A 144,179-nucleotide genomic window follows, 5' to 3' on the forward strand; every position below is an offset into this window, starting at 1 on the left:
AAGCCGCTGTCAGATGTGACAACCTGAGGGGGGTTGGTGGCGGAGTGGTAGGGGGGAACTGAAGTGAATGAAGACAAGCGGAGGAAGGTAGGAGAAGAGAGCGCACGGCAATGTGGCAGACAGACTGCAGATGATTGCAGATGGAGTGAAGAGGGAGATTGTGGAAAAGATCACTGTTCAATCTGTGGCATTGACAATACGATGTCAGCCCCCTCGCTGGGGGAGACCTGACAGGCTGGCAGGTGGGCTGCCGCTGTCAGTGTCACTGGCTGGGAGATCAGGGATGACACACAGAGATTCCTGCCACCCTGACTCCTTTGCCTTCTGAAGCCGACGATGGGAGCCGATGCCTTGGCCGACACGTGAAGGTGCGGTGACATGCGCCGACGTGCGCACGTTGTTGGTCACGTACAAGAAGTGTTCTTAACCCCTTAAACTTTTGCCTATTTCACCTGTTTGCAACCACAAACCTCAATGGATTTATTTGGGGGGGGTTCATGTAATAGGCTTAAACAAAGTAGGAGATGATTAGAAAGGGAAAGGCAAACTGTGTGGTTTTCAAAATTACTTGATAAACATTCAGTTTATTCAGTCCTCTTTAAACTGATAGATTGGCCTAAATAAAATCCAGAAACCACAAATTAATATTAATATATTATTCGTAAAAACAAAATTGTCGACCTGTCCATATTTTAATGATGGGTAATAATACAGCAGCAAATAATGATTATTTTAGTTGTCGATTAATTCTGACGATTAATCAAATTTGTAAAAAGTTGGCACATTTTTAATAATTCAGTGATTCTTGAGAAGTGGGACTAAATGGGTTTAAATTTTCCCAAAAATGTTTTTAATTATTCCTCAAGCTTATGTATACAAATATGACAAACAATGTTTTGGAAATGTAAAGATGATAAGGTGCAGGCTCCCAGTTGCAACATTTTTTTGAAAATTACATTTTTAATGGACCTGACCCAGAACTTTGTCGTCATCTGACAAAAATAAATATAAAATAATTTTTTAATGACCCTATTAGTGATGGTTTTACAGACAAATGCTCCTCAAGAAACAAAATAAACATTTAAAACAAAAAACAACATAGAGTCCGTCTGACAGAGTTGACAGTGCATGACAGAGTAGACACAGAGAAACTAGTGAGTAAAAAGGAAGATTTGACACATGTGAAGTAATGCCATTTATGTAAAATACATTAAAATTAATTAACTGCACATTTAAGTGAGATTTGTCAACACTATCACTGAAAGTCACACCGTCAGCTAAAAACTGACAAAGTTGACAAAATGCCAAACTACCTCAATTTACATGTTGTTATTCTGAAGGAGGCCATATTGTAGCTCATCAAGTCCATGAAATCTTTACATTAAACCAAAATTAAGCAATTATTTCACAAAACTTCATCAAAGGTTTGTAAATTGTCTGTTATGGTGTTGACACATCATAGTTGTGACAAACAACTTAGGAATAAAACAGAAAAAAAACCTAAAGAATAACATAAGCTAACTAGCTCTGCCTAGCCCTCTTAGCAAAGGAAGAGAAAGGAAGAGGTCATGGGGTCCTCAGAAGTTCTTATGCCCCCCAATAATGCCTGATTTTTTTTTTTTTTACATACGGTGTTGACAAAATCTTGGGACAAATTTCAATGGAGTTGGAAAATACATAAAAATGATTTTTTAATTAAATTTATTGATACTTTTATAATTATTTATTTGAATACTTATACTTAATTGTCATGATATATTATCTTAGTATTCCTTTAATTGTTGTAAACTATTATAATGTATTGAGTTTTGCTCCAGCACAAGGGATTTTAAAGACACCATCCACCTACTGCAAAGTTTAAAATAAAAAATATTCAGCAAACACCAGGAAAACATAGATTGTTGCGCTCACATGGCCCAGGTTGGCTTAGTCAGATGTTTGAAAAAATTATATTTTGTGTATATTCAAATTTTGTGCTTTATCTATAGGACCTGTTTTGTCCCTCTTCTCAAGAATCACTGAATTGCGTTGCAAAAAAATGCTTTATGAGTTGTTTTTTTTTTCTTGAATTTGAACTGGTTGAAGCATCTGAGGAGTTCTGGGTAGAACAGATTTACAGTCAAAGGTGTTTGTTTTTTATTTTAAGTAAAAAAAAATTACACTTTTTGGTACAGTTTTGGCTTAATTAGTGGTCAGAATGTGTTGTTCTTTCAACAAATGGCCATTTTTTGTACTCTGTATACTCCAGTAAAGAATTGATCCATCACTAAATTAGTTGACAATTATTTCAATAATTGATCACGATTAATTGTAGATGACAGAAATTGACCTGTGAAGAGCTCAAAGGTTTGTTAGAAAACATTAGTGAACAAACAGCTTTTTAAGGAACACTGGAGGCAGGTTAGAAATAAAGCTGTGAAGATGTTTAAGGCCAGTTTAAGCTATGAAATGGTTTGAAAATCTGTCAGGAGACTGTTAAATTCATCATCCTGAAACAGAAAAGCATAAGGCAAGGACAAGTGCCAAAAAGAAAGGCATAAGAAGACCCGCTTGCTGACTAAATAGTGAACACTATCAATACCAGGCCAACAGTAAAACATGGTGGTGGAAGCATCATGCTGTGAACAGGTTAGCTGGCCAGAGTTGATAAAATGATGGGTGGAGCTATAAAAAAAATCTAGGCTGCAAAATACTTGAGACTGAATTGAAGATTCAAATTCCAGCAGGAGAACAATCGTCTGCATGGAACGGTTTACATCAAACGTCATTCATGTGTTACAATGGGCCAGTCAAAGATTCAGATCTTTATTCAAGCCAAGTTTGTTTGTGTTGCACGTTTGAGCTGCCTCGCTGAACTGCAACAAGGCAATTCAAAGTGCTCTGCAGCACAAAAACACCACAAATTATAACGTCATAAAAACATCCAGTCGCCAATTGAGAAACCGGTGACAAATGTTTTTTTCAAGTGCCAGCATAAAAATCAGCAATACACATTCATGTCCCAATGGGCAATTAATTTTACAGCATAAGAAGAAAAAAACAAAACAATAGTTAACTAGCAAGTGTGGCACTTTACTCCACTGCCTCTACCAGAAGTCATAGAAACACAAAATTTGTCAATCATGTGCTAATAAAGTCCAGAAAAGACTTTAAAAAATTATGTTCAGAGACACTCAATCTGTCTGAACTTTAGTTGCAAAAATATTAGTTTCTACATGATTATACCTTTAGAGACATACACAAACATTTCAGATCATATTCCTATGAACGCACTTTGCCAAGATGAAGAAGAAACAGTACACTTTTTCCTTTCTGTTTCAATTATGCCCACTTTGCCTCGACCCATCGTCCGATATCCATTGATGTTTGTGGTCCTTGCTTAAGAAAATTTGAAAAAATAAAAGCGTTAAGTGGGTGTAAATAGTTTTGTAAGACTGGGCGGGCGCACAGTTACACCGGTCTTTGCTAATTACCGCCAAAGTGCGTTCTTAGCCGGGCCTCCAAATTACACGGCTCCACCACAACAAGGGCGCCGTGCCCAGCAGTCATTTGTCAGACTAATTATTTGTCTTGGGCTCGTAATTGCTGTGAGAACAGGTAGTCAGGTAATTGTGTGGTAAGCTGCAAAGTTAAGTGATGCTTTCTCTCCATTTCCAGACGAGATGAAAGGAGTAGGGACTGCTGAGGTGAAATGCGACGCACCCCCCTCTCTCCCTCCATCTCCACCCACCAAGTCAGATACAGTCTAAAAATATATGCCATCCATGATTCTCAGCTCAGCCAGAGGAAGAGAACGGCGTCTTGACGTTAAGATCATGTGCGTGGCACTTTCCATTAGGCTGGCTACTTCCTGGATTTATGTAAATAATTGTGTCCCCTGGTGAATGCTTGAATAATAAGCCCATTAATCACAATCCAGAGTGAGTGAAGGCATGATGCTATGGATCTCCAAAGCACAGCAGTTCAAATCCGCCTCGTATCTCTGAGCCGTATCGCTGCTGAGGTAATTCAAAGGAGCGCGTCCCCACTTTCCCGCCGCCGTTTTGCCTGTGCGCGGCAAATGCACACACACACACACCCACACACACACTGGACCGCTGTCATCAGCAATGATGTGTGGCTCAGTAACACTGTCGCCTATCATCACGATTACCGCAGAGCCCCGTGCCGCTCGTGGTTTTTAAATGCGCATCCCATGATTCCTCGCAGAGGTTACGCGGGGCCAGCCGGACCCGATGTCAGGTTGAATATTATAATGAGCAAATAAATAAATAAAACAAATAACTCAACGAGAAGCATAAACAGTAGAGTTTTTTGGTATTTGCCCCGAATCCAAACCGCGGCCCTCCCCGCCGTCGGTGAGACTTGTCTGATCTGGACCACGGTCACTGGATTTCCGCGGAGCCGCTTTCCTGACGAGCAAATCAGTCTCGCCACGCGGGCCCGTCTTGTAGTCCGCAGCATCGCCCAGGGGCCTCCCCGTTCTTTTGTGTCAGGGGAACACACGGGCTCTTGAAAGGGGATCCATAACGATCAGCGACAGGCGGGGCCGAGCGCGGCCAGGGCCTCATGCGGAAAAGGCCACTTCTACATGAAAGGGTAGAGGCACAACAGAGCCCTCCGTGTCCTCTTACCTTTCCTCTAATGTGCTCCTCAGCACGGTCATGTTTTCTTTGTGCACGTTGGGGCAAATAATGTCAGCTCCCTCATTAAAGGGATGGTCTGGATGTTTTTGAAATGGGGCTTTGTGACGTTATTATCAGTAGTAGTTCTTTTGAGTCCGTGGAAAAGTGGAGAAATCCTCGGAGTGGTGTCTGCCTAATTAATGGGTGGCAAGACGCAGGCCTCAGTTTTAACTGATTTTGCCCATTTGAAACATTAACTGAATGTATATAGTGGGATACAAACTTTCTGTTCAAAAGTCAAAGTTTCGAGATGGAGTCAAAAGTTTGGAGGGATGAACAAATTCTTAAATTAGTTTTGAAAATACAAGGAAAACAAAAGGCTCTAAATTATGAAAATGGTTTTTTTGGGGGGCCCTTAACCATTCTAATTTATGACTACAAAGCATAATTAGCACTGTTACAGTTAGCAGAAATTCAATTTAATTAACTTCATTACTTTTAATGCCTTAACAAACAAGGCCAGATACACTACACCAGATATCAGGATAAGAATATTTTTTCCTTTTTTTTTGAAAAAACATCTAAGCTGTGCATTGAATTCAGTTAAAAACAACAAACAAAATGCCACCATATGCCGAGCCAGCAGGGCTCGATTTCATTTACATGAACTACAACAAATCTCAAAATAAGCAGATTGTGAGTACAGTGGACCACTGGTGTTCAGAGACCATAGGAAAATCCACAAATACTTGAGACCCTTTCTAAAGACGCTCATGACTTCCTATTTTAGTTGTTCAGACACCAAATATATACCTTAGTATGCATTAATATGTATTATAGAAGCTGTCTTAGCACTGACACAGAAGCTAATATCTACAGTCTAACTTAACTCTACTGTTTGGGGACAAAGGAGATAAATGGCATTCTTGGATCGGCTGCTTTGCTTTTGGCTAGTGCTATTAGCATGTCAGGTAGGACGTACCTAGGTATTTTAGCTTCCCAAGCTACAGTTTCTTTTGAAGATTTTTGATATGCTATATGAAAAATCCACAAATAATTTGGTGTTGCGTTACTGTGAATAGTCATGGGTCCACTCTGTAGCTAATATACTTCTGTTCATGCAGCATGTTTACATAAAAACCTAAATTAAATGGAGCTATGTTCTAAAGTTTTCCTATAGGCTATTTCCCAAAGTAGAAATTACAATAAATAAATAAATGCTATCTTAATCAGCAAAAATATGACTGTAATTATCAATTTGCCAAAATATTTTAGAGGCAGTAGGAATAAGTGTTGCTTTGCTGTTTTAAATGAAACGGAAAACTATAGAAGATAACAGTGTGACATCAGGAACCAATGGGTTGTCATACGAGGACACTTGTATCGGTCTATATCGACTCACAGAGACACAATCTCTGTCTTCCACAGGTAAGGGAACCATAACTCATAACTTCACCAAACCTCACTTGAAAAGATCTAAGCCGTCCATTTAAATATCAACAGGCATGCTGTCAAATAAACAAAATGTTCTCCTCTCCCATGAACAGAATGTGTTTGGGTGTCCGTCAGCATTCAGACGCCACCTCTAGCTTCCACTCCGGGATTAAGTGTTTTGCAGCTCAACACAGTCACCGTCTGTGTAATGTGTGTGATCAGTGTGTCTGCGGAGGATAAGAATAAGCAGTAGGCGTGTGTTTTTTTTCCCCCCTCTCTCTCTCCATCTTTATTTCTCCATTTCTCTCTCTCTCCTTCTCTTTTTCTTTCTCTCCTCACGGTGGAGACACCACGGTGCCATCTGCTTTGCATTTGTTTAACAAAGATTTATTGTGAAGCAAGACACTAATCCAAAACACACACGCTCACACACATATCTCGCCTTCTTCTCGTCACAGGCCGCGAAGAGAGGAGAAGAAAAAAAAAACGAGGAGAAGAAGAAGAAGTGAGGGATGTGGGATTGGAAACGCTTGGCGCTCTCTTTGTCAACTCTCACTCTGACGGGGAGGAGAGAGAACCGGCTGGCACGCAGAGGTAGGAATGCCAATTACGGCCTCCTCTGCCTCCATGTGGCACACTCCAACACGCCGATTCGGAGCCGCAATTATAAACTTGTCATACATGTGTTTATGGTGAGGTGGAATCAAAAAAGTGCAAGACTTTGAGCAGACGAGCGCACACACACACACGCCAACACTGAGAAAGATTAAATCAAAGCAAAGAGAAATTGCTCATCTGTAGCTCCACAATGACGGGATTCACTTGTAATGTGATGCAGAAGGTGTTGCACACTTCAGCATTGAACAAACGTGTTGCAGCAGGCAGAGATTATCGTCTCTTTGTGAGGCAAAAAAAAAAAAAGAAAAGAAAAACAGGTCAAAGTGGCTCCCGGAGAACAGCTCTCACCATTGTCAGCTCGGGAATGTAGCGATGTAGATTTGGCGTGTTACCTCGCTCCGTCCTGTCCAGGCGCAGCTCACGCATCCGCTGACTCCTCCTGCCCTCTTCGTCACCCTCGTGCCAGGTGGAGAGGCAGGGTCCTCTAGGGGCGAGACCGCGAGACCCTTACGACTAGAAAAGGCCATTTCGGAGGCTCGTAAGGGCCCCTCACAGACGTCAGCGGGGTTAAGGGGTCCGCTTAGAGGCGGAGGCACTGAGCCTGTCGAGCCTCCTCCCAAACACTCGTCAGCTTGTTAGTCCCGCTCGAAGAAAGGGCCGGTGGGTACCCATCTGCCAAATGGTACTACCAAGGCGTTCATCATTTCGAGGGCTATACACACGAACAAAAGGAACATATGAGCATGTGTTCTTATGTATATGCGCTTGTACGATCAAGTAAACACACTCTGGTCGTAGACATTAGAAGCCCCGTCCAGTGCCAGTGTTCATTGCCAACCCGTCCAACCCCAAGGTGAAGCCCCTGCCAGTTCACCTGCCAGGGATGGACAAGCGGAGCACTTAGCGCCTTCATCCCCTGCCCCCCTCCGCACCCCGCACACGCTCGGTCACACCCACTGCGTTACTCGGGGGTCAAGGAGGCTTCACCCGCTCTGCTCGTCGCCTCTCTGCCGAGCGACGCAGCAGCGTCACCCTCTCCGAGCCGCTCGCGGTGTCAGTGCTCCGTTAGCAAGAGGTCGCTGTCAGCAGCCTCTCGACTCATTTACAGTGACACACTAAAGGGTACTTCCTTCACATTAAATTGGTACGTTATTCTGCAAACGCTCAAGTTAGGGGATGGTGGGGGGGGGGGGGAGAAAAAAATTGTCATCAGCACAACGTTGAAACCTTTATTACTCCCTTAGAGAAAGTGTCACTCATCTTTAAATAAATTTGCACATGCTGATGCTAATTTCCTTCACTCTTCAGGGGATTGAGACAAGTGCGCCAACACGTTAATTGTCGGAAACTTTATGTTTTGACTGAAGCGATGAGAATGCGTGTATTTTAGAGCACAAAAGGAGATTACAGTAGTCAAATGACTCCATGTGTTAGTCTTTCTTTGCCACAATTCATTATTCCAAGTGCTGCATTTACTGCCCTGAGAAAGAGCGCTCCCAATTCTCCTTTGTGCAAAGAAAAAAAACAAACATTTTTTTTAGGTTGTTGCAATCTCCCACTTGTTGTGCAACACTGTAATGCTGAGAATAACGCCCGTGACCCCGAAAGAAGGAGACATGACGAGGGAAGACGTCTGACATGAAAAGAAAGATATCCATCCTGGGAAAGCAGGCGAACAAGAGGATGTGGCTAGTTTTTCTCATGACCCTTTTGTTTGGGAAAAAAAAAGTGAAGAACGGCATTCTGTTTTTCCGTTTCGTCTCGGCCGCAGCCAGAGTTTTGTAGACTCTTTAAACTTTTTTTTATATGTCCAGTCCTTGTACCTGATGAGGACTATGTGTGGTACACTGTGTTTGCAATGAAAGGCGCTTAATGGCGAAGCGGAAGAAATGAAAAGACCCAGAAAACATACTGAAAAGCATGGAATACATTTATGTATATAACTGAAAGAACAAATTCATCAAATATCTGACACATACCCGAAGAGAAGCAAATTCCTTAAAGTGATCATCTACTGTAATGCCAACTTTTCAACAAACAGGCAAACAGGAGACGCGCTTGGTTAGTGTTAAAATACTATGTAAAGTCTTCACTTCTGTCTTAACTTTAGCATTTTTCAAAGATTCATATAACTGAATAAGGATAAAACTGGTTTTTTGCTAAGTTGTGTTTTATGCGTCGACTCCACACCAAATCATACCTTCATCTTTGGAGGGTCTTAATACCTGATGGATTCACAGGTCAAAGTGACTTAGAGATGTTTTGAAAATAGTGTTTTAAAGGGGCAGCATTGTGTAAAATCAACTTTTTTGAGCTCCACATCATGTTATAATGTCATTCGCTCATCAAAAACATTCCTTAAATCTTTCATGCATGTTTGAGAAATCCTTTAAACTCACCTGGCAGCCATCCAGCTGTGCAAAATGCCTGAATGGACCTGGTGCCGCCTTCGAGGACGAAGCTCCTCCTGCAGTTTCCAAGCTTCCGAACTCCCACCTTCTCCCGCCAGTGCTACTCTGAAACCAGCCAGCTAATTGCTGCAAACACCTAGTGGTGCTACGCATCTGCTGAGCTCGTCATATGAGCTACTCCTCAATGCATCGCTTGTTAGAGGGTTAATAGGAGCCATGTTTTGGTGACTTGCTGAAGGTGGAGTTTCAGAAAGAGCAAGTTTTTCTTAGAGACAGAGGCCCAATTTCAAGGCGCTAAAATTACAAAATTTCCTTTAAGTCATATCTGATATATACAGAATTTCTATAAAGACTGACGGTAACAGCTATAAATTGATACAGTGTGGCAGGGAAACATAGGCTTCCTATGTAATACTGCCCCTTTAAGAATGGAAAAATTATAATTGGTACCTCTGTCTCGGCAAAGCTGCTTAGTTCAGTGACAGACATTCTTTGTTAACTTGGAGGCAGGTAGTGTTTTGTTTTTCCTTTAGCTAAGCTAACATATACAGTATGGTGCTGTGCCTCCTCCTTTACAGGAGAATAACGGCGCTAAAGCAACTCCCTGAAATGTTTCAAGGCAAGTGTGTAGCAGGGCCGCTGTTGCCTGAAAAAGATGATAAAGTGCATATGAAATAAAGCTTGACTTACTCGTGTGAGTCAGCCGGGTCATTCAGTATACGCGAGTGTACTCATGGGAGTAAGTGTGACAGGGCTGTGTGTGTGGGGGGGTCCGCAGGCTGAGCAGGGCAGGCCGAGGATGGCGATTGACGTCGAGGGGACGGCGGCATCGTGGCAGGTGGGAGCCGCGCTGACGAACCGGAACTGTCTTCCAGCAGGTGAGATGTCAGATAGATGCTTGTCTGGCCGGAGAGGAACGGCAGCCATCTTTTTTTGTTTTCCTTTTTTTCCCCCTCTCTCTCTCTTTCTCTTTTGCTTTGATCTCCTCACAGGTCTCGGATGGAGACCGGGGCAGCTATTTAAATCACATCCTGCACAGCTGAGAAAAAGCAGAGACAGTGCAGTTGATGCAGTTAGAGCGCGCTCGGCTGTGACATGTTGACGTTTTGGCCAAAGTAGACGTGGGACGTACATCCTGTGTTTGGCCTCGTTAATTACATCGAAGATGTTTGCATCCGGTTTAATGGAGTTGCAGATGGTGGTCCCCCAGGAACCTCGAATGACTTCACTGTGCTTTGCAGTGTCAGCCGAGTGTGTGGGTTCCTGTGGATGTCAATCTTCACCTCCTCCATCTGGACGGCATTAAGTCGGAAGTCGCTCATTGCACGACTAGACGGCGCTCGAGCGCTCCCACCCCTTTTGTCCGCTGGAACCGTCTATTATAGGGTATCGGTCTGGTTTTGGCAGCTTGTCTCAGTCGAAATAAAAGGCAGAATTATGACAAGCAGCTAAGAACTTCTGGAGATCATTTAAAGCCGTAAACGATATGCGTCATCCATCTTTTGTCTGCAACGGCAAAATCCATTCGTGTTTTGTCATGAATTGAGTGGAGCACGTTAAAGATACTAACCGGCGGTGTGTTTTTTATTTCACTTAACGAAAGTGATATAAAATAATGAATCACCGACTGAAAACACAGATGTGTTATAAAATATGGATTTCACTAAAAGATATTCAGAAAAGTGCATTGAGGAAGAAAAGGAAAACCTTTCTGATTTGTGTGTATTAGGTCATGAGAAGCTCACGATTGTAGCTGATTTCCTGGCTTTGGCAAACAGTTTGGCGAATTCTGACCTAAATCATGAACCGTGTTGAGCGCCAAGGATTCTCGGCCTTTCATTTTTTTAAGCCAACGTTTATCTCCAGTGACCCCTGAACCGCGATTCTGTCGCGGAGAGCGAAACTGAAGTAAACTGTGATAATGGGAATATTTGTCCTCAGAACTTTACTTCCTGCAAATCCCTTTTTATTGCTCTTTACTGGACTTAGTCCATCTCATTGGTGACCGTGCGTACTCGCTACTCAATCTTAATGGACTACATTGACCAGAAAGAGTTGATAACAAAATGATCTAAAGGAACACAAAACGATTGCTGATGAAGCCTGAAGTCTGACCGTTCCAGTCTGCCCGGCCACACTATAGTTAGCCGCTTTCTTTCTTTCTTCTTCAGTTTTCTTTTTTTTTTACAGAAAGCCATGAAGTGCTAACACTCTCATAAATTTCTACATTAGTTGCTTCCAAAAAGCCTTTATGTCGATTCAAGAAACTCAGCACCGCATTTGCCACAAATTGAATTCATGGATTTACAAGGGTTAGCATTTTGCCAAATGTTATTCAGCATCTCTGTACATTAGTTGATGAAACAATAAACCTGCCAAAACATGCTATTTTTGCCCATTTTGTATTTTTATTATCTCAAAAGTTGCTTTGCCGTTTTTTTTTGTTCTGTCTTCAGTGGATGGCTGTAAATGCTTGTTTGTTAAAGTAAAAGAATACAATACAGCTCCTGCCATTTTTCCCCGTGTAGTACTGTTAGGAAATGTGGATCTGTATAACATGCGACTTTATGAAACACCAGTTAAGAAGGGATTCACTCTGACAAATGCAAACGGAAGTGGATATTGTCTCTGCTCTACAGTCAAACCAAGTGTCTCTAAACTGCTTTGACTTTGTCTGCAAAAATGCTTCGATGTTCTTTACATTTTCTCCAAGCCTCAGGGGAAACATCAAGGTTATTAACCATACAGGCACTTCTGAAGTATAAAAGCTAGGAGAAATTCTTTCAGAAATCCCTTTTCTGCAACAAAGTGTTAGGAAAGCATCAACTTCCCTTCAACCTGTCCAAATGTTTCCATTTTAAAATGACAGTCGCATCTTCTGTGATAAAATGTGAATGTGGCAGAAAAATATTTCTCGTTAAATCTGTGATCAATACTTCGGCATCATGTTCTTTCCTTGTGATTTCATTCATTTTCTGAAGTGCACCCGTTCCTCCCGCAGCAAATCACATCCCACAGCATGGTGCTGCCACCGCCACGCTTCAGTTGGCTGGCTGATTTCTTTTGACTTCCTGTTGTGTCCGACAAGAAAGTAACAGGTGTGGCCTTAAAACACGTCCACAGGTGTACCTCTAATTAACTCAAATGTGTCCGTTAACCTATCAGAAGTTACCAAAGACTCATTTTGAAGACATTCATAAATAAATTTCATTATTTTGGCAGAGAAATGTGGAATGATTTAACTTCAGACAGTGAGAGGAAAGAAATATATATTAACCTTGATCTTCAAGTTCAGCTTTTTTAATTTTTACTTTTTACCAATAAACATTTGGAGTTTTTGGCCTGCGATGTAGTCCATGTTTAGGGTTTTGGGCCTTTCTGTAATTTGAGTTGATTCTCCGGCTTCAGACAGACTAAATCCAATTGAGAATCTGATTTTCAGCCATTTTACAAGGAAAACGGGGCAAGATTTCAGCGTTTAGAATCTGCTAGAAACATACACCAAAAGGCATCAGTAAAAGTTTTTTCTACTGAGCGTTGACTCAGGATGCATTCATACCAACCCTGCTTCGTTTGCTTTAAGTTAAATCTAGATTTTTTATTTTTTTTTTGTCTAGAAAGTTCAATTTGTTTGGGGAGATGTGACCAAAAAGGAGAACTGTGGTCTGCCGAAAATCCTAGGTCCAGGTTTGATTAATTTGAACTCTGGTGCAGTTTGAATGCATATGTGGATGCCAAGCAGACCAGAGACCGCTCCAAAAGCAGGAAGCAAACTATAGCAATGGGCATTCTGGGTAAATACAACCAAAACAAACACGATAGAGTCTAACACTTACGGGAGAAATCCTACAACTGCTCAAATCTGACACTACTCCTTTTTTTTTGGTTTACATTTTTTGAAGAAGGAAGTCGTGCTTATGTCTTCTTCTGAGGTTTTCATGTCATTTCCTTCAGTGGTTCTTGGTACAGCGCCACCTCAGGCAAGGAGATGAACAGGTTTTTGGCTGATTGGAAACAATTCAGTGTGAAATGAGGCACACCAGCTGAAAATGTAAAAAAAAAATAAAATAAAATTACAATTTTGGTCCCACATCTAACTGAGGTCTAAAATACATATGCATGCCACACTTTAAAAATTTTTATGAACAAAAATCTAGAAAGAATGTATTCTCTTCTTTCTTCCCTTTGCACAATTCGTCTCTACTTTCCGTTGGCTTGACACGTAAAAGCATAGCAAAATACTTTGAAGTCGGCACCTCCATCCTTTCTAAACTCGCGCAGGACGAAGGAGCAGAGAGCGGAGCTGAAACGGGTCGCCCCCGGACGGCCCCTGCTTTAGGGCCCGGCTGAGCGCCGACCGGAGCTCATTACCTCTCGGCCCTCATTCATCTCTGCTTACAGAAACCTGACAGAAACGCACACGTGGTCATATACAACACATAGACGCACGCCGGCCCTTCACACACACAAGCGCCTAATTAAAACAACAGCAATATAATACAGGTCCAAAGGGAGACGGCCTGCGCAGCATCCAGTTTTATGCATGTTGTTGTCTATAATATTCACATCCACTGCTCCCCCAGTGCTCCTTCCTCTTGTTGTCTTCCTCCCCCCGCCCCACCCGTCTTATTTTCCAACCTCCGGTATGAGATTTACTTTCCTCTCACCGCCGCCTCTCCCTTCCACTAATTTACCCTCCGACCTGCTGCTTTTGCCGTGTACAATTACAAAGGGGAGTGCTAAGTAATGCGCTCTAATAATGCTCAAGCTGAGAAGGTTTGTCAGAAATAATTACTTCCCGCGGAATGAGTTATAGTCGTCACAAGACTTGTATAAATACCCACTGTTGTTCTGTCTAGATTTTCAATTCCAGAAGCAATGCGATTCCCACCTGCTGCTTACTAAATCACTATTTTTTTTATTTTTTTGGTTAAATTTATCACTGGTAAAAAATAAATAAATAAACGGGGAAAACACTAATGTCGGCACACGTGTGAGTTACTAAAGTGCAAAATCAATTCTTATGTGTAAGAGATTTAAAAAAAAAACCCAGAACAATATGTGTTTCTTTCAGTATTGACATGTAAATCTAGAGGAACGCAGGGATGTTCAGGTAAAAGCGAACAGGCGCAAAAGAACTTAAAAAGCTAAGACGAGAGGTTTTGGGGGGGGGGGGGTGTGTGTGTGTGTGACGACACGACGCTTCAAAGTGGATCAAATTCCAATCTTAGATTGCCTCCTTGGATAATGTGGAAATATTAGAGAAGCCTTGATCTAAAATGGAGCATGGAAATGAAGTGGCAGAGGAAGCCCTGAGGACAGGCAGCAGATCCAGCGCCGGGCCAGCCGTACATACCTCTGGGAGGCTGCGAGCGCAGCCTGCCTCTCCTATGTAAATGTCCCATTCCACACATTAGTCATACTGCCTTCACCATGCACTAAAGTGCGTCTCGCCCATCAAACTGAGCCTGCCTCCATGAAGATCCCTCGAATGTTCCACAGATAAACCCCAGAGGCCTTTTCTTTTTTCTTTTTTTTTTTTTTTTACCCCCCTCCACCACAGACCACAGAGCTGCTGATTGGTTAGACACTTCAGGTAAATGGAAGAAATTCTAATGGGGGTAACACGGATGCTGATGTCAGGGAATTTGGGGTCCGGAGTGCTGATAACATCAGCGGAAATACCTCTAGATTAAGATTAATGTGTTTTCAATTCCATCTAATTTCCGCTAATGGGATTTTCATCACAAATACTGTGACAAGTGTTTGTAAGGAACAATGCCATCGAAGTTAATATCTCTATGAAAAGCTGAATCGAAATCTTTGTTTTTTGTGGGATGATTATAATTCAAGCTGCCGTCAAACTGCTTTCTATCTTCATGACTGCAGAGGAGAACACTCTCCACAACAGACTTACAGAAGATATGCAGCATCTTCCTGCGAACACTGGAAAATCTAGGATTCCTTAAGAAGTAAGGGCGTTTATGGCTTCACTGTTACATCTCAAGTCCAGTCTGTTGTTCAGGTGCACACCAAGATATTTATCCTCCACTACATCCACTTCTTCTCCCATTGTTTGACCTAACCCTGTTTCTCTTGAAATGTACACCCATCTCCTTTGTCTTGTTCGCTTTCAAGGTACGATTGTCGCCTCAACACGCTACAAAGCGGTTCACCAGTTCTCTGTGCTCAGCCCCTTGACCACAGAGTCATCTTTGTATTTCTGGAGATGACTGCAGACTGACTTGTGCTGGAAGTCTGAGATGTACAGAGTGAAAAGAAATGGTGAGAGCACAGTTCCCTGTGGTGCTCCTGTGCTGCTGACCATTTGGTTACATACACAACCCTTCAGTCTTACAAGCTGTAGTCTGGTTGTCAGGTAGTTATTGATCCAGGCAATGCAGTAGGAGAATATGACAGACATAATGTTATGTCTATTAGAATAGCATAGAATAGAATAGAAGTACTTTATTCATCCCAGCAGGGAAATTACTTCGCAGTTACAGCAAAGAGACAAGACACAATAACAACCACCACTGAGTAGTAGTAGATAAAATAAAAAATAAAATATAAAATGCTGTTAATATAAGAAACAACTTAAGAGCAGTCCTTGCAAGGATTCAAAAAATGCAGATATGTATATGTAAATATATGTACAGCAAGTTTGCCACAGTGCAGTTGTGCAAAATCGGGCTGATTAGTGCAGAACAATGATTCAGCTTTTATTGTACAGTGAGATGGCATGTGGCAGGAAGGATTTCCTGTATCTGTCCCTACGACAGCGGAGCTGGAGCAGCCTATGTGAGAAGGTGCTCCGCTGTCTGTCCACTATGTGGTGGAGAGGGTGCTGTTTATTGTCCATAATAGACAGAACCTTCTTCAGTGTCCTCCTCTCCACCACAGTTTGCAGGGACTCCAGCCTTAGTCCCAGTACAGAGCCAGCTTTCCTGATGATTTTGTCCAGTCTATTAGAGTCGCTGGCTCTGATGCTGCTTCCCCAACACACAGCAGCAAAGATAGACGTGTTCAAGAGCATTTTGATGAAATCGAGTTTTAGTCGGGATTAAGCTGAAAATATATTTGTCCAAGCTGTATGCAAAACGATTAAGGGTCATTCTATGGGCTTTAATTTCAATTCAGTCCAAATTAAAAATTACTTTATTTAAATTGAAAATTAAATGTTGTAATTCATATTAATTCAAAATTCTTAAGCGTTATTCCCTTGAATCTAATTTAGCTACGAAAAAATCCCTGTTAACTCCTCTTGAAAGTTTCTACCTTTGAAATTTCCCAGAATTCTGCTTTCCTCATATTGACCAAGACATCACAAGCTACTACCACCGGCTTTCTAACAGCCATTTCTAATGCTAATGCTACACCCAAAATGCAGTCTTTGTAATAAGTGCCTGTTTAATCATTTCCAACAGGCAAAAATAAATATGCAAAATATATAATAGAACACAAAAGATTTACCGTACATTTCTGCTTTTCTAGCGTCCTGTTCCGAGCTAGCTGTGTTGCAGTGCTAATACTGGTGTGTTCAAAAAGTGCCTAGTTAAACTTACTATGAGGATAAACTGTATGATCTAGCGTGGTGGGGGTTTTTTTTAAGCATTATTTATCTGGTTTTGAACCGCTCTCAGAACAATTAAGGCTAATTCCTTTTCAAAACTGTTCCTGTCTTTTATGGTCAACCGGTGTTGCTAACCTATACATGTTGGCCTTTAGGTTAGTGGTTGTATAAGGCTCATACCAGGGTGGGATGTCAGCATGACGTGCTAGAACAACATGACAGCCAAAGTGATGCAATCATGTCTTATGGGTCCTTTCGGATGCAGCGTGACAACGGCGCCTGCCACTTTAAAACCCACCGTATGACAGGTTGTCAATGTGCTGGAGAAAGTGCAGCTGATATCATTGAATGCTTTGACTCTCTAAATTACACGACTTGTTTCCATTTCTCCTTTTGGGAGAGGTTTACCTAGAGATAAGCATGTCAAGAACGATTCAACAATCAGTGTTTTTTTGGTAAGATGTTTCCTTTACTTTGTTCTTCATGATGTAATTTGATAAAACTTTAAACATCCACACTGTTATTCATTTATATTGCAGGACGTATAAAGTAAATGTGAAAGTCCGGAGTTTATTTTCCAATAGTCCTCATGTTTTCAATCAGAGCCCAAATTTACTGCTATGTTAGTCAAATTAAGGTAAAAAAAACCCTCTTGTTTTCACTTGCTTAACTCTCATATCCAAACCTTCTAATCATGTTACAATATACAACGTTGAGTTTTTTGGGTTTTTTACCGCTGAGACTTCTGAGGTATTTGTACCAGAATTTCAACTTTCGGTCAATACTGTGTAGATCTATCTTTCACTTCAGTTATTTCTTCGAGTCTTTTAGGATATCTCCATCCGCTTTGCACTTCTACAGACCGAAATCTTTGCTCATTTTTCTGAGTTCAAGTTCGGTCTATGTTCATGTCCGATCCTAAACTGTGTTGGGTGGTTTAGATTTCGGTTGCTGATTTCTTGCTGTTGGTTTAGTGTCATCTTACTGGAAGGTGAACCTAATTCGTGGTTGCAGGTCTTTTGAAAGGGGTGTCGTACTCAATCACAGAAGGACCCAAAACATGAAAATCAGAACAGAAGCATTTCGGTCTGAACTTCAATGTTTGATCTAAACCATTCCGATGAATTTCCGGCTGTAGATTTACACCGGAAGGGGAACCTGGACCACAGCCTCAAACCTTTTGCTGCCTCCAACAGGTTGTCTTTCAGAAATGGTTTGAATTTAGCTCAAGTCATCTTCCCATTGACTGTGACCAGCTTCTGTTGTTGTTGGAAAAAGTATCTCCACCAAATGTTTCTGCTGCTATCAAGTTTCCGTGTTAGAACAGTTTGCTTACGGGGAAGTTTAGTGTTCATTTGCATGTAAGCTAAGAAGTTATATTTTGGTCTTCTTCCACACCTTTGCTGTGTCCTCCACATGGTTTGTGGCAAACTTTTTCAACAACGGCATTCTTTTTTTCCAGATTTGTTGAGTAAATAACTTTGTTGTCCTGTCAGAAAACCTGCGTACGTGAGCTACAAATCTTGGCAGCTCCCTCAGAGTTACCAATTGTCTCTTGACTGCTTCCGTTTAATTAGTTTAGGTTAACTGGCATGGCTTTGTAATTTTGTAGCTGTGTTCTAAAACATTACATTATATGCACGATGACTTTTCCTAGGTAAAGTTCTCAGAGAATCTCAGAGAAAAACATCAACAGGTTCCTAAAGAGTACACACCAGACAGGCTATAAATAGCCAGGCACCTCACACACACACAAATTGCAATGTACATTATTGTAATTGTATGTGGTATAGCAATACAATCCAGTGCATAATTGAAGAGCGAACCTTTTAGAGACTTAGTTTCAGCACTAAGAGCTACAATAAAATAAATTGGATCAAAGCATAATTATGTGTTAGAATGATCCATTTTCTAACATGCTTATCTCTAGTACGGTGGTAAAAGGGGCTGGTGCATTTCTCCAGCGGTCAACGGGCGAGAGGTGGGATTACCCTGGACAGGTCGCCAGTCCATCGCAGACTTTTCAGATTTTAATTTGCAAAAGATATTGAAAACCAAATATTTCCTCTCCGTGTCCCAGTTATACCGCACTTTTTGTTGGCCTGTCTCATAAAATCTCAGCAAAACACATTGAAATTTGTGCTTGTAATGTGACAAAGTGTGCCAATGCAATTCTCTATCGGAGCACTGCAGGAGTGGAGTTTCTAAACAGTTGAAATATTGTTTTCTTGGCGATACTGGTTCTCTTTAAAGGGAACGGCAGCCCATATAGATGGCCTTCTCTGCAATCTTTGCCTGTGTTTCAGAACTGGAAGTGGATCATAACATTGTTATTAATATTTACACCGTATTTGTGTAAAAGCTATCTTCCTCCAACCCACATGCCCTTCTTTACGCACTCTTGCTCCCTGGTGCTAAAATGTCAATAAAAATCTATCGTAGGTTAATCTCCCACCAATGGAAACATGGAAACACTTTATCCTAAGCTGCATATGTTCCACACTCGCGGTCGATTTACTGTATGTCAGGGGCGGTATTAGCATTCATATTAGCCGCCTCTCCCATGTATGATATCCGTCATTGCCAGGGCCTGTAGCGCACCGGCACAGTTCAGGGATCCTTATCTCATGAGCCATAAATTAGGGGACGAATTCCCTCCGAAACATCGCAGGCGAAAGATGGAGGATGGAGTCATTGTGCTTGCTTGGTGTTTTGACACTGTAATGACACATGTTTTACAATCACCTCCCCTTCCCCTCTCTCTCTCTCTGTTTTTTTTTTTATTCAGAAGGAGTGGACCTGTCCACTCCTAGCCAGAGAGAAATGGGCCTCTCGGACATTACCACCTCTTCCCAGGGGAGACATAAATGAGATGGAAGCGATAGGGGGAGACTGCAAGAAGAAGAAAGCGGGCCAGGACAGTCTAAACACAGAGGGAGGGAGGAAAGGAGCCATTGAGTGGACCGTTGGGTAGTGGCAGTTTTTGATTTGGGCTATATTGGCTCAACGCCCAGGGCAACACATTTGAAGAGGAATGGATGCCCCCATGGTTCTGCAACTGTAGGTTCTGTAAAAATATGGCAGACCTCCTCGGGTGCCTTTTGGCTCTGAAGCTTAAAGGTTTGGGTTTTTTTGTTTTTTTTTACAACTTTTTAGACAATATCTGATCATCTCCAATTCAAAATTGAAATGATTTTAACATCTTAAAGCTGAACTGTTATGTAAATTGACATGAGATTACTTAAAGGGACAGTATTATGTAAAATGTAATTTTTTTGAGCTGTACATCATGTTATAATGGTATTTCCTCATAGAAAACATACTTGGAGTGTTGCCTTGATTCTTTCAAGCGTCTTTGAGAAATCCTTTCAGTGGCAACTACTGAGCTATGCAAAATGTCTGGATGAAAGTAGCTCCACCTTCAAGACGAAGCTCCTACTTGAAGCTGCAGTTTCCAAGCCTCACAGAGCAGCTCTCACCCACTCAGCTCCTTCAAACTAGCCAGCAGCAATTAGCAAAAACTTGGTGGAACTCTGCGTCATTATGAGCTACTTCTCAGTGCAACACTGGTAAAAGCATTGTTAAAGGGTTAGTAGAGGATTTGTGTTGTGATGACTTGCTGAAGGCAGACTTTGAGAAAGAGCAGGAGATTTTAAAGACACAGAGGACCAATTTCAAGTCATTAAATTACTAGGTTATATTTGGTATATACAGTATTTTTACAGCTGAAGGAGAGTCACTTGGTTATGCTATGAAATGGCACTATGTGCCCAAAAAATACATTATACTGAGCCTTCAAAGTACAGTTTGAAAAGTATGAATTTAAAATCAGAATCAGTTTTACTGGCCAGGTTTTTATTCACCAAGGATTTTGCCATTGGTTTCACACACTGTACAGACAAAATGTGACTACTGGTATGTTCACAAGAAAAAAAAAGCTCTACTTGTTTTTTAAAACAGCAGGTTTTAATAGTGCAGTATTACTATTACTCTGGCTGTAAGGTGTTCATTATATTCATCAGAGACAGCCTGGGGGAAGAAACCATCTCTGTGGTGAATGTTTTTTTTTTTTTTTTTTTTTTTTTGCAAATGCAGCTCTGATGGTAGAAGTCTGAACAGCTTGTGTCCAGGATGTGTGGGCTCTGCAGATGTGCTAGCTGCCGACGCCAGGCCTGTAAAAGTTCTGGATGGATCCTCTGTGCAGACCTAGTTGCGTTCTGTTCCTGTCCCGTTTGGTGGTTGAGTCAAACCACATAGTGTTGGACGAACACCAGACAGACTCTTCTGGTAGTGCCTCTTGAGTTTCTGCTGGGCATTCTTCTTCCAATTAGTGTCTATGTGTGAGGAACATCTCCGGTCCTGAGGTGGTTTTTTTAAGAACTGGAAATGACTCGTAGTCTGTGAGTCAACCACTCTGGGTGTGTTCTCCAGATGTTCACAGTCATCTCCATGGTTTTTAGAGCTCCAGGTTGTTTTTCCTTAAATTGGCCCTAGAAGATAGAAGCCATTGTCCCCTTGAACTTAATAACTGGTTGCTACCCCCATGGTTGCAGTAACTGCCTTCAAGAGTTTACAATAACTGGCAATGAGTCTTTTACATCGGAGGGGAGGAATTTTGACCCAGCCTTCTTTGCAGAACTGTGTTAGTTTCGATGTTTTCGGGCTTCTGCCTCTTGTTTTATGTCACGTCTGAGCATCTGAAATGCCTCCAAGCTTGGACTTTGACTAGACCATTACAAAACCTTGAGATCACAAACCGATGGTCAGACTTTCTCCCACAGGACTTTCAGCTAGGAAGCTAAATTCATGATTACTTAAATTACTTAACGTTTTCCAAGAACTAAAGAAGCAAATCCGCCTCAGACCATCACATTTACCACCACCATGATTTTTATTCTGAAATGCTGTGTTAGTTTTACACCAAATGCAACAGAAAACACACTTTCCAAAAGTGTCATTTTTTTGCTTTGGCACTTTACAGAGTATTCTCCTAAAAGCATATTCCAAAGTTTTCTTGATTTGTGATTAATGGCTCTCATTGTGGTTGTTCTAAGGCCTTTGAGATATCTAAACATTTTTCAGACTGATAGGTGTTACTAGCTACGTTTCCACTGACCATATATTTGCGCAATTTGACATTTGGTAAATAAATTTGTTCAATGGAAACACAGCAATTTCGAAAAAAAAATATATATATATATACACAGTGAACCCTCGTTTATCACGGGGGTTGCGTTCTGAAAAGAACCCGTGATAGGCGAAATCCGTGAAGTAGTTACCTTTATTTATTTACAATTATTATACAGCATAATTAAATACTCTACATTGAAACCAAAGAACAAAAACTGTTTTCAGGCCTATGCATTTTTTTTAACAAATATAACACTTTCTTACAAATAACTACAGTAAAATAATCATTTTAGTCATCAATACGAAGTACAGTAGGACAAATTGTGACTCGCGTATTTCACTGTTCCTCTGACTGTGACGCTGCGGCCTGACTTCGCTTTCTAGTGGCATTTTCTAATGAAGCCTGTTGGGCAGATGTGTTTTTTCAAAAGAACTTAGTTATTAACCATTGTTGCTCTTTTTTTCTTCTGGGCAAAAACATTTACCAAAATTTGCTGTATTACGTATATTTAAATTACCGTAACGTTATTGGCACACAGGTAGAGAAGAAGCGCGGAGACTGTTTAGCCAATCAGGACGCAGAACACAATGCACTGTGGAAAAAAACTGCACAAAAAAAATCCACGAAGCAGCGAGGCCGTGAAAGGTGAACCGTGTTATAGCGAGGGTTCACTGTACATATATATTTTTAATAAAAAGTTTCGCCGCTAAGATGAGGCCTTTTTTTTAAATTTTTTTACCTTTTCAGAATTTAGTTATTTCTCAAAAACTGCAATGGAAACACTTTTTCCGCGTCACACGATGAACAACCAGACATTGCATTGCCATCGATGCAAACCACGAAGAAGACAATGACAGGAAGTGGAAGGAGGATGGTGGAGCGGTATGCTTCTTTAATGACTTTACGCGTAAACAAACATATTCACATATGATTTATTTGTCTTATTTAACTGAAACACCACGATTTGTGGAATTGTGTTTTTCCCCAGACATTAGTGGAAAATTGACAGTTTTGTCACTCTTTTTTAGTGGAAACATACTGTAGCTACAAACTTTGTTTCATATCAGCTCTTCAATTTTCTTCATCTGTGCACATAATGTTGCTTTTAAAGGTTTTTCCGTCGACCCCGAAAGATCGTCAGAAGTAGAAAAGCAGTAGTAAAACTCCTTTGGAGTCGTTAGCGAATAAATTCAGCTTCTCAAAAAATGTGGTCGAAGTTGATTCCCAAATTAACAAAGTTATTTTTTCCTTTGTCTCATATATTAACTTTTTTTCTGATGAACCACAAGAACAGTATTGAACGGACTCTGGTTTTATTTATTTTTTTAGTAAGTTTCTGTTGTTGTTTTACGGGAATGGACTTTGTTGGGCGAACTGAAGGAAGTGTTTCCCCGGTTTACCATTGATGCCAGGACCGCCACTGCTGATTGGCTGACGATACAACGGGAAACGGAAGAGAAAGGGGTGTTTGTTTTTAATTGCGCCCAGGGATGCTGCACAAGCACAAAGGTGCATCATTACTTACCTGACAGAGCTCCACAATCACAGGCCCTTCCTAATAAATACTCGTTGCTTAAGACTGGAATATAAATAAAATGAAGGTCACATCTGAGAGAGAGAGGCGGGATCTAGGCTTTTTAACCATCAACCCAACCTACCTCTCTCTTTTTAGTTCTTTGGTTCTCTTTCTCTCTCACGCTCATTATAAGGGAAGCCATGCAGGGCTGGTTAGGAGAACGTGTGATGAGTCTTGGGAGATATATCCACTGGGAGGGAGTGAGGTAGGGATAGACTGAAGGGGAATAGATAAAAAAAAATGCTGACTTGTCTTCAAAGGAGGCAAAAAATAATTGAAATGGGCTCCGCGCGCGTATGTGTGCGTCGACACGCGCGGGCGCGAGCGAGCGGAGAGAGGGTGGGAGAGATTGAGAGGCTCCATGTTCGAGTTGGTCATTAATTGAGGAGGAACGCGAAACACTGTGTGGTCCTCCGCCGACACCGTCGCTGACACGCGAGGCGGAGATTGATAGAGGAAACGGTGTGATAAAGATATGAAAGGAGGGGGGGTAACAGAAGCGAACGACGAAAAACATAATAAAGTGTAGAGAGATGGGGGGGCTTTGTCAGAGTTGGCTGAAAACGAGGAGGAGGCAGAGGAAGACGGAGAGAGATAGAGTTCAAAGTGTGCCCAGACTGAGTCCTGTCCTCGCCGTGTCCTTCCTCGAGCCCCGAGTCACGCATCGCTCATCTTGTCACATTGAACTCCAGATGCTCCTACCCCGGAGAGCGCTCCGGCCGCGGCCATTTTTCTTCATTCTCGCTAACAATTTGGTAATGAAATATTGATTTTTAGTTAGATTCATATTGATGCCATTAGCTTTGCATTGATAAATCACGTTTGGCCGCTTGTCTGGCGTGGCAGAGCGAGAGAGCCAGGGCCCAGAGATTACAATCAAAGCCACTGATGTGTTAATTTGATGGATATTTGCCCTCCACCCCCCCACCCCCACAAACAGCCCTGCCACCCCCACTACATACCCCTGCCTCTTCCCCTCTTTATGTTTCACTGCATTTCATAACATTGTGTTTCCTTTTCCTTTTTTATTACAAAGCGCCCCGCGAGGATATTTATGTCCATGTCCATTTCTCCTGAAATAGCCTTTCAGCCGACCTGCCTGTGGCAACGCTGCGCAGTCTTAAAGTCATTTCATTTCTTATAGACAAGACAGGGATATGAGGGACTGTTTCACACCCGTTGAGTCAAATGAGCAAAACAGGAGAGGGCACGGCTATTTCTATACTTTGACACCCAACAAAGAAGCAGCAGTAGCAGAGGCTCGCAATTTCACGAGAGGCCCTCTTTTGCATGAAATCCCCATAATCTACCAGCGAAGGAGTAAAGGATATGAATTTTATCCAGTCTCCCCCACCCCCCCAGTATTTATTGTCAGAAAAATTGGCAATATATGTGAAAACAGAAAAAAGCAGCACTCAGGGTGCATCTTTTATTTATTTATTTATTTTCAAAAGGAGCGATCCGCTTAAACGCCTGGAAATCGTACAGCCCTCTTAAAGCGTCTCGCGCGCCAAAAAGGTTGGGGAGGATATAACATTTGAGAAACATTAGGATCATTTTCCAGATTAGGGCGGTTTTTAAATGAGTCTCCTGCCGCAGCTTCGCCTTTCCAACTGCAATATGTGTCTGCACACAGTCATCTTAATGAAAGGAAATGATGGCGTTCACTTTAATGACGCGGAGTTCAAGGACTGCTTATTGTTCCAGAGAAAAGCCATCGTTTTTCACGGTAATATGAGTATTTCTTTTTCTTTTTTCCCTTCACGGTGCAATTTCATTTGAGAAACAGACACTGAAGGTTAAACGAGCTATATAGGTTGTCAAAATAAGACCAAGAAAAAAGAAGAAAAAAAAAAAGAGTAAAAATCCAGGTTTTGAAGCAGATATATTGATAACGTCCTCCTGTGGCGTTATCACTGTTTTGGTAATGCTTCATCTGAATTCCTTTTTAATCTTTCTAGGCGATTATGCAAAGCAGAATACGGCCCTAATTATGGCAGACAAAAGAGCCACTCTGTTTCACTCTAGTTAGAAAGCAATTTTACAGCGAGCCGACTTCTGCCTTCGACATCCAGCAGACGTTTCTCTGCTGCTTTTTAAAGAAATGTACCGATGGCAATCTCCTTTACGGTATGTTTACGGTGCGTGTCATAAAGCGGCTCCCCCGTTTACATTTGTTCCCTAATTTAGTGCTCGGCATGGCGGGAATCCAAATATTTTGGTGCAGATGTGATTTTGTTTGATAGAATGACAATAACCCCGTATTAAACGGAGGGCAGATGATCCCCAGACGTCTGGGTGGGTCAAGGGGGTGCTTTGGCATTTACTCGAAACACAATTAAACACCAGAGTTATGGCTTCTTTAGGGTTTCATGCCTTGCCTTTGATCCCATACTGCCTCCATCTCCTGTCATGGATTATGGAGCCAAACGGTTGTTTGGGAAAAGGCCAGCCAGGTCCGAACAACGGTGGGCGGTGGCTTCAGTGTGACTACAACAAAGCTGAGCAGCTGAACTGACTGAACCTCCAGTTTGGCTCCAACGTGGCTCCTGCTCATCAAATCGTTCTTTGAGTCAACTTTGATGACTTATTCATTAGTCAAACAATGGTTTAAACCCAGTCAAACTCATGCTACATACAGCAGCGGAGTTTTGCTGGACAAACAGTGAAAAATTGGAAGTCATTAAGTTAATTGTAAGTAAGATCTGCCATTTTCACACTGCCAACATACCAACCAGTCACATTTACTTTTAGGGACTTCTTTAGAGTTGAATAAAAGTCTGATCAAGGACAGAGGCATAAACGAGGCTGATATTGTACATTCTTAATTATTTTTTGTTTGATTATAAATGACCATCAAAGCAGCACAGTTGTCTTACTTCTGATTGTCCCCTAAGCCATAAATGGAAATACTGCGTTGGTTTACTGATCATTTAAAACAAACTCCTTCAACTGTACATCTTACCAGGATCTCAAAAACAACTTTATCTTTTGTCCCAACTGGGTAGAACGGTTGCCCGGCAGACAGATTTACGATGGGTCCAGTCAAACCAGTAAAAGTTGCATTCCTCAAAAAAGAGGGGGGAAATGCTCCAAGTTGGAGTCTTTGAAAAGTCGTTCACCATGCGCAGTGTTTATCAAAGCCAGTCATCTTGAATCTTGCTTCTGTGTGTTTACCCCGGTTGTTTATTACTCTTTTATTGTCTACTCTCTATTGTCACTCAAGATCCCGTAGCATCAGTGACCTTGATTTTCAATATGCAGTAATAAAACCTTTTTTTTTCTATGCACTTTTTAAAAGCTCAAAGTATTGCAGATTTTTTTTAATCAGCTTTTTTCATTTAAAACTTTTTCTTTCTTTTTTTTGCATTTCTATAACTTCTTTTGGAATAAAGATAAACTTTCGAGGGCATTTTTTCTACCTCCATCATTTCCACCGCTGGATCGGAGGTCAATTGAGATTATAATCTTAGATGGTTATGGTAAAGTTGGTAGTGTGTTTTTGCCTTTATCCTAAACCAAGAGAAGCTCTTTGACAGGAGAATGCTAAACATTTCTTAACTAACTATATTTTCTGGTAACAATAAAATAACCAACACAAGTAACTGATATTTAAATTTGCAAACATTGACTTTGAGTTGTTTTGATTTTGGACGATAGTTCGCCTCTCCTTTTTATGATGGCCGCTGTAACTCATCTCACAATGGATTCCCATCAGTCCAAACTTTCATAAAGTCCAAGATGCTCGGCGTGGTTTTCATTGATTAGACTCAAGAGTCCCCACATCTCAGGAGAAATACCTCCAGCTCAGGAGGATTTACTATTGATCCCCACCTTCCTATGTGGTAATATACCTCTATCCCCCCCCTCACACACACATACACAGCCTGTCTCCATTTTACCGACAAGGTGTGCCGCGCAGATATACTCAAAACATTACGACAGAACTGATAGACTCGGGAGGGAGAAGTTTTTCCAGGGGAGACGGCGCTCCGGGAGAGATGACCTCTCGTTCAACTAAGAGTGAGACGCCTCTATTTGAATTCTGTGTATGCTCTGATTGATGAGGCTTTACGTTGCCCTGCCCTTTACTGTATTGTACTAGCAAGCCCTTTATTACTTTAATGCCTTTCCAGTGATGTCATCCTGAGGTCATGCTCAAGCAGGGGCCATCAGTGGGGCTTTGATTGGCAGAGGCACTGCCGAGGCTCGGCCAATGGCTGCGCGGCGAGGCAGGTGGTTGTCATGAGATGGGGCAGGCAGGGGAGGGGCTTCGTTAGCGGCCCCAGTCATGCAGCGTGAATCGATGTCTAACCCCCTCCAAACTCCTCCAAAGCATCGCAGCGTTCCCCCGGCCATCCGGCGGAGAAGGGCCCGTGCTTCTCGCGCTCTCTCTAAAGCTCCGATCCTGCAACTCGCAGCGGCTAAATGGGCAGGAAGACGGGGGAGGTGGAGTGAAGACAGCAGTGGAGCGGGTTTCTGAAGAGAGAAGACAGAGCAGTCAAACATTTCAGGGCCTGCCATTCCAGAGTAATGAAGCATAGCAAGAGAATATACCTCTGCAACATTTGATAAAGATGGGCTGACACGCCAGTCCAAATAGGTTCCTCTGTACGCCGGCACGTGTCTATCCATCACTGCTAGGCATTACAGACAGGAAGAGGAGAGCGGGAGAGGGAGGAAGGGGGTGCAAATAGGAAGAAAAGTGTAAAAATTGAGTGACAGTGAGGGAACAGGTGGGGAGGTAAGGGTAGATAGAGAGAGAGAGGAAAGATAAAAGGGGGGAGTGAGTGAATCCTTGGCAGCTGGTGGATCCTATCAAGGCCGATTGGTTGGTGAATGAGGCTCGGGAGGCCCGTGTCCTTGTACCCACCGGTTTGTTTTCCGCTCGCTCCGGTACTCCGGCTCCTGCAGCGGAAGACAATAAAGAAGCGAATGAGTAAACGTTGCACATTTTACGTCCTCATCATCCCCGCACTCTGTCTCTCCATCTGTTACCGCCTCACCCGCACCGTAAAAAGAAAAAAAAAAAGAAGAAGAAGAAGGAGGTGAGGAGCGCAGCAAAGAAAGACAAACAAGGAAACAGTTGTATCTCCTGTGTATGGACTCAGACGTTTTGGTCAGGTTAAAGTACATGGTTTTCATTTGAAAACCATGCCGTGAAGCCATCACTTTCCTCTTAAGTTATGCACTGCCTTATGTCGGCCTTCTTTCCATATAGCATCCCTGCAAATTCATTTAAAGTTTATGGTTGTAATGTGATCAAATGTGGCAAACATCAAAGGGTACCACTAGATTTGCCAGGCAATGTAAAAGTTTTCCTTTTGAGACACCATGGCAAAGCACAACTCTATGTTTTATCTCAAGTTTCCAAAAAGTAAACTTTTACGCTGACGACTATGTTGTTTTAAACTATAATCGCTGTTCGCTAATCTTTGAACCCATGCAAAACTTTCATGCGTAATTGTGTTCCATCTAATCTCACTGGCTTTGCAGCAGTGCTGCTGTATGTGCTGCGCAGTTGTGTCTGCAGGCATTGGGGGCGCCACAGATTTCCACACCTGGCCGAATAATCGTCGAGTCAGTTGATATTGATCAACAACTTTACCATAAAAGGCGGCTGCTGACATGTCGTAGTTATTTTTCGCTCTCGGACAGTAATGGCTTAACTTTTTGCTTCTTTCAGCAAATCCGTCCTTTTGGGAGGAACAAGCGCTGCTTGGAACCGCGCAAACACCAAGACAGGAAGAGAGAGGAGAAACCAATACAACAAATAAGCCCTGCCACAACACAACGCAACATGGCTGCTCGTCGTCCCCAGGAGGTAGCATGGGGGGGAGGGCCCCTCAGCCTGCCAGCACGGCCAGGTACACAGCTTTGCTCTCAAGTCTTGCGGTGATTAATGAAATCTTAACGGCAGGCGAGACACAAATATTCATCACCTGGTTGCCCCTATTGTAATGCATGTGGAGAAGCAGGAGTGTGACAGAGGAGAGTGGAGACAAGAGCCAGTCCAGAGACAAAACACAACATGGGGCACGGGGATTATTACCAGGCCCACAGAAACAACGCTTTTTGTTCTACCCAACAAAATGGAGGCCTGTGATTTATGGACAGCCGGCATCTGTTTGGAGCAAGGGGAGACACAGATTCATGTCTGCTATTATGGGCTGTCCATGTAAGCAGTGTGAGGAGCTGAAAAGGAGGGAAGAAGAGGGGGTCGCCGCCAGTCGCGCCGGTGGAGGGGTTTGTAGTCGTTAAGAGCGCAACCTTCTGGGGAAAGTGCAGAGTGTCAGCTCCACGTCGCACCGTGAATCTGTTACTTCAGAGTGTGGGTGAGGCGCCGCGTTGCATTGTATATCACAAGCAGATGTAGGCCCTCACAAGCCACACCAAGGGAAGCGGGCCTCGACGAGGTTTCTGCTGCGAAGAGGCGCGAGAGTGAAACAAAGTTTGATACACCGGAAGATAACGGATGTTGCCAAGCTGAGCTAGAGAGAGGCCGAATCTTCCGTACCATCGCGCCGCGCAACGAATCCAGCTTTGTGTGCAAGAGTGATACGATCGTTTTTTGATTGATGACACGCCCGAGACCAGGCCACGAGGCTGTAGCGGCCTCGGCGTCTTTTTTTTTTTAGAGGGGGACGGAGGAGAGACCAGCAGAAAATGCAGGGGGGCGACGGGGTTGAGGAAGCAGAGATGGAGTGCGGCAGACAGCGAGGGGAGATTGCGCGCTGTCTGTGTGTGCAGCGTAGCATTGACTGGTGCTCCCCAGTGATAGATAGTGTCAGGTTCGGGCTGCTCAGTGGCAAGGGAAGAGCAAAAGAGCAAAGCCCCTCCCCCCAAATATTTTAACACCCGTCGCTGATCCCTGTCAACATCCACACCAGCTAGCCTGACAACAGGTGGCCTGATACCTGCCGTGTACGTTCGCACCTGACGCATCCATGAGCAGCACTCATATAGACGTACCGTACTTCCTTTTTGGTGCATGACATCGCCCTTCTTAAAAAGCACTTAATATATCCAAATCTCAACCTCAGAAAACAATTACACAGCCCTGTTTTTTTGTTTGTTTTGTTTTTTGTGAGAATCTCTTTTTTTTTGTATATTCCTCCAGGCAGCAAGAGAAAGGGAAAAAAGGCCCTCATTGTTCTATTGTTCACATTGTGTCCTTCTTTGCCTTGGAACAGCGATTGTTTGCTGCACAGTTAGGGAACACAATGGTGTTCACATAAAAATGAGCCACTTAGCTCTCACACTAAATTAGCACTGCAGAGGGGAGTCGGGCTTTCCAAAATCGCTTATTCACATTTTCCGCTCCTTACCAGCCCTATAAAACCAGCCGCTTCTTGCTGAGGTGGACAGAAACGGTGACAGCCGGCGCGTACGCTCCATCCGTATCGCTGTGTTTTGATGGAGTAAGAGCAGGGGTATTCAATTATATGGGTAAGATTGTACCATCATCTGCCATAATCGTGTGAAATCAAAACCAATGGCCTGTTGAAATGAATGTAAGAAAAAAAAAAAAGAGAGTGGGGATTGACAATTAAAGATGCAGTGGTGTATTTCTTTTCTTTTTTTTTTCTACCACTAACAAACGCAGGCTGACAATAAAACACAGCTTGGTGATGGTGTAAGAGATCCAAAAAGTGTAAAAGTTTTAAAAGTGCACTGAAGGATAAGAGTATCTGAGGAGTCCTTGGCCAAAGACGTCACAAGAAGCGTTTCAGTTACATTTACACCAATTTGGACCCTTATTTTTTTCCGCAAGTGTTGCCATTTTTCCTTCTTATGTGCTTTATGCTACTGAGAATCACTTGTTTAAATCAGGATGGCAGAAAATATTTATAAAAAAAATGCTCTGTTTCCATCTGATTGTGGTTCTCATTGTTGTTGGGACTTGACGATTACTGTTACAGATTACCATTGAAGAAAATTACTCTGAGGGTTCCTCTGAACATAAATAGCATTAAATGGAGTCTTAAAACCAGACTTTGCAATAGCAAACTTTGAGCAGATTATAGAAATTAGGGAAGAAACATCCCCATATCTGGTACAAATTGATGCAAAGTTAGTATGAAACATCTGTGACATTTTGTATTCAAATAAGTTGGTTATAAAACTCCAATGAAAGGTGAAAATGTGTACAAACTATCACCAAATTGAGTTAAGAGGCAATTTTTGACAGATTTTGGTTCTGAAGCATTTCGTTCGCCTTTTATTTGCAAATGATGACGTGTTGGAAACAGAGTTTGAGTCCCAAACTACTAAGGATGGTAAACCTGAAGGAAACCGTGTTGATGACAAAAATTGCCTTCAAAACTTTATCTCTAGAGTTCCGTTTTAACTTTTTCTCCGTTACTAAAATGAACTTCTGCTTGCATAATGTTAAATAGCTGCATGATTTCCCAAAGGCTAGTGTTGTGGTTGTGATGGTTTAGAGACCGTGGATCCAGATACATATTTCTCTTAATATTTTTGAAATCATATAGAAATAAGGAGTGTTTTTAGAAAAAACACATTTTTTCATGCAAAACATGCCTAGAATTTTTTTTACTACCACAGATCGACCTGAGTATCGTAAGAAATATATTTTTTTCAATCCTTTTTTGTGTTTTTATGAAAATTATTTTGTTGCTCTTCCAAGGATATCTTGATTAAAAGCATACATTTACTTTTCCTTTATTAAAGTTTGATAGTTTTCATTAATTTTACATTCAATCTAAACTTTATCTTATTAAACAAAACAGAATAAAGTGATTTAAAGCCGTTTAGGCTTCCGGACAAATTTTATTTAGTAGGCGCAGTGGCAAAAGAATCGCCTTTGGACACTAAAGGTCACTGACCCCTAGAATGAGCTGCATGCACCCAGAACGAGCTGGGTGCATGCAGCACGTTGGGGAAAACTGCTGGAACCGTTAAAAGTTTGTCGTCTTGGAATCATTTTCTGCTGAAGCCGTGGGAGAAGCAGCTGTTCTGCTGGGACTTGAATATCCCTTTGAAGCAACACATCAACCAGGCAACAGTTTTAATCTGGCTCAAATGATCCCTGAAGACTTTTGGTGATCAAATATGGCCGTCCCATGTGTTTCGGCGTTGCCAAATGTTCCTAAATTCTGTCCAGCGTATACAGCTCAAACATTTTACCGCGTTCATACAGAAGACAAGTAAACACCTTTGAAGGAGGAATCGATTAAAAAGAAGCAAGTCAACGTAACTGCTTTATGTCTTTTGCGATGTCATCAGAGGAATGGGAGCTTGTTTTTGAGAATTGAGGGCTACGTTCTTTACCACAAAATAGCAAAACTAAAATGTCACATGTTATAATGTGACGAGCTATATTCAAAGTGAGTTTGATTTCCCAGAAACATCCGGCTTCTAGATGTAACGTGGTGAGTCGTTGAAAGGAACAACGTTAATTTATGCACCTTTTGGGGAAGCTGGTGCTGCTCCTTTAAGACTCAAGCGCTCCCTTCCACTGTAAATCAACCAATCAGAGCAACCGGCCCGCATGTTGCGCCTCTGCAGTTCCAAATGTAAAAACGAGAGAGAGGAAACTGTAATGTTCCCAAAGAATGTTAAAGAATTGTTTTGCGTGGGTTCCTTTGCTCTGCTGTTAGCACAACACGTCTCCCAGAACCCTCCGCGACCGAAGGGATGAAGTACTCTCTTGGGTCAGACAAAAATCAATTCCTCACTCGGGCGAATTTCTCCAGTGCCTTCTCCCACCTCTCCATTTTTGCTTCGCTTTTTTTTTTTAAAGCTGGCGTAGACGTATGACCCGGGGAAGGCATTTCTGCCAGCCGGCATAACGTCCTGCTCCTGACAAACACCCGCAGCCTCTGTCGAGTTTTCATCCATTTTCTGTGTGACGTCAGCCTCAACTTCCCGAGCCTTTCGTTGCGAGAAGAGGCCGAGTTGTGAATGCCACCGTTTCTCAAACTCAGCGGACGCCGTTCTTTTTTTTTTCTCCTCAAGAATGCACACGTGTCTGTATCTTCCCAAAGCTGTCGTTTATCACCGAGAACTGTTTAGTTGAATGATTCCCCCCCCCCCGAACCCCAACCCTGGATGATTTACCTAAGCCGTTACATGCGCGGCATTTGCAACAGATAAAAGGCTTTTTTTTTTTTTTTTTGCTTTTTTTTTTCCTGTGGGAAATCAGACTCGACGATTCACTACCAAACATCCCATTAAATCAAGTACAATCCCGCGTGTACCACCGAAACCTCATCCCCGAGCGTGACACTCCTGCCATTAACCCGCGTTTCTCACTTTGCCGCGATCGGCGTCCTCCGGGAGGGTTTCTCCGCATTTCGGATTTTGAGGCCGCGTTTAAAAACTCGCGGATAATCTTTGTACTTTTTACGACTTTCTTACGTAATTTTAACAAGCCGTATGCAGAGCCATTATATCCTAACGACCTCGGCTGGCCAATCTTTAAGCTATTGATTTGAAATATGGAGTTGAGCCCTGGCACGGGAGGGAGGACCACTGTACTCAGCGCTGATACCATAAAAATCCCCCCGTGAGCAATCTTCTCTGTGCATTTGGCCAGAGTTTGTTTCACACGCCTCTCCGGCTCCTCCTCTCCTCGTTCTGCGCCGGCCCGGGGTGATTTCCATGAGAATTAACTTGCCGATTAATCACAGTGTTCCTGCACTCCCAGATGTCATTCAGGGCCTTTTAAAGACATCAGCGCGCTGCTGTGTTTGTGAGAGAGGAGAGAGACGTGAACGTTTGGCAGTCCGGCCCGCAGACCCTCGTTCCGGCTCCCTCTGGGACTCTCACACAGTCAGTCAGCCACTACCGTCCTGGATCATCCCGGGTCCGAGTCTCGACTTCCGGGGAAGAATCAATCAAGGAGCAATGGGGTCCTGATCGGAGTAGTTTGCGACGTGACTAATCCCCCCTCTGGACGGCTTCGTTCTGTTTTTCCAGGAAGTGATTAGCTCGTTGTAAACAGTCGGAAGGTTCAAAAATAGCTGCGTAAAAGAACTGAATCATTATTGCACTGGAGAGTTGTTTTGTTTTGTTTTTTTCATTCAATATCACTGTGCTGTATTTTGAAATTCATGAAAGAAGAGGATCTATTGCTGGTGCGCCTCCTTGTGGCTGTCTTTGTCAATTCGTCACGTTGGAACAAAAGATGTCAATGTATTTTATTCCAGTTTTAAGTTTAAAGTAGGGAACAATTGTGATACATAACTTTAAATAAGTTAGATAAAGACATATAGAGAGATTTTCATTGGAAATGTATCCGGACCTCCCGGGTCGGTACTTTGTAGAACCGTCTTTTACTCCAACTCTTTGCGGTATGTACTTCCATCTTAAAAATGGAAACGTTGCCTATTCATTTTTGCAAAATAACTTTAGATCAGCCAGACTGAATGGAGAGCTTCTGTGGTTAGCAGTTTTCAAGCATGCCTCAGATTTGTAACAGAATTTAGGTCTGGACTTTGAATAGGACGATTCAGAACCTAAATATTTTGTAACTTTGGCTGCAAGTTTAGGATATTGGGGGGTAAACCTTCACCCTAGTTTCCCTGTCCTCTCTGAAGAACAGCAATCCCACAACACAATACTGCCACCACCGTGTTTCATCATGCTGATGGTGCCTTGAACATGTCTTATCACACCTGTTTTTACAGTGAAGATAACGTTTCAATAACAAACCTGCAGATTTATATTTGTCTCATTGTATTTGTTTGTAGGTGTTAGAATGGAGGACCTGAGTGTATACCTCATTAAAGGTTAACCAATTATTTAATTATTTTGACACCATATCGTCTAAAGATCTCTGTACATTTGCAAGAGGCCATATTCAAATAATACATACATTTTGAAATATCTGAGTCCACAGAAATGTACAGATTTATGATCTGGTGGGATGTGGGCAGGTTTTACTCAGAATTTGGAGATAAAAGACATGGCAGGAATGTGACCTTTTCTTTTCCACATCTGCTCAGGGTTTGGGATGGGAGGGAAAGCATTTTGGGATGTTTTATGAACAGGTGCATTTCACATTTGGGCCACGTTGGGTGGTTAAGAGCTCCGCCGTTTAATCTGCATTAGACCCGAGATAATCAATCAATCCAGCCATCACTACTGGTTTTACTAGGGCAGCTCTGCTAATAAGAAATAACAACGTAGAGCATGTAGGACAAAGAATATCTAACAGTCCAGTACATTAGACCTCAGCTGTTCACGTCTCTGCATTTTGTTGTCAGAAACCGTTTTGTTTTCCAATGAGAACAACATGGTAACACTAAAATGTTTACCAGACACTTGGTATTCAAATAGTAATCACATACTACAGTGCGCGCACTTTCAATAGCAGTTTGCTTTTGCCCCTCATTGGTGCTGAAACTTGCCCTCTGTCAGGTTTCAGCATGTTTCCTTTAGCCTTGTAATGATGGAACATGAGCCTTCAAGGCTGAATCATTTGATTAAGAAAGCTTTGGTTTAAAGGAGTCCTGTGAGGAAAAGAAAGTACAACATTTCTTTGATGTTCAGTAAAGACAGGATGTTTTCAATATCAAAGAGTAATGCGATTAAAATGGGGATTTTTGTATATGAATATAGCAGTCTATTCAATGTCTATATGGGTTTTTTTTGTCCTTGGAAGGTTATGGACATAACCCTTGCTAGGTCAATGGTCATTGACCTCATGCCCAATGGTCATTGTCCACTGATTTTAATTTTTAAATTAGGGTTACAAAACTTTAACCAAACTTTACACGTTTCTCCTTTTTTTCCATTTGGTTTTGAAGGCCCCCAAAAAAGTAAGTCAACGCCTGTCGCTTGCTCATCTCGCCAGTTTCTGAAATCACAGCCATCAGGTCAATTCCTCCACCACAAATAAAGTATTTCCCTGGCTAGCAAGAATTAATTTTGCAACATATTTTTGGAGCAGAACATGTTTCTGTGTTCGCTCTATCTTCTCAAACCACCAGTTGGTTAAAAGGAAGTTTTCCTTTTCATCGTCGCCACGTAGGCCTACATGCTTCGCATGAGGAATTGCTGCAAAGTTAGCAACTTCCTACAATCGACTGTCTGCTGTTGCTACATAGAGAAACAATATTTTTGTGCGTAATTGTGAATAAATTCAGGCAGACATTTGAGTTAAAAAATACAAATTTAAACTTCTTTTTTTTTACTGAGATCACAGAGCTTTTCAATAAATTAGAATATCATTGAAAAGTCCATTTATTTCAGGAACGTTATCACTAAGTGACACCTTATATAGATTAACTACACACAGATGGGTATTTGAAAGCCTGTATTTTTGTTACTTATGATTTTTGGTGTACAGTTAATGAAAACATATTTAAATTTAGAGTATTACATCAGACCAATATTAATAAAGCAAATTAATACAGAAAGATAGTAGCTGGAGCAAGTAGCTTTTCTATAAAAAAAAACTATCACTATGTCATTACAGTATAATATGAGTCAGATAATCTGCTGTCATCTACTACTCCATCAGAAACCACCGATCAGAGCTAGGAGGAGGGTCTTAGTGCTGTCAATCACCCTCGTTCACACCAACAGAGTCTGCCATGAATGCTCCGGCTAGTTAGCATGGCCACCAGTGACGGCGGATAAACAGTTTTTCTGTAATGGTAAGTTGTTTGTCTGCCATTAGGACATTTAGCAGCGTGTACACGAGGATGACTGACAGCACTAAGGATTTAAAGGAACTCAGTGTTTCATCTGTTTTGCAGTTTGCTAGAAGTTTGTTCCAGATTTGTGGTGCGTAGAAGCTGAATGCTGCTTCTCCACGTTTGGTTCTGGGCATGCAGAGCAGAACCAGAAGACATTGGGTATTAAAAGTATCTTTAATGTTGTCCAATTTCAAGAGGCACTCTTAATCTCACTCTTCAAAGAACCTCATCGGAACGCACATTCTAATTTATTTTTCGGTGCAAAAATGAAACATCTTAAAGAAGCGACATGAATTTAAAATTTAAGTTTTTACGGTTACAATCAGAATTCATTCTATAAATGCAGTTTCAGACAGATTAAGAAGAACAGGCAGAAAAAGTGATCAAGACGAAGACGTGAATTCCCCTGCTCCAACAGGTCGCTGATGATGAAAACGAAAGTTTTCCACCCGTCCCCCACGGGTGGGGGACGGGTGGGAAGGCGGACTATGTGACGTCTCAGTGAGGGGACCTCGCTTTAAAGAGTCTTGTGAAGTCAAAGACGTGTTAATAAACACTAGAAGGAAGAAGGGTGAGGGGGGATTTGGGTGAGCTCATCCAAAGGGGGTGGAGGGACGCTGGCTGGGCTTGGGGGTGGGGGGTCAGGATCATGGTAGTCAAATCGCTGTTTCCTCTCAGGGAGAAGAAAAGAGTTAATGACACCCTAGAGCTTCCCACCCCCTCCCGCCGCTCCACCCTCTCTTTTATGGAGGGTGATCGGCACACACACACACACACACCAAGTCATTTCAGAGGTGAGGAGGCCGGGGAGACAGCAATCCCGTCCCTCCGCCCCGTTGGGAAGAGGCTTTCACAAAAAAGGAGAAGGAGGAGGAGGCGCGAAAGCTGTGATTATTATTACTAAATATAATATAAAACAGTCAGGGTGGGAGCCCGGGAAAAGGGATCCACCCATCCGCCCACACGCTCACTGTTTAAAACTCTGCCGAGGACACCCGGACAGGTTTAAAGACGGCGCCTTTTCAATGCCAGGGGAAGAGGGAGGGATTAATAAGGGGCTTGGTGAAGGAGCTTATGGCAGGGTGAGGGAAGCGGAGAAGAGGTGAGCGGGGTGGCAGGGAGGGAAGCCTGGCTGCCACGGTGTCAGCGGAGGAGACAGCGGAAGCCAAGACCTGGAGACAAAGCTGAGACGGGCCCCACTGTGAGCGCGTCTTCCTCACACACAAACGAGGGACAATCAGTAACAAATATGTCACGCCGTTTTTGAGCTGTAATTGTAGCTTCCTCTTTCGGAGCAGGAAGTGTGATTTTTTTATTTTATTTATTTTTTTTGTTGAAAAGGTGAAGCTCATCATTTCGGATTCTGTCAAAAACGTGAAGGCAGAAGTGAAAAAAAAAATGAAAGAAATGAAATGATGGAGAATCCAAAAGCTCCCCAAGTGTCATTTGAATAATTCCAGAGTGGAGACGATGTCGCATGTGTGATGTTTTCAACTGTTTACTCCTCTGCGACTTGATGCCAAATTCCCCCCCTGGAGTTTTGTGAAAGTGGAACGCTGGTGACAAACCAGTGAACAAAAAGATAAACTGACACAGAGGTCTTCTTTGAGTCACAGATGAAAGAAACTGTTCAACTGCTTATCTCGTCTGCTTTCAATAAAGCCAAAATGGCAGCCGTCTGACACGGACTGAGGACGTGTTGACCAGTGGGAAGTGAACTTCAGGCCATATTGTGTGTGTTGTAGACGTGCTGGACCCCAAACATTGTGGATAATAAATACTTTACTGCACTCAGATCATTTTGCAAAGACCCTGAATATTTTTATTTCTCTTTCAAATATTTCCTTAATGATATGTTGTCACAAGTGAATGCCTAATCTAGCATTTTTGGCATAAAACATGGCATGAGAAAAAAAAAATTCCCACATTGTTAGTGAAGAAAAGGGGCGAGGCCATCAAACTAGCTCATCAAACGTGCTTGTATCCATTCCAAACGTACCTCGCTCTATATCGTCTTCATGGTCTTCCCCAGCGTACTGCGTTCCCCTCATCCAGCTCAGTTTTTCGGTGCTTTCCGGTTGGATTTTTGACCCCACCAAGGCACTGAGACTGAATTCATGTCAGTTTTAAACTAAATATATCTTGACTCCCTAAAAGCCCACTTGACACCAAATACATTTAAATTTTGCTTTACTGACCAAAACTACTTGGTTTCTTTGGACAGTTTTAAATGTGCTTGAAGAACGATCATCTGTGAGGTTCCACAAGGCTCCTTTCTTGGGCCACTTCCATTCATTTTTTATTAGCTAACTCAGATTACAAGTATTACAGCATCTTTCTTTATGTGACACAGGTGTATGTTTTTGAGTACGCACTTGACCGTCGTTCAGCACAGTCACTGAGTACATGTCAGTTAGTAGATGCGTCAGATTTTGTTTCATATTGATGCAAAAAAAAATAAGTCATTGGGGTTTTGGGGTTTATTTTCTCCAAAAACTGAACGGTCAAGATCTGCACTCAGTTAGACTCAATCAGACCCCAGTTTTGCTTTCACATGCGGTGAGCATTCCTGAACAACAGCAAAAAACAAACAAAAAAAAAACTAAAAAGAAACAAAACAGACACTACATATGTGATTCTCCAGTTTGTGATGTTATGGCTACAAATCATTTTCTATCTGCCTAGAAGTTATTACCAGCCACACTAAGTGGCCAGCTTAAACAGACGGAGTGAGGGGGGGGAAAAATATGAAAAGGGCAATAGTTGTGTGCACCGGTAGAATGTGGAATAGGTGGGTGGTGGGGGGTTAATGCCTATTTTCGGATAAAAGTCCAGGGATATGGGATAACTGGTTCTACTCCATTGTAGTGTGAAATTATAAAGCGTTACCTGCTTTAATTTTCCAAATACAAATTAAATCCTCAGTAAGCTGACTTTAAATCAATAGTTTCATTTAAGAGGCCACGAGATTTAACAAAAATGAAAACTAGCTGGTCCGGTCAATGGAACCCGGTCATAAATCAAAGGGCTTTGGGAGGCAAAAAGCCAATTTGACTTGTATATGGAGCAGCCGGTGGCCAGGGGGGAGCGCAGCAGGGAAATGAACTCACGCTTTATTAGGACTCATATTGACCTGCGTCTCCTCTACCAGCACCGCCGCTCCTCTCTGGCATTATAGCGTCATGCCGTATACACCCCCCTATTAAAAACCAAGAGGTGTTCAAGTGGAAAACAGTTTTTCATATGCAACCCAGAGTAAAATTTCTGTTTTCTATTAGCTTTCTTGCACAAGAAGAGGAAGGAAGGAAGGAAGGAAGGAGTAGGGAAATGGGGGGCGGGGGGATTGGGCAAAAAAAGCAGAGATAAAACAATACAAACTTTTACAGAGATGGGGGAAAGGTAAAACTTGAATCGAATCTGGTAAAAAAAAAACAAAAACAACAAATGTATTGTCAAAATGCTGGAAAGAAAGAAGGTGGGGGGGGGAGAGAAATAGAAAATAGTGTCTCACCGGTGAGGATTTTATTTGTACATCAGTTGAGCACGCCAACATCAAACATTTAATGTCAGCCGTTCTTCAGAGACGCAGACGAAAGGCAGCGAGATGCAAGGCTCACATTGTCATCAAACAATCAAACAGTCATCCGCTTCTCCAAACAGCTTGCAGCTCCGCTCAGCTGGCACCAGACACTCACATTACAATAAACATTTCTCCTAATGTGGTGCTCACACCACGCCATGCTTTCACACACACACACACTCACAAAAATAACACTCTGTTTAACAGGGTCGCCTGACAGCTGGAAAATGGAAGTTGGAGGAAGACTTTGCGGCAAATCCCAATGCGAGCAAACACGTAGCGATCAGGCGCTTGGATGGGGTCGCAACAATGCGCTTGATTGTGAACGAATGGTTCTGAGCGCCGCAGTAAATCCATTATCAAGTTGTTATGTCATACTTAAATTCTCCTCCAAAGTGTTCCCATATATCTTGTCAGCGGTTCATTAGCTGTTTGGACAGGTAGCACTTTCTGTTCGGCCCACAGCTGACCCCACATTCTGCCTCTGTGTTCCACTTAAAATAATGGACATCCCCTGTCTCGCATCCATCAATCACACCTCGTGAATATCCCCCCCCCACACACACACACACACACACGCACACACCCCCACACACACACACACACACCCCAACCCCACCCGGAAGATACTTCGGAGGGGTTAGGAATCCCACTTTACAGCAGCATTCTGACTCAGGATAGATTAGCCAGGCATTAGCAGTGTTTCATTAACCTTGCGTTAAGTGACATCCTTGCATGATTAATGGACATTATTAACAAAAGGGAGATTGTATTTCCGAAAATGAACCTTTTGTGAGACGTCCGCCGCAGCGTTAATAGGTTTGTTTATTAATCATTCGTAGCAGAGGGCCTTCATTTTTGAGCTAGTGATACATGGAATGGCTACGAGGGAGACTGACAGCAGCCCTCACTGAGCGCCACGGAGAATGCGAGCATTTATCCTCACGTGCACGCTGCAGTCCAAGTGTCTCACCGCTTCCTTCCGGCAAAGGCTCATTTGGACGTGCACGAGTGCGGTGACTTAAAGGGACAGTCCGTCATTTTTATTTTGTTTTTTAGAAGGTGGTCAAAATCTTACAGTAGATAGCTCTCTTAGCTATTCCAGGAAACTTAAGTTAATATCTCGCCTTAGAGGGGCCAAAATTAAAGCATACTTCTGCTGTCTTAAAACTTTAATATAACAATTTAAATGCTATTATTGACGTTTTAGCAATATTAATGTTTATATTTACTGGTTATTTACTATTTAAATTCTTAATCTTCTTAATTCTTAATTCTTAATCTTCTTAATTCTTAATTTAAAGTGGCTAAAATAATGGCTGTGTAAAAAAAAAAAAAATCAAAAAAATATTCCTTACCAAAACCACAACAATATTTTTGTTGCTTACATATCATCACTCAGATCTGATGCTCTACATGTTCCATTCAGTATCTGTTTCACTCAGGAATATTACTGGAGGTGCACCACCTCCAAACTCAATTTCCTGTGTTAATAAGAACCCAATTTTTCATAAATAACCACCAAATACAAACATGACAACTGTGCAGTGTTTAATAAAATAGGATTTGCTTTAAATGTTCTGATATTTTTTAAACTACAGTTATTTTAAGGTGAGAAAAGTCCACTTTGGTCAAAATAACTGTTAGCTTGAGACTCTACAATCGACTTATCTGGATTTATGCCAAACCGAGATCCCAACGCAACATTACTATTCTCTTCTTATGACCTTTGAATAGAACAGAAACTCTTAAACAAGAAGTAATACTTGGGTATTTTCAATTTATACAAATAGTTTTCACTGTAAATATACCCTCTTATTTTGATGTAAAGGACCTTTACTTGGTTTTACTTTGGGTTATTTCCAGCCCATCCTTTTTTGATGTTATTGCTTTAAAGAAATAAAATATTTTCCTACTTTTACAGGGGAGCCAGAGGGATTTAAAGCAGCTATTGGCTCCCTCAAATTTACCACAAAGAAAGGAAGTAGCAACAGACTATATGTTGCTACTTCAACAGCCTTCACTATGTATGTATGTATATATATATATATATATAAAACTTTGCTATCTTTGCATGTCTCTCCATGACGTCAGTCGGAGAGGGCGATGGGTTCACACCAGAGACGGCCTGTCCATCAGCTCTCATCCTGCCCAGACTCTTCTGAAGCCTGGGTGAGGCTGAAAGTGAGGAAAAAGGTGAGGCTCGAGCGGAATGGAGAGGTTGAGGCGCACGGCGCGAGACGAGGTGGGGCTCCAAGGTGCTGCTGTCCGCGCCCGCTGTCCTGCTGTCTTGAAACCCGGCGGCCACAGGGGAGCTCAAGATGCTGTCAGATGACCTGACAAACCGGGCTGCCGTCAACATCTTCTGTGGACATAGGAGGCATGAGGTGCAGCTCGGTTTGACTGTGCACCTGTGTTTCCCCCTCTTCCTGTGTGTGTGTGTCCTTAACTGTCATATATGATTGTTAGTAGGCAGCTTTTATCTGCCTTCCTTCTGGTTTGACATTCTGCTCTCTCCCTGCTTCTTAAAGCAGCAAGAAATAAGATAAAAATTCAAGTCTGAGCGACAGGTCTGACAAAATGCAGAGCTCAATCATCAAGGTGCCAGCTGTCGAACGTGCAGACCAGACAGAAAGACACACCTGAAGGGATTTAGAAAGCCATTCGAAGGTCCCTTTAATGTCTTCAGATTTGCAGTAATTTTTTTTTTTCGAAAATAGAAATATGAAGCTTTTCCTTCTTTTCCTTAGTCTAAATCTTTCAAATATAACTTTTTCCTCATCCGATTTTTAAACTACGTTGTGTAATGTATTAATACTTTTAACAAAAAAAACACACTAATGTGTATTACACCTTTTTTGCTGTTCTGCCTTGCTGTAAAGCAACATTGTATCTAGCAAGCTAGCTAACTAGCGGGGTTATTTTCTCTTCTGGCCAGCTATAGCGGTCAGATAATTTATAGACACTCAGGTTTATGTTGCTGAATGGAGTTATGAAACTATATATTTCATCCAAAAAACACGCACTAAAGTTTTGATTCAGAGAATATTACACGCTTTTGCTGTTCTATCTTGTTATAACTCAGCATTGGATCCAAGCTAGCAAACTAGCGGGGCTACCAGCTCTGATAGCTAGCTGATTTACAGACGTGCGGGTTGTATGTTGCTAGCTGTCATTGCTAGCTATTTTTGTAAAACAGTGCTATCGGTATGAGTGCTGGGTGGAGACCCTTTCGTTTCCCTGCAATAACTGTAATATTTCCAAACAATTAAATTTGTGTTTCACGTAAGCAAAGATAAAGCAGCATTGTTTTCAGCCAGCTGGCCGTGTCACTGGTTTCTTGTTCGAAGGATTTTCAACCATAAAATGATATGATGGTAAATTGTAGCAGTTTTGAAATTAAGGGTGTGACAAGCTCTTGTACAAGATATTAAAAAGTCACAATATTTCTTATCGAGGTGACTGCTATCTTGTGAGCGCTAGAAATTTGCAGTCAGTATGGCTTCACCTGAATAAGCCTAAATCACTTGTCTGGCAGCATTTTCAGTTTCCTGTATGAACTATAAATGGCAGTAGTGACATACAAGACACAAATAATGCATGAAAGTTGTTCAGAGGCTGAAAGAGGTCGAAGTATCGCTATAACCAATGAATGGATGTCTATTGGTATGTTGAGCTACTTAACAATCACAACCCACTATAGCCACTTGGAAATGTACTGCAGACCACAATTCATGTAAACTCTATAAAAATGCAGAATTACGGCCTTTATGAAAAATAGATTTGATCTTCGAAGTTTTCTTAAGAACAATATAAAAATTTAGTGAATTACTTATCGTGTCTCGTCTTGTGAGTTTTAGGTATCGTTACGCCTTTAATGAACCTGACGGGGTGTTGTGAAAGCCACTGGAGGTTCTGATTGAATGAAATCTGTATTCTTTAGTTTTGAAAGTATGAATGTGAAACTTTTCTTCTTTTTTTTTTTTTTTGCCTTTTCTCCACAAATGTTGAAGACATATCATCCAACACAGCACATCTTGTGGGTTTGCACAGATTCCTGTCACTCTTCCCTTGTAAGAGCAAGACTCTGGTGATCAAGGTCTGCCCGCCCGGCTCCCCTCGCTGCTCCTCTTCCTCCTCCTCCTCCTCCACCTCATTGTCGTCCCACCACCCGCTGCCGGGCCTGGGAATGACTGACGCTGTCAGAACGCACTCAAACACGCCGGCTTCTGACGGGTGGCGGCAAACGCGATGTGACACAGCCAGCAGTATCTGGTTTCTCCTGCGCTGACTCCATTTCTTATAGCTCAGAGGGGCTTAGAGCGGCCATGGGGAGTTGGTGTGTGTGTGGGTGTGTGTGTGTGTGTGTTTGGCTGTGGGAGGTAATCGAGCAGATGTCAGGAGAGACTCCGAGAGGGGATGTGTACACTGAGGGACGACTGAAACCTGTCACATTGATTTTCAGTGCTCTCGTAGCATCCGGGGTGTGCTTGCGCGTGTTTGCCTTTGAGGAGTGTGTGTGATGTTCGGGGTGGGTGGGGGTGGGTGTGTGTGTGTGTGTGTGTGTGGCTGACATTCGCTTCCACAGTGCATGTAGACAGTATGAAAACAGAGAGCTGATAATACGTAGAAATAATAATAATTAAAAAAAACCCATTTTTTAAAATATTCATATCAGCTTGTGCTCATTACATGTGTGAATATAAACTGTAATATTGGCACATCACGAATCATAATCTATTCAAAGCGAGCCTATTTCACATTTTTACACTTGTTTTTTTTTTTATGATGATGATGATGATAATGTAATAACTCCCAATTAACTCAACCTCCCCACCCCCCCCCCCAAAAAAAAGACATTCCAGTTCTTTTAGTGTGTTCTAGAAAACGTGTTTTATACAGACATAAAACTGCTTCACAGGTGTAAAGAAAAAAAAAAAGAAGAAAGATTAAACAAAACCAGAAAAGAGACAATTCAGCTCGGATTAATGAGGATCACTCCTGGCAGTTTTTCCTTTAAAGATGATGTATGAAATGATCTTCTTCCGCTCCTCCTCCTCCTCCTCCTCTTCTTCTCCATCTATTTTAACCACCGAAATATTAACACACACTATAAGGCGCGTCCCATCTGGTTAGTCGGTGCATTTGTTTCCTCCGCGAGACGCTGAACATCAGAAGAACCATTACTTCTAGCCGTGTGTTCACAGATTGCTCTGCAGCTCCACATGTTCTGCCAACACAATGAACCCGGGGCTGCGAGATAAAATGTCACAGCTATATATCCTCAGGCTTGTTTATGTGTGTAAAAAAAAAAAAAAAAGAAGAAGAAAAAAGAAAGAAATCGAACAGAAGAAGAAGGTAGTCACGCCAAAGGTTGTTGAGCAACAAGAACAGAAGCGTGACATCCGTTCACCTACCTGACTGCTTCTTCTTCTTCCTTTTCTTCTTCTTCTTCTCCATCCTTGACTCCTAGAAGTAGCAGAAGATTCCCAGCAGAGGAGACACAGGATGCTCTCCAGGTTCTAGGTTAAATACAGACAACCACAATGCTCCTCACAACCCTCCACGTTGCCATACAGAGTGTGCCATCTATTGGCTGTTTTTAGAACTGCCTCTTTCTTTCCTTTTTTTTCCCCCTTCTTCCCCGTCCCCTCTTTTTTTTATTTATCTATCAGTCTGTGCAAGGGAAAGATCATAAAATCAGTGAAATAAAGTGAAATGGCTGTCTGGGGGGGATGGATATGTCCCTTGCAACGTGAAGTGGAACTTGAGGAAATCGCCGCATCTCCTGCAGCTTTGCGAAGGACGATTGCTGTGGGGGCTACTTTCTTTTTCTTTTCTTTTTTTTTTTTTTTACCCCAAAACCGGTGCAATTTATGCAAGCTCTCCAGCCACAAAGAAAGAAAAAAAAAAAAAACGAGAAACCCGAAACACACACATTTCTGCCTTCTGATGTCGCTCCCGATGAGAGAACTGGATGAATGAACGAGCCCAGAGCTCAAAACTAATTATGCCAGTTAGAAACAATTAGAGATAAATAATCACAAGTTTTCCTGTAAATGCACGAGGACATGTGTGTGTGCGCATTCATTGCCATGCAGCAAAAAAAATAAATAAATAAAATAAAATAAGTAAAACAACTCAGAGAAATAGAGATATTCACCTTCGAAGGGTCACTCTCCTCTTCCTGGCTCATTAAAAACAGCCCCATTAGCGCTGCTCCTTCAGAGGCTGACAGTTATGTGAGCTCGCGCGCTCGTACGCGCGTGTGAGTGCGCGCGAGCGAGCGAGCCAGCTAGCGCGTGTGTACAGCGCAGCGGTGAAGACGCGCCGCGTTTCGGAGAGGAGGCCTCTGGGCTCCAGAAGAATACATTAAAAAGCAAAGAGCCCCTCTCCTCTTCCTGACTGACTCCTGCTGGGACTACTTAGCATTTCTGGGGTGAAAACTTCTCCAGCAAGGTTGTCAGACACTATCTACAAATTACGGCAGAGCTAAATTGCTCCTGTATGTAGTTATTTAACATTTGCGTGTGTGTGTTTTTATTTTTGCGTGCATATGTTTGCCTTGGCCTGACGAACGCCGTATTCCCTCGACACACGACGGGCAACGCTGTCGCTGCGAGGGAGGGAGAGTGAAGAGGAGCGAGAGAGGGGGGAAGAAAGAAAGAGAGAGAGATAGCTGAAATGATTTAAAGAAGTAGAGGGAGAAAAAGAGAGAGATTGGAAGCTATAAATCCCTCAAGAATCCAAAACAGCTTCACACTCGTTAGCTCGTGAAAATTCTAGCGGTTTTAATGTGTTTTTTGGGGGTCACAGATGGCAAGAGGAAGTAAAAACATCTCTCTTCTGCTCGTATTGTGTCGTCATCCATTGAGAATTAGGCAGAGAACCTTTGGAATTAGATTAAATGCTAATTGCAGTCAAGACCACATGCGGGTCGGACCCCGAAAAGTTCACGAAAGGCCTCAGATCAGGGCAAAAATATCGCCAAGAAAACGTGTCTGTTTTTCATTTCGTTTCCTCTCCACTTGACCTGTTCCTTTGAAGCAGCTGAAATACGTTTTTGAGGGAGTTTTCTTGCGTGTTTTGTAGATTAGAGCTTTCAAATAGTATAGAATGTAGTATAGTTTTAACCTAAACTCTGACTTTCAGACGTTACATTACAACAAATGTACTGTGGTGAAAATATGGACAGTTTTTTAGTAGGATAATGTATAAAAAAGTAGATTACGACCTATGTTGTATGTGACAACAGTCATGACTGATGTAAAGTATACTCAGTTGTAGCTGGAGCAGCGTTTTATTTCACTACTACATAGTTTGACTTCTAGTTTAAAAAAAATCTGTGGACTTTTAAACTATTAAAACTGTGGAAATGTTTTAAAATTCTGTCGTTAATCCAGATATCAATTGAAATTCAAACAAACAAAAAAATTGGTATAATTAAAAAAAAAAAATTTCTACACTATTTTCTAATCCCTGTAATGACAGTTGTGATTTCCAAAATGAAATCACAACTGTCCATAAATAAAATGAAGGCTACATGTAGAGTCATTTCACACCGACTGGTTGTGTTGATGAACAGATAACCTGCATTTATGATGTGTATCTATGAATTATATCCTGATTTTATCCAGTTTAAAGCTACAGTGTGTAAGTTTTACAAAAATGTTTTTTTTTTGTATTTGTTAAAACTGTCACCAAGTTGTGACAATATGAGACAGATAATCGGTGAAAAGACCGATTTCCTTTGCTTTCCTGTCAGTGATATTATTGTTGTCGAAAAAAGTCACTGCTTCTTAACAAAACAACTAATCAAAAGCAGGAGGAGGGTCTTAGTGCTGTCAATGAATGCTGCTAATGGTGGAAAAATAACTTAGGAAAACCGTTTATGTGCCGTCACCGGTTGCTATGCTAACTGAGCATAGCTTTAGCATTTGTGCCAGGCTCTGTTGTGTTGAACCAGCTGTAGCTTAGCAAAGAGCAAGCGAGCGAGGGTAAGCACGAGGGTAAGCACCCTCCTCTTGGCTCGGATGGGTTGTTTCTGCCTGAGTGGCCATTTTTTCACAGATTATTTTTTATAAAAAACTGTAACGACAAAGCAAATGTGCAAAAAAAAACAAATTTCTTAATAAGTTACATACTTACAGCTTTAAATGTTAAAAAAGCAACAAAAAAACATTTTGTAATTTATGGAAAAAACAAGGTTTTGTGCAGTTAAAATTCAGATTTTGACATTTTCCATTATCAGTCATTTCCATGACTTGGCTTCTTAGCTTTTCCTGGGCTGAGCATCGGCGGATAGGCTCGTGAACGTGCGCGCGTGGACCTGACTGTCTCGTAGGAGTGATAACAAGTCGCCCGGCTGCTCACCGCCACCAGCCATCCATTTAAAGTGAATTAGGACTCAAATACTCGACCCATCAGAGGTGCCAATAACGAGGAGCGCCGTTGAAAATTACAGGGGGGAATTTAAGTCTGCTGGCTAATGGCATTGGCACCGACACTTTGCCAATACACATTTAGGCGCGTGTGGGTGCGCCTGGCCCGGGGTGCCAGCAGAGACTGACACATCTCTCTTGAGCCTGTCCAGACGGAAGATTGGCCTGTCTGTCAGCGGCCAGGCGACCACCATTACCCCCAGCTCTTCTTCCCCTCTTAACCCACACCACATCCACACCTCCACCACTGTCAAATACCCCACTGCTCTTTCTTTTGCGTGTGTATTTTCCTCTTATATGGCCAACTCTTTCTCGATCTCGCACTGTACCCATGTTTTAGCGGTAAACAACAACAACAAAAAAATAAAACTTAAGAAAAGTTCCTCAACTCTGCCCTCAAGTCGATGACCTTAATAAGACAAAACAACTGACTAAAAGATCAGCTAAACCTGCAGAAACGGCTTTAATTAACGGGGCTTTTGCGTGCGTGATCATGGGCTATTGCTTTTAAAATTTAAATTGCCCTCAGATTACAACTAGCACCGCTGGTTTACATTTAATATTAAAACGAGCCTCAACAAAAGTGTTGGAACTTTTCTCCACGTACTGGAAAACATGAAGGTCCAAATTGAATCAATAGTAGATTAGCTGAAACTAATAGTTGTTGAGGAAACGAAAATAAATGCAACGTTGAGGTTGTGCATGATTGATTTTAACGTGTCAAACATAAAGTCTTTAGTTCCTGTCAGTTATTAAAAAGGAACATATATCTGATTGTGTAAGCAAATTACTTTTCCGTCTTCATTTTTATGCTTTTGGCAAGTTAGATTCATAACTTTTTAGGATCCATATGATTTCTAAGTTTACTTACCTACTTGACAACTTGAGCAATATGTTTCCTGCAACTTCAATGCCTTCTAAACAGCTTGTTGAGTAACAGTGACTTACAAATAACCTGAAATTTACAATGAGCAAGTTTCATCATTCTGTTGGTTTGACCGTATTACTAAAATATCTTGATGCATGTGAGGCTTTTTAAGGCATTAAAATGCTCCGAAAGAATGAAGAAATGTGTTTATGTGACAAAAACAAGAACAAAGTTTGTTCTGCTCAGGACAACGAGAAATTAAAGTGCCAGACTCTCGGTAAATCCATGGTGACAGAAAAGCAGGAACAATTGTTCCCAGTGTTGAGATTTTGTGGTCTTAAAAAATAAATCCTAATGTTTTTTGGAATTTACATGTAATCAGTTTCCCTAAACACTCACAGGGCGCCCGGTCCATGTAGAAAAGTCAATTCCAGTGTCCCTCTCCTCACCTGTAGTGCGTTTGTGATGTATTAAACTTTGAAAATTATGTATCTTTGTTATTAAAGCTAAAGTTTAATCAGTAATACTTTTATAACAAATTTATGTCAGATCATGATTTCTTGGTTAATGACAAATTGTCATAACAAAGACATTTTGAATAATGTCAACTTTGTACTAAAAGTGTCATGATTTACCGAATGACACTTTATGACAACAGTCATAAATATTCATGAAGACTTACTCATGTTCATGACAGGCGTTATGTCATGTTTATGACGGTGTCATGACGGTCTTATTCACATCCCGTCAAATAAAGTGTTACCGACTATATTTACCTTTAAACTGAGACGATTACATTTAAGACTTTTCAAGAAGTTGTGGAAAGTTTACAGAAAGTCAGCAACTTCTTCAGTTTTAATTCACGTTTTTAAGTGTTTGAGGCTTTAAACCTGCAGAAACGGCTTTAATTAACGGGGCTTTTGCGTGCGCGTGATCATGGGCTATTGCTTTTAAAATTTAAACTGCTCTCAGATTGCCGCAGAAAAACAGGCACAATATAGCTGAGGATATGTGATGTAATTACAATCCACGCAGTAAAATAATTCAGCACTGCTACTTCAACGTCCTGCAACCCTCTCTTTGTTTACCTCCCTCTTCAACGACATGTCCTGCCGTTAAATTGAAGTCACGCGGTAAACACCTTGGGGTGCTCCTTTTGAATCCCTGTAGCTGCCGAAGGAATTCAGTGACCTCCCCTAAGAAACACAGGAGAAAATCCCACCGCCCTTGAGCAAGGTTGCAGACCGTCACTAATTGCCGGAGAGAGGAGGGCCTCCCCGGCCGGCTGAGCTTGTTGTTTTGATAGGAACAAAATGTTCATCTTTCACACGATAATCTCCTCGTCTTCCTAACGCACGGATCAGAAGGAAGTATATAAATACCTCCCATTCTTTCCTTGGACAGTGCTTGTTTCGACAAGAGGGGCTCGGGTTGACGGAACGGGCGTCGAGCAACAAACGGCTTAATCTCCCGCAACGCGTCGTGTCAATTGGTGCAAAGGGTGTGACCGATAGAATCAACTTAAAACGCTTTATTACACCGCCCTCCCTCCCTTCCTCTACTTTGATTCTTTAATTCTTGTGTTCTTTGCAAAGGGGCTGTGAAAAGTGAAAATTCGGAGGGAAAAAAAAAAAAACAGGGCGACTGAAAGATTTCTGGCAAAAAGTGTAACGTGATATTTAAGCTGCGAGCGGAAGGCGCCCCGGCATTAGCTGCTTAACTAGCAGCAGAAGAGAAGGAGTAATGTATGTAGAAAGGGGGGAGACGTATGAAATGTCATTAACGTTAATTCTAATAACTTTTTGGCTATTAAGCACAAATTAGTGAAGGCGATGTTAAATGTCATGCTCTGTCCTGGGATTCACATGAGAGACGGTGGGGGCCACCGAATAGGTTCTCATTTACATCCTTAAGATCCAACTTAATTCTCAAAAGGGGGCGGTCGGAAATGAGGCCGAGCCGTGAACCGACGGCGATGACACGCCGGCATCCGGGAGTAAAAAAAAAAAAACAAAACACACAAACGTTTTCTGGCGGTTGATTCCTTATTGTTCCCGCTCAAGGTTATTTTCTTGAGTCGTCATTCCCTTGAATAATTCTGCTCAGGCTTTTTTTTTATTTTATTCCTCCTTTCTGTTCCCTCTGGCTTTTTAAGGTTTGTGCTATTTAAGAGCAATCATGTCAGTGTGGAGAAGAATTAATCCTGCTTAAAAATATGTTACACGACTAGAATGCATGTTAACAGCCTGCCACCCCCCTAGATACTGTGGCTGGATATAGACTTTTAGCCTGGTGGTGGCGGAGATAGTTGGAATAATGACTGTGTGGGTTAGATATCAAGAGCTCATTGTTGAGTTTGGTTCTGAAAACACTGCGCAGGTTTTCATCTGTATAATAATAAAATTGTGCGATACAGGAGAGGTTTGCGATGATGTATACTTTAATATCGATACCAAGTAAATAATTAGTTAGTATTCCTGATACTGATACCGATACTTTTTATTTAAGTTTGACATATCAAACTTCTGACATGTAGGTCTTCTCTTGGTTTTTTCTTTGAATGATTTTGTTTGGATCTAGGACAGAATTTGGGCAAAGTTTCTAGGTGTCTACAAAATACCTTTATAACATTATTGTGACCAACAATAAGAATAAAAAATACGAACAAGGAAAAAGACTGCAGTGCAAATCGAAACAAAATGTCTTTTGAGGTATTCTTGAGAAACTACAATTCAAACATAAAACAAAACTTCAAGAGGGAACCTGAAACTAAAGCATCAGTCTTACCTCACTCATGTCGATTCCATACTGATACCGATATCGATATTTTTGATTGATCCACTCACGTAGGCCTGTCACAATAAGCAATAAATCAATCACATGGTAAATTAAAATGAGATTGATAATTTAAAGTAGGACAGCAATTGTTAGAGATGCTTCACTTTAATATTTTTGAAAAGCCGGCATTTTGAAAAATGCTGCAAATATTTGTGCGAAGTAGTTAGTTTGCACTGAGGTCCTAATTCCCACTTTTTCCTGTTTACCCTATCTAAGATTAATTAATATTTTTTAGATGCAATTTTAGTTACATTCTAGTTAATCCATTTTAATTATTGTTGTTTTGTCATTTTATTTTGGAGTTTTACATTTTTTTTTACATTTCTTAGAAATTATTATTTTTTTATATCTTTGAGTGGGTATTCTTGCATTTATACCACTACTATTATTCCTTTAGTTGAAAACGGTCTGAAAATGACATCATCATCGTTTATCGCGATAATTTCTGGGACGTTTTATCGTCCAGCAGAACTCGGACATCGTGACAGGCCTTCGCCCACCTCTAGCGAACAATGCAGCAAGTCGATGTAAAGCCCCACAAAAACCCATGTCATGTAACCCACTGCGATGGATAGATTAACCTCAGTGTGCCACAGGGGCCTTTGCATTCCTGTCCACATTGTTCCAAAGGCAGCCGGTGGTCTTTGGGAATATCCTGGTTTTATTTTTATTCTTTTTTTCTTTGCTGCTCTCTTTCTGTCCTCTGTGGCTACAGTTGACTGTGCGAGAGTAAATAACATTTGATATGCATAAACAGCCCCTTCCTATTCATTACTGTCAGAGCGTTGGAGTGCAGGAGGCGGAGGTCAGCATGTGAAGGTCCTCCTCAGGCAGGAGGAACGCCTGTGGTAGCTGTCACTCCTCCTCCCTCCCACCTCCACCACCACAGCTCAGCCCCGCTCCCCCCGAGCCCTCCCGCCTCCTCCCCTTCCCCTCTTCCTCCCTCCCTCCCCTATTAGCACAGGCTCCAGGTCATAACCTTTCCGTGGCATTTTGCGATTCCACAACCCTTTGATTAGTGAAATATTTACATATCTCACAGTGGAGAGGGCGTTCTTGTGTCGCAGACACTTGAAGTGTTGTAAATGTGTTTGGCCTTTTGCCTGAGAAATGCGGAGGAGTCAGACTCTCTGGTGGTAGCTGTAGTCGGGGCTGATATGTGCCCTAGTGTGTTTTAAGTATACTTACTCCAAACTGCCATCCTGCATGTACAAGTGCCATTTGGTCCTCTCAACGCGGATCTGGACCTTTCTAAAAAAAAAAAAGAAAAAAGAAAAAGAGAGAGCATTCAGGAAGCCATTCGAGAGGAATAGCGCTCCCTGGTGGCAGATTGAGATCAGGCCCTCTGACAAGGACAGTGCAGTGAACTACAGAGCTAAGAGATGGTAGTCAGATTTAAACAGGACTTGATCTGACTAGAGAAAGTAGAGAAATACATAAGGAGCATAGCTCAAGATTTTTGAAAACAGGCTCTTTCAAAAGATTATGAGTAGTAAAATTCACCTTCACTAGAAATTTTTAGTTTGGTTTAGTTTTAGTATCAGCTGTTAAGTGCCAAGGTCAAAATAAAAAAATTAAAAATGTGGTTTTTAATTTTAAAAAAGTCAGGGCACCACCTGTTTATTATAAATTAATAGCAGCCCTGTAAGATCCAGCATTATTTTATGAATGCCATCCTGGTCAGGTGAGGTATTATGCAATGGATGATACTTCAACTTCCAGTTAAAATACATCATTCATCATCGTTGAATGCTAGTAACATTCTACTGAACCTCCAAGAAAAACATGGAACAAATAAAGTGGTAATAATTGTAAAGAGGGGCAAAGACAAACATGAGGAACTGATAAAGCAACACATTAGCATCAGTTTACCATGTGTCAGAACCAAAGTGTGCTATGAGGAGTTGGGAAGGAACAACTGTCGCCAAGTGTGCAAAAACCATTTTGCCAATACAAAGAAGGTAGCCTGGTGAAAACCAGCCCCTCGCTCTATATGCTTTGCTTCGAAGGTTGCGGTGAAAGGTGAGTATGGATATTCAAGATGGCGGAACAAAACTTGTACGGCAACCAGCTTCACAGTCAGCTGAACATAGTTAGGATTTACGTTTTTACTGAGCCGGGACGATTGAGATGTTCCACAAAAAGACTGAAGCAAGTGTGTAAGAGATTTCTGGTCAGAATGCCTCACTCATGAAAAGCAAAAATAGTTGTCATTTTGGGGTTCAATTTCCTGACTCGCATACTGAATCACTCAGGTCAAGAGTTAAAGGTTTATTTAGTAGAATATTCACAGGGAATGAGAAATGGAATTAAGTTGAGTTTCTTTCCAGGAGCCGGGAATGATCACGTCTGGAGAAGGAGAGGCATGTTTTTGGAGCTCTAGTGGGCAAGGTGAGTCTGATGATATTGTCAGAGATGGGTTGCTTACGAAGAGGGAAGATAGTTAATAGCTCAGGTTGCTAATCGAACCTGAGCTAGTCAAAGGCTATCCTGTATAAACTGTCTAAACTGTTTTCCAAATAGCTTAGATAAAATTTTGGTGCCTGAAATATTTCATCGTCACAAGAGTGGCAGCTACTACCCACTACAAATATAAATTGGGAAATAATTCCCCAAGTAGTACCAATTAGTACTAGTTAAAAAAACCCAGAAACTCTAAAGATGTTCTTAAAACGTCTTCAAAATTCCCTCTGTTTCGGGAAAACCGATGCCCCCTGTGGTTATACCTGCAAAACAAGACTTCCTCTAAGAGCAGCAGCTTTCTTTTATGACACATAAAAAAGTCTCACTATAGTGTTTTCTAATGTACCTATCCATCAGCTAAGAGTCAGCCTGGAGTTTGGCGTATTTTTCCGCCTCAGTCAGTCATCCAGTCAGTCAGCGTCTCTCTGCTGGGTGACAGAAAGAAGAGATGTCAGCGAACAGGTTTTTTCCAGGGAGCTCAGGGCCTTCACGTCTGCCTTCGCAGTGACTGATGAGGTCTGGGAAGAGTGACGGGCAGCTGCAGTCTGTTCTCAGCCCACGGGGCCCTGCCTGGCATTAACGCGGTGTGCCATGTTCTCAGAGGGAACCTGTCATTCAGGCGTCACTCAAACCGACAGGCGCGCCGCGCGCACAGAGGCAAGAACATGAAAGGGACTGGCAAAGTAGCAGCCGATCCCCAGGTGGTCGCTCAGAGCTGAAGGTTGTGAGTTTCTTATCATCGTTGCTGGGCAGCCCAACTTCGGCTGGAGGGCCACACACGGACATGAAGGTGGCGGCGAGGCCTGGACGAACATCAAAGTCAGGGTCCGTCGGTCGTGTCACCGCGGTATGAAAGGGAGCGGCTGCTTGCGGTGTGGTTCAGGTTTGATCTGTTTTCAACTCGCCGTGGATCAGCAACACTCGCACTGCGAGTAATTATCAAAGTTGCTCCGTGTTTTTAAAGACATCAAAACACATGCAGGAACGGGTTGGGGTAGAAGGGTTTGATGATCAATACATGCTTCACCAAAGTAGTCATGTACCTTGAACATTCTGTGATACGACAACCTCAAAGTTCAATGTAGTTTATTGACAATCTTGACTAGACCAAAAATTAAATCTTTACAAATTAAAAAAGTCTTCGTTTAATAAATACTTTTTTCTTGTAAGTCCATATAGATTTGTCTATCTAGAGACGGAAATATCCGTCCATCCATCTGTCCGTATCTTCTGTTTAATACAGGATCATGTCTTGGGGGCAGCAGCCTGAGTAGAGAGGCCGAGACTTCCTTCTTTCCATCCACTTGGGCCAACTCCTCTGGGGGAATACCAGAGCGTCCCAAGGTCACCCATGAGATACAGTCGCCCTTGCATGTGCTAAGTCTTACTCCGAATCTCCTCCCAATTGGATGTGTCTGGAGTGCCTCACCTGGATCATCCCAAGCGTATGATCAAGTTGCCTGAACTGGCTCCTCTTGATGTGGAGCATCAGGCATCCTGTGAAAGAAACTCGTATCGGCTGCTTGTATTCAAGGTCTCTTTCTTTAGGTCACAACCCAGAGCTGATGACAAGAGATAGGGGTAGAGACGTAGATCGACTGGTAAATGGAGTTGCTGCTTTACCTTTCTGCCCAGCTCTCTCTTCTCTACGACAGACCGGTACAGCTCTTGTGTCATTACACCAATCCACCTATCGAGCTCTCACTTCATTTTTCTCTCATTTGTGAACAAGATCCAGAGATACTTAAACTCCTCTACTTTGGGCAGGATCTCATCCCCAACCGAGAGGAGGCACTCTACCCTTTTCTGACTCAAGACCAAGGTCTTAGATTTGGAGGCGCTCATTTTCATCCTGCCTGCTTCACATTCAACTTGAACTGCTCCAGTGAAAGTTAGAGATCACAGTGTGATGAAGCCAACAGAACCACATCGTCTGCAAAAATCAGACACCTGTTCCTCTGGCTCAAAACGACTCCCCTCAACACGTTTGCTGTCCACAAGGGTTACGAACAGAATCGTTGACAAAGGGCTGGAGATGTTTGCCTGTAATTCTTTGCGAAACAGCTGAAGCTCAATCAGGCTGAAAGGATAGGCATCTATGTACATCGATTGTTAAGTCTTGCCATTACAACACACCAGTATTCTTTGATCTAAATGATGTCTTTGTTTCAGGTTGTCCTGTAGACTTTCCCAGTCTAAAGTTCTTTACAATCTAACAGATGTTCTACGTACAGGACATGTACATAGTAAAAGTCATATTCCCATCAGCTCCAACTAGCAACCTGTGCCTGCTGAACTAAACCAGAGCCACACTATGATGCTGCCACCACCATGTTTCACTGTGGAGATTATGTGTTCAGGGTGATAAGTGTTTTAGGTGTGGCAATTTTAGACACTGGCCAAAAAAATATATATTTTGGTCTCAAGTTCCCAATGGAAACATTCAATCCCAGGCATAGAAATGTGTACTTTTGTGTTACTTATGTTATTTTTCTGCTTAGTTAAATTGTAAGGAGGCACAAATAAAACACACAATTTTTTTTATTCTCGTCTCGCTGCTGTCCTCTCATACTAGTTTTGATAAATATATAAACTCATCATTGGTCCTTTAAATTATTTTATGAGAACATAAGTATTCACTCATCCTGATTTTGAATAGAAAATAAACAGATACAATTTGACGGGTGACTAAAATTAAATGCAGCCTTGACATGGCCCAGCTGTTTGATGGAACCAAGAACAATAACCATGAAGGCTACTAAATATCAGACGTGACTCGCTACAATTTGAGGAACTCCCTGAAATGACCGATTTAAAAAAAACAAAAACAAGGCAACCAGGCGCCATATTTGCGTATTGATCTTTATTGTGGACATGATGTTACATCTTTCTGAAACGATGTACAAAAGTGTAACAGAACTGAGAACGGCTCAGACGAGGTAGAGCTTTCACGACGGCTTGCTGGCTTCAAAAACAAAGCGAAAAAAACAAAACGAAACTACACAGTAGAAAAAAACCAACCTGGAAAAATCAAATGAAATCAAACGGCCCCCGTCTCGCTCCTGTCCTCTCATCGTTTTTGAAGTGATAATAAATACAGATCTCAACCAAGTACATTTGGAATAATAATGTTTCCTAGGGTAAATTAATCATAGACCAAAACAAGTTATAAAAAAACAGCAATACAGACAAAAAAAAAAAACACAATACAATAGGCATGAAAATAACTTTTTTTTTTAAAAACAACCAAAAAGAAACACCTGCCAGTCCCTCTGGGGTGACTGCTTTGACTAGCTAATGAGTAAATTCTACAGTTTAGGGAAAATAAGCTCTAAAATGAAAAAGAAATGACAAAATTATTTTAAAAAAGCACAGTTGTAGCTAGCAATATCCATCTTTTCATAGAGAACACACTAAAAAGCTGTGCTGTACAGCCGTCATGTGATAAATCTTTATTTCATTATTATTTTTCTTCTAATCATTGGAATATCTGGAATCATTCTAATAAAAAAAAAAAAAGCATCTATATCAAGAATGACAATGAAGTTTGTTAGCCGGCACCAATTTTAAAAAAAAAGAGGGAGACGTTCTCAAAGAAATCTTAACTGTACGTGGAGACAAATGAAACTAGTTAAAGCGCTAACCTAGCCTAAGTGCACTAGTAATGCCATTTGGTTTCTACTGCTGCTTATAAAGGGTTTGGTAAAAGTGGGTTACAGATACACTTTGTTTTTACACACACTCACTCCTGCTTTACAGTTTTCTAAGTCACACTTTGGAGTACAAACTCTGAGGAGTTAATCTTAAAGGGAATTCTGTACAACATTGGTATTAGTACTATACTACCCCCAAAGGCTAGAGGATCCATTTCAAGTATTTTAACTACCCACGCCTTCTGTACACGCACACACACACACGCACGCATACACACACACACCCACGTGTGTATAAATTAGGCAAATTCAAGCACATGGCATTGTATGCATTACAAAAAAAGACAACCTACAAGCATGTAAAAAGTACTGCCGTCTTGAAACAAGAGTACAAAACGCCTTTTCGTTAGCTTTGCCGTTCAGATTTCTCAGTCCAGGAAGTCGGCTCTTAAAAAGTCTGGAGCTGCTTTCGCTTTTGTCGTTTCCTCGTTTCATCCAGGCATGCCTGATTTCAAGTGAGGGATTTTTTTTGTTGTTGTTCTAAGGGTGAAAAGTGAGCAGAGCTAATGAGTTCAGCTTCATTGCGATAAACTTTTAACAGGCTTTCATTGCGAAGGAGGTAGGAGAGTATAAAGAACATCGAGACGGAGATGCAGAAAATAGAAGGTTTGGAAAGGTGACAATCTAAACCCACACTAACCCCCGTTAAGGTTGTGACAGCTCCATGTCTCCGAGGGCTTCAAAATAAGCCTCCCCTCTCACCAACTCCGGATGTATATATCCCCAAAATCTCAAGAAATCTCATCTCCTGACCTCTGACTGCTGACCTCCTATCAGCAGAATACAGATCTAGACATCATCATTCACAGAACCGGACCCACAGCATTGGAGAGTGGTTCTGTTGTCTCTTCAAATCTTTCAACATGTCGTTACGGATTGGCATGCTTACGTAAGTCCTCATTTCTCATGTTGACATTAGCTAAAAATATACATATATTTTTTCAATATTTTGCAAATGAGGCACAGTTGAAAGTAAAATTGAACAAAACACAGCTTTTGTAGGGGTTGAATGGTACTGAGTTGTATCTACCGTAGAGATGCACTGAATGACCGGGACTGGCCTCCATCGTTCATCAGCAACAACAACACTCTTTGGTGTGGAAGTTGCTACCTAAGGAAGACGTTTCAAAGTAGGCTAGTTTCAGTATCAGTGAGCGCTTAAAGGATTTGAAAGTGCATTCGGCCTTCGAACAGATGTGGGATACATATGGTGGAATCATTTGATCTTTGTTTTAGAATAAGAGTAACCTTGCACACAGTGTGACGTCCCCTCCGTTCCTTATTTGAGTAATCGATAACTGCTCCCGCCAGGAAGGGTAAAAACATTTTGAATGCATGTACAAAATTGTGTAAATTGAAAATTTCACTTGCATCTTTTCACCAATTGGTGTATCTCTAGTTTAACCGCTACAACAGAAATACCACGTTTCCTGAAATAACCAACGTTAAATGATTGAACTTTAATAGTTTTACCATAGAAAAACTATGGTTTTTCTTACAGCTTACACTGATGGTTTGTTTTTAGATTGTTCTTCTCCCGTATTAGATATTTTCTGTCCAGTTTCTTTACTTTTGACAAAAGCTCACATATTGTCACTACTTGTCACCTTCCCGGTATAACCAGGTTGTGTCAGGTCTTATTCATAACCAGCAGATTAATCAACGCTACGTTTCTCCAAACTGACGGCGCAAATCATAAAATGAAAATGCGATTTGTTTTAAAACCCAGCATAACGAGATTATGACCATGATGTCATCACGTAGGTCGTTTTGCAGATCAATATGCAGAAAAGTCCAAGTGTATCTTGTAGGAGAGGTTATTTTTCAATAGTACCAATTTCTTCTTCTTTTTTTTTTTCCAAGTGCACATAAATAAATAAAATAAAATTTGGAGCCAACTCCTCCCTGCTATTCTTGACGTTGAAGCCTCGGTCTAATTTAGAGCCAGAAATTTTTTATGAACAGGTTATAAAGAAAACTCAATGGACAATAAATGAATGGCCTTAAGAATGGGATGCTCATTCATATTGGTTATTAAAAACACATCTTTCCTTCTTTTTTTCTTAATGAGCACTTAAGCACACATCGCCTTTAGCGTTCTCTCTTTCTTCCTTTCTCATCCCGCCCCTCCCTGCAGCTTCTAAGTGGCGACTTGTGCGCCTCAGTTTCCCACAGTGAAGAAGTTGTGGTGAGCAGATTGTAATTTGTCCTCCTCTAAACTCGAATCCAGAGGGCATCCTCTTCTGCTGTCGATTTGTCCATACTCATGTACAACGAAGCCAAAAAGCGAGCGCTTGAGGGACAACGGTGGCCATCAAGTACTTCCACTGTTTTTGATTAAACCAGCTCCATATGAGTTGACTTTTTTGTGTCTTTATAGACACTTGACTTGTTTCTTTAAGGCTGCACTTGGCAACTGTACACCTCAAACACGAAAGCAAGAGAGGGATCTTAATTCTGACAGCAACAAAAAAAGATTCAGGAATGTTTGAAATGACACAAGCATTTATGTCCAAAAGATGACCGAAACGTCGCAAAGGATTTCAAATTTGTTGAGTCCAGCTGAGAAGACACTTAAGATTTTTCAATCTTCATTTGCTCGCAATCAGCTTGTACGTCTTTTCATGTCGTCGTCAGAAATTTTTTTCCGACTCATGTTTGTTTTTTTTAAATGTAATTTTACATATCTTGGCAGGCCTTTTCGCAAAAGAAAAAAAAAAAACATTAAGAAATCCTAAAAGAACCTTTATTCCTCCAGAATTACGAGTCAATCAAGAGTGTAGGTTCGGATTTTGGGTTTCAGTTTCAGGAGTCGTCTGTGCCGAGGCTGCGGTCCAGTTAATCACAGTAAGGTCTGTCGTCGGCGTCATTGCAGATTTGGTACGTGTTTGGCCGCCGCTGGTTTCCGCTCCTCCTGGCTCAGGGACGAGCTCCTCGCGTCGGGGTACTGGCTGTTGTCGAAAGGCATGTGGTGGACGCTCTGCACGTGCGTCTTTAGGTTCCCTTTCTGAGATGCTCGGTATGGGCAGAGCTGGCAGCAGAATGGCCTTTCCCCTGGAGAACAAACACAGGCAGACAACAGGTCAGACGCAAGCCACGTGCGACGGCGTACAGCAGGAGCGGGAAAAAAGCTACGATACGGAGAGCAGCAAACGAAGCACAGCGACGTGTTGGACGAATGAGGCGGCGGAATGTGACAACAAGCGACAACAAACACAAGCGAATGTGAACGGATCCACGAGACGGCTCTGAAGTTGGAAAAGCGGAATGAAGCTTTCAAACACTTTTTCTGTACGTGTTTTTTTTTTTTCATTTGTAAATAATTGGCAATTAAACGCCGGTCCTCGTCTGCAAGCGCGAGAAAAATGTAGCAGCATTCTTTCAGCCTTCTTACCCACTGTGGGTAGCAACAGGTAGGGGCAACTTCGCGATCAGCTGAATATATAAAGTCACTCCGGCATCGATATGAAAGAACTTTAAATCGTGGAAAGTCTGTGATGAAAAATGTTAGAGCTTTTGAAGCCAAAGCGTCACAAAAAGAACAAATTCATCGAGAACCTACAGCACACAAAAAAATCTGAAATGTAAACACAACGATGTGTGAGCAATGGATATAAAAGTTAGCATACATTTCTTCAATACCTGTTGCTAATTTTAAATACATGCACTGAATCTTTCTACGGTGGCACTGTAATGTGAGCATAATTTGTTTGCTCAAATGAAAATTTGTTCTATTTCTTGTTAGATTATGACAATTATTCTGTTCCTGTTTTCATTATTTATATTGTTTTTCATTCACATTGTTGAAATATATATATATTTTTACTTCTGATGTCAAAAGTGAACAAAATAATCCAACTTTTAGATGATTTATTTTTTTTGTTTGTGGTTTCAAAAACCACTCTTCAGTGGGCAAGTTGTTACTGTGAGAAGAAGAATCAAAGTTAGCAGAAACAGTTTAAACACTTCTGCCTGAACAGTTGTTCTTTTGTCTTCTTTCTACTTCACTCAATCACTGGGGCCGATGCAAAGACCTTCCTCCCACACACACACACACACCCCACACACAACCCTGTGCACTTTCTTCTAATTAGACTGACCTACAATGGCAAGGAAGCAAAAAAAAAGAAAAAAGAAAAGGCAACACATGTGAGCAAAACAAATGAGAGTGCCATTTAATTGCACCTAATTATCATTTTGATAAATGGAAGAATATCAAGGTGGGAAAACAAATGGCCTCCCGCCGCCCCTCCCGCACCTTTCTCCCTGAAGAAGAAACAAGAAAATATGGCTGTTATCATACATCATCAGAAACGCAACAGAAAGAAAAGAAATACGGGGAAGGTGGGTGAGAGGGATAAAAACCAAAAAAAAAAAAAAAATGGTGTAATTAATCACAAAAAAAAAAACATGGAAGAAAATAAAAATCGTCGAGGCAGAAGAGACGTGAGGGGAAAAGCGAGAACCTAAACGACATCGTCCTGGGAGGAAACATGGCTGACGGGACCGGTGCACTACATTATGCTAAAGGTTATCGTCGTCGTAAAGCAGCGTCAACAGTACATCTAATTGGACCCCTCTGCTGCGCCTGCTCCCATCACTCAGAGTGCGAGGTAAATCTGAGTCTGCGTGTGAGCAGTGTGATAAATGATGACGGAGGCGCAGAGTCTTAGAACCCGGCTCTGTTTGAACGAGAAAAACAGAACAGATGTGGATCTTTTACCAATATGACTAACTCCAATAACATTCAGAACGCCTAAGTGTTCAAGGAAATGTTCTATTGGATTTCTTACACTTATTTTGACATTCTTAGGAGTTTGCAAAAACAACTTAACTTATCTTTCGATGAATTTCAGATGAAAAGGTTTCATTTTTCTTCAATCGCGTTGAGTTTTTTTTAATACAAAAAACCAAAACAGTGCGACTGTAGAAAGTTTCAAAGGTTTGATTTTTTTTTAGTAGATTCATAAAATTCTTCATTCTTAGCTCACATGAAACCAAATGGATGCACAGAAACTCAGCTTTTCTAGATGGCAGGTGAGGCTTTCATGCCATGCACTGATACACATGCACTAACTTGAGTGATCACTTTTGTGTCGTACATGTTTTTAAATTACGTTGTTTTTTACGGGCTCGCTAAGTTAGCAAATATCGCAATCGCGGTTTCTGTAAGACAAAGAAACTGCTGGTTGTTCTGTGGTCTCACTGTGGCTTGGTCATAACCAGGAAGTGAAACTGGCTAACACCAGCTTTGTAGACTGGAAAAATAATGTACGTTTATTGCAGCTATGATATTTTCAAAGACTTTTTGTAGATTATTGTCGCAAATTCTCCTCAAACTCCTTGTGGTCTTACTGGAGCTGAGGTGCCTGCTAAAGCTGCAGTATGTAACTTTTACAAAAATATGTTTTGTTTTTGTTTGTTTTTCACAAAAAAAAACAGTCACCATGACTATTGTGGTCTGTAAAAATGCACCTCTCCTGGTCAAAAACAACCAATCAGAGGAAGGTTGTAGAACTGTCAATCACTCCCGTGTACGCACTGCTCAACATGCTAATGGCGGAGAAACAAGTTATCGTTCCACAGAAACATATAGGGACTCCATACTCCTAAAACCTACAGAGTTAAGGGTAACAAAAACTCCATAGCAACCGTTTTTGAGGCTTTTCCAAATATATGTGAAGAGACTGAAATTTTTCTTCTGGTACAAGATGAGGTTATCTGGTTACTGTTGTTGCGCTATTGCGATTTTCATTAGCTGAAATGACTAAAACTGAAGCCAGTTATAGAATAAATGTTGAGAAGTCTCGTCATCTCAACGTACAGCGGAAAGAATCAAGCGCAGAACGAGCTTTTTCTACCAAAGTGTATAAGAACATTCTACGAATAAAATAAAAACAAAATTGTTATAATAAGCTGTTAGGCTGTTTCCATGTGTGCAGAACACACACACATACACCCCCACGCACAGGCGCCAGGTGTGATCCTGTTGTGTGTAGGGTGAGGATGCCAGGTGTGAATGCCAGGCAGCGAGGTCGCCACATGTGATGGTCGCACACGAGCAAAGACAAATAAAAACAAAAAACAAAAAGGGGGCCAAACATGCACAGGACGTGAAACACACACATAAGCACACACACACATGCAGGCAGGCAGGCATGCATGAGGTGAGACAGCGATAATGAGAGACATGCAGAAGCCGGATGACGGAGCCCAGTGATTAGCCATTGTGCCACATACTTGTTTGGGAGCTTCAGAAGCGGTGGTGTGAGCGTCAGTACCTCGGTGGAGTCCGTTATAATCAAACCCAACTGTGAGGGGGAGAAGGACAGAGGAAGAGGAGAAGAAGGAAGAGGAGGAGTGGGGTAGGGGCAAAGGAAGGAGGAGGAGGAGGGCATTTGGTTAAACGCTCTACCACACATGTGCCAAACTCAAGGCCCGGAGGCCAAATCCGGGCCACCGTAGCCTTCTGTGTGGTCCTCTAGACTCCACAGGGACACGTAAACAGAACCTTCACAATAACAGTCGTGTGCCTAAATATTGTTTTATCAATCAAGTCAGAGCAGTTTTTACCTGAATCCTGCCAAATGACATCAGTCAGTCCCTCCGCTTTTTCGCGATTCCACGATATATCGCGGAAATTCCCGCAAAATCAACAGGTGGTGTGCTCTTTTATGCTGAGGTATAATTGTGCAGGTGGCAGAATCTTTTGCTTCTGCTACACTCACTTGATGTCAACTTACACTTCTCGATCAATGCGGCGAGTAACAAAAAATTACCGTCATCCATAAGCTTAAATATAGCAAATTTTCTTGGAAATACTTCTAAATCAGCAACATAAAATCACAAAACCCTGGAGGGACTGATCAATGTGAAAAGATGATTAATATAATGAAGTACTTATGGTAAGCTATATTTAAAAGTTTGTTCAGTATCAATACATCCTGGCACAGTTTTTTGATAACATTTGGATCAGTGTTGCCAGATTGGACAGGTTTTCACCATTCCAATAGAATCCTGTTCTGGTTTAAATATAAGAAATAACAACCAAAAACGTTCTGAATTGTCACAAGTCTAAAAATGTAGCAAACCAATAGGACATGTAAGATTATATTTATGACTTTCTGAGTTTCAGTAGAGGTTGCCGTTGGGGTGATTTTTTTTTTTGTTTGTGTGTTTTTGAGTCTAGTGGGTTTTACTTTGTGTTAGACTGGAAAACATCAGTCAGATCTGGCAACCCCGACCCAAAATGAAAACGAGTTCGACACCCCCTCTTTCACCAGGTCCATACAAGCATTTACTTGTTGTTCTTCCCCTCCTCTCTCTCTTTCTCTCTGTCCCGCGTAAACACCACGGCCTTTTCGCCGCCAGCGGCCCTCGTTAGCAGAGGGGATCTGGCGGCGACGGGCGACGATGGCGCTCGAAGACGGTGACGGAACCTGGCGGAGGCGAGTCGGTGATTTAATGTGACGCATGTTAATCGAGGGCCTCGGGGTGGCTGGCCTTTTCCCGCGCGTGCACGTCCGCGCCGAAGACGACTCTGGGTGACAACATTAATTACTGCCGCGGCGGAGTGTTCACAGACCCCTCCGCGTGGTCCGTGTGTGAGCAAGAGTCGGCGTGTGTGTGTGTGTTTACAGCGGGGCTTGAGGGGAAGCTCGGCGCTGCATCACTTACCATTTGGCCTCTGTCACTTAGAATCACTGGCTGTGCCACATATCATTCACACTCTCTGTAAAGAAGCTACTTATCTCCGTGTCGACCGCGATCACGGCCGGCCCGGCTGACGGACATGACAGGACAGGAGAGCGAGAGAGAGGAGGAGGCAGGACACAGGCAGCCGAGTGGCAGAAAGGAGGACAAAGAGAGAGAACGTGAGGAAAAGAAGGGGAGAAGGAGATAAACTGCAGAGGAGATGAATAAGAAAAGGTAGAAGGAGGAATGCACAGCTATGAAAACGTATTCATACACTTTGACCTGCTTCTTGTCTTCTGTTGCTGTGGAGATGGTGCGCTCAAGGTGGCACTTTGCCAAAGTTCAGTTTGTTTGGTCCAATTTTTCTGGAACATTTTCTTTCCCCATAATGAAAGAAAATGGGGAAAAGAAAAAAAATAATAATTACTTGATTTGGGGCGTTGGCTGCTTCCTGTTTGGGGAAGAGGCGTGGCCAAGATCAGTGGTCTTTGACAGCACAACGCCGGCTCAACAGGACCAACCTTGTGCTGGGCAGCAAGGAGTGTTTAAGGCTCAGCTGTTCATTGATAATGTTTTGCTTTTCCCCAAATCACTACAAAGTTAGACTCCTGCTTCTTTGGGCAGGCGGTTCACTAGCATTCTCCAACAAAATGCAGAGTCCTTCATAGAACAACTGGATTTACACTGGGATCAAATTACACACAGCTTAACTATTTATTTCATTAGATGAACAAATGTTTACTCTGGATTTAATTAATCAGAGTTAAGGAACAGCAGATTTGTCAGATATACTTCTTTTTTTTTGTTTCAAAATTATTTTCCTTCAATTTTATAAACCTGCACGACTTTGTATTACCCTATCGCATTAAATCGAAATGCGATAGGGTAATTTGTGAACAAATTTCTGAATAATTTTGCAGAGCAAGAGAGAGACAAAAAGAAACCAGAAGAGAAAAATAATAAATGAAAGGACGTAAGTAGGGAGAAGAGAAAAAAACGGTGTGTCCAGATCAAGCTGTTTGTGGTGAGTGGCACTCAGTCATGCAAATCCGTTTTCCCCAAAGTTGGCGCGGACGAACGCCGTTCCGCTTCATTAGAATGCACAATTTCATCTCTCTAATTGACAAGCGATTAATAATGTATACCATTTGTCACAGGTCAGGTGTCTGCGGCGAATCACGTCTCCGTTTAAAAAAAATATAAAATAGAGACAGCTGCCCGGCTCAGGGCGGGAGGGACTCACTGCTCCGGCTGTCACGGCCGGCATGAACGGGGGGGAAGAAAAAAAAGAGGAAGACGACTCTTGATTTATTTCCGCTCAACGCCGGCGACGATACGCGGCGTCCGACAATGAGGAATCGCTGGAATGTGAGTTCCCGTGCATTTATTCACCATCTCTCATCCCGTCCGGTGGCTGGATGGAGCTGTGGGGGTTGGCCATGTGAGTGACTGATGAAGAAGTGGCGAAAGAAGTTTGAAAAGCGCATTAATAACAGGAGAATGGTACTTTTTTTTTTTTAAAAAAAGCAGGACGCCGGAGTTCTTGCATGTACGGATCATCATGCTGGTCATTATTAACGTTCCTCCTACTGTTACTGCGATTAGTTTTGGAACTTGATTAGCAACTAAAACTCTCATCAAGTTGCTGAATATGACTTCATAAGCTCACACAGCAGAGCTTAAGAGCAGACATTTTTAATATCAGTGTTGTGTTTAGGCTCCTGGAGGTGCAACACTTTCTTAGGTTCAACATCTCAAGAGCCTAATAAAGATAAAAGCTTCTAATAAATACGGAACGGGCGCGGATTCTCATAAGTTTAAAGAATGTTTATTGGAGCTTTGATCAAATCCATTAAGGAAACTTTAATGCATTTTAAAGGCCATCTACTCAGGAAGTGACACCTTAATTATATTGCAATAAGAAAAGTGAGTTTTCTTCTTTTTTTTTTAACTATGCAAGATATTAACAAATTACTGTAGATCTGCAAAGAACTCTCTTGCCAACAGTCGGGGAAAGGAATGTTTTGCTGATTTGTCAGATAAATGCAAGTATTTTTGTGTTCCTATTTGCACTGCAGAAACGCAAAATATTACCAAGTATTTTCTCTCTAACTTCTAGCAAAAGCATTTTAGTCCACATCCCTAATATTGACAATAAAGTACCAGTTCCACTGGCTGATTATTTCACTTATAACAAGACGTTTTTCCCATGTTATAAATGATACAATCTAGCACATTATCATCAGTATTGAGAACCTACTGACATAAAACAAGCTCCTTAAATCTTGCTTAAAAGATACTTCGAAGTTAGTTTTGTCTTAATTCAAGATATTTCCACTAGAATCTAGATAAAAAAAAAAAAACACTTGGTAAGGTTTTGTGTTTCTGCAGAGCGGTGGGTCCACGTCGTGGCCGCGTTTACCTGTGTGGGACCTCATGTGCGTGCGCAGGTGGCTCGGTTGGCTGAAGCTTTTCCCGCACTCGCGGCAGAAGCACTGGCCCTGCCGCATGAGAGACCTCAGCATCCCTGGTCACGGACACAAACAGGAAGGAAAGGGGAAGAATGCACCATTAGTCACGACGCAGTTTACGCATATTTTTACAAGACCCATCAACACAAAGTAACTAATGAAGTCAGAGGAAAAGAGAATTTTGTATTCAGACCCCAAAAAAGAGAAATGTATCTGAAAAGTGTGGCGTGCTTTTGCATGGGCGATAAGTCAGATCCCTAGATCTGATGTTGTTGTAGCTGCAGCAAAAAGTGTTAACTGAGCGGAGATGTCTTACAAAGCATGTCACATTTTTTAGATATTTTGTAAAAAGCAAAAAAATAAATAAAAAATTTAATCCATGTATCCATTTGATCTATCGCATCAAATCAAAATAAAATACACTGAAGCGTGTAGTTGTGACTATAGACGTTACAGGTGTGTGTAGGCCAGTCACAATAACAAATTTTGCTGGACGATAAATTGTTCCAGTATTTTATGCGATAAACAATAATGTTGTTTTGACACCATTTTCAAGTCATGTAATGGTAATGGCATAAGAATGCAACAACACATTCTTACAGATCAATAGACTGTAAATTCAAATGAATATTTAAAACTGAAACTGGAAACTATTTTAAATAACATGAATTATGAAGTCTCTGTGACTTCATAATTCAGTTGTCGTTCAATAAAAGGGCCAGTTGAGCCCAAAGTACCAGACTGAAGACTTTTGTTTTTGGTAAAAAGAGAGTGAAGAGAAAAATAAATAAATCATGCAAATGTAAATGATTGAGCTTGTTTTAATTTATCATGCGGTTAATTGATTTATTGCTTACTGCGACAGGCCTAGGCATATGAATACTTCTGGAAGGCATTGTGAGAATATGAGGATCGGTTTTTGTGAATCAACGGATCTGACTTTAAGATACTTTTTTTTCCAACATGAAAAAACTATATAGCTTTTTGCTCATTTCCGTTGTAAAATGCCACTTTTTGGAGAACGAACAGAAAAAACAAAATCAGGAGCCACCGTTAACTTACAACCGATCCGAACACTGCTACAAGTGGGAAGGCACTTTCTACCATGTTTGAAGGAACCAAATGAAGACATAAAGGTCAGTAATGGACTGAATGCGTGCAGGCGTGTGTGGGCGTGTGTGTGCGTGTGTGGGGGGGGGGGGGGGGGGGGGGGATGTAAAAGCTTGGGTGATGCGGCGGAGCTAGGTAGCATCAGCAATGGACTCAGGGAGGCATCATTAGTATGTCTAATGTGTCATTATGAGCGGCTCGCTCGGGGGGCTGGACTGCAGCTGTCACACAGCATCATCTCAGAGGCTGACAGCAACACACACACATACACACACACGCTGCATAAATTACAGGCAATTAAAACGCCCCGGCTGTGATGTGCCCGCTCCGCTGCCCGCGTGTCACATGTCAGGTGGGTGGGTGTGTGCGTGCGTGCGTGTGTGTCGGTATGCGTACGTGTTTCAAGAACTGAGTGTGCATGTTTGGCAGAGGGTGAGGCACATGGTAGGTTAGCGCTTGCACTCACACACACACACACACGCCCAGTAACACTGACATTGCGTAGACACGTTAATGGACTTAAGCAGCAAGGAAGAAGGAACTTGAGAGAGAAACTTTATGCAAAATGCAAAGTAAGAGAGGTTATGTAAAGTTTGTAAGGCTCAACATGTTTGCTTGAAACTTGAGTTAATCTAGATGAAGAGTCCAAACCAGAAGTTTAGCTTATAGTATCCAGTTAAGTTCAGTTGACATTTTCCCACCTGAGCTGCCTAAACTTTCGGTAGGTTTGCAGTTGCGTTTCTATTTTGGCATGTACAAAGCTCAGAAGTTTTTTTTAGAACATGCCATAAACTTCTCCACATGTTGTTCTGGTTTTCTGTCTTCCTTGGGTTTCTTGATGCTGTTTGCTCTCCTACGCTCTTTAAAGGTGTTTTCACACTTGATAGTCTGGTAGACTTGGCTGGATTGGGAACCAAAATTCCCAATCGAGCCAATCGTGAAAGCGAACATTGTGGTTCGCTTTCACACTGCACTGTCAAACACTTTCAGCAACCAGTTGCCCTCCTCGCCTGTGGTGGCGCTGCACCAAAAACCACTAAAGGAAACGACACAAAATCCTGTGAAGAAGACATAAGTGTGACTTTCTTCTTCTCGAAATGCAAGCAAAAATGGAGTGTTGTGACATTTTAGCAGTCCTTGGCAAAAGACTCAAAATTTTTTCTCACTAAGCATTTTGTTTGTTTTGGTTGCAAAATACCCACAATACCCTGTGCTTTAGTCAGCTTCCTGTTTTTGGAGCAGACTCCTGTCTTCTTGACATTCGGATATGTATTCAAACCGCACTAGAGTTCACCCTCACTGAACTGGGAGCTAGGTTTTTAGGTGGACCAGAGTTCGCTCTTTGGTTTGATTGCGCATACACACTTCCCCAAATGAAATTGACTTGCTAGACAAACAAACCAGAGTTCTATTAAAGCGCACTAAACAGAGCTGGTGTGAATGCGCCCTACAAAACGTCTGAGGCCTTCACAGAACTATTAAATTAAACAGAGGTGGATTTTATTTTCTCATTTCACAGCAGCTGAAGGTAAATGGGTGCAGCTGATTTTATTTAGAGCTATGGGAGTAAAGGGAGCTGAACACACATGCACTATAAGCTATCATTTTCCTTCTAGTTTGCAGCTATGCACCAATTTGTGCTGACCTGTGTCAATACTATTGCCTGGCATTGACCTGGCAGGCTCCAGGAGTCGGTTGTCAACATGAAGTAGGACTTTTTTTTTTTGTGCATTTTCAAAACCCATTTTGGTGCCTTTTGTGCAACCAGCTCCATTTCTGCAACCAACGCTAGATTCTTCTTTCCAGTTCGCTTTCAATATTGGAAGCAGGGGCAACATTTGCATGGGGCATTTTAAACTTCTTGCATCCATTTAATGACATTCTGGACGTAACAGACACACACAAACACACACACGTACACCCCTACGACCTCTCTTGCTGACGGATAACAAGCCCGAGGCTTCGTGGCGCTTAATGCCTCCAAAGCCTCCAGCGGACGAGGATCGCCCCTGTGCGTATACCTGGACTAGTACCTAGTAGCTGTTTATGATGAATGTTTCTGTGTTGGTAGGGGGCGGCGAGTGAATGGGCAGGGGGCACAGCAGGAACAAGGAGGACAGAGAGGTGGAAGAGGTGAAAGAGAGTGTCTCTGGCAGCCCGACTGCTGGCCTCTGGATACTCCACTTCCACTCTGGGCCGCCAGCCCTTCTCACTGACGCACTAATGAAAGACAAGACAGAGCTGGACAGAAAACACAAGCGCACCAACACACACACACACACACACACACGCGCGCGCACGTACACGTCGGCACATACTACAGAGGGAAACAGGAGAAAGACTCAGTTGCTCAAAAAAGGTCACTTTATAGCATGTGACTCAAAGGGCTAAGGCAGATGGTGACGATATGCGCCTGGACGGGTGACAGCGATGTCACACGTCTGCTCTGGGGCTGTTGTCTCTGACCCCTGGCTCCGTACAGCCCCGCTTGACCTCAGAGACACAACCCAAACTGGGCAAATATTACGGATGTTGGGTAATGACCATTTCCAAAGCAGCTGGTGGGGTAATTATTCTGTCTCATCTCTCTCTTGTTTTTTTGGGGGGGTTTTTTTGCCTCCCTTTTCTGTTTGTTCGCTTTCCTCTGCGCGAGTCTCTTCATCAGGCGGAGCGCCGTGACCCAAACAGTTTGTGACAGCTTTCTGGAACAGTGGAGCGGGGGTCCGTGAATGCCTCGCAGACCTGAGAGCAGAAAAGGTTTTCTCGCGTCTTTCACGGTTAGAAAAAAAGACAAATGTTATCTACGCACTGCTCCTGCTTTTACATCTTAAACCCAAGAACATTCAAGTCCAACCAGGAACTTTAGCGCGCTTAATGGGGGTTTTATGTGACAGAACAACACAAAGGCGCACATTTCTGTGGAGTGGAAATGAAATGATGACTGCTTTGCAATAAGACAACCTGAGATTTTCATAGTAGATTTCAGTTACTACAGCTAGAAACCCTTTAGTCACATAAAGACAGTTACATAGTCAGCCTGCTGTCACCTGAACAACCTTTCTAGGGTTAAATGATCAAGATGTAGAGAAACTCGTCCATGTGTTTGTCTTTAGTTGCGTTGATTACTGCAACAGACAGCTGCAGCTGATCCAGAACCTCACTGCTCATGCTCTCACTAAAACTAGCAAGATAGAACACATTCCCCCAGTTCTAAAGTCCTTCCACTGGCATCCTGTAGCTCAAAGAATAAACTTTAAAATACTTTTATCAGTTTAAAACATCCTCCCGACCTCACCAGGGGACAAGGGTGTACATAAAATGGATGGGTGGAGATTAAAAAATCCGGCTTAACACCACAATACATTTAAGATCTGCTGTTGCTGTATCAACCTTCCAGACCTCTCGCGTCTTCTGGTTTTCATCTGCTCTGCCTCCCCAGAACCAGAACCAAGCATGGAGAAGCAGCGTTCAGCTTCTATGCACCATAAATCTGGAACAAACGTCCAGGAAAACTGCAAAGACTGAACCACTGAGTTTCCCGTTGATTCCTAGTAACTGGAACATCCATCAATATATTTGATGTGTATTTGCTTGATGATTTTGATGATGGTGTTTGACAAAGTGTAATATTTATTGCTTGTTTCATAATTGGTGACTGAAGGTATTTTTGCACTGCCTTGTCACTGAAATGTGCTTTATAAATAAACTTGACTTGATAGAATCTTGCAAGGACTGCTCTTAAGTTGCTTTTTATATTAACAGCATTTTATATTTTACAATTTATAGCATTTTATATTTTATTTTTATCTTTTATTTTATCTACAACTACTACTCAGTGGTAGTTGTTATTGTGTCTTGTCTCTATGCTGTAACTGCGAAGTAATTTCCCTGCTGGGATGAATAAAGTATTTCTATTCTATTCTATTCTATTCTATTCTATTCTATAGAACTGTGATGGAGATTCACAGCTCAGCTGGCAGAATCAAAGAAAGCCATTTTGGAAGGAAAGTCGTGGGAATTTCTGCTTAAAGTTTGCCACATACCATGTGGGAGGACAAGTGGGTCAAAGTGATGCGTTCAAAAAGTGTTCTGGGCTTACATATGGATCGCTACGTCACCTCGTAATACCAACCCACCATGAGACACGCTGGTGGTGGTATTATCATGAGGTTATGTTTTACTGCATCTACCAGGCAGGTCAAGGGTTAGAGCACAGGTGTCAAACTCCAGTCCTCGAGGGCCGCTGTCCTGCAACTTTTAGATGTGCCTCTGATGCGCCACACCTGAATAGAATAATTAGGTCATTAAGGCTCTGGAGAACTGATCTACACAAGGAGGAGGTAATTAAGCCATTTCATTCCAGTGTTTTGTACCTGTGGCACATCTAAAAACTGCAGGACAGCGGCCCTCGAGGACTGGAGTTTGACACCCCTGGGTTAGAGTTTAGCTCTTTCCTGGTTACACCCACCATTTCCATCAAGTTGACAGGAGTTTCAAGGCAGAAACACATACACCGGTAAGTTCTGCAGGAGATGGTGTCGTTTCATCATTCGTGCGCATCTACATTTCTGTAAAAGTCTGAGCACGGCGCGAGTGGCTCCTCGCCAGAAGGGGAGAGCGGCAAGGTAGCGCACACTCTTTATAGATTTTTCTTCTGCCAGGTATTTTTGTTCAAAAGGGCTCAGAAGCAAGCCATCCAATTTCAGTAAACATTTCTTTATTCCTTCTGACACTTGACATTTTCTCTAAGATCAGCTGCTTGAAGCAACTTTTATGTGAGCTGATGATGGGGAATTTCATGTAAGAAAGCACTTTTCATTGTAGAAGCATAACAATTTGGTGTAAATGTATGAACAGAGTGTGGTTAATGAGTAATTTCTACCTGTAGGGTCCATCAGAGAGTTGGCCGCACCCCAGTGGTGGTAGAAAGGAGCCAGATTGTGCGGGTTGTATTTCTTAAGGTAGCCCAGGACGTCAGTTGAGGTGTCTGGTGTCTCTCCAATTGGCTCTTGCTTCACATCCCTACGGCTCTCTGAGGGTATCGAAGACGATGAGGGGGAGGAAGAGGCCTGCGCCACGGCTCCCTGTGTCTGGGAGATGCCGTAGTTGTGCGTTGTGGGCAAACAGTGGTTGATGGCGATGGGTCTTGAAGGGGTTGGCCGACTGTGGATTTGGGATTGATGAGGTTGATGAGGGGAGCCCCGAGCTCGGCTGTATTCTGAGAGGCTGTGTTGGTTGGACAGCATGAAGCCCAGGCCCTCCTGAGGCATCATGTAGCGGTCTGCCATCCTGGATGGTCCGGAGGAGCTGAGGCCTGATGCAGGCGGTCGAGAGCGGCTCCCGGTGTTCTTCTCCAAAGAGCCAGAAGGTGCCTGAGCACTGACACGAGGATAGATTTCCGCCTTGGGTCTGAAGCGCTGACTTTGGTCGTCCATACGTTTACTGGTGCTGCTGCTGCTGCTGCTAACTGGCCGCACGGGGACTCTCCCAACCTGCTTGCCAGCTGCGGATGAAGAGATTCTTGAGGATGGTGTACAAGGCGTAGAAGATGATGACGGGGTGACTGCGTGACTGACCGGCCTGCTCTTTTTTACAACCTCACTGGTGCAGGTAGGAGGCCGCGTCCGCTGGCTCTGCACCGTCGGAGGGAGCGGCTGACATTCCTTCCCTTCCAGTACGGGTGGAGGTCCGGTGCGTCTCTTTGAGGACGAAGAGCTGTTCCTGGAGGTCTTAGAGTTGTTCTTAATAGCCCATTTCGGAGCCAGATTGGAGCTGCTGCTATTGATGCGATGAGCCACGGTCTGATGCATCCAGAGCACCTCTGGGTAGCGGGTGGAGTGAGAGCAGAAGGAGCACTTATGGCTTGGGAGGTTCTTTTTATCTAAAGTTATGGAGGCTACGCCCCTGATCCCATTGGCTCTCACACATAAATCCATCGGGATCATGGCAGGATCAGATGAAGAAGGACGAGCAGAGAGATAAGCATTCGGAGAGGTTTTTAGCCCTGGAGTAAAAGCTTTCTTAAATTTGGGATAACTGCTGAGGGACCCTCTGTCTGAGGTGGAGCTGGGACTGGGGACAGGGCTGGGTCTGTCTTTGGAGGCAGCCTGGTGTTGTACACGAACATGGGTGAAGTAAGCCTGTGAATCTGCGGTGACAAAGTCACAAAGGCTGCAGATGTACGGTTTTTCATCTGTGAGGGAAAAAAACATAGTTACTAAAATCAGGCACGACAAACTAAACAATGTTTAATGTACCAATCTAACTCCGGCAACAGTCCTCCAGATTTATCTGTATTTTGTCTGGATGCAGACAAAATACATTTATATTTACCCAATATAATATATAGTAAATATCCACCAGGGGTCAGTGTAGCCCAATATAAAATCTGACTTAAAGGTCACCTTAAGATTAGTTTCCAGTTCAACACCACGCATAAATCAAATAATAAACACATTTGTTAGGTTTGTTGTAGCAAGATGATAAATATTGATGGATATGACTTTGGATTTTTACTATATTATTATCATTATGACCATAATGATAATGGTCATAATAATGACATTATAATAATAATTATATTATAAATATAATAATATAATTATAATGGCTATTATCATAATAATCATTATAATAACAATAATAATGTCTTATTATCATCATCATTATATCATTATTATTATTATTATTATTATTATTATTATTATTATTATTATTATTATGTTTTTTAAGATCCTCTGCAGAAATTTCAATTGTACATTTTTTATTGTTGTTGCTTACATCTGTTTCATTGAACTGATAAAGTTCTCTGATGTGCAACTCCCTCAATTGTCCACAAGGTGGCGTTCACAGCCTTGTAATTGAAAAAAATGGTTTTCCACATTAATCAAAGTTTTGTCTAGTCAGGAAACAAGTTCTTGTCGGAACTACAAAATACCAAGAGTAAGTAATTTAAAAAATGTCACTCATCAATACAAAACCAAATATTAATATCAGGACATTGTGCATGTCTGTAGACATACAGAGATAAACCAAGAAGAAAAAAAAAGATCTATACTTCAAAGTACTACTAGAAAGGAGATGCCTCTGCCTGGGAACGCCCAAGTGCAACAATCCCTTTTATTTGTTCCCCCTCATGTTGATAACTCTCTCTCACAGCAATTTGTTTTAACATTAACATAAAAGGATGCTTAAGTAGCTGAAAGATATAACAGTATGTGAAAAGCATATTCACACAGAGATCTAAAGGGGGAGAGAAGGGGGGTTAGTTTCCTGAGACAGGAAGACCTGAAATAGCACACAGCTCAATTGGGCCTGAAGAAATGTTGCAGCTATTTTAGAATGTCAGCACCAGCTGGGAAGAGCGGAGACGATCGCCTTGTTTCTTTGCTAATATAAACAAATGCATCAGGTTATGCAGAAATATTAGAAAAAACACATATTACAATCCATCATTGAGCATTTTTCAGTAATGGTTATGTTTGCTTTTGTCTTTCCTTCTTCATTTTTCCATTTACGCCGTAGTGTCACTGGGCTACAAAGGCGGTAAAAATGATTGGCATTCCAAAAATGCCTTTTGTACTGCTGAAGTGCCGTCAGGAAGAAGAGCTTCAGTTAAACTGTGACGTTTACAGCTGGTTCATATTACATAATAATGTCAACAAACTCGCCAGCAGAACTGGAAGCTGTGCGATCTGTTTGATAGTATTTTTAAACAGCACATTTTTTTTAAAAGTGCAACTCACACTGATGGAGTTTGGGCATTTCACCACATGGTGGCTCCAGTGCCCACTCCAAAGAGACTGATAAGCCGAGCATTCTTCATCATTAGTTGTTTACATCAGAGTGACAGAGGTATCGAGTGGGAGACTTAATGAGGTCTACAGTCTTTTCTGCAATTATAACTGCTGACAGAGTTTGTTCCAGTTTCAGCGGCTAATGCAGAGCACTAGAAGCCATAAGGTAAGGCAAGTACTTACTAGCAAATCCTTTTTATTTACCTGTAATGACAGTGTTATTTTTCTCGTTACTGTTTTCTACCTCTGTTATGTAAAGGATTTTTGTTGTGTATAAAAGAGAATCTAAAAAGTCAAAAGTTACTGACTAACCTTCAATTTCTCCAGAGTTCGAGGTTCCCATCTCAGAAGCCTGATCTCCAAGCGTCGACGCAGGTGGGGAATCTCCATACCCTGGGGTGCTGGGTCTGCTGGGGGAACCGGACTCCGGGTCACTGGTAGGTCCCCACTGATTATCCCTTCCAGTTCTTTCCTTGTCTCCCGCTGGCGCCCTGCCGCCATCCTTCCTATGAACCCGCTGGTGGACGATCATCTGATGGCGGCTGCGGAACATCTTGCCACACTCGAAGCACTCTTTGCACTTGGAAGAAGACGCTTGTGACTGGGATGGTCGCCGTTTGTCCTGTCGACTTGAAGGGCGGTACTCTGAGTCGCTGAGGCTCTCCGGTGTCCTGTCGCCTGAAGATGTGTGGCTTCCCAACCCTGAACTGCTGCGTCTCCCTGAGCTGCGTTTTTCTTGGCCTTGCAAGACATAACGACTGTTCTCCTTCTCATAAACCACTGCAGCATCAGTAAGGGCTTCGTCCTCCATGCTCCCTCCGCCATATGAAAGTTTGTAACTTGGCTCCACTGGCTCCACAACTCTTCCTTTAGTGGCTAATTGCCAAGCCTGGTAGCTGCAAACTGGATCTAGTTCTGGAATTCTTTGACCAAGAGTCCTTTTCTCGCTGTCCTCCTCTTCACCCGGCGTCTTTCCCTCAACGCATTGTAGGTTAAAGTATTCCAGGAGACGTCTCTTCGCAGCTGGTGAATCCACATCATCAGTAGACCTGCAGTGAACTGGGGATTTTCTGCCAAAATTAGGACTGTGAACTTTATCGTGGGCTCTCAGGCTTTCTTTGCTGTGGAAAAGGTTCCCACATTTCGAGCACATCTGATAGACAGATGTAACAGAAGTTGTCGTTATGTCGGGATCCTGTGCTACGTCATTTATAGTGGTGGGAGGCTCTGCCGAATCTGCTTTGGAGCGAGACCTGGACCTGGTATTGTGGGTTTTCATATGAGACTTGAGAAACCAAGCTTCGCGGAACCTTCTTCCACATATTCGGCAGCAGTGGTCAAGGATTCCGGCGTGTTTCTTCATGTGTGACTTCAGAAACCAGGCCTGGCTGAACACCTGGCCACAGGTCTCGCAGGGGAATGTCCCATCGCATTGCGGCTGGACGGTATCAGGCTCGGTAATGACCTCTTCCTTAACCGTAACTGTGTCCTCTTCTGCGTCTGCTGTTATGTGAACTTTCTCAATATGGCTCAGGAGCTGGTCTTCCCGCAGGGCCTCGTACCCACACAGGCGGCAACAATACGGCCGCTGGTTGCTGACAGACTTTTCTCTTTTCATGCTCCGTGCAGGCATTTTCCTTCGACTCTCCTCTCCGACATCCCCGTTGATCATCTTGTTGCAGGCAGAGCTGCTCTTAGTTGGACTGGTGCCTCCATCCAGACCCTCGGAAACCTTCATCTCCTCTTCCTCTGCTCCGCCCTCTTCGTCCTCATTAGAGTGGTGGCTGGACAGCGTGCCCAGTTTGTGGCTGCGGATATGGACTTTGAGGTTGCCCTTCTGAGATGCCCTGTGGTCACAGTAGGGACATTTATAAGGGCGTGCGCCCGTGTGGCGTCTCATGTGCTGCGAGAACGAGCTGAGGAAAGGGAAGCTGCGTCCACAGATGTTGCAGTTGTATGCCTCTGGGATTTTGTCATCCTCGCCTTGAAACTCCTTTTCAGTGTTGGCTTTTTTGCCAGTCAGCTTCTCTTGGGTCTCCATGAGCTCTACGCTGTCTCTAGGATTCATGGTATGGATGAAACCTCCCTTTGTACCTGGTTGTTCACAGGTTCAGAAACATTGGAAATCACTGCTATCTAGAGAAGTACATCTAGGGATGTATTTCTGTATCAGTCCTGTCAGTTAAAACGCCACACTCAGATCTCAAGATACTAATAAAGTCAATGAACTCAAGTAAAAACTCAACATATCAGTTTCTTTTTCAGGTCCTAATAGTCATTGTCGATTAAGGGTATTTTTCTCAGTTTCTGCTGATCCACAATCCTTTTTGTACTCCTTCGTTAGCCTTAGTTTTAGTGTATTTCCACACATGTGTCACAGTGAAATTTTCATCACAGGACCTGCAGAGTTGAAAGGAGACAAAAGGGGAAAGAAACAGAGAAATTGTTAATAAATCTGTGTCACTTTAGCTTCAAAATCAATAAAGCTAATCCGATATTTTAATATGTAGACAGGTTGACCAAAAATGTATTGTTGGCAGAATCTGCGAGCTGTTTGCTTAATCCTAGGTAGATTAAAGATCAAAAGTTGACCATCACTGTAGGTCAAAACACACATTTGCAGTGGTAGCGTAAAAGACGGCCAATAAACACCAAGCAAACATACAAAGCCAATAAAATGGAGCTAGTGTTGTGCACCGCTGCTATTCAGGCCTACATGATGGCTCTGTGATTGTGCCTTAGTGGTGCACGGCCTGGGGGGGTTGGAGGGTCTTGATGCCACAGCGGCTGAGTCAACACTTTACACAATTAGGGTGATGGCTGAGGTGAGGGGGAATGGTAGTTGTGTGCACATCAGCAAGATCAGCAGCAGTGCCACCCTGTTCCCTCCGCGCTCCCCTCCCCTCCTCGCACGCCTCCATCAACTGACGCTATCACATGACAGGGATCTTAAGTACACAACAGGAAGTGGCTCTTCAGACAGTTTGCTTTGCTCCGTTTCTCAAACGGGAGTCTGAATGAGGTCGGGGCGCGAGTCAAACAGAAAGAGAAATACAGATAGGCATTGAGACTTCAACAGCGTTGACTAATATCACGCCACCAGAGCACTTTTCCCTCAGTACACGGTCGGACTTTTCAACACCGTGTTCTGATTCGTGCACATTTTTTTGTTTTTTTGGTCTGAAAGTTGCCAGATTAAATGTAAATCTCATCATTTTTGCTTCATCTAAAAGGTCATTATGACCATTTAATCGATCAAAGCGGCACATTTTACTCGTGTAGCCAGCTATTTTTATCACTAAACAATGGAAATGTTAAAAGAAATTTCCACGAGAAGCCTGCCTGTGCGCGTGGACTATATGAAATGTGACTGACAACATTATTACAGGCTATTACACAGAGTGTCAGAGCCCATAAGCTCAGTTACTGCCAGGCTCTAATTACAAGTGGATAATTGATCATAATCACAAGAGGATAAGGTGGGGGAGGAGAACAATCATATGTCTTAAATTCTTGCAATGAAAATGACTACCCTTGCACCAGAGCCTCTTATCTATCTGGTCTGGTACTGGCTGCTGGAAAGCGCCTCAATGGCATACTGGGATTGTTCCCGGGAAGCTTACTTCCAACAGGCGAGAAGCGCCACCGCCAGTGCAGATGTGGCTGACATTCTTTAGAAGCAAAGTATGTTATCAAAACCAGACCTCTTAAGGTACTGAAAAAAAGCTCTAAAGAGAAAAGAGGACAATTTAAATCTCCCTTTAAACTGTCAGCGAGTCCTAAAAGAGTGCATGAACCAAAGTGGCTTTCAGATTTTTACCTTCGTCCAAAAGGATTTCTCAACTACTGTCAGGTTGGTTTGCTTTTCACTCTTTCTACCCAAGTTATTTTCCCCACAATGATAAACTGTCCCTCAGGTGTCCCACAAAAATAAAGTGATACGAAGAGACAGCTCGTTAGTTTTCAAGTGTGGTTCTGTTTAAAGGGTTTACGCAGGTGATGCATGCAGTGGATAATTTTCTTTTGTCTTCATTGAGGTTAAATCTAGATTAGCTAGTCCCAGAGTCCAAAGCCAACACCTACTATCAAGAGGAACCAAGACGAATGCACACTTCTTGCTTCCTAAAGCGATTCAGATTTAACAATGTTATAACAGTCTATGTGGTCAGGGAACATTTTAAAGGTGCGGCCATGTTTGCATTGGGTGGGTCTTTACAAAGAAGCCATCAATTATTTAAATGGGAAATCGAGGTAGGAGGCAGTGCACCCCAAATGAGCTTCCTATCTGAAACACATAAACAGGACCAAACAAGTGAAGCGTTTTCAGTTACGTATAGCAATAAAAACAATGTAAACAGCCAAAAAAAAAAAAATATGACAGTGGTTTAAGTTATTGCTGCTTTTTTCTTTTGTATCAGGGAGCTAGTGTGATCAGAAACAGTCTATCTGTTCTGTTCATGTTCCACACAGGAAAATCATAGATGACGCATCACCTCCAGCCTCCGTTTTCCATGTGAATAACTGTTGGACTCGATGTAAATAAACATCATGAAGAGCCATTAGCTGGCAGAATATTTACACTAATGGGAGACGCCAGGGAAAAGTCAGGAAAGGTGTTTTTCTTCTGCATTGCATTAAGATCCATATTTGTTATCTGACCTGTTTACAATTTCCAACACAAGTGAAATAAAGTTATAAAAATGGCCTTTTTAAAGAATAAGTGGATGTGTCCATCTGTTTCATACGCCGAATTACTAATTCTGAGAAAGTAAATGGTTGGTGGCATTTTTACTTCTGCATATAAGAGAACTAAATCTATTTTTTACATATTTTTATGTATAACCCTTATAAGGAACACATAATACGCTGCCATATGTAATAATATGCACTTTATGGCATATTCTTACACTGTAAATTTAAGAAAAAAATTTACTTTCACTGGTAAAAAAAATACTCAATAAATTCAGAAATAAAATACCTTTTGCCAACATGGCTACATTTTGTCAAATATAAAATCTCACAGATTTTTGATAGGCATTAGCTCTGGAGACTTTTCATAGAATGTTGATTATTTTATGACTGCGCTCATTTGGCAATTTTGAATTCTCATACTTTTAAAATGGAAAGTCCATCAGAACTACATTGAGCATGTGCTGATCAAAGAGGCCGAAGTTTCAAGTAAGAAGAACCACTGACTAGTCCACAGCATCACATATGTTCCCCAGCATACGTAACGGTGGGCATTAGGTGCTTTTCTGCATCGTCATCCCAGATCCACTTTGAGTTTTTGTTCCTGAAAAATTCAACCTTCTCCTCAACTGTCCAAACCACAACCTTACAGTGAAATTCCTGGCAGCGTTTGGTTAACTTCACAAGTTTACATTCATGATGGTGGGGCAGAGGGGTTGTTTAAAGTTTTCCAAAACACACAACTGTTTTCTAAAAGTGAACTTGAGGGATTTATTTTACTTCCCTTACGGTCCAGCTCTCTGTGGGTGGCGATAAGATAAAAATGGATCCTTATCCGTCCTTGTGTTTCGATTTGCTTTCAACTTTTTAATCTTTTCAATGAGTAGCTTTTTTCTCTAATAATCATTTCCTGAACTTTGAAGATCAATCACACGCCTCGCTTTTGAATGGCACGTTTTCTTGTGCATTTTCAAGAGTGCCTAAGACAAACAGGGTTCAACAGTCATTTATTAGTGACTTTAAAACGTTATGCTTAAATTTCCATATTAAAAATAATGTGAATCTCCATATTTGTTTTATTAGAAGTGTTTCAATAACAGGGTGTAAAGAATTTTATAAAAAAAAAATAAAATAATAATAATCCTTGGGATTTTCTCTCCAACTAAATGTTCCTAAATTTCTGATTTTTCTTATAATTTCAGTGAGATTATGCCACAGCAATAAATAACATACAACAGTATAATAATAATTAAAAAAAACAATCCAAATGCTCCCCATTCCATCTGCTCTCTGTCTCCACATCCTAATGTTTCTCGTTTCTTCTGCTTCTGGTGCTAAAAAAGATGAGGGGATAATGATCTTATTTCCCATTAAATAGCCTCACTGACCAGCGTTCAGACGATGCAGCAGTAAGCCTGTCCTCCACCAGACAGTCACGTGCAAATTGAAATGTAATCAGATTATCCACCAGAGGGGAAACAATGTGGGCCCCTGAAAACTGTGGCTAAAGAGAAAAAAAAATAATAAATGGCTTACAGAGGGGGGGGGGGGAATGTCCAGGAGAGATGAACAAGATTACTAATCGCTGGAGTCATCAAAAATGAGAAGATGTTTCAAAAGATTAACCAAAAACAAAAACTGCTGGGAAACCTGTTTTTCTTTCATAAAAAATAAAATAATGCTTCTTCACAAGTCTTCCGTGCAGAGACAGCCTAAACAAAAAGGTAAAAAAAAAAATTTCGAATAAAACTGGCCGTGTTTAACCCCAACTGGAACGGCAATTGGTCTTTTATTTCCGAGTGCAAATGTTCCACCCGTCCCAACATTTAACACCTGTTTCTCTTGAGCCTGCAGGAAGATAATCACCCTTAAACACCGTGACCTGTCCAACCTCAGTTGAGCACCTTGCCACTAATGAACACTTGAGCAGGCCTATCACGAGTCACCGGGACTGAATGGAGCCCTTCGCTCAGTTGATGATGACTGCTGTGTCAAACAGAAACAAACCACAACCCCCGACCCCCGCCACCACCTCCATCCGAGCGAGCTCAGGCTCTCTTCTGCCCCGCTAGCCGAGCGCCGGGGCGCAGTGGGCGGAGGGACGGGCGAGAGCAGGAAATCCGCTCGGGATTTTTCCCATCCACAAGTGGGCCGACACGAAGCAGGCCCGGCTACTTCTGTTTGGGGCGGACTTGTGAGGTCCACATCTGGAGAGAATCTTGAAACGAGCACCGTTAAATTGTCCGTGAAGCCCAGAAGAGGAGCCGTTTACAGCGTTACGTTTGTGTTTGTTTTTACCTACTCTTAACGCTCCAGGCCACTTTGCCCCTTCACCAGTTCATACAGCTACCCGCCATCTCATTCCCTCCTACGTCCATAAACAAAACTTTTCATACCCATGTAATTAAGGCATTGCTTCTGTCTGCTTCAATAAAACAATAAAAAATAAAAAAAAACATTATATTACACACTAGTAGGCCGGTAAAGTTTGTTAGTCATGATAACAAACTTTGCCAAACAAAAAATCGTCCCAGAAATTGTTGCGATAAACAATAATATTATTGTCCTGAGATCATTTTCAAGTAATATAAAGGCATAATAATGCAAGTACACCCTCTGAAAGAGCAACTAAGACATTTTAAATATCAAAAAGATTAACAAAACAACCAAAACAATAAATACAATACATAGTTAAGTCTCCCTAAACAAACTTCTTCTGAGATTCAGTCTTTGGTAGAAACACAGAAACACGAGAAAAACATGCAATCATGCAAATGGAAATGATTGAGCTCGTCTTAATTTATCATGAGATTAATTGGTTTATTGCTTATTGTAACAGGCTTACACACTACTCCCATTTATCTTGGTCCTGATCTCTTGTAGGGACCTGGTGACTCTCAGAAAACATCACAAAATCAGACTAGCGGCTGAACAGTCAGACGTTTTGTCAACCAGAAATTAGTCAGAGCCCATTGCCACCTCCTGCTGACTCTTGTCTGTCACTTCATGAGTCACATTTTCCAGAAACACAGAAATTGAACTGCTGAACACATTCGCCTGGATCTGATTCTTTTTCACACCGTGGAGAAAACCGCGCTCCGACTAATTGCTCGACTTAATCCACACTACATACCCCCATCAAGGACATTAACACTTGTAGGAAGGGTTTTCTTGTCGACACCTACTTTTTATGTTTTTTCCATACATAAGTGCTTAGCTGAAGCAGAACTTCTCAATAAGGCTTTTTTTTTTCTTTTTCTTTTTTTTTCTTGTTTACAGATTTCTACAAGAAAAATATGACCACACTGTTACTGATTTCCTTTACGCAATCTTTAACCAGTCGCCCTAAAACAGCTCGTTTTCATTTCGGTGCCACGTCGAGATCATTAATGTCCGGAAAAGGCAGTTTGAGGCAGAATGAGTTGAGGTACTAAAAACTAAAATAGAACTTTCTCCGCATTCAATGTGTACTTCTAATATTAGACATTTAACATTGAAGTAATTTGGCACAGATTTAATTTGACTCATAAAATAATATTCAAGCACATTGTCATCCTGAAGTTCTACCAGGGCCAGCCTGCCACAGACCTCAAAGGACCACAGTTATGACGGGCCAGTTTTGGCCCGCTGGCCTTGAGTTTGACACGTACCTTAAAAGAATCTCTGTAGTACTAAAAATGCATATCATGGATTAGTCTTGGTATTACAATCAAATTATTAGCTTTGTGACAGTCTCACTTGTCAGAACACACAAAAAACGAGTTTTCAACATTTCTCTATTATTATTATTATTATTATTATAACCACAATGGTTTGAGAAAAGCATGAAAACAACTTGTTACCAATAAGACGTAATGTCACAACCAACTGCTTGATAGTGCATTTCCCTGGAGGCATGAACTCGGGATGAGTACGAAAAGAACCTCTGCTGACTCAACAGCTCCCTCTAGAGGGTTCAGATTTTGCTTCCATATTTTGCAGGAAGTTGGTAAGAGGACATTCCAGTACAGACATCTTTTTAATTAAGTTTTACACAAAATGTTTCTGAAAGTGAAATTCTTCTTTCGTTCTGTTTGTTGTTTGTTTTGGGTTTTTTTTGATAAAAACTCTGTCCTGTAGCCAGGGTACGTCCTTCATCATGGCAATCATCTCAAAAGGAAGCTCTGGCACAAATCTCCTGCACCCCCAGGGTGTGGGGATTGGCTCTCATAACACACTGACTCACTCTGTCAACTTATCAGTGGTAACGACTCCAGGTTGTTCTCGTGGGGGTCATCCTTTAGCCACGACGGGATCATTCTTCCTCCCACACGCGTCAGAGCGGAGGATGAGGAACGCTATAAAGAAAATACGCAGTTGTGGGGTTGGGGGGGTAACAGAGACTGAGAGCTCTGTTGGAACAGCAACACAAATGCACGCATACATCTAGGGGAGCTGAAAAATCAAAAAACAGAGGGGGCTTTTAATTTTGTGCGCGCACGTCTTTTCAAAGTCCACGTACACACACTGCGGGCTTTTGACAGTGTTTCATACAGGCAGCATTGAAAGCTTGGTCAGCTGTACAGAGGTTCACACACAAACGTACACCCCTACACACATAGAGCACTTCACACACACACACAAAAAAAAATCCTCGCTCTACTCTTTACAGTTGCTCATAAAGTGGAGACATTCACAAAGACAGAGGGGATCTATGGAGTACGGAGCACACATACGCATACACACGAAACAACTCAGTGCATAGGCAGTGTATTCTCAGACCAATCAATAATCCATTATGAACAAACTGCTCTTCACCTCCCGCCCCGTTCAAAACCAGCAGACAAAGAGCTCTGCTGTACGCTCCGCGATGAAGAGAAAAAAGTAAAGCACAGCTGGAAAGATCTGCCAAAAGCACACACAAATGCACGCCTACAGGCTGTTGGCAAAACACACACACGCACTGAAAACTTTATTAAGGCCAACAAATGTGTCATGCCATGGAAAAAAGCGCAATACAAAGAAGGTAATCTGCAAATGTGGCTTCCAGAGAACCTCCTGCATCTTTGGTGTTGATTCCCAAACATTTGACATATTCAGAACTGTTTCTGTTTTGCAGTAGAGATGCATAAAGTCAAGCTGTAGGGAAGCGAGAGAAAGCAAGACTTTATTGCAAGAATAGAGATCCTTCCTGCCCACAGCACTTCCATCCACAATGATTCTCTGAAGAAAGAGTCATTGTGGATGGCATGAGTTACAACAATCTCATTTGGGGTAAATAAACTATATTTTGACATTCTACAGGTAACAAGAAGGCTTGATGTAGTACATCAACATTTCATGGTTTTATCTTCTAGAGCGTTCAAGCTTCTATCTCTTGTGGCAGATGTTAGATTTAGAAATGACTGAAACCTTTGAAATCTCAGAGTAAAGGTATCCAGAGGGCAGCATGTGGCGAGCCATTGATGGAGACTATTAGTCCTCGACAAAGTTAACAGAATTGTGCAAAAGGAAGATGACACTGTACATTTCATATCCGTCATAAAATGCTGCTGCATGTTAGTCTTCTGTTTTTTGGTAAAAGTAGCGATAAAACCCGACAAAATCAGTTGTTTTTGTGTGTTTTCCAGAACAGGAGATCAAGGGCAACACACCGAGGAGTAAATTAGCCTTGATCAGATCTGATGGCGAAGGTCGTATACTTCTACTTTTACCACAGAAAAAGCTTCCTGTTAAGACTCAAACTTGACTCCAACACAGGTTCCAGTCTTGAACTCGGTCGTTGACCACTTTGGGTTCACTTTCAGCCGAGTTATACGATAGTTTTCCTCCTTTACGCCCCGCTGTGTCAGAGCAGGTCATTCTCAGAAGCAGGAAAAGCAGTGGGGGGGCTCTGTGGCATTGTTGGGGTCTCCATTTCCCATCCCTATTCCGGGTCTCGTCTCTGCCTACCCCCATCCCTTAAACCGAGCCAGAACAATGGAGTGAGTCCATGCTGTCTGTTCCCCCCACCAACCCGCACCCTTCACCCCCCCGCCCCGATAAATAGGCTGAGAGGGGATCCTGCTTGCCTGTTCTGTTAGCGTGAGAAGGGAGAGAGTCCATCAAGTCTCTGTTTATATGTGTGTGTGTGTGTTCGGGTGGGTGTGTGTGTGTGTGTGTCGGGGTGTGTGTGTAGAAGATGGCAGGTGTTTTACTCAACCCTGTCCTGTTACATGCTGGTGGGTTTACTGGATGGGTTAAAAGTATTCGACTCAATACCATAAAAAGTGAGTAAATAAAGGAGCTTAGACCAAAAAAAAAAAAAAAAGTCTGAAAAATGTTAAACTGTAAAAAACACAAACATTTCAAGCTTTTTTTTTTCATAAAGTATTTTTTCTATACCTTCAACGTTTTAGCAATCGAGCCCGAGCGATACCTGCCGGGACAACCGCTGCCTTTTCTAAGGGGGCAAACCATCTTCAGCTTCCTCTGGGATTCACAGTGTGTTTGCATATGGGTGTGCGGGGGGGGGGGGGGGGGGGGGGGGGCGCGTGTATTTCCCTCCCCCCTCCTTCTCAAACTCTGCCTGTTTTTCTCACACTGCTCGTTAACCCCTGGTTGCTCCTAACTGAAAAGACTCTCTGCGCCACAACAGCCACCCCACTCCTGAACCGCAGCACTTTGTCTTTTCTCAACTGCATCAAATTCAAAAGTCGTTTTTAATAGTTTGGAGTCCAAATGGCAACAAAACGCCACACCCTTAAATCTCACCAAACAAAAAAAACAAAACAAAAAACAAACCCAAAGTCCAAGAAATCTTAATCCTGAACTGCTGGGCTGGATGTTGTTATCCAACTGTGTCTTTTCTTTACTTTCTTAACAAAAAAAAAAAAGACATTTCTGGGATATTCATACTCAAAGGGATGAGAAAAAGTATTTATCCCACCACAGATTTCTTCATTTTGCTTTTTGTCACACTTTAATGTGTCAGAGTATTTGACAAATGTTAATATGTAACAGAGACGGTTTAAGTATGTGACTTTTTAAAGATGGCGTCATTTCTTAAAATCACTTATTTTTAGAAAACGACATTGTTCTAAATGTTTAAACTCTCACTATGTCCTAACAGTATGAGAGAGATAGTTTGTGGGAAAAAAATAAATAAAATAAACTTGAGTTCCCCCTGCCGCCTTCCTGTGGTCCTCCTCCCATCTGTAGGTGAGATATTCTTTTTCTCAAATCCCATTTTAGTTTTATGGCAGATGTAATGGGACTTCAAAGGATTTCCACTTGTGCCACGTCCACAGAATCCCTTCCCAGAAGTCTAAGGAGTCATTAAGATGCTTTTTCTGGTAAATGTCAGAAAGACCTACGTGTTCGTTTTGGTTAGCAGTGGTTGAAATTGTTTAATTGAAGCCATTTCTGTCCATTCTTCTGAACCCTGATCACTGAGTAATTTCAGAAGTGGTTCCCAAACCCTGGAGTACAAAAGCCTCAGTAATGTCATTATAACCCTTTCCAGACTGATGTTAATAAATTTGTTTCTCATCTAATCTTGAATTTCTTTGCACTGGGGCATGAAGCATGACTTTATGAGATCTTTCAGTCCACTTCGAGTCGTTAGCGATCGATCAAGGGATTTCTTGATTTTACGAATGAGGTGCTAACCATGCCTGGTTGTGGTTCGGGGAAGTGAAACTAAACTATGTGGCCAATCACAGCAAACCCATGATACAACAAAGTGATTATTACTTATTTACCTAGGACTGACTTTGTGTGGATATATTTTTCCCATTCATAATTGCTCAAAAACAAGGTTTTTTGTGTTTTCACAGCACCGTAATGGCTCTGTGTAAAGAAATTGTTCTCATTTTTAACATCTTTTTCTTATTATTCTTCTACATTAAAAGTGAAGGCAGTACAGACTGGAAGAAGAAGACAGAGCACGAACAAGAGTGCAGTTGAGGCCGGTTAGTAGACAGGCCGATCCTCGTAATAGCTCCTGATTTAAGTCTAAATTGAAACACCTCCTCCTGTTTTCACATCGCTCCCCGCTGTCCACTTTGGTTTCGGCTGAACTTCCTCCTCTTCTTCCTCAGTGCGCCTCCTCGTCTGTCTGCTGCTCCGAATGGCCCCTGCAGCTAATCCTAAATCAGTCTTCCTGAAGTGTAATTAGACCAAAGACCTCAACTCTGGCCACTGGTCTGTCAAACTGTCGCACTTTCTGATGAAAGTGCTTCATTTTGTTGCTTTCTGAGGCCGGATGGTGAAGTTGTGAAGAGATGATACGCCTGCTGCAAATTCCATGGATACTTTGTTATGGAAATGTAACTTTGTTGGCTCATTAGGTTGTCATTTTGTTACACCTGATTCTCGTTTTAAAAAAAAGAGACCAAGCTAAATTATGTTGCATTAATGAGAATGAAACAAAATGAGCATGAGAATCCCCTTTTTTTCTTTCAAATATATAAAATGAATAATTTTACATGAATTCCATAGATCTTTAGAAAGTATCTTCATACTTTCTAACAAATTTAGGTTTGAATCCCTCAAATTATGTTCTATTTGTGCTTGTCTCATCATTAGGCGGTCCTCAAGCCAGAAAAGCTTCGAAAATAACAACAAAACCTCAATTTAATAAAAGTTTTAAAAATCATAAGCTGCATTTTAAAGAGTCACTGTTCATTCTATCATTTCCAGTTTATATTTAAACAGTGAAAAGCATAAAATTTCAGACTTTAGATCACATATTTCAGCGGACTGATATGAAGCGCGAAAGCATTCGCATTAGCGGCTAACATCTAGCTTGTCGTGGAATTCTGCTTCTTTCTTGTCCGTCACCATTTCTTTTCTCACACAAACAACTGAAAGCTAGTTTTGTCCGACAGCCCAAGACAACTTGGTTAGCTAACTCTGTCAACACACTTGGGCTACGTTAGAGCCACTTCCATTTATACTTCGAAATAAGACGGCGTGTCCAAATTCGGGGATTGAATCCTTTGAAGAACCCCGCCAGGCCAGTCGACCGCGAAGGCCAGAAGTGAACGACTGTAAAAATTGGACGGTCTGGCCCTCAGATTTATCCCGTCACCTAGCAACTACGACAGTGCTAAACACAAGCTGGTAAAAACTGAGCTTTGGTTACTTATTTAATCCTTTTTAATTAATTTACTTCGTTATTTAATTGAATTATATCAAAACATGTATATTTGTGCACACCTGTAGATCTCAATCATAGATACAGCATACTGCTAAGCTTAAAAAACTCACCTTCATATTCTGTACTTTTTCTACCAGACAAAGTCACATGTTGACGCCAACTGGATTCAGCTATTAGCAAGACACACTTCACCGTGCTCAAAGTGTTGGTACCACTTTAACGTTTAGCGCTAGCACTCCTAGTAAGATACCGTCCTATCAATTAGGTTGCAAATGAAGGTTTCTGGTTGTGCTGCCTGCAAAAAAAAAACTAATTTGGGTTGCATCAATTACACAAACAAGACAAGACTCAAGCAATATCTCAAATACTTCCTTCCAAAGATTGTTGACGTGAAGACGCTCGAGTTCTCGAGAAAAGCCAAAATCGTGTCTGCTAAGTCGAACATGCGTACATCAGCGCCTGCATCGACAAGCAGGCTGAAGAGCCGCATTGATTCACATCCAGGGTTTTTATCGCTGCACGGACTATAAAAACGATGAGTGAAAACACTCTTCGCCTGCCCCATTCACCGGGAAGCCGTGCCGTGCGTCTCGCTTTCAGACCTGCCTCCACCTGAGGAACGCACATTGCCGGAGCTGTCGAGATCAGATAAGAGAACACAGATCTGCTTCGGAGTCTTTCTTGCCGCCTGCGCTTGCACAAGCGAAAAACACAGCCAGGCAGGATAGTAGGGTTTCCAGTGAAATCTCCTAGTGACTCTGCTACAGAAAGAGTATGTGGGCATTTGTTGAGAGATGTTCACACACCGCTTTTTTTGTACGTACACACTTTGAAAATTTTAAAAGTTTTTTTTTTTTTTTTTTTTAAATGCATACGGACAAAACACCCTGGCACACAGATCAAGTTATTTTCCCTCTTTAACAAAACAACATGATCCATGTGTAAATTTAAGGCAAGATTGTGGGCTGGCCACCTCAGCTCTTAATTAAAACCCAACTAAACTGTCCTCCAGTTTGAACTACACAAGCTCTCGCATACTTTATATGAAAAAAATGCATTATTTTATCATGCAAAAAACTGAAGCATTTATGTTTTCATATGAAAGTAGAGCATACCCCTGTTTCACTTGATCAGAGATTACATGCAAACGCTTAGAGGCGTCTTTCCGCTACAGGAAGCATTTCTAGAACTGGTCTAGTTTTTTGGGTTCATTATCACACTCTTATATTTGCAACACATTTAACAAGGTAAAAAATAGAAACAGAGGTAATGTGTGTTTTTTTTTTATTTACCAGGAACATGTGGATAAAGAGTTGTGTAAGGAATGTCCTAAGCAAGTCCAATTGTTTTATTTTTTTTATTTCAACGTTTAAATTCAGTATCAAATTAAGCTAAACAACACCTCATGTATTCTGTCAACTTTGATGTTTTAAAATCTAATATAGTTAATGTCTGCTTCTATTCACGTCATGGAAAACAAATCTGTTTTCTCTGATTTTGATGTGTTTTCACAGTAGCTGAGTTTCCGTCATAAATGTGCGCAAAACTTTGTCAATATTTTGCTAACGTTGAAAAAACACTATTTTGCAATTGCGTTGTTTCCATTAAGTAAAAAAACAAAATTCACACGTGAATAACTTTGTTCACGTGATAAGTTATTAAAAAACACGCCGCGTCATCATTCTCAAACTACTTCCTGTTGTCTTCTTCTTTATGGTTTACGCCAGCGGCAAGATCCGGTCACTGAATATGTGACTTTTGCGAAAAAAAGTGTTTCTTGGCAGTTTTGCAAAATAAACCAATTTTGAAACGGCCATAAAAAACCAAAGCAAATTCAAAATATCAAATTGCACAATTATGTGGTCAGTGAAAACGCGGCTATTGTTGCTGGGAGACTGAGACCAGTCAAAAAGCACATCACTGAAGTCTCTTTAAGAAAATTGTTCCAGCTACACCTTATCCATGGAGTTTGTGATGACTCTATAACTTCTGAATTTGGAGTTAATGAGACGGAGTCATCAGTTACAGTTCTGTTTGGTAGAAAATCATGGTTTTCAAGTCCATGATGTAAGCGCCTCTGTCACTCTCAGTGTCTGAGTAAGACCTTGGCTGACACAGCTGCAGAGGGGGGAGAGGGGAAGTTACCGCTCAGCTTCTGCTGCCGCAATGGCCCTATTCCACAGTGGCAGTAATAATAATAAAAAAAGGCCAGAGCAACTTAAAGTTCTGGGGGGAAACGAAAGGAGTCGTACAATGCAGTTTAGAACTTTAAAACGTCTTTCTAGTAAAAACACAAAAGAAACAAAATAATATAACGTTTTATAGTGACAGCGTTTGAATGCCAACTGCCCTTTCGTTTAACAGCCTTGTTTAAAAAGTTTTTTAAAAAAGTTTAAAAAGTAGTGTGTTTCTAAAATAATGTGCACTGAATAATCACATTTTTTTTTCTGTCTCCACTGCTCCTGTAAAACCTCCTCTGTTACAACCAACCATCCACATCTTTGAACATCTGCACTGCCAGACCATTCTTGCATTGCTTTGGGTGTGGAGTGCTGCAGACGCTATCTTCATCTACTCACTTTATGCCGTGAGGGTGAGCACATGCCCAAACAAATACCACTTTTCCAACCATTTCTACCACACTAACACACAAATACAAGTAAGGTGGAAATAAACATTGCTTAATAATAATAACAGTCCTGTTTTACTTATCTGACCTATACCGATGTGTTAAAAACGGGCTTACGTAGGCATATACTGATGTTAACGAAGCGATATCATCTGTCCCTATAAAGAACAATAAAGGACGACAAACTGCTGGCAACATAAGATGGCAAAAATGTATTTACATTTAACATTTTCATGTACTTCAGAGAAGAATTTTGACTATTTTTGCCCAAACTCTAACTTAGGATCTCTAACTAACTCTAATTAGCTTACTTTAGACGATGGGTGAGTAAATCTAAAAGAGAATAGATAAGTTGACAGAGCTCCAAGTCTACCCCCCAAAAAATATCTTCATGAATCGTAGCTAAAGGTCAATTCACTCCTTCACCACTTAGCAATATGTTCCATTTCTTTCTATTTTAATTAAATTCCCATAAACAAGCTGCCATCTCCTGGGGTATTTCAACCATTATCCCATGTGAGTTTATTTTCCTTTTCAGTTAAGCATTTTTTTTTTTGTCAATTATGGAGATAACTGTCATACAAATGTTAAAATCTAACTTTTACTTTAAATCAAATTCTCAGTGTATTTCTAAAAACTTTGTATTACACTCGATTTTGGTTAGCGCTGGTTGTTATCCTGAGTTAGGGATAGTTATTTCTTATGAAATATACAAGATTAGGATCCCTTCATCCCCAATCAGTTGTGTATATTTAGACTTCCTCACAGAAAACTACGGCAAGATAATAGAAAATGTCTTTAAATCATTAGCTGTCAAGGCAATAATGAAACGTCTCTCTTACAGCACAAAGCAGATGACTCAACTTCTAACCAAAAAGTGTCGAGTAAGTAACAACCAAAGCCACATTTGTCCAAAATTGAAAAGAGGTCAAAAGGACAAAAATGACACACACAAACTCAAAAAGAGAAGGAAACTTTTAAAGAGTGTTTCGTTTGAGAAGTCTGTGAAGAATAGTTAGGATTTTCTCTGTGGCAACAAATTTTGTCTTCCTAAAATGCTTCAATTTTATCTGTCTTTTAACGTCTTATATTTATGATTTTAAGTCCAAAGACTTCTCAAAACCTCTTCAACCACAGCAGACTAGTTTCTCTAGTATAATTCTAGTTAGTTCAATGCTGTTATCTGGGTGTTTATTGCAAAATAAAAAATAAAAAAAGGAGTCAAATGTGATTTAAAAACCTCATATTTCATTTGTATCTGTTTTTCTGTGTGCAAAATTGACTGAATATGTCTTGGCAATAAAGAGCAACATTCCCGAAAATGCAAAAATGTAACATCTGACGTACTCATGAGCCTGGAAAGTCGTCTTTACGTCATGAAAACATAGTTTCAGTCCCTGCAGAAGAATTATTGAGGGAATTTGAGAGAGGAAGTGCAAAACACCAAAGTTTACAAAGAGCAAAACTAATTCATAGCTGACCATTAGCAGACCCTAAAGAAATACTCAAGCAGTTGCGTGTAAGCTCCACATCTACCCAGGAGTTTAGAGCCAATAAGTAGAAGAAGAAGAAAAACAGAAACTGCATGAAAAACTAGGGCTGCTAGAAAAAGGATAACAAGCATTGTTAGAACTCAGGAGTTTTTCAGGCAGTCACAGAACTCATTTTCTTCAACCCTGAGTGGGAGCTTATGTGTCTTGTTATGACGGACAGCTGTGTAAAGAGACGGAGATCCCATCTGGGTCACGTCTTATCAGGCCAACTTATTCACACTGATGAAATCATAGCGGCTTGTCAAACCCACCCAGTTAAAAAAAAAAAAAAGACAACCATAAACCAATAAACGGAGCAAAACAAGGCAGCGTCAGAACGAGACGGGAACAGATGCATGTCAAGGACTGCAGAGAAGGCAGTGCGGATAATGAGAGGGAGGGCAGCAAGGCGAAGATAAGTGGTAAATAGAGATGTAGAGTCGGCAGGAGATGGATGGGGATAATAGGAGCGGACTGAGAGGGAGAAAGAAACGGAGATGATGCAGATGGAGGGAAGGAATGGAGGAAAATGTAGGTCATGATCCACGCGCCACAGAGCTTAACTCACGTAGCAAGACCCTGACTACTGAGGTGTTTGGAAAATTGTTCAGTAGCATCTAATAAGAAGTCACCTGTGCAAAAAATGTTTGTTTTTCCTGGTTATCAGCTGTGACTTACTGTTTTCATTATTCTTATAAAAAAGATTAAAAAAGACTTAAAAGTACAGATGCACTGGCGCGTATTTTGCTGATTTCGAATTGTTGAGAAGTTGGCTAAACCAACTTTAAAAGTCGCAGACTTTTTGTGTGATGAGCACATTCAGCATAACTAAATTCATAGTGTTTGTGTTGGAAAAATTGGGAAGAAAAAGAATAAGAGCAAGAACTGTGCTCACTTAAGCCTTTTTGCTTTTTGCCTAAAGTCTTGCTCTCTCTCACTCTCTCACAGCCAGCATGAAGAGGAGAAATCAGACAATCTCTTTATGCATATTTAATCAAAGCAGACCAACGGAGACCATCTTTTGTTACAGATTTGCGTTCAGTTGTTTTGTTGGGGGGCTTTTTAAGTCCAACTGAACAAATGAGCATGTTTAACATAGGTGTGTTTGTAAAACGGTGGGTGTCTGGGTGTAGCAAATGACAGGTTGCCTCATTCTCCTTCATAAATGAATGTTTTAGTTAGGGAAGCTGAGAAACATCCCACTGAGCTATTAGCTGTTACCAAACTGAAACAGGGATTTCTTATGACGGAGTGAAGAGATACAAAGTCAGAAAAGCCAAGAAGAACGACACACTGAATAGCTTGTGTTTACATTAGTTAAATGTGCTTCAAGAATTATTTTGAGACTCATTAAAATAAATTCTGCAGGTCTGCTCTGGTTTGTTCTCTCACCTCCTGAAAGCCGGTTTAAAAAAACCAACAACAAAAAAAACAGATTACACCATCCTGTTGGTAAATAAGGAGCATTCCTCAACCTGCCTGTTTGCAATAAAGCTTATCGGCATGACCTGATGTGCAGCTGTGATCTTACAGGAGAGCAGTGACTGGATCCGCATATGGCAGTACCTTCACTGATGGCCTGGTTAAAGGTAGCAGGCTGGAGCTAATCACCAAACTAAATGGGAACATGCCATGTTACAGTTAAGATTTTCCCATTGATTATTTTACAAAGGTATGAAAAAAAATGGATTAAAATGTATGAAATGGATTAATGCAACATCTGATAATAATAATAACCAATAATAAACCTTGTGGCTGAATGAAAATCCCTTTAAAGTCAAAACTGACAGGAGTACAAATAATTTCAGGCTAAATTGTGGAAAATGTGGAAGCAAGAAACTGTAAAAAAAAAAAAAAAAAATTGTTTTACTTGGACTTATATTTAGCCAGTTATGCAAAGTAGGCAACTTTCAGGTTTTTTTTTTGTTTTTTTTTACTGAACTTGGAATACTAGAATGTATTCACTTTTAGTTCAAACCTTAAAATGTTTTCTATACTGAACATAGATTTTTTTGAGGCACAAAGAGTTTGTGATTTATGAAACTGTTCTCCATTTGTGAAAAATAAAAACGTCTCTAAAAATACTTGCCTTGTTCCCACATCTCATACAATAGATGTGTTACAGCCTCGATGCCAAATTAAAAAGTTGTTCCACTGCTTAGACTACATCTGCTAAAGCTTCTAAAACCTGCAGCCTTATTATTTAGACGAAAAGAAGACTTAGTCTGATTTAACATCGATGCTTTACTCGCGGTCCCTGGCTTATTCTTGCTTCCTTTCTTTTCTTAGCTGTTCATATGAAAGTTTAATTCAGTCAAAATGTAATACTTCCGTCACACTATGCATAACAGCTTTTTGTTTCAATGCCGTTGAAAGAAAATACTTCCAAATCCTGCAAGTATGAAACTGCAGCGTAAACAGCATAAGGCGGTCTGGCACAGTTTTTGACATTTTGACCTTAACATGAAAACACTTTTCAGAACAGGAGCACATCCACTACAATGGAATATCAGGATCATACTAAGAAAAAAAAATAAAAACCATACAATTATGAGAGTAGTCGTAAAATCAAGAGAATACATTTGTAAAAAAAAAGATTTAATAAAGTAATAATACTACAAGAATCAAGTTGAAATAATGCGAGAATAAGGTCGTAATAATATGAGAAGGTATTATAACTTTATCACAATACAAGCATATTGTTTCGAATTTATTATGACTTTATTCAAGTTTATTCTTCTAATATTATGAATTTATTCTCATAATTTTGCGACTTCACTCTCATAATTGTATTTATTTTTTTATTTTCTAAGCGTTGCCCTAATACGCCGTCATCCGTCCACAGTGACACGTATGCTTCAAAAACAATAAAATAAAATCGACTTCATTAACTCACGTTTAAACCTATATGTTTCTAAGAGCGTCAGTGGCAGCGGCTTGACCTCTGAAAGTTGATGATTTGCTTTCCAAAAATTAAATCCATTTCCCCCCCATTAGCCCCCCACCCACAACTTCATTACACTTTCAGGGCTGCGAGGTGAAGGGATTTCATACAAGCTTCCAGGGTGGCCTACAACGTGAATGAATCTATCACAGGGTCAAATATGAAAGATAAACAACGCATGGCCATGCTCACTTTTAGGATCTCCTATAACGATTGCCTTCTATTTTTCGTAAAACACAGCGTTTACGAGGCAGGTATGCCTCCGGTCACCGCATGTCCAGTTCAGTTGTAGGTTGAGAGATCTATGTCCTGAGTCATTGCTTCCATCCATTGCATTTCTATGTCCACTTAAGTCATCTCAGGGTCACGAGTAAAAGCCTGGGTACACCCTTGAAAGATCACCAGCCCATCAGAGGGACATCATACAGACAGGAGAGACAAGCAGTTTAAGTACACAACCGAAATCTAAGGGTAATTTGGAGTCTATGGTTGAGCCAATGTCTGACATAGCTGCTCTTGTGTGTTGAAACAGGCTCATGCCAAGAAAATGCACCCTGTGTTTGAATCTAAGCAACATCTTAGTTACAAAAATATCGCCAAAACAAATAAAACCGGCTTCTTAAACAAAAAAAAAAAGATGAAGGAAGTACCACCATCTGTTTAGCAGTAATCTATTCATTTCTTTTACCATCGGAGTGTCTTGCGTTACGAAAACAAGCCACTATGGCAAAGATCAAGCAGCCGCAACAGCTCGACTCTGCACTCCGCCTAATGTCGAGCTGTAGATTCAGAGCAGAAGGTGGAGGGCAACAGGGAAGGCAAATGTTGCATCAAGCAGCCATGCCTGCCCTGCTTTCCCTGGAGGGGTCAGGCAGCTCCAGCGGGAGTTGCCTTCATCAGCTACTGCTGGAAACCAAACAGGCCTGCCAGGCCAGAAAACAGCAGCAGAAGAAGACCGGGAATTGCTGGCAGCCGTTCCCTCGGCGCTCCCGACTTTGCGCGGTTTTTAAACAATGCCGGGTGCCGAGCAAAGGCTGGATGTCGGGATAATAAAAGCGGCGGTGAGTCGGCTCAAAAAGACAAGAATATACACATGAAGTCAAAGACAATGCTGGTTCACTTGCATGAATTTGTATGACTCCTAAGATAAGCAAATCACACAGCTGTGAGTTTGCACTGCAGTAACCATGGCTTTAGTGTGTATGGAAAGACAGAGAGACGGCTGTAATAACAAATATGACTACATGTAAAAACACCTTTGTTTAAAAAAAACAATCTGATGTAGTGCTGAAGTGGAACTTATTATGAGATGCAGTGTTTGCAAACTGTACTACATGAGCAAGAGATTGATTTGCTCCAACGAGTCGAACATGGAGCAGACTGGGAAGTCAACACGCTGCCCTGAAAGTGATATTGTTCAAATGCTGCTTGTTGATAGTTCTGCATATTTTGAGTTGAACCTCTGTTTAAAATAACAGCATCAGAAGCCTTTTGTTGCTCTGGTTGGTACTCCATGAAAGATAAAAGAAAAATGAGGGTGTTTTTTTTTCTTTCTTTCTTTTAAAGAAAAGAAAATTGGCACAGGCTGATCTGCTGCTCGCTGCTGGCAGAAACAGTTTTCACAAATCCTAATAGGTACGAGGATATCACACAGATCTATTTGGGACAACGGTGCCTGCCGAGCCTGCTGCCCAGGCACTTAAATCCAAGATTCCCCAGTGAATCTCAGATTCAAAGTTGGCTGGCAAAAAAAAAACAGTGTGTTTTTACAGAGAGTCCCATCTGTATTATGTACAATGGACAAACAACATACTGCTAAATTCCTTATTCTGGTCTCAGCTACCTCTCTGTTTGGGCTTAAGCATTAAGAGCCAGAACTGGGTCAAATTTCGCAGTGCGACTTTTCTTCATTCTCCTCTTTCTCAATAAGATGGCCTTTTGGTGTCTTCCTTAAGACCACTAATTGGGCGATTCTGTTGAGTTGGTCAGGTATAATCTGATAGGATTAGCGGCTGCGCTCTTTAAATAGAGTTGCACAGCCAGGGATTAGATAATCACAGGCGGTCGCACTTAAGAGTAACAGCTTTTCATCTATATGATGTGAGAAGTAGACACAGAAGGTGTCGCTACGATGGGAGACGTACATATGCTACCGTGCTTGTTATTTGGTGAAGATAAAAGTGGGATCATCACAGAATTGCTCAGGATGTAGCACCAATTTGATGTCATGCATTTATTTATGGATGTGAACGGGTGTGCTCCCTGTTAACGCAACATTTAAAACCACTTCTACTTTATAGAAGTGTCGTTTTCTCAAAGGCAACGTCTTATGACGGCAGCAAGCATGAGCTACACTCTCGGCTAATGACGCCTCAGCCTTTTCCACAAAACGGCTCCATCATAAACGCATAAAGACAATCAAACCTCTCCCGATTGCTTTTAGTCATTTAGAAATCAATAATCCAGCTGAAGATATTGGGCAATACGAGCGAGTCATCATAAATCAAGCCTGTTACATGGAACCAAAAGGAAGGTGGTTGATATAAAATCAAAAGACAACTGTTTAAAACAAATGTTTGTTATATTTTTAATCAGGTTTCACCTGAAGGAAGAACCTATGGCGGAGATCTAGTGATCCGTTCTGTTTCAATGAAACGTAGAGCAATACGTCTAAGATGTATAAAGCCCAGAAATAACCACACAAGTCCTGGCCAGCTCGTCGAATGGACCATATGTAATCACTACTTTACACGCAAAAATGCTGGTTTATTCTTGCACCTCACTGCCTCACTTATAGAGAGTCATGTGGGTTAACTTTAACCCATCTCGTCACCTCAGGCAAAAAGATCGCCAAGTCAAACCTTATAGGGTTTTATGAAAGGCATTTGGGATTAATATGTTTATTTTTTAGTCAAATAAAGACATATTTTACTGACAGAACATCTTTAAACTAAAAGCCAAATCTACCGAGGCGAGAATACATGGCTGAATTTGACATTTTTTGAAAACTTAGTGAAGCTGATGTCAAAAGTCAAAAGGGGAAAGATGCACGAGCTGAACCCCACTTTAAAGGACAAACAAGAAGAAGAAAATGCTGTCATGAATGGACGTTAGTTACACCTGTTTCCTTCCATGTCCATCTTGAAGCAAGTCTTTTGAGCTGGAAAACTTGAAACCTGCTGAGGAGGAGAACAATGCATATGTTAACCTCAACCCAGAAAAGGTTCAACTAAGCCAGACGTCTGTAGAAACTTGGGTGGCAGTGGGAATCACATTAGATGAAAAAGAAATGCCACATTAGACAAATACGCTGACGCAGGCTGATCTCTACAAACGCTATCTTTAGAAGTAGCATGTTTATTTTATGATCTTCTTGCAATGGTAAGAAAATAATATATTTTTGCTGCAGTTCACTTTGTTCCATGATGCAGATCCATCTGCAATCTAACAAATTAAAGTGAAAAATCTTAAGAATGCCATACAATGCCATAAAATCAAGCATACCCAACAATTCAAGCTTGTCTTGGCTGATGGTAAAACACTATATAGCCTACTCCCAAATATTCATTTAGAAGGGCATAATAGCATTAAAAATGAGTACTGCCTGACCTTAAATGAATCTATAGATTCGACTTCAGCATTTCCCTAAATACCGGAAGCTAAATTCATTAGTTTAGTTAGCTCTGTCTTCTTAGGACTGGAGGTGTGAGAGGTATACACAAGTGGGACTCGCCCTTCTCCCCTCAACTATCTGGATGCAATGTAACAAGAAGGCACTGAGGACATGAGAATAGCTGAAGGGAGGGTTAGTTGAAGGAGTTAGAGGGGGGGTGGCAGGGCTTCCTCATAAAACATCAAGAGTGTTGCTGCTGAGAGCGGAGGTGGATGTTGGGGTAGTTAGGTTGAGTTTATTGTGATGGAGGGAAGATGATGGGGGGGGGGGGGGGGGGGGGGTCTTCAGATCCTCCAGTCTTTGGTCTCCTTCCTCCCTAGTTGACTACAAGGCCCCCGAGCAACAGACGGACAGAGAGGGGCAGGTGGGAACTGAGGTGAGCAGCAGACTGCAGCCCAGGAAACACAATCAGGAGGCATTGTCCCAGATGAAGTACAACAAATCAAGTGTTTCTACTGTACACCAGGCTAACCCAACTGGGTTTAGCTAAGCAATACTCAACTAGAAATAGACAATGGTTTATCTCACTCCAAACACACCGCCTGCATCTTGTTTTCCTGCCTTCATTACCCACCGTGGCACAACCTACCACAGAATTGTCCTTGACTCTGTGGTCTAAAAGGGAAACAGTCTATAAAGTTCTTAAGATTTCTTGTGTTTCTTACTTCAAACTGATGCAATTGGCTAAAGATGCGAAGTCAAAGCATGGTTTTACACACCCTATGCACAGAATCACTTTATGCTAAGAATTATGCAATATGAGGACATCCAAGTTTGAGAGCGAAAACAATTACATGAATCTGTTGTTACCACAACGACCACATGTACGTATTACTCACAGTCTTGACAGCAGATTTTCTTTTTGGTCTGTGAACTACAATCAGCGATCAGACAGGCATACTGTAAGAAAGGGATCCCTGAACACAAAGAAGAAACTCCTTTCTTGTACTTTCACAGGACGTATCCCCAGGAACGCTGTACATGATGGACACCGACTGCAACCTGCGCTTGCATTCCCGGATTCCTCCGCTTGCTGTTGACCTGTGTCTCTGATACACGTGTTTATTTTGGGTGAGTGCTGTAGCCCCTGGGCGAACATCCTCCTCCTCCTCCTCCTCCTCCTCCTTTTCCTCCTCACCTCTGTACTCGGTGACCCCGCAGCCTGCTTGACCCCACAAGAGTGCCTCCAGTTGCTACTTCCCCCAAGACCTGGTTCTCTGCACCTCGACTGGAGGTGCAGAGAAATGTCAGATAAAAACCAAAAAATTATTGAAGGTTTTTCGTCTGCCGGTGGTAAAAACAAATGGTCACTTGGTTCTTTTAAAGAAGGATCACTTTTGGGCAAAATCCCAAAATACCCAGAGTATCCCTAGAAATGAATCTACCTTTTTAGATTGATGGGGGTTTTTTTGACTTCCCCCCCAAGTCAAAAAAAAAAAAAAAAAAAAAAAAAAAATATATATATATATATATATATATATATATATATTTTTTTTTTATATATATATAAAAATATATATATATATATATACACACACATCAGGCGTGCTCTTATAGCACAATCATGTAGTTTGCCACAAAACTATTCAGTAACACTTTATTTGACGGGTTGTGAATAAGACCGTCATGACACCGTCAAACATGACATAACAACCTGTCATGAACATGAGTAAGTCTTCATGAATATTTATGACTGTTGTCATAAAGTGTCATTCGGTAAATCATGACACTTTTAATACAAAGTTATTCAAAATGTGTGGTTTGATTTTAATCAGCAGCTGAAAGCTTTACAAAAAAAAACAAAACAGAGAATGGAAATTGGTTCGCAATCTTGTAGCGATGTACGCCAAATTATTGTACTAAATAATGTAGTTTCATGCTATATTCCTAAATGAAGATTAAAAGAAACGCAGATATTTATCTTTTATATTGATGTGCCATAATTTTTTGACAGGATACGTGGATATGCTCCAAATTTCTATCTATATGTATCTCCATCTTCCCCATCATGCACACACAACTCACTAAAACACAGTGGCAAGGTTAGGCTGACATCAGCGGCTAACGATCAGTTCCTGAATGATTAGCTGCAGTAGCCTGGAGACATTTCCAGCATGTTTCCCTAAGTTAGTCAGACATGCAACATCACTGGCCTTCAGTCAGAACTAACACACAAACCCTCCACCCTCAATTCTCTTTGATTCGGCACAATTAAGAGAGTAAGCAGTGATGAATGAGAAGCTTAATTATATATACCAAATTTGGGGCAGGTGGGCTAAATTAGGTGAAATAGGGAAGGAAAGAACTTTGTTGTTTTTCAAGTTGTTTTTTATAGTAAAATGGAGTCAGATCAATAGGTCTTTGCGGGAGATCGGGCTGCACTGTTTGTGTCTTTGTGGTTCAACGTGTCCGTTTGAGGGGGGAGGTTATATGGCAGGAAGGTATTTGCATCAAAGTGAAACCAAAGTTGGAATGACAGATTCCTTTCAATGTGTAATCCTGGACTTCCTCTTTTTTTTTGATTTCACCCTTTCACCTCTCACTCGCCCCCCATTTTTCATTTTAAGTTATTAATATCAACTTCAGTCACACTTCTGTTTCGTCAGGTCTCCAGAATCGCTTATCAAAACTGCAATTTCACAAGATGTCCTACAGTCTTCTTCTAAAAATATTCTTTTTTTTTTTTTTCCTTTTCTGAGAATCTGGAAAAAAAAAATGTGTGGGCCTTCAGAGGGTGTTAATAAACTGGAACAGAATGCTAAAAAGGAGCCTCTCTGCTTAGGAAACAGATCACCCAACCCCCACCCACCCTTAATGCCCTCTGGGCTGCTGTGAGTTTGGATTAAGTTTGGGTGCCATGTTCCCCTCCCTGCCGACCCGCGCACAAACATGCTGAAGTTTGTGCGTGATCTTGGCCTGTCGCACCTGAACAAGGCCGTCAACAAAGCCATCTTGTCTCGACAGAAGAGGAAGAAAGAGCCCAGAGATTAGAAAAGTAGTGGGGTTTTTTCACACGATTAGGCAATAAAAAGATGTGATGTTTGGTTTGTATACAGCAAAGTATCGTGTCTATATGAGTGTGGCGAACTTTATCACGCTACGATAAAAGATTATTAAAAGGTGTTAATAATCCAAAGCTAATAATGTTTTATCTACAATTTCTGTTTTACTGCCAACTATTTAAGGCATGAGTGTGTGCGTGTGCGGTCGGTGCCGGCTGTACGTGTGCAAAGCAGCGGATCAATAACAGTAGTCCAACACGGTGACATCTGGGCTGGACAAAGACCGCAGTTCCTTCCCCTTCTCTCTCTCTCTCTCTCTCCTCTCCTTCCCTCAATCCCCGATCGCAGCCACGTGTTTCTCCAGGGCTATTTCTCCCAGCTAATCTTATTTCTCCCCTTTAATCCCGCGGCAATCACAGCAACAATGCCAAGCGAGGGTTCACAGAAACAGGCCCAAATCTATTAACCGTGATCATGTCATACTCTAAACCTGACGAGCGCCCCGCTAATGAATCCGGTCCTTTCAGCTTTCGGTTTCATTGGCTCATCAATAAAACGGAAAATCAACACGAGGGACAAAGATGGAAACTGCAGCAAACACGGCTGACCCGAAGTGAAACTCTGCTCAATTGATTGAATTTCGGACCGCACAAAAAAGAAATTTAAAAAAAATAATAATCATTTTTTTAACTCATTTGCTGGGTTAAAGCTGCGGAGACAAAAAGTCGAATATTTTTAGGAGTGGGAAATAATATTTTAGTTTCCAAAAAATGACTGTCTGTTTTTGTTGTAATGGTCATTTTTTTCCACAGACAAATTACTAGTCTGTATTGTGAAAGTATGGGGAAAAAACCCAAAAACTTATTTCAGCCAGCTGACTCACAGTGCACAGCACCAGGTGGGAGCAGGGCCAAGGTGGCTCTATGTTTTCCTCCATACAGTTCTGGACACTGACGTTTGTGGTGGTGTCTGGCGTAAACCGTAGGAATTTGTGAAAGCTTTCTGTACTGTGATGTTGTTAGCTGGTTCATATCTGTGCAACATTTTTAAAGGTATTAGGTTTGGCTCCATCTTCTAAAAGATTTAAAACAACCTGCTGCATAACTTATTCTTCTGTCAACCTTCTTGAAGTAAATATGTTGTGATAAACAATAGGGGCGCGTATTTATCATATCGCTTATCATTTATCGTGATAAATTCCTTATCATGACAGGAGTTTTGATTTACTGCCATCATGTCATTTAAAGAAAAAACTAAACTGTCAGAATAGTTATTGTCACTATTTTCCCCTGCCATTTCACCAATAGGAGCATTCATAAGTACCAATAAATTTGAAGCTATGATTAAATTCAGTCACTGTGACAAAGTCACAGTTTGTATAGTGACACAAATCTCACTACAAGTGATTGTGATTGCTGTGCCATTCAGTCAAAGCAATAAAGTTTCCTAAAAAAAAAAGTAATAAATAGTTATTTTTGTCACTTGTATCATTATCGCAATAGTACCTCAAAATATCACGAGAAAACTTCAAGTCCATATCGCTCATCCCTAATACACAGAATTGAACTTAAAAAGATTATTTTAAAATAATAATCTATGGTTACAGATCGAACACAGCCAATATTTGACCCATGACCGGGTAAGAAAGTAACTCCAGTTAGTTTGTTTTGAACCAGCCAAGTTATAAAATGATGGAGCTCTAAAGTAAAGCAGACATTTTAACCACCGTCCGTTACAGGTTGACATCTTATTTAGTAGTACAACAAATAGAAATATGTGCAAAATTTGCATGCATAGTTATTTTATGGTAATGACTTTAGTTTACTAAAATTTCTCAAGTTCATATAGTCTACGCCTACTCAAGATACAGGGAATTTGTAGGCAGTCTCAAAATGACTCATGTGAAACTTTGTTGTCAGTAATTCATTGGTGTAACTGAAGCTTCATGTGTTTCAAATGATTTCAAATCATTAAGGTTGGTAGTTTTACAGTTTTGAAGGGCAAATTTTCACTTACTACCAATAAAGATTGTGGATTGTTTTCAAAGACACACTGTTCTCTCCAATCACTGTGACTAATGTCACTGCGTTAGGGTTACTGCGTTATCAGTAACCCTGAAACAAAACAGGAAATTTGAATAGGATCAACAGTAGGCATATAAATAATATGCACATTGTGTCACTGTTATTTCTGTGGGTAATTTCTTGAATTTCAGAAGGGGTTTTCCACCACAACAGCAATGAACTTAAGTAAAAAAAAAATCTGCCTTTGTCATAACAACATTGGCGATAAGAATATTTCCTGATATCAATTTAGTTTCAAAAAAAGAACAGCAACAGCTCTACGCGAGAGCACAAAAAAGGCTAAAATGGCCTTTTACCTAAATCCCTGCGACTGCAGATGCCCCGCGCCCACCAACTCTACCCCCATTGACCCCTGTCCTATCTTAATCCTCTGATTGCCACATCATATTCTTGGCTCTAACTTAGACAACTATCAGACTTCGCGTCCCAGGGCCCGGACTGTCTCGGCTTGGCTCATGTCAATCCACGTGGATGCAGTGGGTGCAGGTGTGACCCAAATACAGGGATTAAATACCCCAGCAGTTTCCAAAACTTTTTAGCAACAAAATGCATGGTAGTCTAAAAAAAAATCTACAGCAGTGCTGTCCCCCTCGAATCCAAATTCCCTCTCATTATCCAAGGTTGGTAAGCAATACGCTTCCCACGGAGGGCTCATTTATAATTTAATCCAGGAGCGTGGTGTTTCAAGGCTAACCCAGAGAGATTGCCCTTTCAGAGTGAAAACCCCCACCATGCAGCAGGGGGAATCAATGCCATCAACCAATGCCAGAACAGGCATGAGACTCTGGATAGAAATAACAGAAATGTCTGGACCATCAGCGAAGAGATAGTCGCTTTTTTTGTGTGTGTGTTTATTTTCATGGTTTGTTTCATCGGAACAAAAAGGAAACAGCTGCTAAAATAGGTTCTCGCACTTGCCATTTCCTGCTTCTGTTCCTAATCCAACCTCAATATGCCACACAAAGTTATTCAAGCCTTTGAACGCAGATACACTTTTCGCGTTCAGGCAGAAAGGACTGATACAACCTCAAGCATAACAAGGCAGAGACAAGAGGGAGAATGCTAGAGCAACATCGACTGTACCTCGTAGGGAATAACGTGACTCGACGTCTACCCTTTTTCTCACATCCATCAAGTCACACCTTCTTGCGATCAAATGTTTACAATGAAACTAGCTAGCTCTGGAATCTCTTAGGAAATTCCTCTTGCTCATTTTGTGCTTTCCAAGTTTTGTTTGTTTTATACCCAACATGATTTGGGAACAGCAAGGATCCCCTTCGTACTGACCACGGCTCATTCCGTGGGGACGTTTCCCACCTGCTTTGACAGATGATGATTTATAAATAATTTGCTTTATATTGTCATAGTTTAGCTTGAGTTTACTCTCAAGTATCCTAATGAGAGTCTGATGCATTTCGTATACCTACAGAAAGTTGTTTATAGAGTTATTTTGGTTTGATCAGGGGTCAAAATCTCTTATGGCCCAGAGAAGAAGCAGAACCACAATTTTCAGGAAAAGGACAAATGAAAACATTGCGCCACAAAATGTATTTTTATCATTTAATGAGCATGTAATTTGCAGAATTCAATTAAACAGTTAAATAACAAAAGAAATTGACTATTACGCAATGATTATGTACTGTACATAAGTAGGAAATGATTTGTTAAAGGGCACAATTGAAAGTATTGGAAACTGGCCAGGGAGGAACTTGATTTAGAGCCAGTCGTTCATATTCCAAAGAAAATGAACAGGTCTCCAAGGATTTCCACTAAAGCCACTAATATTGATCAAGAGTAAAAACAAAAAACAAAAATAAAAACAGGGAAAGAAACATCAAACTATACCCTTACTCAGTTGTGTTCAGATCCACCCCATGCTAGCTTTGTGGCTTTTTTCATCTTTCCAAAGAGACTGAAGCATAATAATGGCTCTGCTCATGGTCACAACACTCAGAATAGAGAAAGCTTTGGCTTTGGATTCATGTGGTACAATAAAGGGTTTATTTTTAGAGTTTTATTTTTAATGGTTCCAGTTTTGCATGGAGGATAGGGGATAGCGCGTTGTGAAGTAAGGGGCTATATGGCCAGAGTAGGGGCTACAGAGTTAGCTAAGGATGACTTAAGAGTTAGCCTCTAGGTAAGTCCATTAGCATGTTAGACTTTGTAATGTCAGTTGCAACAAACCCACGTTTCTGACTAGAGTTGGGCATTTATCGTGTTGTTTATCATTTTTCGTGATACATTTCTTATCGTAAGAATTTTGACTTATCGTCATGATAAATTCTGATTAAATCATCCAAAACTGTCTGTAATTTTAGGATTGTTACTGCTTGTTCAATGGAAGAATAAATACTATAATAAATAATAATAATACATTTGAAAACAGGATTAAAAGCAGATTGCGTCTGCAGTTTAGTGATACATAGCACACTTCTTTATGTGGACTGGTGTCCTACAGAAGCATATTTCATGTGGGTGTGTTACTGTGCCATGCAGTGACAGTCATACAGATATCTAAAAGAGAACCAATAAATATTTCTTATTGTCATTTTTATTGTTGTCACAATTGTACCACAAAATATCACGATGAAACTTCAAGTTTATATCTCCCACCCCTATTCCTGACAGTAGCAAACACTCTTGCCACCAATCAGGCATTACAGCTGGTTGCCATGGAGATTGAGCGCAAACTGATGGATGAACATTATTGCTGACCAAGGAGTTGCACTGACTTTTAGGCAGTAAAAATGTGCTACTTTAAGCTCTCCCCCCCCACCACCAAAAAAAAAAAAAAACAGACACACAGCACAGCAGAAATATAAATGTTAGCGTAGGACATATTAGGCGATCACAAGTAATAACAAGCTTTTTACATTACACACTGTAATTTGAGCCTTTTGTTGATGATAACTCGAATAAGGGCTTATGAGTAACACAAAATGCTGCTGAAATAACAGCTCACGCATAATAAAGGCGCAAGTCAAAGGAGAAGAAAAAACCAGCACACCACTAAATCCCAGTATGAGTAGGTAAAGGTAAATGACTAAGTCCATGGTGAAAAGGCACAGGGCAGTAATGAGTAATGAAAACAGCCGTGTTAGTGCTGCCATTCAGTCGAGGGCCTGGTGCTGTGGAATGTGAGGCACCATTCATTCACATGGGTTAAAAATGCATTTCTGCCACCACAAAGCCCTGCCTTGTCCTCATTGTTTCTCGCCACACCAAGAAAACACTTCCACATTCTGGAAGGACGAGAGAAAAGAAGAAAAAAAAAAAATGAATTTGCTAATTTTACACCCACATGTATGGGAACACAAAAAAAAAAGAAGAAGAAGGAAAAAAAGAGGCAAACAAGTGAAGCAAATCTTTGGAGGAGATAAAGAGTCGTGTCAGAGTAGAAAGTTTGATCACGATAAGCACATGGATGAAGAAACAAGCACACAAGCGCCACACAGAAGACAAACACTGCTATTGACAAAAGCCCAAATGTATGCAGCGGTTCTCCGGTGTATGAAAAGACAGACAATGGCAGAAGGCGACCAGATAGACAGAAAAGAAAGTACAATGCACTCGAAGCATGTACGTTTTTCTCTTTCTTTTTTTTTCCATTTACATCTTATTGATCTTATGCTGTGCAAAAGCAGGAACATGAATCACATCTGGATTAGGAAACCTGAAAAACAAGACACTATTACGCATAGGTCAGGTTCCTCTTTTGCTGCCCTTTACAATTCCCAGCGAGTGGCTCAAAGAGTTTCCATTTACCCAAAAAAAACTAAACAAAAAGAAAAACATTTATCACTTGTGGTGTTAATGGAGAGTAATAGTAGGTGGTGGCTGTAACATAAACAGGTATCACAACTTTGAAGCAAATCAACAGGTTTAGCAAAGGACTTCCGCAGTCCACGAGGATTACATTATTATAATCAGATATCGACATTTTTACATAGAAGTGCGTTCTATCTCATGTCCTATTTGCATAAAGGCAGCCTCAAAATCATCAACATAAAAGGGAAACATGTCTGAGTGTAACAAATTGTCCACATGCACCTTTTTCAGAAAAAAAAAAAAGCTTCACTCAAAACCAGCTTTTTTTTTCAATATTACCCAAAACATTTGCAACTAAACAGCTTCATCTTTACATCCAATCAGCCCTTCTTTCCAGCTGGACGATTATTTTTGAACAAGCTTGTTATGTTTCCCTTAGAAGATGCTGTGCAAAACCACAGAGTGAGCACTTTGTCAGGCTGAAGAAGAAACATTTAACATAATGTCTGCAAACTGACAAGGGGGGAGACAATGTAATCCTGTCTGCAAAACAACGTGCCGCCTCTTCTCCCTCCCTCCCTCCCTCCCTCACTCCGCTATCTGTTTCTTTCTCTTTCTAACTATGACTTAGTGTGACATCACAGCAAAGGGGGGGGAAGAAAAGAAATATGTTGGGTTGGGTGCATCCATGACGGTATTGTTTAGAAAGTAAATCTCAAAAGGAGGAAGAAGAAAAAAAAAAGAGAAACACGCCATCAAGTAGCGAAAAGTTGCAGCTGATGATCTCACACACGGCATCAGTTTGAGACGGATAATAACTGGAATACAAACGGCAAACACACAGCCCTATTATCACACTGCTCCACAGCTGTGTATGCTGGCGTGTGAGTGCGTGTAAAGTCAGCTACTATAGGCTACTGTTGGAAGTTAAAAGTCCACTAGCGACTGATAAGGCGTTTCCTTGTTTTTATTGTCGTGAAAGGGCAAAAAAGAAGTTGCGGGCACACACACATACAAATTGTGTGAGTTCTTTCTCCGCTGGCTGTCTCTTGTGGTAAATACACTGCAGTCAGTTCCTAATGGGGGAACACTACAAAGGCAATGCCCACAATGTTCCAACAAGTAGATTTTGTTTGCTCTACTTGGTTTCTCGTGACTTTTGTCGGAAATTCACCCTCTTTGTTTCTTCGTGGCCTGTTTATTGGTATGACAAGTTGTTTACAAAGTTTTTTTTAAACCTACTAAGATTATTTAACCATGCCTTTCCGTTTAGCGAGATGCCAGAAAAAGTGGCGGAGCGACCAGATTTCTCTGGATGTAGGGACCCTGTAGCAACGCAGTCCTTCGCCTCCCCTCCCCTTCTCACTGCAATGATTAATTAATAATTTATTTTAAAGCTTTTTTACACAGCTTCCCCAAGCTGGCCTAAGACTGACACGGACTGATTCGTGGACATACCGAGGTTTAACAAGAAGGAAAAATAATAAAAACCACAAAAAAAAAAAAGCTGAACGTGTCAGAATGACTCGAGTTTAAAGTGTGGATTGAGACTACACTGCCCCTCCCCCACCTGTTGCTAGGCACTGCCGGTCAGCTGGCTGAGGCTTCGACATGTTTTTTTAAATTTGTTTTTTAAATGGCACCGCCTATCACTCTTAAAGAGACAGTGTCAATTTAGCACTGGAATTCCCAGCACTTTTCCAATTAGTTAATCAAAAAGATTTTATTTTCTTAATTAAAGAGTTATTTTGTGTTTTATTGACTACCCCCCCCCCCCCCCCAACTCCTCATTTAGCATCATGATACTGTGTTATTTTTATCATGGCAACCTCATATCAGCCCCTGTCCACATTCCAATGATTATCAGTTAAGGACTCCAGATGTTTACAGCTGTGTTCTTTTGCTTTATAACATTAACGTTACTCTGACATCCCTCTAAGTAAGACTATTTATGATTACTGACTTTTTCCCACTAAAACAAGGAGAAAAGAATCTTATCAGTGGAAAAACTCCCCCCGAAAAACCTTTATCTCTAGTAAAGCACCTAACATCTTTGTTACTTCTTTATTTCATTTCTCTTGTTATTTTTACTATTCGTGTTTGCTTAACTTTATGAAAATGTTAAACTTCGTGAAAAGAATCCATACTGCACGAAAGGTTGCACAACATCACCCTGAAAACAGCCAGCAATAATAAACACACACAGCCACTTCCTTACCAGTTAAAGCAGCACTCGGCTCAAAAAACCTCGCAGGAAAAAAACAAACCGGTGCAGTTCTCCAAAACCAAAACTGTACGCAGCCTCAGAAGTGAAGATCCAGTAGAGATACACGAACGCAGAGACACAGAGATAGGGAGTCCACTCTATTTGCACACTGACAGCAACAAAAAGAGGAGAGAAAACCCGAACTAAGTTTGTCAAAAAAAAAAAGAGGAGAAAAAAAAATCGGGACAAGAAATTGTGATCTCTGGTGAATTCCTATCTCCCGGTGCTGGAGAAGAGCACAGGTTCTTCTCTGTCACTCTCCTCTTTCTGTTTCTCTCTCTCTCTGCGTGTTTCTCGTCTCCTATCGTTTCCCTCATGCCGCTTTCAGGGGTAGTCGGAAATGTCGCAGCTCAGAAACAAACCGACGAACAAAATAAAAGCCTACAATGGGTTTGTTAAACACCTGTTGGATATTATGCGAATTAATAATTTTTTTTAAAAAGTCTTTATTTAAATTAGAATCCCTAATTGTTATTAAAAAAATAAAACAACAACTTTTCCCTTTGAAAAATAAGACCACGCTATGTATGTTTTTCTAGTTCAGGCAGACACAACAAAAAGTTTATCTGTTCACTTCTCAAACAAATCTAGCAGTTGTATATTTATCTCCAACTAAGGACGGAAAGGAACTAAAACTTGAAATTGCTCTGTTTCTGATGAAGTGATGGAATGGCGAGGTTTCCGGGAGTACCTGAAGCCACCGCGAATGGAAATATGCCCAGTGTGTGTATGTGTGAAACGCTGAGAACAAGACCGAGGGCGAGGGGGGGGGAACGAGAGAGAAGGAGACAAAGTTTGTCCTCCTGGTGTTAGACCTTGTCACCACACCCCACGCAGTCCCCCAGCTCGGGGCAACGCGAGTTCCTCTCTATCTGTCCTCTTCCTCTATCTCTCTTTGTTGTTTCACTCATGTCTCCTGCGCTTCCTCCTCGAGAGGAGGATCAGCTGGCGCGTGCGGGGGGTGCGTGCGCGTCTGCGTAATTATAAAGTGTAAAGAGAAGAAGAGGTTTGACGCTGGACATTTGTCTCCCGTGCAGCTCGCGCTCCATCCCCCGTTCCCTGCGTGCTTAAAACAATCCACGCCACACCGCGTGAAATGGAATTTTGGGTAAATAGGTACGGGGACAACATCTGTGACCGGGACTTGTGCATATAAAAGGAAACATGCACGCAGCTGTAGGCGTGTGTGTGTGTGTGTTGAAACGCTTAGCAAACATTCGCGCGCGCACAGATCGCCACACCACAACCTGCGCGTGGGCGCTATCATCATCATCATCATCATCATCATTTATCAATAAGGGAAAAGTTAGAACATCAAGCTCACGTGCACGCGCACACGATCATCCCTCACTTCCAAATGTTTCTGCAACCCCCCCCCCCCCCCCCCCCCAGCCTCCTCCCTCCACCACCTTCAACACCACCACCATCACATCTCGACGTGCACGCGCACGACTCCGCACGCACTCACCCGCGTGCAAGCGCAGAGATTGAAAGAAGAAGAAATGCGACACCAAAGAGCTTCCAGCGGTTTCAGATCCTCATATTGGTAAGTCAAAGAAAAGCGACTGCTGGCACCTGTGCCCCGTTCAGTGGCAGTTGTGCCACGTCCATTATGTAGGACACGACTTCCTAATATGGTTATACCCCCCCACCCCTTCCCTTACCCCTCCCTAACGTCCACCTCTCCCCCTGTATGCCTGCTGCTGAGTGAATAAAATAATCGCTTTAAAAAAAAGAAGACCAGTTCTCCCCTCCTCTTGGGTGATTCCTATCTCTTTTTTTTGTACACCATTTATAGCTCTGTAGGTATATCTGCCATCTGTGTGTTTGAGGGGATTACACAGTGTTTTCCAAAAAGAAAAGAAAGGGGGGAAGAAATCACTAAGATGAGCTGGTGGAAAGTTTGCTTTACCACAAGGTTGTCAAAGAAGCTTCAATTCCAACTTGATCCTGACTTTAAAAAGCCTGATTTCATCTATTAAGCATTAATATTGAAGTTAAAAACAAACTCAATAAAGTATGCATAAAACTTGAAAAAAAAAATCTACACATATAGACCCTTCTGATATGATCATCTTTTTACGTCACGCTTAATATAACCTATATTAGATTTTTATTTATTTTTAAATGAGCCACAACACCTCTAGCTGAAACCTATTTCTATATCAAGATCAAACTGTCGCCTTCCACACACACTCACACACCCACACACACACACACACACACACACACACGTACGCACGCAGTCTATTGAGGAGAGGTAGGGGGGGGGGACACTTCACTAAACTCCGTGCGTGGATCAAAGACGAGGCAAAAGTAAGGTCGGTCTTACCTGCGTTATCCACGAGAGAATTCCAGGGTGACTTCAAGAAGCAGAGACAATCCTAAAGGTGAAAGCGTGCTCTTTGCAGTGTATGCTGAAGTGCATGATTGAGTAGGTCGAGTCCATTCCGTCCCCGTGGGGGGTGAGAGGGAGAATAAGAGAAGGGAAGCTTCTCCGCATTACATTTTCACGCCGGCCGCCGTGCTACGCTCGCGCGGTAAACAAACAAGCAGAAGCGCCGCGCGTCAGAAGACGTCACGCGCCACTGCAGATTCGGCCGGTTTGGAGCTCGCGGCAGAACGCTGACGATTTCCGGACGCCCCCTCGCATGAGCTCGGTGGCTGCTCCCGCATTAAATGGAACTGTCTGCTATTGTCTCATCAGCGAAAAGTTGTTGATACCGCTGGTGGAGGGAGAGCAGGGGGGGGGAAGACTCTGAAAAGTGGCCCAAAACGACGCGACACTGCCGAAATACGGATACATTGATGGGGTTGTCGGATTTATGAAACGTGCTGCGCAATTACAGGTGGAAAATGCACTGGGAGTTATTTAATACACCGTTTTGTCAATCGAGAGGCATTATTTTGACAGCGCGTGAGCACCCGAACTGGGTCAAAACAATAACGAACTTTTTTCAGCAAAATTCAAAGTAATTCTATTTTTTATCAAATGTCTTTACACCTAGGCAAATAAAAAAAGTAACGAGGTCGGGATGCCTTAGTTACAAGCGAACTTTGGGACTGCCTAGCAGTTCAAAATCCTCCGAAGCCATGTTGACATGTGCACTAGTCGTAAACACATACAACTAAATTGAAATCCCAAGGAAAATTAAAAAAAACAAAAATTTTGTTTTGGTAATTAAATTCAAAAAGTGAAACTTGTGTATTAATTACACACGGAGCAATAACATTGCAAGCTGTTATTTTTAAGACTATTGTACACAGCTAATAAAGACACAAAAATCGGAAATAAGTTTTTGATTAATTTAGAATAAATCGAATATCAATTTCTGGTGAAATTGAATACCAGAATTATGATTTGTAACATAGAAAGAATCACGTGGCGTTGTGTCTGAGCATAATAGCAATAAGTTGAGTGGAAGGAAAAAGTGTGGCAAAAAAAAAAAAAAAAAGATGCACAGGCAACCAGAGTTACCAGTTTGTTTGTTTTTTAAATAGGTTATAAGAGTTCATATTTTTCTTGAAATAAATAAATAAACGATTGACTTCTTTTTAAATTAAGTCCTTAAAATACGTTAACTTTTTGATGATATTCAAATGTTTTGAGATACACCTGCATGTGTGTATAAGGTCTGTATTTATCATTTCCTTTCAGGTCTGCTGGGCGCTTCAAGAAGTTGCAGCGTTTGCAAATGCCTTAGACCATCCCTGTTCAAAACAAAAACGTCTTTTAGGAAGGCAATGGTTTTCCATGTTGCTTGTCCACTTTGTCTCCCACATTTTTTCCTCTCACTCAACTTTTCCATGAATAAGCCTAAATAAAGCCCTCTGTGAAGAGCTCTCTAGTAATGACCTTTAGTGGCTTTCCCTCCTTGTAACCGTGTCAGAGAAAATTCTGCTGGACAAACGTCACAATGTTGCTTTTGATTTTCTTTTGTTTGTCTTTATGACTTAAAGCAACTAAATACGACAAAGTGGACAAGTGTGTCCTGTTGTATACCCGTTTAAAATGTCTGCTGTTACACAAATGTTTGAGCAGTGCTGCTAGCTCACTAAAACATTTGAAACTCACGAGTATAGATTCATTTTATGCGGAAATGCACGTGCTGTAAATTTTCACTTGTTAAGTACAAAAGAAACAATTTTTATCCCTTCTTCCCAAAGCATTTGCCAAAACCTTGTTGTTATACAAGGAAATCACAGCTGTCTATCTTATTCAGAATCGAAAATAAGCCAGGCTCAATCCTTTTGGCCTTGGTTGACAACAACTTTTTTGTTTTTGTCCAGCAGGTTCTGAATCCTGTTCCACGTACGCAATATGGAATGTCAAGCAGCAAAAAAATGGCAAAAAAAAAGTCTTCAGATAATGACCGTGACTGTCACGACATAAAGATTAACGCCTGCTATAGTTTCAACTGTGAAATCATCAAGCATGCCAGCTTGCTCACAGCAAAACGTAGTCTCACTAATCAGGTCATTTCTGACACACCCGGAAAAAAGTCACCAGACCTTTGTTTATAAAAGCTTCCAATGCAGGACCTGAAAATCAAGAAAAGCTTGAAAAATTTACCTTTTGATTAGATTGTAAACATGCGAGCAAGGGTTCCTGCTTGGTTCTAATAATACTGATCACACATATATTGAGATCGCAGCAGTTTTATCATATGGTCAACTGCTCAGATCACATCACCACCCAGTCGTTTGCATATTTTAAGGATTAAACATCCTGATGGTATTCAGATCTACGAGTTGATGAAACGAGCTCCAGCTCTCTGTGCACAAAGTTATGTGTAGTCACTGTCACTCGGCTTTGTTGTTTTGGGTGCTATGTGGAGGTCAGGGTTGTTTGCTCAGCCCGAGAGCTGTGACAAGGAGCTATGCAGCTGACTGCACATGTACCGGTGACTCAAGACACATGGACGTCTTGTCAGCGACGGGCCCTCAAATTATAGCGGCAGGGACGCTTCTGTGAGTCCACAGCGCCCAGAGCTTCAGAGGGGCTTCCTATGCTTTTTCACCCAACACTTACCGTAACCAATGTGAGGAAACACAACTTTGCTTCCTTTTCTAGCTGCACTAGTAGTCAAATATTCAAATCAGTTCAAAAATACTTTATTAATCCTTGAGGGGAAAGTTAGTAGCGGTGATGTGGGCACCTGCCCAGGGTGGCATCTCGTATAGGGCAGCAATAGCTCCCAGAACCGCATTGGTCGTACACATAATTTCATAAATATCTGACTATTGATTCTATTTAGAAATACCTTATATTCATTGTATTTATATTGAATTGTATTAATCTCTTGTATTTGTATTGTTTATTTTTAACTTCATGGTATGCGATATGTTCATGTCTTGCTATGGATGTTTATAGTATTATTCTAAAAATGAGTGTGTCAGATTTAAAAGATGTGTCACGGTAGGGGTGTGATGGGGTAAGGAGCATTCACCGTGGGTGATTCGCCCGGGGCACCAAACATGCTAGGATCGCCCCTGGTGAAACTAAACATTGTTGTAAGTCATATTATGCCAGTTTTTTCAAAGAGCTGTAGATGCTGTGTTTAGGAAGGATCTCCTGCAGCGTTTTAACATTTTATATTACTCTGACTGAAGACACTGTGTTCTTGTATGTTCATGGTTGTCTGTAGATTTCTTGATTTTAATGAAGATTCCTTCTTTGAACCATCATCTCCAGAGGTTCCACTGTCATCTCTAGACGAGAACCAGCTTTCTTTATCAGGTTGATAAGCCTTTTTAAGTCTCTAGCTCTGATGCTGCTTCCCCCAACACTCTGTGCAACAGACGTATATTAGACATCTTGCTGCAAACCTTGAAAACAATCATCTCCTTTGTTTTGTTCACATTCAAGATGAGATGGTTGTTCCCTCACCATGAGACAAAGCGGCCCACCAGATGTCTGTACTCAGCTTCTTGACCATCTCTGATGCGTGCAACGGCCACAGAGTCACCAGACTATTTCTGGAGATGACAGGAGTCTTTTTTTGTACTGGAAGTCAAAGGTGTACAAAGTGAAAAGAAACGGTGAGAGCACAGACCCCTGTGGTGCTCCTCTGCTGCTGAATACCTGGTGAATCAAAACCCTTCCGCCTTTTACCTACTAACCAGTAACAAAGTCGATGTAGACAGGCTAAGTAGTAATTCTTGTTTCTACTTTAAGTTTTCTTAAATATCATTTGCTTTTTATTGTTTTTATTTATTCATTTATTTGAGTAGAATTTTGTCTGTCCAAATTCAACTGTTAGTCATTAAAGGTCTTATTAGACATTATGAGGTTTCCAATTCCCTTTTAATTTTGAACACAGAATTTAACTGAAAAGAAATCATGTTTATTGCGTGGCAATGCAGGTTATGGGTGCACATTTCCTCCTGCTTTTTTGTAACCATATGGTGGACGGAATCTATAACCTAACCCTCTTCCGTGAATTAACTCGCGGAAGAAAGGATTGATATTGGAGCCAGGACTATGTTAGCAACACGTCCCAAATCGTAGCTTTTATAGGAGGTCTAAAAACACGTAAACCTTTAATTTCTAAATGTAAAAGACCCACACAAAGAAAGGGAAGAAAAAAAAAACTGTCTTCACTGGTATCACTGTAACATGCATGGAGAGAGATCCACCCCCAAACATTGGTAAGATAAAGACTCACATAGGTGATGTACAGTATATAGTAGCAGCCTAAACAGTCTTCCAGTCTGTCCCTATAATGTGTGCGTGAGTCACTGCTCAGATACTTCCTGTTAAAAGAGAGCCATCTTTCAGTCTCCCTTCCTCTCTATTCTTGCTTCGCCTGGTCTGAGGGAATGTCAAGCCAAACACACGCCAAGGTGTCCTTTCCCCCTGCACCCACCTCCCCCCCGTCTCCTCTGTCTCTGTCTCTTTTTCACTCTGAACCAGAGCCTCTCTGTCGTTTGCTGAGCGCCCTTCAGCCTGCACCCACTCAGCAATTTAAAACATCTCAGTAAACCCTCGCCTCAAAAAAAAAAAACTGAAAAAAAAGGGGAAGGTAGGGTGGCAAGAGAGCGGCGGAGGGGTAGAGGGGGAGGAGGGGTCTCAAAATCTTTACCCATAGTGCTTGTGGCGCATGCAGACAGACAATAGGACGTGCATTTTTATTTATTATTTTTGTTCCATGCATGCTGCTTTTGCATGCACGGCGCACAAGTGCACGTACCTCAGGATAGCTCTTATAATAGCTACCCCTAGTATCAACACACACACACACAAAATGTGCAGTTTTCCAGCCGGTGCTTATATCTGCCGTCTGTACGCATGTGTGGTAGCTTACTTTGGCTTACAGTGCCTTGCAGAGCAATCCATACTTCTTGGAATTTCTCACATTTTGACATTTTAAAACCCCCAAACATCATTGTGTTTTATTTCGAGAACCCCCCACCTCCCCAAAAAACAAACAAGGTTTGCTTTTTGTTTTCAGCCCTTTAAGACAGTATTTTGTGGAACTGTTTGCAAGTGTTTTCGGAGATGTGTGTATGTGCTATGTCTAAATAAAGACCTGTTTGCAAATTAGCTCAAGCTTTGTCAGGTTCAATGGAAAGTTTAGTTTAATTTAGTTGAGTTTATTTTGGTGTAGTTTAGTTTAGCTTAGCTTGATTTAGTTTACTTTAGTTCAGAGGCCCATTAGTCTTGCAGAAAAGAGACGCCACAAAACACCTTAAAACACACAAATAGAAACAAAAAAAAATGCAAATTAACCAACTCAACAATTTAAAAAAAGTATTGAAAACAAACAGTAACAATCTGCACTACGCAAATAAACTCAGTCACTTTAATATTATTTCATTATAATTTGTAGATATCTTTTAAGGCTCTCCTTAAAGCCCATGTGAAAAGCAGTTTTAAAGTCTTGCCACAGATTCTCATTTTGACTTAATTCAACTGGACTTTTGACTGGGCAGTTCTAACACATGAACAAAGTCAATATTCAGTCCATTTGAATATGCAGTCACATGTCAGATTAAAAGTACTTTTTGAAAATAGCAATCTTTGAGCTGGTATTAAACCTATCTTTCATTAAGTCCACATTTTTATTATTTTTTAAAAATATTTTCTTTATTTGTCTTATGTAATATTCTAATTTTAAATGTCACATTTTCTTTACCTGTAAGAGGAAAATCATCACAATTAACAGACATGAAGTGGTTCAAACATCCATCTGTGTGTAATTAATCTACAAAATGTGTTTCGCTTGGTGAAAACGTTCCTGAAATAAATGAACATTTTAGTAATATTCCAATTTATTGAATGGGTCTTTATCCTTTGATCTAAACCCTTCCACTATAGCACTTATTGTACATTTTAGTGCTGTTGTCCTCCTTTTATGGTTAACATGCACCTCAACATCAAGTCTGTTGCCCTATATTGACCTCCACACAGCTTCGCCTCAACTCTGAAATCTCCCTTTTTGAGAAAAAGTACCCCTGCAGGATGGTGCATGGAGTAACCTTGCAACCTGAAAATATGGGGATGGTATTTTCAGGTTGTTGAGTGTTAATATTTTCCACCATTCACAGCGTTACAAGGAAATCTGTTGAAGTTTGTCGCCGTATTGTGTCAAAAAGCTGAAACGGTGTCAATGCGTATCGGTGGGCTGTTGACCGTATCATACATGACAAAATGCTAACTACACTCAGGTTCCAGCAAAAGAAGCATCAAAATGACCACGGCATTCACAGCGTTAGCACCCGGCTCATGTCTGCGTTACCCTGGAGATATTTTCACTCCGTTTTCTGAGCCACTTTCTTCTCCGAAGTTGATCCCTCACAGTCTTAAGATGGCACTCCTGCTCCGCGCTAGGATAAGCCGTTATCACCAACCTTCTCCACTGACTGACACCTTCAGCCCCCTTGTGCTCAATTAGCTAGCAGAACATTAGCGACCGCATCCTAATTGTCAGCTGGCAAAAGGAGCACTAGGGGGAACCCTCAAGGAGATACCTCAGGGAGGTGGGGTGGGGGCAGCGGTGGTGTTGTTGATGGTGTTTGTGGTGAGGTTTGGAGTGTGTGTGTGTGTGTGTGAGAGAGAGAAAGAGCGGGGAAGGGGGGGGTTCCTTTGTTGCCTCACCAGCCTATGAGCGCACATCTCTGAGCGGCATTGCCATACAACGTGAAATATTCATGGGGACGCATCACATTCCCTAGTTTGCATTAGACAAATACAGTAACAATAACAGGTTTCTTATTTTGGACTCTGAAGGCACGTCTTGTTCAATTCCTACGGACGATCACGGTTCACATCAAACATCCTCCGTTGACGTGCGTGAATGAATTTAGCGCAGTGTCAGAAAATCATGCCACACTCCTTTAGCTTTTTACAACACATCTCTTCTCCCCCTTCCGTCCCCCCCAGCAGGACGGAAAATGTTTCCTGAAAGGCCGCGCTTTGAATTTAGGAAGACTCTGTTCTCTTACTTCTTCATTACTGTACTGTAGGAGGAAGTGCTGCTCCCTTCTCTTTTTCTCTCTCTCTTTCTTTTCTATCTTGTTGACTTGATCTCAAACAGCTTTTTGGATCTCATCTATTTCCTGGTTGCTCTCCTCCTCTCCCTTCCTCTCCCTCTTAGAACATTTCACATCTTTCTCATTTCAAGCCCTCCCTCCCCCCCAGTCCTCTCCCCTCCTCCCCTCTTTCTCCCTTTTCTCTTATAGTCGACCACCTTTCCCTTCCCAACTTATCAAATTCCATAGGGTGGGGAGGGGAAGTGAGGGTGGATCCACCCACGGGTGATCATTCATTGCTATTTTAGCAGAGTTGTTCTCTGCCGGGGCCACAACATCCACCTGCGTAAAAAAAGAAAAAAGTAGGAAAAAAAATACTCTTGATAAGACACTGATCTGTTTATATCGCTGGATAAATATCAGGGTTTACAAAATGGCAATTCATCGCAGCACACAAACACTGTCAAACCGTATTTACAATGGCTAATCTGCCAGCAGCAGTGGCAGGGAGGATAAAGATAAAGGCTGACTACTGTTGTTGTTAGTCCTGGGTGTGTGTGTGTGTGTGTGTTTGTGTCAGGCAGGGAGTGGCTACTGAAAAGGCCTCTTATTGTTATTATGATCACTGTTCTTAATATTAAGGGAAGGTGACTGATTGAGAAGTCCCAGGTTGTGTTCTGCAGCAAACAAAGTTACGTGCTGGAATAAGAGCAATAATAGCATCATAATCCCATCTGGAATGAGAAACTGTGGATGGCGTTCTACTGTGATTGAGGCCATTTCCTGTGTGTGTGTGTAGGCGTGTGTGTGTGTCAGTGTGACAGTGCATTTTAAGCAGCGGCGACTGCAGGAGGCTGCCTGATGGATACAGGATCATACTGCAGAGTTGACATTGTCTTCAGCTCTCCTCCTCCTCTTCCTCCTTCTTCTCCCTCACCCCTCCCCTTCTGTCTGCCTACCTCTCAGCAGAATTATCACTCTAAAAAGCACACACACACACACATCAGTCATGAACGCAAGCAAGCAGCTGCGAGATGCAAGTGCAGCCGTGGAAATAAACACGGCACAGCTGATTACAAGGGAGCCGATGACCTGAAGTGCAGACTTTACATGCACTCTAAAGGTAGCTACATGTCCCCTTCAGCAAAACCGCTGCCCACCCCTCCCCGCCTGCGCAACACACACACACACGAGCACACCCCCCCGCACCCCCACACACACACACTCTCCTGGCTTCATTCAAAGGCAGCCAAGCATGTTGAGAGACGAGGTGCCCCCCCGTCGCACCCCCAACCACAAAAGAGCAAACAATACGGCAAAAGCAGCCATCAGGGTATACACAGAGTGGTTTTCATCATTAAGTCTTATGTCACCCTGCGAGTGCATTGCAGAGCCCACAGGAGGATCCCAGGTCTGACTTTTACACAACAAGGCGAAAGCAGGAAGTCAGACCGGGGTGTTGAGGGGTGAGGGGTTGGGGGAGTCACCGAAGCTACTGCCATCAACATGCGCAAGGGAGTTTGTTTCACGGACGACAGTGATGCCGTCACGTACAGACTCGACAGGGACGAAAGGGAAGAGTCCGCTCCTGTCGCGCGCACGGAGAGGGAAGAGGGTTGGAGGGGGGACTTTAATCCGAACACAGAGACGGGTCTGTCTGTCGACGGCAAGTTCAAAAGGAGCAGGGAGGAAAGGGAGCGTGTTGGTAGTGTCTGCGTGTGATGAGGGGGGAGCGGGAAAAGGTGGATAAAACTTGTATGCGTTGGTAGAGAGCCCAAAAATTGTGTATCGAGTAAGAGTAGCACTACTTAAAAAATATTTTTAGTCAAGTGAAAGTAAAAAGTGCATTACTCAAGAGTAAGAAAGGGTTTGGTGGAAAGGCTGCTCAGGTGCTGAGTAACTGATCAAAACATCAGTCGGTTTAATATTTCAAAATTACACCGTCAGATGGAGCAAAAATATAGTTATGTGAAAAGTTTTGGTATTTTATTATTTACGACCAATTTCATGTAAATAGCATAGTTACAAAATAACAAAATTAGGCAAGAAAAACTTTTTTTTTTCCCAAATAAATTTCTTTCAGTGTAAAACTGCAAGTAACAATATTTGTTCTTTCAATATAAAAGTTGTGAATTTTTAGCAAAAACTGCAGGTGTGTGTGTCTGTGTCCGGGTAAAACAAACTTGTTCTTCCTTCTGTGAAGTGACTCACAGTGGACAGCGAATCCAGAAACTTTACTCCAGTAAGAGTACCGATACGTCGTAAAAAAAATTTACTCAAGTAAAAGAAAAAAGTAGCCATTCAGGATAATTACTCAAGTAAGAGTTAAAAAGTATTTGATTAAAAGGCTGTTCACTGAGGAACTGATCAAAACATCAATCATTTAATTTTTTTTTTTTAAATTACATCATCAGATGGACCAAAATATAAGGACATTTTGGTATTTTAAAGACCAAAATTGAAATAATTCATGTAACTAACATAGCTACAAAAGTACAAAATCAGGAAAACAAAAGAATGTCTTCTGATGAAGTTGTTTCAATAGAAAACTTATAAAATTTGAGCAAAAACTGCAGGTGTGTGTCTGTGTCTGGTGAATTTTTGGTAAAACAATCTTGTTCTTCATTCAGTGAAGGTACTCACAGTGGGTAGAGCATCCAGGAATTTTACTCAAGTAAGAGCAACTATAAAAGTAAAAAAATCAGCTCTGGTGTTCACCTAGCTTGAGCAGTTAGGTGAAGAAAAACTGGAGACATTTTCTCTCTTAGCAGTAACAAATATTATCAATATTCTAAAAAGAACTCACACCCCTCACACTTTAACTTTTTTACAGTTGATCACAGTATCAATTTCACAATGTATCCATCCATCATCTATACCGCTTGTCCTTGCAGGGTCACGGACTGGTGCCAGCCTCCTGCGGTCTCTGGGCAAGAGGCGAGGTACACCCTGGACAGGTTGGCTGTACATCACAGGACAACACTGAGACACACAGGACAAACAACCGTGCACACACACACTCGAGCCCAAGGAAGGTTTTTAAAGTGCCCAACTAACTTACCAGACAGGTTTTTGGACTGTGGGAGAAAGCCTGAAGAGAATCCACGCTCTCACAGGGAGAACGCCCTAACTCCATGCAGCAAGGCAGAAGTGCAGCCACCACACTACACCCACAATCTTCTGATTTTATGTGCATAATTATGAAGTGGGAAAAAAAGGATATATTAATTTTTTTTTTCTCTCGAGCTAAACCATACCATTGTACCTCTGGTTGCATATTTAGGGTCATTGTCCTCTGGGTAGATTATCCTCTACACGGTCTCAAAGTCTACTTTCTGGCCTCTGAAAAAAGTTTTCTTCCAGGATTGCCCTGCGTTTAATGGCGCTCTTCTCTTTTCCTGTCAAAAACACAATAAGCATTCCCACCGAAGTCATAATTCCAATAGCTGAGTAACTCTGAGCTCATCGAAAGCCCCCCCGTCCCACCTCATCCCCGGCCTCACCCTCTAACATCAGCATCGAATGCGGCTGCAAGAACATAGAGTTAATGTCGCTGTTAAAGTTCATAATGGTTAACACACTTCTCAGTGTTAAACCGGTGGCATACGCAGTGCTGTAAAATATGTTTTCAACTTTCTGCTACTCATAGGGTTTTGCATGTAAGCCAAAAAGTAAAGTTTTTGTTTTATTTGGCCAGACCACATGTTTCCACATGTTTCCTGCCTGCTCTGCATGACTTTCTTTCTATAGTTACTTACTTTGGTCTAATCACACTTCCATGAATGCCAGACTTAATCTTTTAGTAATAGCTGTCCTGCCCTTTGGAGCTCCTCCAGAAGCACTGAGGTTTTTTTTTTTTTAGTTGTAATAGTTGTTGGTTACAATATAAACATACTCACAACCCCAGAGATGGGTAGAGAACCTAATATTGTATTCACGTAAGAGTTGCACGATTTTAGCTCAAGTAAAAGTAAAAGGTAGCTGTGTGAGAAATTACTCAAAAGTGCTAAAACGTCTACTCAAGTACAGAGCAACTGATCATAACACCCAATTTAATAGTTTATTTAATCAGACAGAGTTAAAAAAAATAAAATGAAACCAATACTTACAGTAGATAATGTGTGTATTTAGGTTAGAACAAGGTGAATATTCAATTGCCCTATCACCAGGTAGGGAAAAATTAGTAAAACAACAAAGTTTGTGTACAAACAAGAACATAAACTGTAGCTGTGTTTCTGCGCCTCATATTTGTTGGTAAAAACATGTTTGTTCTTCGTTCAGCGGAGCTACTCGTTTCGGGTGGAGTATCCAGAAATGTTACTCATGTAAGAGTGAGAAAGTGAGGTGCAGTGAAACAACTTCTAAAAGTTGTTTTTTTTAAAAAATAGTTACTCTAGTAAATGTAACCGAGTAAATGTATGTAGTTAGGACCCTATATTCAGGACACCTCTGAATTTATTTTGATTTCATTTAGGGTTATCATACAGGATTTGTGAGGGGAGTAAAAACAAAAGCACACCACAACATTCTGAATTTCTATTTGTAAAACAAAACAAACAAACAAAAAAAAAAAACTGAATCTGTTCTGATGTTCAACGTAAAATAACAATAAAATACTTCCAATTTTGTGGCTGTAACGTGACAGATTCTGAAACAGGAGGTATGGCAGCAATGTTTTTTTTACAAGACGCTGCATTTTGCTATAATTCAATTAGGTCTTGAATCCCTTTATTTTGGCGGTGAGCTGAAGACGGTCAGGTGCCTCCCTGTTTATCTGCATGGTTATGTTGCAATTAACACATCGGCCCCAGACGTGCTGACTGTTTGACATTGTGTCTGACATTGAATGTAGTGGTAGACAACCGCTCTGAGGCATGTGATGGGTATGCTGGCGAGAGGCTGGAGTCTAGACTCCGGGCGACACACCATATGATATTGATTATCTTTTGTTTGCCTATCTCTGTAGCTCCTTGCCCTGAAGGACTTAGCTCGCGTTATTGTCTGACATGAGGCTCTGTTATTTCAATTCGGCGAGGCTTCAAGTGTGTCCATATGAAATCCCACAAAAGGAGAAAATCGCCCATATTCCTCCTGTTGTTTTTTTTTGTAAAGATTTACAAAATGAACTTTTTAAAACAACTATTGCCTGCACTGTTTACGCGTCCATAATTATGAAAAAAAAAAAAAAAACCCACAAAACCATGTCAAGTGAAGTTTTTCTCTCACCGTCGACTCTGCCTGTGCTTTCACATACAGCTCTAGGCGGATTATTTTTAGTTTTAAAGGCATCGATATGTGGTTCCTTGTCTGCAAGGCCCAAATATTTTTATCAGACACCCTTCATCATGTGTCACACAGCATGTGTGAATGTGGCTGGCGTGTTTTTTTTTTTTTTAAGAGTCTGTTATGATGAATGTGAGACGGAAGCCGTTGTTTTTAGGTGACCCATTTTCTGTGAAATGCACTTCGCCTGGGACTGATAACTAGACGACATCTATTAGGAAGAACGTTTCAAGAATGTTTCAAAACTCGAAACCAAGCAGTAACAACTGTCGGGTTGTAGTAAAGTCGGCGACAGGGATTGTTTCTTCCAGATAAATAACAAGTTCAAAAGGAAGGGATGTAAAGTGTTGGTGAGGCAGCATCTGTACATATGAATTTTCAAGTATTTTTTTTTAACAAATTCTCAAATTGATTTCGATCTGGAGCTTTGACTGGGCCGTTCTTAGATTTGCATTTCTTAGATTTCATTTTAGTTCTGGCCCTGTTGTCCTGGAGGAAGTTGAACTTCCACCCCAGTCTCAAGTCTTTTGCAGCCTAAAGCAGATTTTCTCCAGGGATGGCCCTGTATTTAGTTCCCTCCATATTCCCGTTAACTTTGTCCCTGCTGAGCAAAACATCCCCAAGAAATACATAAAATACCACCTAAATGTTGCACTGCATGGATTAAATGTTGGTTAGTTTTAAACCAAACATACGAAGCTGGGATTAGTAGAGCAAAAGAACTTCAAATAAAAGGGGTTCTTTATTCTCAAAAGGAATGATTTTCTCTGAGTTGCAAAACTGAAAAATATGAAGTTCAGGATATGGAGCAGAAATAGTCTGTTGTTAAGTGAATGGTCCATATAATACTAATAATACTATAATACTTAGCTATAAAGCTAACTAGCAGCGGCTTCAGTACAATGGCGCGTTAACAGCACTATTAGCACGCAACAGAGACGTAGCAACGCAGCTTCCTAGAAAAACAAACACAACAAACGGCAGATGACAAAAATAAGAACATGACGTCAGCAACGTGACTTCAGCTTCGCACACAAAAAATAATATAGTTCAGACATTAATTACCGAAATCTGGATTCTTCACTCGTGTGGACATTAAGGTCTTCTCCGACAGGTCAAAAGATCTCTCTTCTCTTGACGTTTACCCAGAGTACGTAAACAGGAGGGTTTTTCAACTTCCTGTAATTTTAGACCTCTCTGTTGCAAACAGCACCACCGGCTGACAAAAACAAGAATTACAACCAGCACATGAAATAAAAGCAAAATTATATATTTACAGGTACCCATTTTTCACCAGGTTACACTTTCTCTGATGTTCAGTTCAGCTCTGGACGATACATTGCAGTCGTGTCTTGTACTAATTCGGATTCAGTTCAATTCAATTTATTTATATAGCACCATTTAACAACAAATGTCTTAAAACCCTTTTCAAAAAAAGGGGGGGCGGGGGGGAATCGATTCAGTCATACACACTGAATGGATCCAAGTTACCAAAAAGTACATTTTGCTTAATTATTCAAGTTTAAAAAGACTTTGAGTCGTTGACTCCAGTTACTAATGAGGTGAATTCTTAAGGCAACTATTGGAACTGCCTTTTATTTAGGAGAGCCAGGGTACATAAGGTGAATACATAAATAAGTAACTAAATGCAAACCACATTATAAAGATTTTTTATTATTAAACAATTTTGGGAACCATTTTCTTTCCACTCCAAAATGACTGAATATGCTTAAAAGAAACTGCTGAAGCTTGTGGTTGTAGCAAAGAGAATGACATCTTTTGCAAGATGCTGTATGTAAGTAAAATACGGCAAAACAGCCCCACAGGGTTAAGCTCTTAAGTTTAGAACTATTTAAATCCGTCGTTATTTTTATAGACAGCACAGTTATTGAAAATCGAAAGTTACGAGTCCGAAAGCTCCCACTGTTTGTTTGTTGTTGTTTTTTTTTTCAAACATCCAGCAACTCATTTGTGTGAGAACAAATTGGATTGAAGCTAATTAATAAGAGCTTTCTCCAACTCCCCGTTTACCTAAGGACTAATCTCCGCTTCAGTGCTTTATTACTACTCCCAAACAACACCAGGAACACTCTATCATTAACTTAGAAATCGGGCTGACACATGCAAAACATCTTGAAGCACAAAAGAGAGCTCAACAAACCCCTCAAATTTATGGATTATTTTTTTTTCTGGACTTATCGGTTTGTGATTCATGATCAAGAGCTGGTGATGGACAGTCTGCCCCAGAAATGCAGCCAAAACGAGCTTCACCCAAACTTAATCCCACAACAGGATTAGAAAACGAGGGAGGGAGTGAATTAATGACGTACTTGTTTTGTGGTTGAAGTGGTGTGTTGGGACGCGAAATCCCCAACAGGCCACACAACGATCAGCTGGATGAGGAGCAGCTGATTGTTGTGTGGTTAGCTAACATGGTTAGCATCCAGAAATTGGAAGAGAACTAGAGGATAAATACTTTACAAACCTGAAAAAAAAACAAAAAAAACAATCTGATTTAGGTATTTTGTAAACCCCGTCAAGTAGAAGCCTGTGCTGCCCTGCGTTGATGTAACACAGAGTTGGGTAATGGATTTGATCCATTACCCAGCACTTTGAGAGATTTTGGGTTGTTTTCTGAGATTGTGACTGTGATGTCTAATGACTGGCCAAACAGGACTGGGACCCAAGAAAACTGAGGTCATCAGCGGGGCATCCGGCTTACAGAAGATCCTTTGTTTGTTCATCTGTTTGTGCTGTCTAAACCTTACTGGTTTTCCTTCTTCCAAGGTTTTGCAGCAACTTTTGGAAACTTTTTGTATCAAACATTACCTTTTCTGCAGACTCTTTCAAAAGCTGAAGGACTGTAGCTGAAGTTCCATCTAAAAAAAATTTTTTTTTTTTAAATCTGCTCACACCCACTCATGAAAACCCTCTCCTCATACATGCTCGTACACTCACCAGAGTTCCCACTTCCACAGACATTCCCACCATTGTTCTTGTTAAAACATTAAAATATATATTTTGTGCCTATTGATATTCTGCACAGCATTTGCATTAGTTCAATGTACGATTACTTGTAAATGCAATCGTGCCACACTGTTTCTCACATTTCAGCGACAATCTTTAATGTATTTTGTTGGGATTTTCTATGAGACGAACTAAAGTCCAGACTCTGCACCAGGTCCAGACCGACTGACGAGTTAATCTGACACCAAGTCAAGGTTGGGAAAATGTGTTCGCATTAATCTGATCTAACAAATCAGGGCTTTTCCAACCATCTAAGTATCAGTACGAGTTGAGATCTATCTTGATTACTGCTAATCTTTGTCTCACCTATTCAGCTAAGAGTTAGCTCTCCTTATGACAGGGAGGGATTTCAGTGCAATAGAGTGAAGAGCGTAATGTCTGAAATAGGAAAAAGACTTTTTATGAAAGTTTTGCCCACATACAGGTAGTTGGAACCACAAAGTGTTGATGCTATGAGCCGAATCATCAACAAGTCATATCAAAACAGAAATGACAGAATCTATCGTTAGCCTGCCACTTCTGATGACTCATTCCTCAGCAAAGATCCTTAACAAATCGAGATGTGGGTTAACTGAAGACTTGTTGTACCTTTCTGAGTCAGATAGGTCTTTAGACATAAAGGTCAGAGAGCTTTCAGATGTAGCTTTTTTGGGGGTTGAAACTTGGAAGAGTGTTCAGAACTTATGTGGAAATAAAATCATTAAATAAATATCCTGCCACATCCCCCAACAAACATCCTTAGCATCATTTTTAATTAGAAGATTCTCAAACTGTTGTAATCCCATAGGTAGCCATCAAATGCAGCGTAATTTTTAACTTTTATCCAAGTTAACTAAGCTAAATATGGGATAGCGTTAATGCTAGTGGTCTGTGTTGTCAAGTATATCAGATTCCAGTTGGTCCCAACAGGGAAAACTTTTGTTGAACGCCCGAAATTGTGAGGATGAACTTAGGGCTTGGCAGGTGATTGGGTCTATCAGCCGTTTGCACTTTGGGCTGATACATTAATTTTCTCGTTAACAAACGAGAATGTACGGATAATGTCTCATCCGTACACCATGGTGGCTGTCCATGTCCACTGCTAAGCCGAGGACACTGACCAGAATATCAAAGGATAAAGTGTGGCGCAGAAGAGTGACACACATATCTGCTGCGACTTTGAAAGAAGAAAAGAGTCGACGACATCAAAAGTAGTAACATTTGCAAAACAGCGAGAGAGGCAGTGGCAGTGTGACAAAACATTTTAGTCAGCATTAATATTAAGCCAAGTTCCTAACTTTGCTGTCATTGTCGGTGAAGATGTGCAAAATTTAAGCTACAACATTAAATGTAGCGCAGCAGGGAAGTCATTGTTAAAAGCAAGCTGAGAAGACACAGGCCAAACACAAAGTTGTAAAAACCAGCTAAATTTATATTGTTAGTATTTCTTAAAAACAATTTTACGCCATTTAATTGAATGCTTAATAAATGTAAGTCAGTATCTCTCTCAGTGAAGATTGTAGTTGCTAAGCTTGCAGCATCTCACATTGTTTCTAGGGCTGAAATGATTCCCTCAGCAGTATTAGATACACCAAACAAGGTCAAAACTCCTATTTTACTGCATGTCACATACAGTCATAATCAATAACTCTGAATATTTTTGACAAGTTTATGTATTTCGGTAGCTTAATTCACTTAATTCATTAAGTCAAACACGCTACATAGATTGATTGGGCGTACCTTTATTTCTCTAAACTATGATTCTTTAGATAATTAGAACATTACATAAGACCGATAGAAGAACAAGTTTTAATGTGGAAATGTTGCTGAGTGGTTTTTATTTAATCTGACAAACGAGGCTTATTGGAACCCATATTCTAATTTATTGAATATCTCTGTCTCCTAACTAAAGACACTTAAAAAAAAAGCCATTTTAAGAAAAGGCAACACATAAGAGCCACACAGGCTTCTGTTCAAATTAGGTTCAAGTTGAGAATCTGCATAATGAACCTAATTTACTTTCTGTTTTCAGTTCAGCAACGTTACTTTAAGTTTGTCCGTTTTTATTCACCTGCTTTTACATGGCTCCTTTTTCTCCCCAGATGTATTTTTCTTAGATTATTTTTTGACTGACAAATTTTAGCCTATCCAAAATAAATGTGCTTTTAAGTAATAACTTCATCCACGCTGCGCATAGTTTGTACTTTTGTGTGACTGCACAAGTCAATTTGCCTGCTTTGTTCTCATCGTCCATGTTTGCGTGTAACACTGCGCATTAATCCGACATCACCAAACTTTACAAAGGCTTATTTTGACAAGAACGCTTTTGTGTCGCCCTACACTTATCATGATCTTGCTAATTATATCCTGTGTGTGTGTGTGTGTGTGTGTAGGGATGTGTCTGTTTGACTTTCCTACGTGTGCCGCAGACAGCTGTTGTTTGTGCTGCCTCCGAGCGCTGTAGCTGACTTTGTAATTGGTCCTTTCTAGTTTTACTTTACTGAAGCGAAGAGTAGAGAAGGAGCTCCTACACAGGAAAAAGGAAAAACAACACAACCCAGCAACATCCAGCTTCACATCACCTCTCACCCCTCCCACCCAATCTTCTCTGCAAAAAAACAGACCCTGGATCAGCTCTGGTGGCCGGCGACAGTAGCTCACGTTCAACACATCCGACGCTCACACACGTCAGCCGCCAGGGGAGAGGGAATTAAACGTGGGGCGCATTTGAGACTGATCGCATCAAAACGTCGTCTACATGGCACGTTTCTACATACATAACGTTTCTACATAGCACACAAACCTGTTTTTGCTGAGAAACCTGTTGCCAGCTGCAGGGAACTTGTCAACAACTTCACTAAAAGCACAGTGACATTAAAACCGATGCCGTGTTCTTTGCATTAGCTCAAAGGTTTACACGAGGAGAGTGGAAGTTGAGAAAATAGGACCATGTAGGAAAGTGAGAGAGGAAATAATGGCAAAGCATACTCTTTTTTTTTAAACACAGAGGGGGGATGGGTAGTTTTTACATTGTCCCTCCTCCCTCTTCCTCTATCTTTTTTTTTCTCTTTCTTCCCTCTCATCTTTGTTCAAGGGCTGCCTGGCTCGAACAAGCCGCCCCTGAACGCTGAACTGTAAGAAATGAGTCAGAGTGGTGAGAAAAAAAAAAAAAAAAAGTCAGCGCACCAGAGATACAGTATTATTGCATGGTTGTGGTATGACTGTCAATGTGTGTGGGGGGGTGTCTGTGTGTGTACATGGGAAAGAGTGGGTGTGGTTTCAGGAAAATTAAGGTAACATGAATGTAATAAATACAAAAATAAAAAGCTCGTTTCCTTCAAATTTCACAGATCTGTCACATTCATACTTACATTATTTAAATCAATATCTAAAGAGTCAATGAAAAGTACGGTTTCAAAACTATACTTGTTATAAATTGTCACACTGTTTCTATGGTTTCAAGTCAATGAGATGCAAGAGAAAGTTGACCGAAGTCGTCCCTGGTGTTATGGATTGTAAAGCAATGTAACACTGTCCCCTTCCCCACTTGTTGCTGAAGGTGGAAGTCGGTCAGCTGAGTAAAAATCAGCTAATTTACACTTTTCTACCACACAGTGTAAAAATACATTTTTTCTTTGGAAATATTATTGTATTAAAACAACATTTTGCAAGGTTTGACAGCTTGTTTGTTAGGCAGCTGACTGCAGGTTGGCTATTCAAGTTTGACTGATTAATCCACTATTTATTTATTAACTTCTTAATAATTATACGCTGTATGGGACTGGATAGCCAAAAAAGTCTAGTTATCTGCACAGCACACACATAAAAAACTACTACATAGTCCTGACTAACTATAATTAGCAGCACGTATTACCTACACAGTACAGCATATTTTCTACATTTTACGCATGTCAATGTCAATGCAATGATCAACACTGCTACTTTAACGGCAGCAGAAATAATTGTTGCTCGTCTGTTTTAGATAAAAGCTCTTGTATTTATCTTAAAAAATGAACAGATCTCGGTTGCTTTCCTCTGTTATTCTACAATTATTACTATTATTTTATTCACCAACTCCCCACTCCCCAACCTGATCCGGTGAATAATAAGGGAAACTCTCAAGAAAACATTTGTCATCTCCCTCATCATCTCCCTTTTCCTCTCCTCCTTCATCACCGCCACGGCTCTGCTCTGTGTCTCTCGGTTTAATGACCGCTGATGACACGCAAACACAATTTCCAACTCCATCTATATGCTGTGAGTAGGCAGGGTGACACACAAAGCTCCTCTCTGAGAAAAAAAAAAAAAAAAAAAAAAAACCCTCTCCCTCACAAAGCCCTAATGCCTCTCATTTGTAAATCACTTAAAAGCATGACAAATGTGCATTGGAAGTTTCAGAGCGTCCCTGCCGAAAGCATTCGCGGGTCTCATTCACACCCACGGCTCTGACACGCAACAGCATTGTGCTGTCCAGACATATAGCTCGGTGCCATTGTGGCCTAAAACTGTTAGGGGCTTGGAAATGCGGCGGAATTATTTACCGTAGTAAAAAAAAGCACAAAAATGCGTGCATGAACCTTATCTTTGTTAGCGGAGAGTAATGAGATATGCGGAGGGAAATAATGGAGGCAGGTCAGCGGCGTTTGCCTGATTGCATTTGCTGTGGCTAGTTCCTGAACAGAAAGCAGTTTTTGTAGTTGCGAAATGATTGGTGTGCGGCGAGAACGAAAAACGCCGGAATCCCCAACAAATCCCACAAAAAAAACAAAGGAGTCTTGTCCCACAACGCTGATCCCACAGGAACATTTCAAGCATAGACTGAGAATTACTGTGTGTTTCAATCATGTGATGGGCCATCAAGCACGGGGTTTACGGCTTTTTTTGTATGTGTGTGTGTTTGTGTGGCTGTTTCTGAACACGATCCAAGCTGATGTTCTGTAAGTGGTTCCGATTGCCACAACGGTCATTTTCACAACTTAAGCTCTGACTAAATCGTAGTGCGTGGACAACAGATCAGCTCTTTCATGCAAGTCGTGAGGAAGGAGGAACATAACCTGGATCAGAAGGCTGGAAATGGGTCAGTGAGAGGACAGTTGTGAAATAGAAATCAACTACATCTAAACAGATTGCTGGATTACTTACAGTATCTCTGCAAAGCAAACAAATGAATCCAATATAAAAGTCATATTCTAAAACGAGAATGTGTGTACAGAATAGATTTATACGTATTATTATATTTATTTGTACTTTATGTACAAAAAAAACCCCCATCTAAAAGATCGTGAAAAAGATACTTTCGATGATAAGTGTTTGCAAAAGTCAGGTAATTTTTATGTTTTTGATAGCTAACTTATTTCCAAATTTTAAAAAATATATCAATACACAATATAAAGTCAGACAAAGGTGAGTACATCGACAAAATGAACATTTACCGTTGTTTCACTGTTCTCCTTGGAAAGATGCACCACAATAAATGTACCTCTATGATTATATGTACTGTACATTGGCTACTGTCCAATGATACAAAGTCATCCGAATTGCAGTAGTCAATTAATTATTCATGAAAAAAAAATTAAATGTGATCAAATCAAAGGCGCATGTAGCACTGTGCTAACTGTAAACATGTTGACTGGGCGTGTTGCTCATAGTGTCCAACCCTGTCACGGACCACAAGCAGCTAATCCTACTGGCTTTCTAACCTGTGACTAGAACAAGATAAATCCTTTGTTCTGCTTGTTTTTGACACAGCACCTTCACCACAACTTGGTGTTTCCTGGAAAGTCAAGAGGTTTCTTACCAGGCAAGTTACTGAAAGCAGCCTAGTCATAACTACAGTGACCTCCAGTGTTTTTTGTTTTTTTTTCCTTTTCGCACTCTACATTAAGTGTTGACCAGTTTTACTGTGCCACTCTCTCAGTTCTTCTGAACATATTAAGTCACACTGGAAAAGATCAGTATAAATGCAGGAATCGGGAACATTGCAGAATAAGCATTCCAAATATGTGACAATATGTGACAACATGTAGAGCCATCGTCACTTAAACTGTACGTTTACACGACGTATCACTTCCATGGTACTCCCAATCTGTTCATAATTTCTACATTTTATTTACAACCATAATCCCCAATGTATGCGATGGACAAACACAAACCGGAGTATAATTATGAAGTTGAAAGAGAAGGATACATGAGTTTTAACATTTTTACATATAAACTCAATACAATAGATATTTGAGTGTTCAACTGATCATTCAAACATGGAAAGAAAATTACAAACTTAATAATACATGACCGTTCCCTTAAACTGATTAGGTGAATGGAGGACATCGTTTACAGAAACCCCCAAGTACCACAAGTAGTTGTATTTAACTACTTGGGGTCAATACTTTGAAGAAAAACCATTTCGCTACAAGAGGTAGGGAGGAAATGTCAGCTTTGTACATCTGAAAAAAATAAACTTTTAAAAGCAAAATCATTAAAGATCAGTCAGAATGGGCAGTGAGAGTCTCTATGTTTTCATTCTTAAGTCTCACCAAAATAGTCAATTGGATTTAGGTCTGGACTTTGGGCCATTTGGTGGTACTGATGGATGGTGAGCCTCCTCCCAAGTCTCAAGTCTTCTACAGCTTCTGCCTTTTTTTCCTAAGATTGCCCATTAACTTCATCCATCTTCACATCAACTCTGCCCCTGCTGAATAAACGCATCATAATGCCAAGTACATGTTCAAGATAGGGAAGTTGCGTTCAGATTAAGGTGAAGAGTTCTTAAGTCTGAGTTTGAAACTAAGTCTAAGATTGAATGGCCTTGACCCAAATGTCACCGTTTGGCTTGTTAAAGGTTGTCACTGTACTCCCCCTCTACAAGCTATAACACTGTACATCAGTTTTAAAAGTTATCCCAGAACCAACACCATTGTTGCATTTGTACTAGTGCAAAGAAAACAACAGTGGTTCTGTCATGTGCGTACTTGCACTACACACACAAGGCTTGTTTCTTTGTAACCAACGGAGGGGCAACAATCCTTGACAAATTTAATCAGTTCACAACATATGATTAGAACATATCTTGCGGTTTGAGAACAATGCCAGCTGTCAACAGTCCTTGGCTATATGACCGTCGGCCCACAGACTAGACAGCTATTGTGATACTAGCTAGTGGCAAATCTTGTCACAGACGTAAAGACCCACTGTCATAAACTACAAATGACCGAATACATCCTGACTCTTTCAAGTGGATCTCAAGCTAACTCCGACATAACAAGAGGCCCGGTCTTACTCAACAAATGTGCTGCTGCTAAGCAATTGTTGCCACCCTAATATAGAAACCCTGACAAAAGTTGAACACCCTCTCCACAGAGGAATCATGTTGTAGTGCCACTGTTTGCAATTCCCCCAGCACATCTATTGCTTATGAGGTGTGCGCCTTATTCTCATGAGCCACTGGAGTGTGAAGTCGCTTTCACATCACCTTTTTGGTGTTATCTCAGCCTTCATGTTACATTTTTCTTTCTTTCTTTTTTTTTACACAGGATATCAATGTTTTTTGTGTTGGCAATGTGTGACAATGTCAGTGAGAGCAGCATGAAAACCGACACAAGTAAGACGATTGAGCTGTATGTCTGCTCGGAGAGCTCTTTTCACGTTGCACCTGACAATTTCAATGGATCCGGCCCCCCCTCATATCTTCATGATTCACTCGCAAATATCCCTCGATGAAAAATTAATGAGGTATACTTTGTCAAGGAATAAATAATTTAACCGTGCACGGGGTTTCAACACCTCCATTAAGCGTCTGGTCAGTCCCCGGAGCGCTGTAGAAGACTGTTATCAATTCCACTTCCCCGCAGCACACGTCGCAGGAGCATTTCGCAAGCACATCAAAGTTCTCAGCTCCCTTTCTCTCAGCTCTTATTGTCGAAACGCAACACGCGCAAATGCACACGAGCGCACCACTGCGCCGCAGCTCTCCGCCGCACTTGTGTCTTTGTGCGAGACCCCTGCCTCGTCCCCATTGTCATGTTAATTATCTGTTTGCTCTGTTTTGCAGGAACTCGCCATCCATCAAAGCGTCTCCCTGCTTTTCATCTCGCACAGAGCATCTCTACCTGTAATTAGGTTTTGGCGTGCGAGGGAGAAGATGGATTTTGTTAGCACCAAGCGGAGGGAAGGGGAAGACATTAGGTGGCCTCTGAGGCTGTTCTGGGACCAGCCTTTAATGGCGTCTAATTGATGCGGGCTGTCACAGGGCCCTGGGTTTGGTGCTGTGGGAAACCTTATGAGCCTTATATCCTTATGTTCTTTCCACGGAGCGCTCTGACTTTTGCAGAGTCATAACGTCGGTTGTGCTCATACAGGTGGCCACGTGTGTCCGCATAGGCAAATGTAACTGAAATGCTTTTACTGCACAGGAACTGGGGGATGGGATTCTGTTTGTTTGTTTTGTCTACATGAGCTCTGAAGACAGGAAATCACAGTGACTGTCAGAATTATTCAACATCCCGATGTCAAGAACTTGACACAGATCGTGCCTTGTGCGTCGCCTAATGAGCCTCATTGAAGTTATTGACACTAATAGCTCTATTAGGAGTTTAAGACAACTCAAGTCACATGGGACGAGGCTCCTGGCTGTTTAAATCTGCCTGATCGTGTCCGCACAGAGCGAGGTAAAACCCTTGGATCTTGGATTTTAGAAGAATCACAATTAGCTGATGAAGTGTGTCCTGATGCACTCGCTAAGAAGGAAGAGCAACAGGGTAGAGTCTAAAAGTATTTTGGCTTTTAAAAGGGTGGTTGAATAAGAGCTCAGAGGTGATAGTTGATGAAAAATGTTACAGAGACTTTTAAGAGGTAAAGCTACAATATAACACTTGGTAAACCTCTTCTGCTCCCTACTGTTGAATATTGGAAGATTTAATCTGCAGTTACAATAGCTGCGTTTCCGTTTACCGTTCCAGATTGTAATTACAAAAATGGAAATATGGCAAGTTTGAAAAACTCACTTTTTCTTTTGTACGTTTTTGCGTTAGGATGAGGTGTTTTTTTGTTTGTTTGTTTTTTTGTGGCTGTCTCGTTATTAGTGTATTTCGCCAAAAACCGCGATGGGAACACTTTTTTTTTTTTTTTTTGCATCACAGGAGTCATGTGATCAACAGCCGGATGTTACGACCGGAGTAAAATACTTAGAAGACGAAGAAGACGACAGGAAAAGGTAGGAGGATGTTTTATAATGACTCATCATGTGAACAAACTTATTCACGTGGGATTTTAATTGCGTGACTTGTGTAATAAAAACTACGTCATTACAAAATGCGCTCATTTGTAGCTGAAATGTAGCTAATCACAATTTAGCTACATTTCCGCTACAAATTGAAAGAAGTGCAGTGAATGCTGTGTGCTTAAAGCAAAGGTAATATATATATATATATATATATATATATATATATATATATATACAGTACAGACCAAAAGTTTGGACACACCTTTCTAATTCAATGGGTTTTCTTTATTTTCATGACTGTTTGTAAGGCAAGAAATCCCACTTATTAACCTGACAGGACACACCTATGAAGTGAAAACCATTTCAGGTGACTACCTCTTGAAGCTCATCAAGAAAATGCAGAGTGTGTGCAAAGCAGTAATCACAGCAAAAGGTTGCTACTTTGAAGAAACTAGAATATAAGGGGTATTTTCAGTTGTTTTACACTGTTTTGTTTAGTGCATATTTCCACATGTGTTATTCATAGTTTTGATGCCTTCAGTGTGAATCTACAATGTCAATAGTCATGAAAATAAAGGAAACTCATTGAATTAAAAGGTGTGTCCAAACTTTTGGTCTGTACTGTATATATATAATAAATTTAAAAGGATTACCTTCTAAATCCACTCAGGACATCTGGCGCCCAAATACAATCAACGCTTTGGAATACCACCATCCTGGAAACCTTTCCACAAACCACCAATGATATGACTGCTGCTTTGTAGGAACTATTGCTTATATTTTGAAAAAGCCTCTCTTCAATAATTAGTGCTATTCATATGGGAGAATAGGGATGAGTTGAAGGAGATTAATAGAGCAACAATTTTTAAGTGCCCTGACAAATTATGTCCTTACTAGAATAAATTTAGAATATTACGACAATATTATTCTCGTAACAGTATGACATTATTCTTGTACGCGTTTATTCTCGTATTATTATGACTTTATTCTCGTAATTTTATCTAATACTTTGTCGTACGGGCAAATATTAAGTAAATCAAGAATATTTTTAAAAATTGCTTCCACTAGCCATCATATGCTGTGTGTAAATCGGTAACTCACAACAGGAATCCGAGACATCTCCATCAGCTGAAGGAGAAAATAAAACGTGAAGCAAGCTGGAGGGTAATACAACTGACAAACGAAGTGCCATGTTTATGCCATTAACACTCCTCTGTCTCTCTCTGCTGTTGTGCGGGAGTGCAGTGTTTTAATTACAGGCAACACAAATGACAATTTTTGTAATGTATGATATGTCAATGCGTCAAAACAGGTTTTATGCTTTTCAAATGTTCCTGAACGCTCAAATGCTTTGCATGCATAACCGGAATATAATAACTTCAAGTAAGGCCACAGTATAAAAGTTTATTATGTGAACTGAAGCATCACATATGGTGTGTTTTATGAGAATATAGGCTAGTCATAATGTATTCTGTTGTAATTATTTATTATGTGATGGATAATTGAAAATGACTTGCAGGCTAAGCCTCCCACCCCCAATTCCCACTAAATGCAAATATATTTTATCTTCATGTTTGCTGTGTTTATAATACCTTCTGGTATCAAGGGAGTATTTCTTTGGTTGCGCTGTGTGTGTGTGTGTGTGTGTGTATTGTTGTAACTCTCCAACTGTGATTTAGCCGTTTCTTTCATTTCACGCCAGTCTTTCAAATGATTTTTAGATTTCTCCTTGACCAGACTCATCGCAGTGCAGGCCATGTAAGAAAGAGGCACAATTAAAAGATGATGGGGACGTCTGAGCCGCACTGCTGACCTTCAGCTTGAAATGTAAAGTGTCTGATGCCTCTGGTCTGTTTGGAGGGGCTTTTTCTCTCTTCCGAAGATGGACAGCCATGCATTATTGATTACAAAACACTCCTCCAATGCTATTTCGTCTTTCAAACCTCGCATGAAAACTGAGCTTTTATTTTAAAGTAGTTTAGTTTGTTTTTGTGTGTGTGCTCTTGCATGCATCCTCTTTAGTGTTAACTTACTGGGGTTTTTTTGTTGTTGTTTGTTTGTTTGTTATATTGAAGGCCCCCCTCCTCTTCCGGAGCCATCACTCTTTCACCATCTTTACCGCACCATGTGGGATGCAGATAAGCAGGTGCATCTACTTTACTTTCTCCTCTCCTCCTCTCTGAAGCTGATATAATACACCCCCAAGCTTACACCAGGCAACAGTCGCAGGTATGCAAACAGAAGTCACTCTGCAGACGGCGCACAATTATTAGGTGAGCTGTATTTGTGAGGATTTATTAATTGACGGCTACAGAGGTCTCAGTCGGTCCAAAATATTACTGAAACTCTTCCCCAAAAATACGTGGAAAAAGTAAAAGTGATTTGAAAAAAAGTGATCCAAATGTACTTCTGGACACTGAATGGCTGTTGTTTTCCAGCCATTCACAGCACAACTGATAGCTGCCAGCTTTGAAAAGGCCTGCCCTCGTTGGCTACGGCATCCGATGAGCTACAAAACAGATAATGAAAACTTGCATACGCCCTTAAACAAAACTAAATATAAACAACCAACAGTGATAATCAAAACACACAAACATCTATAAACAATCTGCAAAATGTGGAAAATAACTTCAAATAATATACAAATTTCACTTGAAATAATTTACAATTTTGAATAATTTACACATTTTCTTTTAAATAATTCACTATCCGTTACAATCTTGGCAAATTGATGATTGCTGAATCTCTCTGAGAAATGTTTAACTTTTTAGAGTGACTTAAATCTCTTTTTGGCCTATTTTTGGCCAAAAATGCTTTCTATTCTTTCTAAGCTTTCTAATATTTAGGTATATTTTGATAGTGTGTTGATCTTCTTAAGCCACACTCTACGTTGTTACACAAATGCACAACATCTGATACCCTTCAATCCCATAAGCCTTCAGCCTGGAGTTGGAAAATTGGCAGAAAAATTTTATGCTCACATTCTTAATAACAGTGCACACAGTGTATTAATCACACTAATCGCAACCTCTCAAACTGCACTCATTAAAAAATATGCATAACCATTCACACCGCTTGAGCTTTTCCACATTTTGTCAATCGACAGGAACGAAGCTCTGTATCCTGTTGGGATGTTATGTGACAGACCAGTGGAAAATAGAATCTAGCAGTCAAGTGGATAAGAAATTGTGGGTTTCTAATTTCTTTAACAATTTATTTGCTAAGATACAGCCACAACCTTTGGTAAAGATCTGAAAATTGCTCTCCATCCAATTAAGCAGTCAAACTGGATGAGAGACTGTGTGTTGTGGTTGCGTAAAAATCCCAATGAAATGCAGTGAAGTTTGTGGTTATATTCTAACACAATGTGAAAAGGGCTTAATGGCATGTCTACTTTTGCAAGTGTATTCTTGTGGCTCAGATTCCACTAAATAAGTAGGGAGACACACCAGGAATAAGAGTTCTTGAATTTAAGTTA

The 144,179-nt window shown here is 41.3% G+C and overlaps 1 protein-coding gene and 2 long non-coding RNA genes across 8 annotated transcripts; all 3 read right to left on the minus strand.

The window, feature by feature from the left end:
- Nucleotides 1-24,374: 24,374 nt before the first annotated feature.
- Nucleotides 24,375-28,711, minus strand: LOC116716774 (uncharacterized). Its single transcript, XR_004338618.1, has 3 exons — nucleotides 28,242-28,711; nucleotides 27,926-28,005; nucleotides 24,375-27,847 (listed from the first exon to the last, which is right to left on the minus strand). It is a non-coding gene; the product is annotated as an uncharacterized LOC116716774 (long non-coding RNA).
- A 16,785-nt stretch (nucleotides 28,712-45,496) lies between these two features.
- Nucleotides 45,497-47,215, minus strand: LOC116716389 (uncharacterized). The gene is made up of 3 exons (XR_004338446.1): nucleotides 46,782-47,215; nucleotides 46,036-46,140; nucleotides 45,497-45,907 (listed from the first exon to the last, which is right to left on the minus strand). It is a non-coding gene; the product is annotated as an uncharacterized LOC116716389 (long non-coding RNA).
- A 10,856-nt stretch (nucleotides 47,216-58,071) lies between these two features.
- Nucleotides 58,072-116,394, minus strand: znf516 (zinc finger protein 516). 6 transcript variants are annotated; one of them, XM_032558528.1, is made up of 6 exons: nucleotides 116,054-116,394; nucleotides 86,928-87,039; nucleotides 78,326-80,413; nucleotides 75,100-76,410; nucleotides 69,059-69,163; nucleotides 58,072-61,995 (listed from the first exon to the last, which is right to left on the minus strand). In XM_032558528.1, exons 3-6 carry the CDS (start codon nucleotides 80,079-80,081, stop codon nucleotides 61,808-61,810), a joined length of 3,360 nt encoding a protein of 1,119 aa, XP_032414419.1. In that variant the 5' UTR covers nucleotides 80,082-80,413; nucleotides 86,928-87,039; nucleotides 116,054-116,394; the 3' UTR covers nucleotides 58,072-61,807. The 6 variants fall into 6 exon arrangements, with proteins under 6 accessions (XP_032414419.1, XP_032414420.1, XP_032414418.1 ...); XM_032558529.1 differs by lacking the exon at nucleotides 116,054-116,394 and adding an exon at nucleotides 113,674-114,009; XM_032558531.1 differs by lacking the exons at nucleotides 86,928-87,039; nucleotides 116,054-116,394 and adding exons at nucleotides 65,182-65,252; nucleotides 113,674-114,008 and having other exon boundaries at nucleotides 61,810-61,995.
- Between the last annotated feature and the right edge of the window lie 27,785 nt (nucleotides 116,395-144,179).

The sequence above is a fragment of the Xiphophorus hellerii genome, chromosome 3 (genome assembly GCF_003331165.1).
Source record: "Xiphophorus hellerii strain 12219 chromosome 3, Xiphophorus_hellerii-4.1, whole genome shotgun sequence".
In the NCBI taxonomy this organism is placed as follows: domain Eukaryota; kingdom Metazoa; phylum Chordata; class Actinopteri; order Cyprinodontiformes; family Poeciliidae; genus Xiphophorus; species Xiphophorus hellerii.

What these genes read in the sequence shown, in the direction of transcription:
- znf516 (XM_032558527.1), bottom strand. Translation starts at nt 80,081, where the DNA reads ATGAATCCTAGAGACAGCGTAGAGCTCATGGAGACCCAAGAGAAGCTG. An exon ending in CTCTCTGATGGACCCTACAG is followed by an intron (nt 69,164 to 75,099) that starts GTAGAAATTACT and finishes GTCCGTGACCAG; the next exon opens with GGATGCTGAGGTCTCTCATG. An exon ending in GCACATGAGGTCCCACACAG is followed by an intron (nt 61,996 to 69,058) that starts GTAAACGCGGCC and finishes TTTGTTCTCCAG; the next exon opens with GGGAAAGGCCATTCTGCTGC.